Source organism: Lepidochelys kempii, chromosome 1 (genome assembly GCF_965140265.1).
Source record: "Lepidochelys kempii isolate rLepKem1 chromosome 1, rLepKem1.hap2, whole genome shotgun sequence".
NCBI lineage: Eukaryota > Metazoa > Chordata > Testudines > Cheloniidae > Lepidochelys > Lepidochelys kempii.
The window spans coordinates 35,758,440-35,902,618 of NC_133256.1; the positions used below are offsets into that span (position 1 = coordinate 35,758,440).

Below are 144,179 nucleotides of genomic sequence, written 5' to 3' on the forward strand. Positions count from 1 at the left end.
GCTCTGCTCCCAGGACAAATCTGCTCTGCAGGCTGCTTCTGTGACTCTGCTCCCAGCACTGACCTGCTTCCTGGGCTGCTTTTCTGGCCCCTCTGGCTCTGGTTGCTGCAGCTCTCCTCCCAGGGCTAGTCTGCTGTCTCAGGGCTGTGCCTCTGGCTTTGGGGCTGCAGCTCTGCTCCCAGGACAGGGTCTGCTCTCTCTGGATCTGGCACAGCTCTGCTTCCCAGCTCAGCTTGCACCCCTCCTTTCTCTGTAGCTTAACCCCACTCTGTCTGACCCAGACAATTCCAGATCACATGGAGGATGGGGCCTCCTGACTCTCTGATTAGCTTGCCCGCCCTGTCATTCAGGCTAACCTGGAGCATTGGCCTCTCCCCATTGTTCCTGGGGACTACCAACCTCAGGGTCCTGGTTTCCCATAGACCCTTCCCCTTTTAGTGCTGGGAGCTAGCCAACCAAAACACCCCCACTGAATGTTAGTAAGGGAGCAACAGTCCCCTTACACTTGGTTAAGTGTAAGTGCCACTCAGTAGGAGCCCAGGGAAAAGGGAACCAAAAAGTCATATACAGTACAAAATACACCAGCACATTTCTAGTGCCTGCAGGCAGTAAGTATGACTAATGCAATTAAGACTGCTGTAGTCCACTACTCAAAGAATTATTTTTGGATGTAGCATTTTTATCATACTTTTGCTGAGCTTGCAGTTCAATGCCTACAATAAAGTGTGTACGCAACACATTGCCAGGGAAAAAAGCATGGACTCACAGAGGGCACAGAACAGTGAACGCAGTTTATCCCCAGTGCAAAACCGTGCCCATAAGATCAGACCCTCGCTCACGCGTCAATCTTTTAAGGTGCTGAGCACCCTGCCCTCCATCCAGCAGAGCACCTGAGCACATGATTAACTTCAAGCAGGCCCATTAATTTCAGTGTTAGGCAGGTGCTGAAATGATTTGGTGGATGAGGGCCAGAACGGTCTCACCTTGCAGCCCTGATCCCTTAATGTCTGTAGAGCGCTGGGGATACGTCAAGGGCTAATGTCAGCCAGGGAAAACCTCTCCCTCAAGGCATGTCAGTTTCTATCTTTTCTGCTGAGGGGGAGGTGCTATGGCAGGCGTTCCCCAGCGCACGCAGGGGCCTCGGGCAATGCCCCGCTTGCCCCAGGGCACGCAGGAGCCGCAGGCGCTTGACCCCCTTTCTCAGCGCCTCCGCCCTCGCCAGTAGGTGGCAGCCGCGCCCCGTTCCCCGCCCGCGGCTCCTGCGCCCGCCCCGCCAGCGCGTGTGCGGCCCCGGCCCCGCCCCGCGCCCAGGCTGCTGCTGACCCACATTCCGGCAGCGCCTCCGTGCAGCCTCTTCCCGGGGCAGCCGAACCAGCGGTTCATTGCGGCAGCTGCTGAGTGGGGGGGGCGGCTCCGCGGCGCGATGGGACCCTAGCACCCGCCGCGGGCAGGAGAGAGGTGAGGGAGCCGCACGGGCGCCTTGCAGATCCCCCCTCCCCCTGCACGCGGCCGCGCTGCCCTGGACGGAGCCTGGCGGCAGGGTGCCCTGCCAGACAGACCCAGCAACAGTGCGTACCCCCTCCCTCACCCCCGCGCATTTTGCATGGCTGCCCGCTTATGGTTGTGCAGCCTCCCGGGCGTGGTGCATTGTGTATCCTGTAGCCCGGGAGCAGCCGCCTCCCGCTCTTTGCTCTCAGCGGCTGGGGCTGGGCTCAGCAGCAGCAAGCCTCGTGCAGGTCGCCTAGCGACGGTGTATCGGATCCTGGAGAGGCGCGAGCTCCCGGGGTGCAGAGGGTGCGGGGGGGGGGGTCTCGCCCGGCAGCCCCCCGGTGCCATCCGCATCGCAGCCGGATGGGCAGCGGCTTCCCTGCCTGCTCCGTGGGCCGGGAACGGGGGGATGCTGCGGTGATCGCTGAAGGCTTGTGGCAGGGCTGTAAACACTAGTGCGTGGAGCAATTTCTTTGAGCTTATGATTATCCGATGACTCTGGTTACTGTAGTTCCAGCCTGTCTTCGTACCAGGGCAGCTACTCACGGCCGTATCCTTTCCCAGGTCATTGTCAGGAGAGGGAGTAGCCAGCGAAGGTAAGTGCTGGGGAAAAGAGGGTTTTATTTTTATCCTTGGCAGAATGCTCTACATTTGTATAGTGACTGTGAGTGTCTAGCCCAGTGACACACATTCATAATCCTCTAGAACTGGCGTGAAAAGTCTCCTTTTCTTTTGGAATTTAGTTGAGTAACTGTCATTAAAATCTTTGGAGTTAAAGTTTGTCCCTTTACATTTTGGACTTTGGGATTTCAGTTGGATTTTATGTGGTAGAGAAATTAGGTTGCTTCTTGGACTTAAGCACACAAACAAAAAATCCTAAAGCACTGAGGGGGCTATAGCAAATTCTGGGCAGATGTCCAGGTGCCTTGCTCTGCAGTGTTTGTGTCATGCAGATGGTTTGACAACCATCCTAATACAAGTGGAGTTGCCAATATGGTGGAAAGCAGAGAGAAACACCTGAGGCCGGATTTGATCTCCATTGCACCATTGTGAATAACTCCACTGGAGTCAATGGAATTATACTGCTATGAGATCAGAATCAGGCCCCTTGGGGTGCTTATGTCATGCGAACCCCTGAGATATTACAGTCTTCATTCTAAAGTTTGCTCGGAATCAACATAATTGTAATCTTCAGGTTTATATCCCCCACCAACCTCTACCCTTTTCCTTGACCTCTCCTACCTTTTTAAAAAAAAGTATTAGAGGAAAGAGGCCACAGTGTATTCAATAATTGATGAGAAGTACTGTTACGGTCCGAGACCCAGCAGCTCAACATTCAGATAACAAACAGTTCTGGTGACAAAGGCATTTGAAACAAAGGAGCCATTTTAGAAAATGTTTGAGAGAAATTATTTATCTTCATGTTTTTGTGGTTGTAAACGCAGCGATCACTTTTAAATTGGGGACACGGTTTTGGAGAGCGGAAAACTGAAGTAACATAGAAATAAAATAGAGGAAATAAAGTTAAATTTCCTTTCTCTACGACATATATTTCCCAGGTGCACTGCTGCTGGTTTATTGTTATCTCCTGTTACAAACATCTGGTTACACCGTGAAAGAACTATTTTGTGTACTTGTCCAGCCATGAATAGTTGAAATGGTTCACTATGCATGTGCTGCTCGTCTTGCTTAATTGAGTACTGATGCCTACGTGTAGTAATTTCTGGGAGGATGTATTGCATGCCTTTCATCCTGTTACATGGTGATAAATAAATTAGATCTTAGGAGCAGTGATACAGTAGACAATAGCATCTTTCTGTGGTTACCTTTAAAATTATCTTTGGGATAGTCACATTTCTAAGCCAAGCATGAAGAATCCAGATGTCTTAGTTTTTAGAGTTGGTGTATTATTTCGGTGAACGCTGCTGCTAGAAATGTTAAGTGTGGTTTTCAACTTCATCTTTTGGAATAGATTATTTATTGCCTATCTAGATTCTTGCCTGAAACTGCTAGGCATTGTTTTTCAGAGATGTTATATTTCACATTAAGACAAATGGCCATTTGTAGAAAAAACTTCAGGAAACCGTTGAATATGAATGAATGCTACAGATTTCCCACAAAACACGTTTAAATTTCCTGCTAGCTTTGTTGCATTTCAGGGAATCGGTCTGTATATCGAGTTATCATGTAGCAGTGTAGAAAGTGCCTCTTAACCCTTTGTGAGTCAGAGCCCACAGGACAGGCGTTGCACAAAATTTCAGTAGATAGATACTGTCCTTAGTTCTATGTAGCAAAGCATTTTGTTAAATGACAAAAGATCTTTCTGTTGTCCTTGCCACAGAATCATAACCTGATGAGACTAGTACTGCTAACACAACCAGAATGCTAAACCATACTTCAGCTATGGCACTTCAAGGCTGTGCTGCACTAGCTGTCTTTTCTTTTAACGCTCCCACCGTTGCTAGCAGCAGTGTAGCTCAGTAGTGGGAGCAGTAAGGTACACAAGGTTCCAGGTGGCTTATATAGAGGAGGTATAAGATGCACAAAACCAGACACAGGAGATCTTTGTTTGCTCCATGGGCCACTTGCAGCCCTAGCACAAAGATACGAGAAGAAAAATCTCGGCTGGCTGGAGACCAAGTCCTACTGGTTCTAAATGCCCACTGGGTCATTGGGAGAGTTGGTCTCTGTACCATTCATGAATGTCTGCTAAGCCTCATTGAGAAGAAGGTTTGTCTGATGCTCCTCGGTAGTCTTTGTTGCTTGATGATATAGATCAGGGGTGGGCAAACTACGGTCTGGTGGCCGGATCTGGCCCGCCAGCTATTTTAATCTGGCCTTCAAGCACTCTCTGGGGAGCAGGGTCTGGGGCTTGCCCCGCTCTGGCACTCCAGCCAGGGAGCAGGGTTGAGGGCCGCTCCTGGAAGCAGCAGCATGGCCCCTCTCCAGCTCCTACACATAGGGGCAGCCAGAGGCTCTGTTCTGCACACTGCCCCCACCCCAAGTGCTGCCCCCGCAGCTCCCATTGGCCAGGAACCTCCGCCAATGGGAGCTATTGCGGCGGTGCCTGCAGATGGGGCAGCGTGGAGAGCCACCTGGCCATGCCTCTGTGTAGGAGCCAGAGAAGGGACATACTGCTGCTTCTGGGAGCTGCTTGAGGTAAGCGCCATCTGGAGCCTGCACTCCTGAGCCTCTCCCTGCGCCCCAAACCCTTGTCCCAGCCCTGATCCCCCTCCCACCCTCCAAACCCCTTGGTCCCACCCTGGAGCACCCTCCTACACCCCAAACTCCTCATCCCCAGCCGGAGCCCTCACACACCCCCCAAGCCCGGAGCCCCCTCTCGCGCCCTGAACTCCTCATTTCTGGCCCCAACCAGAACCCTCACCCCTTCCAGCATCCAACCCAATTTTGTGAGCATTCATGGCCTGCCACACAATTTCTATTCCCAGATGTGGCCCTCGGGCCAAAAAGTTTGCCCACGCCTGGTATAGATCATAATAAGACCACAAGCTGAGGGAGAGAAGGATATTTTCAGGAGTTTATGGAAGGAAGGAGAGTCCTAATCCAGGGGGGCGGGTGTGAAAGGGGCTTGCTTGGTCCTGGGAAGGAAACCAGGTGATTTGAGGAGATCCAAAATGGGGAGTGAATAAAATGAAGGCAGATGATTGGACTTAGGTGAAATAAGCTGGAGAGTGGGGATAACTGATACTGGTGAGGGTAACCCTGAGAGTTGTAGGTTGATGAGGGTCTGAGAAGAGAGTCTGTGGGGTAGGGAGGTGATGAGAAGGAGCTGAGAGGTTCAAAAGATGGTTTGCAGACTTGATGTATGAAGAGAGGGATATTGTGACATGTTAGAGGTGCTTGGAGGAGTAGGACTGACTTGGAGGGGGACTAGCAGGTACAGGAGTGCTGGAATCATGGTTCTGCACCCAAAATGAATAGTACTTGTAGTCTTACACCTATGCCCCCCCCCCCCCCCCGGTGCTACAATACTTACAAAGTGGGATCTGAGTTACTATAGAGAATTCTTTCCTGGGTATCTGGCTGGTGAATCTTGCCCTATGCTCAGGGTTCAGCTGATCGCCATATTTGGGGTCAGGAAGGAATTTTCCTCCAGGGCAGATTGGAAGAGGCCCTGGAGGTTTTTCGCCTTCCTCTGTAGCATGGGGCATGGGTCACTTGCTGGAGGATTCTCTGCTCCTTGAAGTCTTTAAACCACGATTTGAGGACTTCAATAGCACAGACATAGGTGAGAGGTTTATTGCAGGAGTGGGCGGGTGAGATTCTGTGACCTGCATTGTGCAGGAGATCAGACTAGATGATCATAATGGTCCCTTCTGACCTTAATATCTATGAATCTACTGCTGTTGGTTTATCCTCACAATAGCCCTGTGAGGTAGGTAATTGTAATTATCCATCAGCTATAGCTGGTGAGACTGAGGTGCAGAGATTAAGTGATTTGCCCAAGGCTGCAGAGCAAATCCATGCTAGAGCCAGGATTAGAACTCAGGAACTCCTGGCTCGTAGCCCAGGCCACAATCCCTTGGATCGTGCTGGCTCTTCATTAATTCATTGTTCATCCACAATTAATGCTTTTATGGAGGTGATTGGGGAAGGAAGACATCAACTGGGGAAAACATAGCATGCCTGTGAAATTTAAACCTAAATAAAAAGGAACTGCACTAGCTGATACCTTTTACCTCTTACATAATACATATAAACAAGTCTCTAATTACAACCAGTAGTACGTGTCTGAAGTCATTCAATTTAGAGAAGGAAAAGAACGCAAATAGGTTCCAGGTCATCCTGTGTTCATGATGCTGCCCTGCATGAACCAGGAACAGGTTGCTTTATGGGCCATTTCCAAAATACATAGACGTTAATGGAAGTCTTTGCATTGACTAAGTGGCCTTGGTATCCGTTACTTGCATAAACAATATCATGCAAATATGATGGAAAAAGAAAAAATATGGGATCTGCTTCTCACCCTCCACCACAGTGTTTCAGGTCATGAGAGTATATCCGTCTGTAGTGTGGCAACTTGTATGTCAACTATCCTTTATGATCACAGTGCCAACAAGGAGGACTGGTACATGCTAATGTAGTGCCCCCTCTCCACCCAGTTACCTTCTTTAATGCCAATCTGCTTACAGGTTTTGATGGACAGGTCTGGATCCTGCCACTCACTCAGCAGGGTGTATCTTCTTTATTTTTCCCTGTGATTTTATTTGGCGGTGCCTCCACCCCCTTTGCCCCTTCCTGGTCACCAGGGCAGCTTGGGAGGAAAATTCTAACCATATGGTAACCCCCACTTACTTGATAGTTGGAGACCCCCAGGAAATAGCACTAATATAATTACTGTGTTGAATACATTGTATGTATTTAACAGAAGACAAATATAACATAACAGGGTAAAACACGATTCTTAGGGTCACTGGTGCCCACGCTGATAATACCCGTGACTTTCCCCAGTCACAGGACCTGATGTAGCAAATGTAAAATTAGTGTCCCATTGGTATGCGTACTTTGTTGGGGCCCTTGGTGACCTATGACCCCGATATCGTCTCTGCAGTGGTTTAGCAGTCTGGCTGACTGGGTTCAGTACAACCCAAAGGACTCACAAGTGGGAGGAGGTGGTAAGTCCCTCCACATGTTTAATATGCAGCAGGTTATAAAACCCCCAAACCCTTACTCCCTGGCTTGAGGACACAGTTCAGGGAGTAGGGAGTCACCAAAACAATTTCCTTGACTGACTGGCTAAAAGATGGTGCACTCACAAACTCCATGAATGATCCTCAGGTTCAGAGATGACTCTGGACTCGGTCACTGTGGAGGGGCTCATCTCTGCTGGCAGGGATCCTCTTCAGGCAGGAATCAGGCTGCTTCGGTCCCAGGATCTCCCCTCACCACAAAGTGGTGCAGGGCTCAAGGTGCAGATTACACAACTGTACTAAAATCCAAACTGTAGTCTGCTACCCCAGTGTCCAGACTCGTTTACAGCAGGCAGCAGCCCTGGACTAGCAGACAGAGCGGAGCTGACCATGTGGTAACCGGTCTCCCCTAGGGAGCTGGAGAGCTAACTCAGCCTGGCTGGGGAAGTTTCCCAGCAAAACTCTACAGACTGGGAGTCATCAGTGGAGAAGGAAAAGCCCAGCTGAGGGATCTTGCTTTCAGGTCCCTAGAGGCCAGTTCTCAGGGGGAACCCTGCATGCAGGCCTGGGACTCACCAGCTCCCCACACAGCCAGTCTTGCCCTTGCCCTGGCTGGCTCCAGACTGTCTCAAAAAATGACTTCTCCCCTTTCCTGAGTTTCCTGGGAAGGGCATCTCACTCCCAGGCAGACTCTGAGTCTGCCTTGGCTCCCCCTCCCTACCAGGGACAGCGTGCCTCTCCCTGAGCGGCCGGCAGACAGAGCCCCAGGAATCTAGGTAATCTCCTTGGGGGTTACACTCCACTGAATGCGTCCGATGAAGTGAGCTGAAGCTCACAAAAGCTTATGCTCAAATAAATGTGTTAGTCTCTAAGGTGCCACAAGTACTCCTTTTCTTTTTACTAAGAATGGAAACACTTTGGGTACAAACCAGTGCCTGGTAGTCTCTAAGGTGCCACAAGTACTCCTTTTCTTTTTGCGAAACCAATGCCTGTAGTTCTTGAAAATTCTCAGTTTCTGTGACTCTGACATGGCGATCATCATACTAAACAGGACAGCTTTTTCTCCAAACTTGCCTTGACAAAACTACAGCACTGCTGATAACTGACATTTTTCAGTCACCCTGTTTCCTGCAGGTATCAATAACATTGGTGACCTGGACATGTACAATGAAACAGGTTCTGGTTCTTTGGAACATAACCGAGAGAATTATTTCTTTGAGCAGATCTTTCCCCATTGTTAACTTATGGAGATTTGATAGTCCCTGGCACAGGCAATGGTGAGAAGACGTGAGGAGAGCTGGTTTAGGGGACAGAGTGAGGGGAACTCTCATCGCACCAGTCAAAGAGGAGAGGGGAGCATAGCTTGCCCAAACCAGGGAGGAGAAGGGAAACTCTCCCTTTGCTTCTATCAGGAAATATGGAATTGTGCTCGCCCCCATATCTTTACACCCTGGGCTTGAGCTAAAAAGGGAACAATGACTTCACAACAAGCCTCCCACGTACCTACTGTGTATGGAAACCACTCCGCAAGGGCACCCTGGTCAAAACTCAAGGGGCCTTTGTGAGACAGCCATGTTTCTCTTTCCACCCATTGCCTGTCTTATCTGTGTAGATTCCAGGTTCTTGGGGGCAAGAATGATCACTCTGTGTTTGTACCGTACCTGGCACTGGATAAAGATAAAATGAAAAACCTTATTCAGCCTTGTTTGTGTTGTGCAGAAGGGGAAATGTAGCTCTGAAACATTCATTGTGTTATCTGCAGGTTGCATGCTGCAGCTATAGCTGCTTCCTATGAAAAAGAGAAGGAAAAAAATCATAGTATGCAGAATGAAACTGAAACTTACAAATGAAGAGACATCTCATGGTTTCTGTGGGGGAAATCCAAGTGAAAGGGAGGGAATTCTGTGAGTTTCATCTTGCAGAGTTTCCTCATCACAAGAGCAACTGATGGAACATAGCTCATGTCATGTACATTATCACATAAGCTATTGTAAAAGTTCCTGGGGAGATCAGGCTGTGACAAAGTGGGGATTTTCCCTTATGTTGTATGTGAACCTATGTGAGTTTTACTGTTTCGCATGAATACTGTGTGCCTCAGTTTCCCTGTGTGCTGCCCAAATACCTCAGTGGTGGGAATAGGGGTATGTGACTTTGGCTGAGACCTCTGGGGGAGGTGAGGCTGCACCCGCTGTCTGCAAGTATGCTCTGATCGGTGCCCTTTGTAACCTGAGACCCAATAGGTGGATGCGAGGAGGTGACTCTTCGCCCTAGGAAGCGAGACAAAGAGAATAAGGAGGAGCAATGGGCTGTCTGAGGTTGGGTCTTTGGAATCTGTCAGTCTGCTGTGGGGAACTGGAATGGGGGGGAGTCCAGGGCATCTGGCCCAGGACTCCCCAAGATGGACTTGGCTGAAAGTCACTGATTTCTGTGGTAGCAAGTTCTGTTCTACGCTGTTCCTGTCAACTAATAAACCCTTCTGTTCTCCATGCTGGCTGAGAGTCCCTGCTGACTGCGGGAGTTGGGGTGCAGGCCCCTCTGGCTTCCCCAGGAGCCCCGCCTGGGCGGATTTGCTGTGGGAAGCACACGGGGTGGAAGGGGATGCTGAATGCTCTGAGGTCAGACCCGGGAAGGTGAAAGCTGTGTAAGCTTCTTGCCCTGGAGACAGTATGCTCAGCGAGAGGAGGCATGCTACCCCAGAGTCCTGACTGGCTTTGTATGGAGTAGTTCCAGAGCATTGGCCTGGTGACTCCGTGACATAGGCCCAGATCACTTTCCCTACAGATATTTGTGAAGTGTTAGACTCTCTTTCACGAGCGATGCTGGTGCTCATAAGAAATTCAACCCTCCTATTCTTGTGAAGTCTGGAACTTCCACATTGGTGTTACTATGTTCTATGAACAAATTATTTGGTTGTATATACAGTCCAAGAGGACTCATTCCATAACATGACAAAGATGCAGGATCACAGCTGTCATTCGCTACAATGCAACTATAAGATCTTTCTCCCGCCAAGGTTATCGCTATCAGCTTCAGCACGTAGGTCACAATCTCTAAGATGGCATGGACTGTACATCCTTACTGAATTCTCATCATATTTCCTATCGTACATTTTCTGGAGACTTGGGCTTCTGTGACTGTTCACTTTTTTTCCTTTTCAATAAAAAAGACTATGAAACTAATGTTGAAAATACAACTATGTAAAGTGATAAAAAGACAGAGCTTGAAAATTTTGCCCAATACCTACCTACTGGTGGGCTGAAAATATCTTCACCTACATATCCTTTGCAGAGTTATGGTTGTGTTTGTGTACAATTGGATTTTGAGTAATATAATGGTAAAGCTGTCAATCAACTTTCTATTTAATGAACTTTTTAAAAAAGTCATTTACTGCTGATTCTCTTGCTTTAATTATAGCTTCTAAGGCCACGTCTACACTACCTGCCAGATTGGCGGGTAGCATTTGATCTATTGGGGATCGATTTATCGCATCTAGTGTAGATGCGATAAATCGATCCCCGATCACTCTGCCATCAACTCCGGAACTCCACCACGGCGAGAGGCGGAAGCGGAGTCGATGGGGGAGCGGCAGCCGTCGATCCCGCGCTGCGAGGATGCGAAGTAAGTGATCCTAAGTCGACCTAGGATACGTCGACTTCAGCTACGCTATTCTTGTAGCTGAAGTTGCGTATCTTAGATCAATTCCCCCCCCCCCCAGTGTAGACCAGGCCTTACTCTTCCTGACTTTACTCTGCTTCTTCTTTCCTTCAGTAGATCATGTTGTATCTCTTATATTCCTTTTATCTCCCTTTAATCACTTACAGCGTTCTCTTTCCCCTGCCATATTGTGTTCTTTGCCTTCTTCCTGACTCTATTTACACTAAAAATCTATTTGTCAACACAATATCTCCCTCCCACACACACACCAACTCTCACATGTAGCTTGGAAATTTTACCAGACACTTAACAGCGTAAGAGGGGGGTGGGAGTGGGAATAGTCACTGACCAGAGGTAACACCCTGATGAGAAACAGCCCTTTCTTTCCACACATCCCTTTCTCAGTTGCTGGGAAAGGAGCATGGTGTGTGATTCCTACCAGGGTGCTGTTCCTGGACCCCGCTTGATGACTTTCTATTTCATATCCGTCTCTGCCTATTAGTTGACTGACAATTTGGAATCTCTTTCCTGGTCTCCAAAACCTTCTTTCTTCTGCAGTGGAGACAAAAACGTTCTCTGTCTCTGCTCTTAGTCCCCTCAAGCCCCACTGAGGTCTCAGTTGCCTGGCTGCTGTGAGGGTGGGCTGTTTCTGCTACTCTCTGTAAATGTTCCCACTACCCTACTCAACTCATAGCTTCCTTGTTCAGGTTTTCTTCTTCTATGACTAGCTTCAGTGCCTGCCTCTGGTGCTGCTCAGGGATCTCAAGCAGCAGAAGAGTGAAATTGACCTAATTTGCCTCAGTTCATGGTTAGTCAGAGGGTTGTGAATAGGGACAGTGAAAACTGGCAAGACTATGGTGACTGCTGCAGGTTGGGGAAATGATCAGGAGCAGCAGAAGCCCTGAGCCTGTTTGCAGCCTTGGGAAGATGCCCCTAAATCAGTTTATACCAGGTTCACATTTGGCATGTTTGCTTTGCAATCTACAAACATTTAAAATAAAATTAAAGCTTACAGTCTGCAGAAGTTGAAGACACTTGCTTGGGAATACTTCCTACTCACCATAGGCATATAGATCTCTTTCCAACCCTGTTAAAAGACTTAAAGCTTGCTCGACAATGTAATCCATAAAATGTGCTTTGCTGTGCATTGTATACACAGTCAGGGCTCCCAGCAAGGTCACATACATACACACAGAATTGTTCTGGTTTCCGCGGCATGCAGAACAGCTCATTGAGCACCAAGTAGGAACCAAATCAATAGGCCACAGAATTACCTAAAGAACTGTTTCTCATTTCTGAGTCAGCTCAACTGCAGACTCATCAGGAGAGGTTCATTGTATATTGCTCGTTAGCTGTGTCTGGAGTCCTGCAATCCATAGAGGCACTATAGTAAATAGTTAGCACTTTCCACCAGAGGATATCAGTGCTTCAGAAACATAACGCTCCTCTGTGCCATCCGTCTGCAGAACTGTTGTGTAGTGGCTCACTTTACTGGAGTAAGGTACATCCTGGGTCCTGCTGCAGTCGTTTGGCTCCATGAAATGTTAACACAAGGATAGTTTTCTCTCTCGCACCCCGTTTCAGCTTGTCTGCCTCCTGTAGCATCAGGGTAAATTTGTCACTACCACAAAAGCATTCCGGATGCAATGGTAGGAGAGCTTTTCACTATATGAAGGATTTCTGCTCGATCAACACGAATCATGTTGGAGTTTCCCTGAATTTCTAGATGGTGCTGTTGCATTATCTTCCTTTCACCTTAAAGGGCTGTCCTGCAGTGTCCGGTTGCATCTCTTTGGTAAGACTTAGATGTTCATGTCAGTTGTTACCCAAAATCAGTGTGAAGGCAATTAAAGTGCTTACTGACTGGCAACTTGTTCAGCATTAATTGAATGGTTAATTTAATCCTGTTTGCTACAAGCAAACCTCACAGAAGATACTTGTCCTTTGTATAATTCCACCAAATTCAACTGAGTCACACCAGGGATGCATTTGTCCCTTTGACCCATTGTTATCGGAAGGATGCCAATGCTTATCATTCCCATAAACTGTTGTGTACAAGGAATTGTCAAAGATCTCAGGCAATCCTAGAATTCAGTTGCTTTTAGGAGTCAGTAATGAGGACAAAACTGGAGCAAAGGTACCATGGTCTTCAACTCTTGTCGACAGTAAGCAGAGGACCAAGAAAGCAAAATAAATAAAAATTGGGCAGCAGCATTTTGCAGTTTGGAACAGTTGTCCAAATGGCTGCTTGGTGCTTGTGATGGTATCCCCGTACCACTGTGCTTCGCTTTTGCCCGGGCAATCTTTAACAGAGGACACAATGAAGTTAGAGTAAAAGAGGCAAAATTCATGGACATATTTGTGTGTGTATATATATATTTTTAAAGAAGTCAAATCTCAGACATTGTACGCAAAATACTATTTATCATTCCCTTTATATAAATACAAATGACAGGAATAATACACATTGGATGATCGTTGTGAACTTTTTAAAAACATATTGTTGTGAACAAGCCATGATAACAATGAACTGCTATGAGTGCACCTTTGTGACTTTCGTAAATGAAACCAGCTAATTTTGAAATGTCTTTATAAATTACTTAGCATGGGAAAGAAGTTATGAAAGAAGAGTGTTGAAATTGTCAGGTTTTGAAATTTTTGCTGCTTTCTGACGAATAAACTTTCATTTAGGCAAGTTTTGTCCTTCGCAAGGGAAAAGAGTTTGATCTCACAATGTAAAACCTGGTCATGGTTACTCAGCTTCCTGTTCCAGCCAAACCATACATCACCTGTTCTTCTGCCATGGGAAAATCTGCACAGGGCTAGGAAAGATTGAGTTTAAATCTGGCACCATCTATGACGTTATATGTACCACCTGACAAAGGGGTGCTCTGGAAATGCAATGTTTGAACTTAAGCTCTGATGCTGCAGGATGAATTTGAAATGCTCAGTCTTCTACAGATTCAGGAAGTAGAAGATTGAATGAGTCAAAATTTAAGCTTTGATTTCCCAATTAACTGCCTGGTGTTGCTACTGGAGATCCCTAGATTGTTTTTGTTTGTTGCCTTGGTGGTAATATTGTATCCATTTTGAAGCAACTAATACAATGTTTGCTCAGGAGCCAAATTGAGGGAGGGAGGAAATTGTGTAGTTTTAGCTCCACCCACAAACCATGCTGCTGCCAGCCACTTGAGATGCCAAAACACCATTGCCTGCAGATTGTCTTCGTGATAAATCAGTTCCCTGTTATATCTTGCATGCAGTGATGTCAGCTGACCTCTCTCTTTTTTTTTTTTTTTGCTATTTGTCAAATAGTTAATGCTGTTGGCATACACACTAACACAGGGGTTTTCAAACTTCATTGCACCGTGACTCCCTTCTGATAACAAAAATTACTACATGACCCCAGGAGGGAGGACCGAAGCCTGAGCCTGCCCGAGCCCCACTGCCCCATGTGGGGGTGGGGGGAGCAAAGCCCAAGCCCCACTGCCCTGGCGCCCAAGCCCAAGGGCTTCAGCCCCAGGCAGGGGACCTCTAACCTGAGCGCCGCTCCCCCCCACCCTGGGCTAAAGCCCTCAGGCTTCAACCGCGGGCAGTTGGGCTTGGGCTTCAGCTATGGTGACCCCAGTAAAACAGGGTCATGACCACTTTGGGGTCCCGACCCACAGTTTGAGAACCACTGAACTAACATCATTAGGTTTCAGTTATTTGCCTATCTAAGGTTCTTACTATGGCAATGGGGCCATGCATCTGAACGCCTCACAATCTCTAATATATTTATCCTTGCAATGCCTCTGGGAGGCAGGGAAGGGCTGTTATCCCCATTTTACAGATGGGGAATGGAGGACTGGAGAGATGAAGTGACTTGCCCAGGGTGTCAAAGGATGTTTGTGGCAGAGCAGAAATTGAATGCAGGTCTCCCATGCCCTAGGCTAGCACTCTAACCAGTGGACAGTCCTTCCTCACAAACACTGTTGCGGTGAATGAGGGGCATCACACCTTTTACAGATACTGCTCCAGACCATCTGCAGGCAGAGGGCTTGCCTGCACTTAAAATGCTACGGCAGCATTTCAGCATAGACGACACCTATGCCAATGGGAGTAGGAGGAGTTCTCCCACTGGCACAGGTAATCCACTTCCCGAGAGGCAGTAGCTACGTCAACAGAAGAATTCTTTTGTCGTCCTTGCACTGTCTACACGGGGACTTAGGTCAGCTTAACTGTGCCATTCAGGGGTGTGTAGATTTTTCACACTTCTAATTGATGTTGTTAAACTGACTAATTTTGCTAGTGTAGACCATGTCTGAGGCAGAGATCACGATGTTGGTTAAACTCAGTTCATGATGTGACAGTTACTTTGCAACCATAAGGACTAGACTTAATACTTTTTAAATGAAAAAGTTTAGATTCTGGAGATTCTAAAATGGCTGACTCTCAAAACCAAAACAAACAACCTTGTACAACTCCCATATTTTCTTTAGCGAGGCAGTTTCAACAACGAATGACATGATTTGTGCTGATTAGCTACATCCCTTTAAAAAAAGAGACCAGCAACAATTACAAGTTTTCTATTGATGTGGAGTCACCTCTACGCCTTCATCATGGGTCACCTGTGTATTATCAGTACACTGCATTTTCAGCACTGATGTTTTCTTATGACTCAAACATAAGACTTTGAAATTCTAGAATAAGCATTAGTGAGTCAGATGAGTTTGCTAGTCAAATGCATGCTTAGGCCTCTGTGAAACAAACAAAACTGTGCTGGTTTTCTTTCTTTTTCTTTGTGAAATTAAATTGTATTTTAATAGGGTGATTTTCTTTCTTCAGTTGTGTCTAGGGGACTCTTTTTTTTCTTAACAAAACCAGGACTTTAGAGTTAAGATGTGAAATCTAGCAGTTTACCTTTGATTTATCTCTGCCTCTAGCAAATCTTAACCTTTCAGACTGCTGTTTGTTTCCATCTAGCATGGCAAGATATAATCAACCGTAAGAATCATTTAAGAGCTAAAAGTCAATATTTGCTATAAAAAATATTTTTTCTTTAAAAAGTGTCTCATTGCTGCTAATCCAAGATGTGCTGTAAACCTTTATTTATAGCATTTTCTTCTCTGGCTCTTCCAACAAATCTGGTAGTGTGTGCTGCCCTTGTACCATATTGCCCACAGAGGTTTTTGTTTATTTTTATTTTTTGGCACAGACAGAAATGTAAGCATTCTTGACTTGCAGGCAATGAACTTAAAGAGAAATTATCAATTTCCTTTTGATATTTCTTTGATCAGAAAACAGGAGACCACAAGCTGAGTCTTTTTCACAATTGCAGGACGCTTTCCCAAACCTAGAATTACATTTAGCTGAAATGTTTCAATCTAATTGAATCACATTGTTCATAAATAGCATACTTTGGTTAAAATTATGGTGTGTGGCTTTTAAAAAAATCATTGACATGTTAGTTTTGCTGGAAGCAGACGATACACTATTGAGTGGTTACATTTTTGTGGAAATGCATTATAAAGATTCTGGGCGAAAAGAAATTGTAAGGGGATAGTTCTGGCTGTTCTAATTTGTTGTAATTTCATGAATAGCATAGCACGTATCCAGTCAAGACCAGGTACGTCTTCCTGTAGTGTAAGAAACCACTTTCTAGAAGTGAATGCTGCTAACACTGCTGGGCTCCTCAAAAATAACAGCATTTAAGGGGGTGATCTAGCTAAGAGGAAAACTTTGTAATTCTGCTTCTTTGAAGATACCATTTTACAGAACTCTCAGCCTAGTTTCCCAGCATGGCAGCAGTCTCTTAGGTCTTAGTGTTGTGGGGGTGGGTTAACTTGCTTGAAGGCAGCAAGAGCAAAGTCTGGGTCCCTGACTGGCCATCCCATGCTGACTATGGATACTGCCTGCCAGTCACAGTAAGTTTCTACACCTACATGGGAGATGGGACTCAGGACCAAGAGACCCCTCTGCTGAAAGGCCCTCTACCTGCTCTGCTCTCTTTGGTCATTTGGATGGAGTCTGGCTGCCTGCCTGTAGCTAAGCAGAGCTACAGATGTGCATCCTTGAGGCAGTAGCCTTTGCTGCCATCTCATTCACACCAAAGACTTCCCGTACTTGGTGTTGGGCCAGGTCTATGCATTTGGGTCTATAGCTTTTTAAAGTTCCTAGGGTGAAATCTTGGACCCAGTGAAGTCAATGAGTGTTTGCCATTGACGTCAATGGGGGTAGAATTTCAACCCTAATCTATCTTCTTTTTTTCCTAGAACTGGTTTAAAAAAGAAAAAAAACTAGTTTTGTGAGTAATTTCAAAGCCGTTTAAGGTTCAAATGGTTCTAAGTGGACCAAGGTCTAAGTTTTTGGACATTTTTATCGAAAGCAGCAGTTCTGAAACTTTAGCAACCTGAGGTCCCCCATTTTGATTAAAAAATGTTTGGGGACCCCCAACCCTCCCCCGCTCAGCTCACGCCCTGCCCCTGCTCTGAGGCCCTGCCCCTGCCTGCTCTCCCCCACCCTCACTCGTTTTCACCAGGCTGTGGCAGGGAGTTGGGGTGCAGGAGGGGGTGTGCGCTGTGAGCTGGGGCAGGGGGTTGGGGTGCAGGAGGGGGTGTGGGCTCTGGGAAGGAGTTTGGATGCGGGGTGCAGGCTCTGGGCAGGGGGTTGGCGGGGGTGAGGGGTGTAAGCTTCGCCGGGAGGTGCTTACCTCAGGTAGCTCCTGGAAGCGACTGGCACATCTCTCTGACAGTGGCCTCTAGGTGGGGGCCAGGTGGTCTCCACTCGCTGCCCCTGCCTGCAGGCACTACCCCCGCAGCTCCCATTGGCCATAGTTCCCGGCCAATGGGGGCTGCGGAGTTGGTGCTCAGGGTGGGGACAGCACACAGAGACTCCCTGTCCCCCCACCCCAAAAAGGGCTGCAGGGACTTGCCGGCCACTTTTGGGAATGGTGCAGAACCAGGGCAGGTAGGAAGCCTGCCTTAGCCCCACTGCATCACCAGATTTTTAGGGTGCAGGGAGGCACAGGGAGGGAGGGGGAGGAGTTGATCAGCAGGGCCCGTGGACCACCTCGGAAACCTCCAGGGGTCCACGGACCCAGTCTGAGAAACACTGATCTAAAGCATTATCCATAGGGCCATGAATAATGTGTCATGGACTGTGAAATCTGGTCTTTGTGTGCTTTTATCCTATACTGTACAGATTTCACAGGGGAGACCAGCGTTTCTCAAATTGGACGTCCTGTCCAAAAGGGAGTTGCAGGGGGGTCACAAGGTTATTTTAGGGCGGTCGCGGTATTGCCACCCTTACTTCTGCTCTGCCTTCAGAGCTCAGCAGCCAGAGAGCGGCGATGTTGGCCGGGCGCCCAGCTCTGAAGGCAGCGCCGCTGCCAGCAGCAGCGCAGAAGTAAGGGTAGCAGTACCGCAACCCCCCACCAGTAACCTCGTGACCCCCCAAACTCCTTTTTGGGTCAGGAACCCTACAATTACAACACCATGACATTTCAGATTTAAATAGCTGAAATGAAATTTACTATTTTTAAAATCCTATCACCATGAAATTGACCAAAATGGACCGTGAATTTGCTATGGTCCTAATTATCAATATTTTTCATCTGCCAAAACTGAGTTTTTCATAAACATATGTTGTTGAGGTGTTTGCTTTTAAAATAATAACTCTGGTATGAAAAATGGAAGAAACACAAACCCCAAACCAATATTGACCTTTTAAAAACCACTTTTTGAAACAGATCATTTTTAATTACAAACTTTTCAAAAACTTCAGACCAGCTCTACTTTTTCCACAGGACCTGCCCTTGGCCCATGAAGACAGAAAGTTTCACAAACCCGTAATACTAATGAGTCCTACCACTGCTACTCTGAATTTTGGGTTGCAGAACCGTAAGTGCAGTTGATCTTCCCTCTGGAGCTCTGGTAACAGAGAAGCACAGTCTCCAACAGGAAGCTCCTTCACTGACCAGGTTCAAGAAGGAACTGATTGGGGATGCTCAGAGGGCAACATATATGCTTAGCAAGGGGTGGTGTATGACAGCCAGTAGAGGGCCTAGATTGTGTCCTGTTCCTGCTCCTACTGTCATTAAGGGTTAAAATATCTTAAGACTAAAGGCTGTTTCATTTATCTCATGCTAAGACCCAGCAGTGAGATGCTGTACAGATTATATCTTTAGACAGAAAACTATTGTGGGGGAGGGGGCAGTTTATGTCCCCTCCAGTCTTTGCCCTTCTCCTCCCATTTCACCTGCACTTGATATTGTCTAAGGAACATCAAAAGCTTCTCTAGGGAGCATTAGAAGCCTGCTTGCTGTGTTCATTAATGAACCAGAGTTTGTTGTTAGCCTCTGTCCATCCTTTCAAGCAGGTGTCACAGCAGCCAGTAGCAATTACAGCTGTATTCAGGGGACAGCAGCATGATTCAGCCAGTCAAAAACAATGTAAATGGAATGAAGCTTTCACAGTTTAGGGATTATATATTTTTAGCCAGCAGCATGATGTGATCCAACCAGATAGCTGTGTTTTTATAAATGGAGCATTTGATCTTTTCTTTATAGCAGGTGACAGTATAATATTCAGAGAGGTCAACAAGAGGAAAGGAAAATGATCGCTAGGTGGAAGAAGGAGAGTGGGGGAGGAGGAAGTTTGCATCAGATTAGCAGTATCATTTGGTCCTGCAAAAGTACAGGGTGTCAGATTTTCCAGGGTTCAGCTTCCCTTACTTAGCCCCAAACTAAGTTGTAAGATTTTCAAAAGGATGCTGCGCTCTTTTCAAAACGTTGGGTGCCCAATTGTGTGAAAATCTGGCCTTTAATCAGAAGCCTAAATGAGAACTGAATTCTTCTGAAAATCTGGTTTGTAGGTAATTAGATTTTTTTTCAAGACATTTTGGCTTCCTCTGCCTTTTAAAAACTGTGATGTAGTTATTACTGGAGCAGAATATGCCACCTTGTTGGTGGTTCCCTTTCGGTAATGGATGAATGGTCCCTATATTTGAAGTCTGTAAAGTGTTTTTAGATCCTCCTGGATGAAAGGAGGTAAATAGGAGATGTTTTATTGAACCTTTTGAGTATTTTGCTGTGTAAAATTGATAGTTAAATTCTACATCCTATTGGAAGTGTTATTTCAGGGTGAAAACAATGCCACATCTTAGAAGCTTATGGAGAAAAGAGGTTGCTGGGGAGAGTCCCAGAAATCTGTCGCGTACAGGCTTGCTTCCCAGAAACAGACTTCTTATCTGAATTCCACCCACTGCTTTCAGCTAGCTGGTAATCACAATGGAACTTATCTAGGCTTGCAGGTCTGAGAAGAGTCTAGTGGAGATGCTGAGAAAAATGTGAGGAAATAAATTGCAAGACAGTAAACCTATCACCTCAGGGGTCTTGTTGCCTGGAAGGGTAGTTACCTGTCTCATGTCTCCCATGCATGTCTCAAATCAGGATCCAATTATAATGCTTTGCACTTATTTAGTGCTTTTCATCCATGGATCTTCAAATACTGCTACAGATACTTAAGAACAGAGGCTTACAATGCCCATGCGAGGTGAGGTACATTTTTTTTGCAGTTACAAATGGGGAGGATGTTGCAACTTCCCAAGTTCCAAGGAAGTCTATGAAAGAGTTTTTGTTGGGAATCCAGGCATTCTTGCTCTTAGTCCTGGGCTTTATCTAAGAAAATCTGTAACCTGAAAAAGTCATAGAGCAAAGTATTATATGTAAGATTTCAGGCTGAGGACTTGAACATAAACTTACTATTTTTGTTGGCATTAGAATTCATAAAACAATTGCAGGAGGTATGTAGAAGAAATACACTGACCAACTGAGAATGTTGAGACACTATTACATCTCTGTTAGTCAATATGTCTTTTTTTTTTTCTACAGCATCAGTTATTTCTGCAAGAACAACTTTATCTGTGATCAGTTGAGAAGGATTGTGTGTCTGGAACATCAAAGCCACCACAATGAAGCACTTCCTGAGGTAACCCTTCTCCAAAACCATGTCTAATGATAACTCGTTTCATTGTAGAACAATTTTGCTGTATTTTGGCCATAATCTTCCATGTTACTAGTGGAATACAACTTATTATTGGTTGCTTTTCAGCCACTTTGCCACTACCATTTAATTAAAACTGTCAAAATGTTAGATTTTATTAAAACTTCATTTTCAGTTATACAGAATATTGGAACTGGCCTATTGAATTAGATCAGTGGTATGTCACCAGTACTTGATGTTTCAGAGGAAAGTTGAAGAAACTCACAAATGGACAACTAAAGAATGATCCGTTAATGGCAGAGAATCCCTTTGGTACTGCAGATTTCAGTATTGTTACTTGAGGTTGATCATCCATAATGATCTGGTACCTAAGCCAAACTTGCTGCCATGACTCTCTTGTTTAAATGGGTTTCCTTCACTACTTCTGTCAGCAGTGATGTACTGCTAAATTTTATAGCATAGGAGCCCTGTAGAGGGGATCTCAAGTTAGTAATTCTGTCATGTGCGATAGGGTTTGAATATGGGTGCTTTTGTCTTATGGTGACACAAGGATTTTAGATTTTGGAGGCTAAAGTTTTACCAAGAAATTTTATCTAATGGAAAATCTGCACAACAGCAATTGCGAGACTTCATGCATTGGTAATAAATACACATACGTCTCAACGTGAAACACACACAACTCCGGTTTTATTTGCCAAACTTCTTATTGGCCAAACTAGATAACAAGGGACATTCAAAGCACACGTGTTGTTAGTCAAAAAGCCCACTGGCAGCACATGTAAAATACTGTCTTTACAACATTCATGTTCTCTGCAAACTTCATATAAGGGGAAGATTCACTGGTTTGCTCCAGCTACTTGTGAGTACTCCATAAACCTGATTTGACTGGCTAATCAGACCAGGGTGACAGTGGTTTTCTACAAGCCCCCACTTATCCTGATCGACATCCCAGCAGCTGTGACACACACCCTGTTCACTGCAGCCCCTCATCCCACAGGCTCTCAACACTCCCTGTTCACCCCTTAGCCCACCGACAACTCTCCCTCCTGCTGCTCACCCACCGCCCCTGGGACATTCCTGGCCATTCACCAGCACATAGTGCTTAACCACAGCTACCCAGCAGCTTCGCTAGCTGCCATCGCCCGGCTAACACACACACAGCACAGGCCAAATTTGAGTGATGAGTGGTATTGCGGCCTTGCACATGGGATCACAGTGCCAGTCCAGTTTGGTGCAGGCAGAGGGAGGCCAGGCCAAACCTGAGCGGCACTGACATTGAGCGCCAGGTTGCACCGTCACTAGGGGTTTGGTCCAGGAGGCTGCTCCTCCATCATGATGAAGGAGCGGCTAGGCCAAACCTGAGTGACACTGCAACCTTGCGTGCCAGGTCGCAATGGCACTTGCTCAAATTTGGCCCGGCTGTTCCCTGCCCTGAAGGAAGGGTGGCCGGGTCAAATGGGAATGGCATTGGAACCCCGTTCACCAGGTGAAGTGCCAGTGGGTTGCTCTGTCCTGGATTTCAGGTGCCGGAGCTATGCTCCGGACCACTCCAGCACCACAACACCCCATCTGTCACTGACTGTATATAAGCCCCTGGGGAGTGTTGCTGCTGATTTAGATTTGTATGCACGCAGCCAGCTCTGATTTTAATGTGCTGTTAGTAAAGCTCCTGTTTTAGTCAAGCCCAAATCAGATAGACAGTGCCTTCATTTTGACCCATATAACCACTTCCCTGTTGTTTCTGATTCTTTTCCTGTTGGGTGACTAATTAGGGAGGGTTGGCATTGCCCATTGTGAGCATGGTGATGGGCACACTAGAAACTAAAATAAATTCCTATGGATGTCCAGAAGGAAACTGCCATCTCTCGACTTCATATTATGATGCTCCAAAAGGCAGTGAATGGCGAGAGAGAGTCTTGTTTACTTACTTGGGAGGCACTCAGATACTATACTGGTGAGAGCCAAATAAGTATCTGTTTGGGAAACAATTTTTCCCTTTCATGGAAAAGTCTAACATTTTGAAATTACTTTCCATTCTCATTTGGATTGAAAAGTCAAAATAGCAAAAAGTTTTTGCAAAATGGAAAATTCTGAGAAGTTTCAATTTGGAAATGTTGAAGTGGAAAAAGGGGACAGTTTTGAAGTATGTTTCAAAATGAAATCTTTCATTTTTGAATTGACATTTCAAAATGAAACGTCTCATTTTGAATCTCCCCCATCATAAAATCCAAAACACGAATCTAAATTGACATTTTTCTCTGAATTTTTTTGTCAAAATAATTTTCCAGTGTTAACATGTTTTTAAGTTGAAAAATTTCAACCAGCTTTGTTAAATAGACTTAGGGTGATAGTGAGCAGCAAACTGGATACCAGCATATAGTGGATATGATTGCAAAAATGCAATGAAGTTTGGAGGTGATCATTCCGGTTTAAATAGCACTAGTGAGATAACACCTAGAAACTGTGCACAATGCTAGACATCTATGATCGAATTAAGAGTGGCAGAACAGGAACTTTCCAAAGCTGATATCTACTGTTTGCCAAGGTAAAAGAACTGCCTCTTAGTGCAATCATTTTTCCAGGTAGGCTCTAGGGTAGTGCTTCTCAACCTATTTAGCATTGTGGTCCACATATGCAGCTCTCTATGCATTATGGGGACCACATCCACGCAATATATATATACCTGTGTGGCCCTGAGGATGTCACATGGGCTGCAGCTGTGTGCTGATTGGGCCACAGATTGAGAACCACTGCTTTAGAGTAAGGAGACTGGGTAGAAACTGAGGGTGACAGAGGTATTTTGAAGCTGCCTCTTGCTGAGGGAGTTCATTTGAAGCAAAATGGAAACTGTGGACTTCCCAGAGTGGCAGCCATTATAAAGACGACTTGGGGAGAGAGCCTGAGAACCAGAATAGGCTCTAGAAAGAGCAGATCATATGATAAAACATGTCTATGTAAGTTCAGAGCCTGTGGCATGAGCGATTCTCTCCATTAGTTACGGAGGTAGGTTTAGGGTGTGGATGTGGCTTGTGTATTAGAAGTAAAACGTTAGAGTGGTCTTGTGGAAAGGAAGGATGACCTTGTGGTTAACACACTGGACTGGGACTCAGGAGCTCTAATCCATTCTGGCTCTGCCCCAGACTTCTTTGTGTGACTGTGGACAAGTCACATAATTGCTCGATGTCTCTTCTCTGTCTGTAAAATGAGAAGTACAATTCTTGCTTTCTCCCACCTTCGTCTGTCTTGTCTACTTGGACTGTAAGGCCCTCAGGATAGGGGCCATCTCCGATTGTGCTAGGTGCTGTACATATACATAACAGGGCCTCTAGGTGCTACTCGAGTACAAGACACTAATTCTCGTCCTGATGAGGCTAAACAAGACAAATATAAGGGTCTATATAGGACAAGTTTTCAGTAAGGATGAAGATGTTGTAATTTTCATATTGGGTTCTGTGTGGTTTTTAATCTGTTCCTTTTCTGTTGATGGATTGTTTTTGGGTTATTTTTATAATCTGTTTAAAATCCTGACCCATTCCTTTGATGTGGTGATTGTTGTAAATATGGTTTGTTTTAATTAAATATCAAAATTTTCAGGGCATACTATTTAAAGTGTATTCTGTCAAAAATAGATTTTAAAAAATTGATCACTTTAAAAAAAAAAAAAAAGGCAAAGCTTAAGAGGAAAATATCCTTTAAAGGCGCTTCTTACCCACAACTCAGAAATGGCTGAACTCAAAAATTACCTTTCCTCACTGTGAAGCAGTCTGTCTTCCACATGGAGGGGGGATGGTGGGTTAGTGTTAGAAAAGTTTTCAAAAATTTGGCATTGTATGTGAATGATAGTGACTCTTGCTGACATTGAGACTAAGTTGTTATATGTAGGACTAAGGTAGAAAGATTCCTACGAAGAAATTAGTTATGATGCTGCTTAGTGACACTTCATTTAATAAACTGAAGTCTTGCAATGCTTGAGAGATTAAAAAGCACAATCAATCTTTCTCTGTATAGATTATGTTTGATTTTAAACCCTTCCTTCAGTCATTCCTTGTCCACTTGATCAACTCATCCGTTCAGGCCCTTCCCATGACCCTGCCAGTGAGAGAAAATGGACTTTATGGCGTGTTTGGAAGGGTAATCAATTTGCCTCTGGTGAGCCAAAGGAGTAGCAAATTCCAGAGCCAAGGTTTCTCATGGAGAATGCCCTGCCAGCAGTCCATCCTATTTAAAGCAAGGGGACTCCACCCTAAATGTCTCTGCTGATCACAGTTGTAGTGCTGCACCTTGGGTTTCTCAGGTAACCAAACCCCAACCCATTTAATGACCATTTGGCAATGCTGAAACTCTTGCACATTTTGCGGGGTGAGTGGTAGAAGGTACCATCTGCTTGTGAAAGCGTGAGGCTATTCCACATTCCAGCTGTGGTCCAGCCAACTAAAGACAATGTAGTATTCATTGTACATAAGGGATCTGCTTGGGTCTGCAACTTTCCACATTCTGTCTTTTAACATCCCTTTTGCTTTGGGAAGACTTCCCTGAGAATTTAAAAACTGGACAGATGCTGTTCCTGAATTGGGACTGTCCATATGCTCAGATTGATTTATGCACCTGAACCTTCACTCTCTTATTGTGCAGCACCAACAGAGGACTTATAAATATTGCAGAGAGCATTCTCATGGAGGGATTAATATAACCTCTCCAGAGCTGTCTTTGTTTTCGTTAGTTTCTCGCCTTCATTTGTTGGACAAACCCATGTGAAATGCTCATTAGATCTGGGCACTCAGATAATTTAGAAGTAAGTGTGAATTTGATAAGCCAACCAGAAGGGAGGGTTGTTTCTTGCTCTCACTTTCTGATTCTTATCACATGTGCATAGTCTGGAGTTTGTTCTGTTTGCTTCAGTTTGACTTCCTGGCTCAACACAAAAGCAGGAACATTTTGGAGAATTTCCTGAAGTTTGAAATTTTGGCAAAAACGGGAAAAGATTCTCATAGAAAACGTCTCCACTTTTCAACCAGCTCTGCTCGCAACTGGGTCTTGGTGAGGCTGCCAGGATGTCACTTCCTTTTATTGTTGTTTATTATTATTATTTGAGATACTAAAATATAATTAGTTACTTACTGTACTTAACACCTGCTGAAGTTGGTTGGAGTGCAGTTTTTCTCAGTAAATCTCAGAAATTTGTCACCCTCCCTTGGTCTACTGGTAAACAGCCTCCAAGCACTAGCAAAATTTTACAATGTGTTATATGTCTTGCCCTGATCCCATCAAGTAAAATAAAAATCACCGAGGCAGTTGAAGGTAGGGAATGCGAAGGTGCAGCTCCCAATATAGAATGCTTTTGAATAACTCTGTCCTGATGTGTTCCTTGGTTGCTATAGTGATTTTCCTCCATGTATAAGTGGATGGGCAAGTTGGAATTCAGTCTTCCTTATGTCTGAAAAACTGTCTGATATGTCGTACAGTTGTTTTAAAAAAAGGAGCTATCAGGTTTGTGTGGGGCAGACAGATAATTCTCCTTGTAACAATGGCCAACAGAGAACCTTACTGTTGATCCTTATTTACAGCTGAAAGTTACACAAATAAAACGAGGACCAGTCAAATTGAATTGTTCATAAAAGTACAGTGTAACATTTTTAAAGGGTTTTTCTTACTTGGACAAGCTGCTGGTCTGTGGATGGAATATAGAAGTCTTATTTTTCCAAGCTAAAATCGGAGTGCAGTTACCCAGTAACGGTACAGTGAGCAGCTCTCAGTGTATTGCACCAGCATCCAGCAGACAAAATGAATAAACATCATCCATTATCTGACGTGACAGAAATAACATTTTTTCCACTGATTTGTGTATGTCTGCAGGGAACAAAGTAGTGCATAGGTCTCTTGTGTATCTGCAGTATGTAAAACTAGGCATGAAGGGAAGATAGTAAGGGTGGCAAACAAACTGTGGATCTATGGGATGGATTTTTAAATTAGAACGTTTGTTTTAATTTATACCAAACTTAGTCATCAGCACTGGGCATCTAATTAAAAAAGCCAGTTTACCAAGGACTCAGGCAGTTGAATTTGTTCAATACTGATCTGTTCTTGGCTTTGAAAATACTAATCTTCCTACGGCTCTGAAAAATCATTTGAGACCAGAAGAATCGGGCTTGTTCCATTCATTAACTTAAGGTGGGATTTTCAAAAGCTCTCCTCACTGGCCTGAGTTACTCCCACTGAAATCATTGAAATGCTGAGCTTTTTTTGAAAATCCCACCTTTAAACTCCTGGGGGGTTTACTTCCTGCAGGACAGGATTTTCTCAGATGTAGTAGGGAATTTGGGAAATCTTCGAGTTAAAAGAGGATTTGATCTTTTAACATGGATAAAACAAGTACTCTTGTCTGCAATAAGAGAACTCAATCATGATTAACTTGCATTTTTCATGCCTTTCGTAGTATTTGAAAGGCTGAACAGGCAGTTAATTCACCAGTCATTGACATTCAGCCATGTTTTGGATGGGACACAGCATTTGTTTAACAGAGCATGGGCATACAGTAGAACCTGAGAGTTACAAACACCAGAATTACGAACTGACCAATCAACCACACATCTCATTTTGAACTAGAAATACACAATCGGGCAGCAGTGACGAAGACAATACAGTACTGTTAAACGTAAGCTAAAATAAAAAGGGAAAGCAGCATTTTTCTTCACAGTAAAGTTTCAAAACTGTATTAAGTCAGTGTTCAGTTGTAAACTTTTGAAAGAACAACCACAATGTTTTATTCAGAGTTATGAACATTTTAGAGTTATGAACACCTCCATTCCTGAGGTGTTCGTAAATCTGAAGTTTTACTGTATTGCACAATGGTTTAGGACCAGAGGGAAAGAGCAAGGAAACTTTGGATAGATTATTAATCAAGTTGAGATGTGGCTTCAGTATTAATTTTGGTTGAGTCTTTTCTCAGATTTTCAGTCTGTGTTTGACAATGGACGACAAACATGGGTCCCCATGTCTTGCTATGATGGAGAAGATCAGCAGAGTTAAACTACCCTTTATATAGAAGTCTGACTGACCTGATCAGAAAACACCACATCAAGCAGGCTTTTCTATGACGATTATCAAACTCCGAGGACACTATCCACTCCATTAGGATAATGATGTTTAACACAAGTTGAAAGGACCATGGGGCTAACTGAGAGCAAATATCTGACACCCTTTGCAAGCTTAGCTGAAAATGCTCATGTGGATAGCTTCAGAATGAAGAACATCATCTGAGTTATCACCACACTCATGCTGAACAGAAAAGCTTCCTGAGAGCTTTCCTATTCAGCTACTCTTCAGGACCAGCTCGACTTAGTTTGTTAGATCATAATAGTCTAAGGAGTTAGCTAAATGGGTAATACATGCAAGTTAAAGCATGTTAAACCCTCATTTGGAAGTTCTAATTCAGAAGTTGTGTCCTTAGTTTGCTGTAACCTAATCTGAGGAGGAATACGTTACAGTGTACTAAGGCCGCTTTACTTCTGAATGAGAGCATCCACATGCGGGTTTAATGCACATTAACTTTGCATCTTTAGTTAATTCGTCTTAACATCACTGAATGTCATTGGTAGATGATACGCCTTACAGACCTGATTGGTTATTGCTTCCCATACTTTTAAATCTGACATCAGATTGTAGGAATTCTATAGCTTCTAGCACCCTCCTTTCTCCTCTCCACTTCCTCACTCATGGAAGAGACTCCATGGTTAGCATTATCACTGCTGTGCTCCTTCACAGTAGCTTTTTGGTTTCATTGCGCTGCTGGTGCTGCAAGGAAAATCGAGAACAACAGCGTAAGGCTATATGCCCAATTCCTTTCTTTGTTGAAGTAGCTCATGGCAGAAAATGAACATTGAGAAGACCCAGAGAAGAAGAATAGAGTGACATGCAGAAAGGAAAGCTTGAGGGAGTTGAAGACTTGATGAAGTGGAAGAGCAAGAAAAAGAAAGAGGTGAGATAGGGATGTGATACCCATGGTCAGTCTAGTGACTCAAAGAAACCCCAGAGAGAAAACTCCCACAGAAATTCCCTTGTCATCTGAAATAGTATGGGAAAGATTATAGTTAAAAATTATAATTAAATCCCTGTAACATTTCAAACCACTGAGTGGTATTCTGCAGCTATTAGACATTGCTGTGTGAGCCTGTTCCTAGGTACACAGTATATCTTAAGGGGTGGGAAAGCATAGCAACATAGGGCTGGAAGAGACCTCAGGAGGTCATCTAGTCCAGCCCCCTGTGCTGAGGCAGGACCAAGTATACCTAGACCATCCCTGAAAGGTGTTTGTCTAACCTATTTTTAAAAGCCACAGGTGATGGAGATTTCACAACCTCCCTAGGTAACCTGTTCCAGTGCTTAACTATCCTCATAGTTAGGAAGTTTTTCCTAATAGCTAACCTAAATCTCCCTTGCAGCAGATTAAGCCAGTTTATTTCTTGTCCTGTGCTCAATGGATATGGAGAGCAGTAGATTACCATCCTCTTTATAACAACCTTTTACATATTTGAAGACTGAACATGTTCAATTCTTTCCTCATAGGTCTTGTTTTCTAAACCTTTTATCATTTTTTGTTGCTCTCTGGACTCTTTCCAGTTTGTCCACATCTTTCTGAAGGTGTGGCACCCACTGGACACAGCACTCCAGTGAGACCTCACAACTGCCTTATGAATGAATGACTTCTCTTATAAAATCCGTATGTTTTTTACCTCTTTGAATTTCTGTCTTTGCTGAGAGCAAGAGCTTGCCCATGTGGGTATTGCTGTGTCACAGGAAGCTGTGTGCTAGCAATGACACCCTATTCCACTTCCTTGCCATTCAGGTAGAATCAGTGCGAGGCACCGGCAGGTTCTTAGAATTCTAATACGTAACAATTCATGTGCAGGTTACAGTTTATCAAACTGGTTTTTGAGACAGAATGGGAGGCTTGATACTGGTGCTTCCCTTTGAACACTTGCTGATCTTGAAGAATTCTAACCCTTCAAGCTATAAAGTATTTGCGGGAGGCATGTTGGAGCTGCTGTGCCAGGAGGAAGGCGTGTGTGTGGCAGGAAAACAATGGACCAGGACAACATTCATGGGTAAAGGGGGAGGTGGTGTGGGAGGCAGCAGCAGGGGGTAAAGAGAGGAAGAGAGAGTTCTGAGTAGTTAACTCTGCCTAGGGTGACCAAACCGCAAATGTGAAAAATTCGGACAGGGGGTGGGGGGTAATAGGAGCCTATATAAGAAAAAGACCCAAAAATCAGGACTGTCCCTATAAAATCGGGACATCTGGTCACCCTAGCTCTGCCCCCAAACCCCCTTTTGGAGCCCGAAATAGAGATGAAATGTTTTCTTAAGGTCCGAGTAACCTTTTCTAAGCCATGTTATCCCAGTTACGTCGAGCTTCATTAATATATTACTCTGCATGTAACAAATCACTTTGAATACTCAAAATTTTTGGGCTAAGTGATGGAGTTCCTGTGTGTGTGCACACGCAGGTACATACGCTCGCACGAGAAATTTATGCAAGGTAATGTGCGCGTCTGTATACACGTCTGTATACACGTGCGTACTAGTATTAATGCATCATTAAGGTTCAGGCATCAAGCACTCACAATTAAGACATTTACAGTTACTAGTTTACGTTTGTAACATGGCCACATGCATATTAGACAGTATTTTCTTTTTGCGTTTTTCCTGATTAAATGGTACTGCTAACTTATGTGCGAGGCTCTTCATTTTATGTTTGTAGTTTGTTTAAAGTTTCCTAGGAATTTATCAAAAAATTTTAAAAGGTGAAAATCAGGGCAAAAAATTAACTGAATAGTTTTCTGGGTAAATAGGGTAAATATTGAGACAGGAGGACAGAAAAAAGCAATAAATAGAGATGGCATCTTGGTACTGAGTGGCACAGGTTGTCAAGCCGCCATCTCTCCATCCAGACTCAATCACCAATCTATGCATATGACACGCACGCATGTATGTGTGTCTTGCAGTACATTGCCTTAGTTTAACAGACTGCCTCGCATTTACACTTAGACTAATTTATTATTAACATAAAATCTTCTACCTAATGTAACATATTGGATTTTCATAATATAATCAGTATTTTCATAGACTTCAGTGGTCCAAAATAAGAATGAAAATTGGTAAAAAAGCAAATAGCTTTTGTAAAACTAGGAATTTTGGGTTAAAAAAGACAGAAGGCTTTCCTTCTCTGTTAAGTATGCATAACGTAGACTGTACATATGTGTGTGATAATGTGCGTGTGTGCAGTGTTGTGGAGCTCATGCTGTGGGAGAACAAACCCTACTTTTTAGAAATGTCCTAAGTTTTGCATACTTGGTTTTCTGAACCTTAATGTTGAATTAATGCTCACTTGCGTGGAGAAGTTTGATTATCATTTTGGAACCACTTTGAGCAAGTGTAAATGGCTACACAAGCCAGTGGCGAATCAGGCTCTACATTTTCTGTGCAAAGAAAACATGTGCCAGACCTAGAGCAAGCTTGGGGGAGGGGAGGAAGGGGAATCTATTTCCACAAGAATTTGGAAGGTATTGGCATATGTTGCCAGAGGCAGTCGTGTGTGTCATCCAACCTAATTCAGTGATCATACTGTAATGCCGCACTAGATATTTATTTAAATTCTCAATCTCTTTGTTTCACTTGGTGGGTGTCTAGGAGTTTGTCAGTTCACTTTAAAATAAAAACCTAGCCCATTTCATCAGCAGTGTGCTTTCATTACAGGATTTCTGCAAGCAAGAATTCGTTTTTGTTAAAAAAAAAAAATAATTGAAAACAAATTTCAGTAACTGTTCATACCATTCTCGTTGTAAAGAAGACTTCCACTATCACAAGGTTAAGATGGACGAGTAGTATAACATTACAGGTATCTACAAAACAAAGATTTTTTTTTTTTTTACTCTAGGTGCCTAGTTATAATTAATGCAGTCTGCTTTATTAAAAACAGCCACTGTCAAACGTTTTATGGTAAGTCACATTTGCAGTGTCTTTCATTTCTTTAGCACTGTAGTCTATTTTTAATAGCTGTACTTTTGGTTAATAATAAAAATAACCTAGCATTTATCTAGCTGTTTTCATCTGTAGATCTCAAAATGCTGTACAAAGGAGGTCAGTATCATTATCCCCATTTATAGGCGGGGATAGCCATGCTTAGTACAAGCCATACACAAAATTATAATGGTGAACATAAACGAGGGAAAAACAGCTGTGAAGGCCAAACTCCTTATACCACTATAAGCATGTTTCATCATTGAACCTAAAGGCAGTGCCAGAATAACACGTCACAACTAGCAAGTTTTTGAGACTTTATCCATTTCCAGGAACACTTGTTCTCCATAAAACCAGATTTTTACCAGTAATGAAAGATGGATTGTCATGTTTAAGCTCCAAGGGAATGAGTTAACTACAACCATAGAGTTTTTTATAAAGGAGCTATGCTGTTTGTAAGAGTAATTCTCTGCCTTGGAAATAAACATTTTGATTGAGCAGCTTGCTTGGAGATAAATGGATCTTTCTTCTATATGCAAAGAAGAGATGACCACTGTGGGCTACGGACATTGCTGCAACAGAAGTACATTGGAATCGTAAAATGCACTGCACACCAAATAGTATGTGATATTCATTTACAGCACATATCAGTGATCAAAAAGCAAATTTTTTGTCTTACTCCATTTGGGTCCCAGCCAGCAGTGCTCTCAGATAGAACTCTCGTTTACTTCATTGGAGTTCTGCCTTAGTAGGGATGCAGATGAGCACTTTAACGTTCCATCAACTTCATCAGGTATCTGTTGCTGAGTTGTGCTTGTTTTGTTGTTTGAAGATAGTGACCTAATCTAGGATAGCAACAACCACAATGACTCATGGGGAATATGTGACTGCTGGAGTACTGAAATGTCCAGCTTTAGAGTCTATTTTTGCAGGAGCAGAATTGAAGATTATGGATGAACACATTGGCTGCCTTCGTATGACACATTTTATTCTCTCCTTTCGCCTGATTTATACTTCAGACTGCTGCAAAGACCTTAGCAATATCTGTGCATCTGCTTAGTGGTGGGATTTTTTTTTTCCTGACTGCTGTTTTGTTTGCTCTCTTAATACTAAGAAGTTGGTTGCCTGGCATATATTGGAGTAAATCCTCACTTTGCTTTTAATGTGCAAGAACATTTAAGTGCTAGCAATTGGGGTATTCTCCATATCTGTGTATATTTGATTCCAGAGGGGACACATCATTTAGGCTATGTTTACATTACAGTTTATGTCTGCATAATTTGTCTCTCAGGGGTGTGAATTAACCACCCCCCTGAGGGACATAAATTACACCACCATAAGGGTTGGTGTGGACAGCACTATGTCGGCAGGAGAGGCTCTCCTGCTGACATAGAGCATGTTCGCCATACGCGGCACAGCTGCATCGGTGTATGTGTAGACAAGCCCTTAAAAGTCATCAGGCTTTCTGACTGAATCCAAAATACAGACTTCCTGTGGGATAAATACTAAGGGCGCGTCTACACTAGGACACTTAGGCAAGTTAAGACAAATTAACTAATGGTGTAAAGTCAAAGCACATTAGTTCAGGTGCATTTAACCCTCATGTGGATGCTCTCATTCAGATGTAAAGTGGCTTTCCTTAGTTTTAGCTTAATCCTCCTTCAAAGAGGATTAAACTAAAGGAAACTAAGCACCCACACAGGGGTTTAATGCACCTTTTATCTTCACATCTTTAGTTATTGTGGCTTAATTTTCCTTAGGGTATGTCTACATTTAAAATGCTACAGTGGCACAGCTATAGCCCTTCAGTGTAGACACTACATATGCTAACATCGGCATAGGTAAACCACCTCCCCCAGAGGAAACTAGGACTAGGTTCACTTAACTAGGTCACTCTGAGGTGCAGAATTTTTCACACCCCTGAGTGACCTAGTTATGCTGATCTAATTTTCTGGTGTAGAGCAGGCCTTAGTGTCTCTGTGTAAATGTGCTTGTAGGGACTGATCTTGACCTGTTTTGAATTGATACTGCTCTATTAATGCTGAGCCAGTTTACACTGGTTGAGTATCTTACACAGTGGTCAGGTCTATACTACAAAGTTTTGTTGGCTTAGCTGTGTTGGTCTGGAGTGTGTTTAAAAAAAAAAAACAAAACAACACCCTAGCTGGTATAGCTATGTCTGCAAACCCCCAGTGTAGATGCAGGTATGCTGAGAGAATAGTTCTTCTGTTGGAATAGCTGTTGTCATGTGGGGACATGGTGTTACTGTGTCAACAGAAAACTCCTTCTGGCAGCGTGAGTCACATCTACATTAGGAAAAAGAAAAGGAGTACTACATTAGGGACTCTGCTTGTATAGCTATACTGCCAAAGCATTTGAAGTGTAAACAAGGCTTTCGTATTTCAGTATAACTAATTTCAAGAACTTGACACATAAGCTTAAATTTGGGGTCTGTTGCCAAATATGTAAATTCTGTATAATCTGTTTTCCAAATATTCTTGGCACTTACATAGCATTCATCACATTACTTCCTTTTATATAAAATTATAGTAGAATGAGAGACGTGGAACTTAACGGGTTGCTCTTCTTGAGCCCTTTTAACATAATACCATTGAAAACTAGTGAGTCATTCTCCCAATTATCAGAACTATTTTTGTAATTAGACTGTTGCTTCTGAAATTAGGGTCTGATCCTTTGGAGTGCTGAGTGCTTCCTGCACTTCCCTCCACTCCTAGTGAAGCGAATGGGAGTTAAGAGTTATTTGACAGTCTGCAGGATCTGGTCCTTCAGATCCACAGCAGTAAAAGGACTACATGGATGATTTGCTCAGAGAATGCATTTCTTGGGTCTGAAGGTTTTTCTGCAGATAATAGACACAGTTCTGTGGAAAAAAAATTTAAATGCAGGCATGCTATTGTGGCTTTACTTATCTAATCCCCTCCTAACTAAACACAGCAAATAATAATAATAATTGTGGAACACTTGCTGCCATCACATAGTTCACTCTGTGTGTTATATCCCTTTCCCCACCTTTGTCTGTCTTGCCTATTTAGACTGTAAGCTCTTCGGGGACAGGGACCATTTATTAGCCTGTGTTTGTACATCCTTCATTGGTCCTTAAGCAGTACCGTAATAAATGCAATAAAACATATTGTTAGAATTTTTATTTTAGTAACAAAATATTGACATGAATGTAAAATAGAATCCTCTTCAGAACTGCAGCGTACCTAGACTTCTGTGACCTTGTGATTATTATAAACACTGCTGTGTGGCTGCTCCCCATCTTCAAAGGGCTGAACAAACATTGGCCCTTCTTCAGGAATCATCCTTGTTCAGGACAGCCACTCAAATGCATGATTAAAGGAACATTCAGTGCTTTCCCTAATTAGGGCCATTCATTCTCATGCCCTGGGAATTAGATATCGTCGTATTAATCAGTATTAATAATCCTTTAACCTCTCAGTCAAGATGAGAGGTTGAGTGACTGGCTCAAGGGGATAGAGTTTGTATCAAAGTGGGATATGGAATTAAGGAGTTGTGGCTCACTAGACTTTACAGTACTATAATCATTCTGAGCTCTGTACACCCCTTATTATATGGGCATAATTCCTGTTGACATTAAGAAGACTTATGCACACAAACTCCTATATTAAGGCGGGGGAAAATTTCATAGAACTAAAATTCTTTTGGGAATTCTTTTCTGAGCTGATTCGTGGTTTGGCTTTTTCTAACTGGGTAAAACTGAAGGGCCTGATTCTGCAAAAGTTACTTGTATAAGTAATCTATTGCAGAATAAGACTCCATTTGTTCCTTGTATAAAAGTTTTGTCCTTCAGATACACAGTTAGGCATCTTAAAATCCTGCCTGTTTCGTTTAGACAAATTCAGTTCCAAATTCTCACTTTAACATTTCCTTTGACAGAATGTTTGTCCAGGTCTGCCTGTTCTTCTACTGTAAATGTTTGTGGCGCTGTCTGAAATTTGTGGTGAGGAAATTAACAGGACGATGTGAATTACAAAGGATCTGTTACAATATCAAACCTGGGGCCAGCAGAACTATGAAGATAGGTAAGTGTAAAATACCTGGTATTCCTCATGTTTCTGTTCTTGTCTATAAGTGTGGCCATTACACACGCACAGTGTATGATGTTTGGCTTAAAAATGAACTGAAATAATTATGTTTTTAAATAATTGTTTCCTTAACAGAGACATCACTGAGGGGTTCAAAAAATAAGGTGAGTGAACTTCTCTCTCCCTCTTTCTCTCGTATACTTTTCCACTCAGCATTTCACAGCATGCCTCTTTCCAATTTGTAAAATAGATGACAACATGTTTGTCACGGGGTGCAGCCCTCGTCCCCAGACTGGCGCTGCTGCCTCCTAGTCGTGCTGCAGATTAGCTCAAGGCCAGTGCCCATGTCCGTGGTCTGTACACCGGCACTCTCTTTGCTGCTCCGCTCTCGGCTCCCAGAACTGCAGCATCCTCTTTGCGACTCAGCCCTCAGGCTATGCCATAGTCTGTGTTTCCACCTTCCGAGGGAGGGGAAGGGAGAGGATAACTGTCCAACAGTCCAGCCATTTTTCTCAGTGGCGAGGAGGGATCCGGGCCTGCCCACTACTCTGCACCCCAGCCGAGGGACTCTGTAAATAGCAGCCTCCTGCTGCTCCTCTGTAACCTGTGTCAATGCTGCTATGTTTCCCTGGGCCCCTTTCCCCATGGCCCCAGCACCTTCTTCACCTTACCTCAGGGCACTCAGCTGCTCAGTCCCAGAAGACAGCCAGAAGCTCCCTCTCACTCTCCCAGTCCCTGCTAGTAGCTGCTCTGTCCAGGGTGCGTAGTTCTCTCAGCCCTCCAGGGACACAGTCCTTTCTCCCTGGGCTCCCAGCAGCAACTGACCTTGCAGCTCCCCTTTATCCCAGCCTGCCAGGCCTAGATTGGGTGCTCTTTGCAACTACTCTCCGAATGGCTGTGCTTCACACAGCCTCTCTGGGATGCTCGGGGGACTCACCTCCGTTGCTCCTTCTGGGGCAGGGCATGATTAACCCCTTCTATGCTTTTGTGGGGTAGGCACCCCATCACAGTGTTCACTTGTCAAAATTAGCACACTAGTTTTCCCACCTCACAAAACCTATATAAAGACTGACACACTGTAGCATAAATAGCAACCTCTCCTCAGGAGAAGTCTGTGGCTAGAGTAGCAGGTGGCTTTGCAAGATAAGATTGAGTTCAACAAAACTATATTGGGAAACTGTTTGTGTTTTATAAAATGCTTAGTGCATTGTAGGCAGTAATGGAGACAAATAAGAAAAGGGATGATCTTGTGGTTAAGGCACTGGACTAAGACTTAGGAGTCCTTGGTTCAGTTCCTGATTTTCCCAAAGACTTCTTGGGTGACCAGGGGCAATTCATTGAATCACCCTTTGCCTCAGTTTCTGTATATGTAAAATTGGGGATATTACTTCTGTACCTTATGGTGACTGGGGGACATGTAGAAGTACCTGGGCAGTGTGGTGTTTGTCCCTCACTTTTATGAATGTTCATACAAATATTTAAAACAGCCTCTGTCTTTTCTCCTCAAACTGTAAAACTAGAATTCTGTTATTCTAAATACATTGCATGAGTTAAAGAGAAGAGCATGAGAACATAAAAACTATATTTTCAAACTATACGCTTTTGTCTGGGAAGGGAAATCCAGTGTCATTGGAAAGCATGCTATTTATATCTGCATTACAAAAAAATTGCACAAAATAAACTAAATGGCATCTACTCTATACATGTTTCAGTGTAGCTAATGGAAAGTATGAACCTGCGTTGTGAGAAGTTTTGAAAATTTGACCTATGAGGAAAGCGTGAAAGAATTAGGCATGTTCAGTCTAGAGAAGAGAAGACTAAGGGGGATGTAATAACAGTTTTCAGATATGTGAAAGGTTGTTATAAAGAGGACCAGTGATAAATTTTTCTCCAAATCCACTGCCGGTAGGACAGGAAATAATGGTCTTAGTTTTCTGCAAGGAAGACTTAGGTTAGGTGTTAGGAAAAGCTTTCTAACTATAAGGGTAGTTTTAAGCACAGAAACAGATTATCTAGGGAGATTGTGGGATCCCCATCCTTGGAGGATTTTAAGAACAGGCTGGATGCTGTCAGGGATGCTCTAGGTATTCTTAATCCTGCCTCAGTATGCAGGGCTGGACTAGCTGACCTCTTGAGGTTCCTTCTAGACCTCGTTTCTGTGAATCTGTTCTACACACTGAATACCTGCATATGTGCAAGTGACAAGTGAGGTTGCCAGAGCAGATTTTCAAAAGATTTAATCCATTTTGAACTTCTCTGAGTTCTTGCTAGGTTTTGATAATTTGATGGTTCAGAGGGTCTTTCTTATTAATTCACTCTAGCGATTGTGCATCTCTAATCTTGCTAGTGGGATCACTTGAAATACATGGGGGAAAAAACATTTTTCTTGCTTTATTGCTATATGTCTGGAGTGTGTCCATTTACCTTACACAAAACTCGTATACCATATGCTCTGGTATTTTAATACCGTATGGAGGCCAGAAATGCAAATATATTTTCGGAGTTCGTGGTCTCAGTCTAGTTCGTATTAGACCAAAGTCCACAATACAAAATATCTTCACAGTTGGCAACCACCATAGAGATGTACAGGATTGAGTGAGCCTGGGAAGGTAACCTGGCTCCTCACTAGGAGGGAGGATGATCAGGGTCAAGGTATGGGAATTAAACACACTGAAAGGGCTGCCCAGGGTGTATTTGTTCTGTGTGCATATAGAAAGTTGGGTTTCTTGAGCTGTCAATCTAGAAGTTCTCATGTGCATCACATTCCACCGCAATGAGTATCCACTAAATATCACCTTATAGTAGTTAATTTATGTTAAAATATATTTCCAGCTGCTGCAAACTTCAGTAAGTGTTCATCCAGATGCCATTGAAAAAACTATAGATGACATCATGGAACTGAAAAAGATTAATCCAGATATAAATCCACAGTAAGTTTTTTTTTTTTTTTTTTTTTCTTTATCAGAAAATTTGGAACTGTTGCTGTCTTTACTGCCTGTCTCCCTGGAGAATCAGGCCTTCATGCTTAACTTTATTTCTCAGTGTGAATCTGCTCTGTGCTTCTTGTCCAAATAATGCTACTGAAAAATAAGTAATCTTTTATGGTGCCTATAATTGGCAGCAGTCCTGTGCCTCTTTACTTAGTGGTTTTCTGAATCTTGCTGTCTTTTTATAAACTGATATACAAATTATATAGTGGTCACTTCCCCCTGGGATAAAATGCAGCTGTGGTTGGTGTTCATGGCAATAAAAATGGTGGCTTTTTAGCAACGCACAGCAACATTACATAGCAGTTTAGCGCAGGGAAGAAAGAAGCATACCGTAAGCAATTCAAACAATATTCTGATTTCTAACTAAAATTCTCCTTTAAATTACCCAAGTTGGAATTTTGACTGGGGCAACGTGATTAACACTCTTATTTTTTGTTTTTATTTAAATGCCACAAGATGTCATTGACCAAAAATGGTCAGGACTTTGGTTTTATTTCGCATGCAAAAGATGGTATTTCAAAAAGGAGTAATGATTTTTGGGTTACCTCAATTTTCTGGGTGACCAATTTATGACACCCTACAGGGGCTTGATTTTTAAGAAAGTGACAAGCACCTCTGAAAATTGGATCCCTCTAAGGTTTTCTTTTCTTTAAGCCAAAAATTGGATGCTTCCTGCAAGAGATACTGCGGTTAACCACAGGTGGATGGACTAGATTCAGGAAGCCCTGGGTGAAATAATGTGGTCTGTGTTATGCAGGTCATCTGTATAACACAGATGTAGCCTGCAGGTTATGTAGACTGGAGCATCACAATGGTCCCTTCTGATTTTAAAAATCTGTGAAGATGACTCAAACTGGGTGACCCAAAAATCACTAGCCGCTTTTGAAAAATGTTGGCCAATGTGTTCAACAGCACAATACCCCTGGGTTCTTGGCTGGGAGTACAGTAAGAACTTGGAGGGAAGAATGCCATCATGTTCATCACATTGTAGGTTCAAATCCTGTCAGTGATAATGGCAATAATTAGGGCAGTATGAAAATATGGCTTCATCAATTGCTGGGGAAATAGGGATTGAGCTCTGGCGCTTAATTTGAGAGAGAAAATACATTTAAATTGGCTTAGGTATTAACACTGTCCATGTGGACTGAAAACTGGCTAAAAGACCATAAACAAAGGTTAAAGGTAAATGTCAACGAATTCAGCTGAAAAAAGATGCCTAGTAGGGACCTGCTGATTGGTATTCGGTCCAGTGTTGTTTAACATTTTTATCAGTGATCTAGAAGGGGTACATTGATTAAAATTCACAGACCGTGTCAAACTGAGAATTGTTGAAGAGAAGGATGAATACAAATAGATATGAGAGATTGCATTGTGAGGCAGTGTGGTTCAAAGAATAGGGCTGGGACTCAGGAGGCTTGCTTTATATTCCCAGACATGGCACTGACCTGCTGCTTTATCTTGGGCATATCACTTAACCTCAGTGTGCTTGTCTTTGGTCTCCACCTCTTTGTCTGTCTTGTCTGTTTGGGGACTTTCTCACTATGTGTTTGTACAGTGCTTAGCACAATGGAGCCCCAGTCTCTAGGCACTACAGTAATGATAATACTTGTGATATGATAGCATGCTCCAGACTAGGGAGGCAATAGCCCCTTTCCCACTTAAATTCTTCCTCACCCCTCATATTTCAGCTTTCCCCAGGCCTTACACTCCCTCCAACCTGGGCAGCAACATCAACCTTGGGGAACAGGACCTTCTGGTCCATACTTTCAACCAGGGACCTGAGGGACATTATAGTCCAGATCTCCCCTTCACTTCTGGGAACATCTGGTGGGGAATATTCCCATTCCCAGTGGTTTTAAACCCCAGGGATCTTAGCTAAAACAAAGTGCCTAGAAAAGAGGTGAGAGAAAATCATATCCAATAAACTGTGATCAGTGTAAAATTCTCTCCGTAATAACAGGTTTCAGAGCAGCAGCCGTGTTAGTCTGTATTTGCAAAAGGAAAAGGAGTACTTGTGGCACCTTAGAGACTAACAAATTTATTTGAGCATAAGCTTTGGTGAGCTACAGCTCACTTCATTGGATGCATTCAGTGGAAAATACAGTGGGGAGATTTATATACATAGAGAACATGAAACAATGGGTGTTACCGTACACACAGTAACAAGAGTGATCACTGAAGGTGAGCTATTACCAGCAGGAGAGTGGGGGGGAACCTTTTGTAGTGATGATCAAGGTGGCCGTTTCCAGCAGTTGACAAGAATGTCTGAGGAACAGTGGGAGGTGGGCGGTGGAATAAACGTGGGGAAATAGTTTTACTTTGTGTAATGACCCATCCACTCCCAGTCTTTATTCAAGCCTAAGTTAATTGTATCCAGTTTGCAAATTAATTCCAATTCAGCAGTCTCTCATTGGAATCTGTTTCTGAAGTTTTTTTGTTGAAGAATTGCAACTTTTAGGTCTGTCATCGAGTGACCAAAGAGATTGAAGTGTTCTCCGACTGGTTTTTGAATGTTATAATTCTTGACGTCTGATTTGTGTCCAGTTTGACCAATGTACATGGCAAGTGGCATTGCTGGCACATGATGGCATATATCACATTGTTAGATGTGCAGGTGAACGAGCCTCTGATAGTGTCCTTCACTACCCCTCAGACAGAGACAAACACCTACAAGATCTCTATCAAGCATTCTTACAACAATACCCACCTACTGAAGTGAAGAAACAGATTGACCGAGCCAGAAGAGTACCCACAAGTCACCTACTACAGGACAGGCCCAACAAAGAAAATAACAGAATGCCACTAGCCATCACCTTCAGCCCCCAACTAAAACCTCTCCAACGCATCATCAAGGATCTACAACCTATCCTGCAGGACGACCCATCACTCTCACAGATCTTGGGAGACAGGCCAGTCCTTGCTTACAGACAGCCCCCCAATCTAAAGCAAATACTCACCAGCAACCACGCACCACACAACAGAACCACTAACCCAGGAACCTATCCTTGCACAAAGCCCGTTGCCAACTGTGCCCACATATCTATTCAGGGGACACCATCATAGGGCCTAATCACATCAGCCACACTATCAGAGGCTCGTTCACCTGCACATCTACCAATGTGATATATGCCATCATGTGCCAGCAATGCCCCTCTGCCATGTACATTGGCCAAACCGGACAGTCTCTACATAAAAGAATAAATTGACACAAATCAGACGTCAAGAATTATAACATTAAAAAACCAGTTGGAGAACACTTCAATCTCTTCGGTCACTCGATTACAGACCTAAAAGTTGGTTCAATTCTTCATCAAAAAAACTTCAAAAACAGACTCCAATGAGAGACTGTTGAATTGGAATTAATTTGCAAACGGGATACAATTAACTTAGGCTTGAATAAAGACTAGGAGTGGATGGGTCATTACACAAAGTAAAACTATTTCCCATGTTTATTCCCCCCCGCACCCCCACTGTTCCTCAGACGTTCTTGTCAACTGCTGGAAATGGCCCACCTTGATTATCACTACAAAAGGTCCCCCCCGCCCCCAACTGGTAATAGCTCACCTTTTAGTGATCACTCTCGTTACAGTGTGTATGGTAACACCCATCGTTTCATGTTCTCTATGAATATAAATCTCTCCACTGTATTTTCCACTGAATGCATCCGATGAAGTGAGCTGTAGCTCACAAAAGCTTATGCTCAAATAGATTTGTTAGTCTCCTAAGATGCCACATGGAGTTTACAGCTCTTGTAGTGACAGCACAGTGATTTCAGCAGGTATTTACTTTACACCTTAGGGTTCGGTTGTTTGTGTCATATGAAATCAGGATCTTTCTCTCTCTTCCTGTCAGCAATTCAGTGTCTCGGTAGCTCTCCCACTGAGTAAGTGTTCTACCCTCTGTATGTACCCTCCGTGCGCCTCGGCCCTGCCAGTTAACCTTCCCACTGTTTCAGACAGGCAGGTGTGAGCTTGCATTAATATATTATCTGTGGAGTCCTAGCTTGTATCTGCGTAGTCACCCCAATGTTTGCATAGATGTAGTGTGTTGGTCAGTGCTTTAATCTGTTCTCAAAACTCCATTTTGAAAGCTCCTTTCTACAGTACGGTTACCTGCCTTTCTCCCCCTCTCCCCTTCTTTCACTCTCACTCTCTCACACACATAAGAACAGCCATACTGGGTCAGACCAAAGGTCCATCTAGCCCAGTATTCTGTCTTCCAACAGTGGCCAATGCCAGGTGCCCCAGAGAATAAACTGAACAGGGAAATCCTCAAGTGATCCATTCCCTGTTGCCCATTCCCAGCTTCTGGCAAACACAGGCTAGAGACACCATCCATGCCCATTCTGGCTAATAGCTATTGATGGACCTATCCTCAAGGAATTTATCTAGTTCTTTTTGAACCTTGTTATAGTCTTGGCCTTCACAACATCCTCTGGCAAAAAGTTCCACAAACTGACTCTGCGTTGTGTGAAGAAATACTTCCTTTTGTTTAAACCTGCCACCTTTTAATTTCATTTGTTGACCCCTAGTTCTTGTGTTATGAAAAGGAATAAATAACACTTCCTTATTTACTTTTTCCTCTAGAAGTCTATCATATCCCCCCTTAGTCATCTTTTTCCAAGCTGAAAAGTCCCAGTCTTATTAATCTCTCCTCATATGTTCCATACCCCTCATCATTTTTGTTGCCCTGTTCTGAACCTTTTTCAATTTCAATACATCTTTTTATGAGGTGGGGTGACCACACCTGCATGCAGTATTCAAGATGTGGACATACCATGGATTTATATAGAGGCCATATGATATTTTCGGTCTTATCTATCCCTTTCCTAATGATTCCCTACATTCTGTTAGCTTTTTTGACTGCTGCTGCTGAACACTGAGTGGATGTTTTCAGAGAACTATCCACAATGACTCCTAGATCTCTTTCTTGTGTGGTAACAGCTAATTTAGACCCATCATTTTATATGTATAGTTGAGATTGTTTTCTTCTCCTCTGCTTGGGGTGTTTATTAACATGTTGACAGCCCTTCATGTCCCAGACTGACCTGTGAATCTCCAACCAAATTAACATTCTCTTTCCCCTATCCCCCATAGGGTGTCTTTGCAGCCCCTAGAATAATTGTTAGGAAACAGGTCAGCCTCTGCATCAAAGCCTTAAAATCTTCAGTTCAGTAACTCCATCTGTAGCAAAAATGATGTATTGATGGATGCTATCTCATTTGTCATACCTTCTGCCTATGCCTCATGAGAGTACACCTCAAGTACTGAGCAGTGCTCAGAACACCTCAGTATCAGAAAGACCTTGATATATTGGAGTAAATTCAGAGGAGCAAAATAGTAAAGGGTTAGACAAGACTGAGTAAATACCACAAAAAAGATAGGTATGGCTTGATTAACTGCTGATATGATAGCCAGGCCAATTCTGGCATTTCACTTTTCTCATGGGCTAAGCAAGCCTTTTGTTACTTTGATGGGATAACTCCAAGGAAAACCCAGGAACTGGCGTTTGGTGGCAAAGACGCAACATGACGTTGTGGGATCTATGCTACTGGAGATGCTGTCTTTCAGAAGAGATGTAAAGTCAAGGTCCAGATGAGCAGTGGTCGCTCAAACCAGAGCTTCAGGGCTCCATCTTACAAAGCACTGAGCACTGGTCCCAATCTAGAAAAGCATTTAAGCACATTTTAAACTTTGCCCAGGGGCTACTCACATACTTAACTTTAAGCATGTGCATAAGTGATTTTCTGGATTTGGGTATGCTCCATACTTTGCAGGTCTGAGCCTTGAATATCATTTGTCTAGCCCTTGATTAAATATCTCCTCTGAAAGAAAGTGCCTCCAACAGCGTGCATATTTTATAGAGGGTGTGTGTGTGTGAGAGAGAGAGAGGCAGCACAGGTAGCAAGGACTATAGTTAAGGTTGCCAATTGCTTTCCATTTCAAGATCTTGCTTTTAGTTGCTTATAACTTAGTCAGATTTTAACCATTTGGGCTGAAAATTTACATGCCGGATGTATACCTTGGGCTGAATTTTGTTGGGGAAATTTCAGGAAAAATTGTTCAGCCATTTCTCTGAATGAGATGAGGAAAAATATTGTTCTATCCATGTTAAAAAATAACCTAAAAACTATGTCGCTGAGAAGCTCTAGTGCCCCAGTGCTTTGGAGCAAGGACTTATAATTTGGCAGTGGAGGGAGGGGACTTGTCCTAGCACTGGAGATATGCCTTTTACCATCTCTGTAAAAAATCATTCAAATTTAGCCAAGTTTATATGCCTCTGAAAATCTGTTTGCACATTTACTCAATAGAGACTTGTTAGAATTTGGTGGCATAGTTTTCCAAACATTCCATCTCTGCTGGGTGTGCTCCATCCCAGGGCTGCAGAGGTGAATGGGACTTTCCCTGCAATTGCTGTTCCTGCCAGCTAGGTGCCAAGAAAAAGAACTTAAGAACAGAAAGATTCCCAGTCCTTTGCTCTAAGTGCTCTCCCTGCTGTCACCCTAGCAGCAAGAATGAGAAAGAGAAAAGAGCCTGATTGGAATGCAGAGGTGTGAGGAGCCAGCCCTAGCGGGTCAGGGAATGGAGAGATGAGAGGGAAGACTGGGACAAGGGGCTGAGGGGATGGAGAAGAGACTTTTTGTGTATACAGTGTTTAGATTCTCATCACTGGCAATTTTTAAATCAAGATTGGATTTTTTTAAAGGTATGCTCTAGTTCAAACACAAATTATTTTGGGGAAGTTCTATGGCTGTGTTATACCAGACTTCAGACTAGATAATCGTAATGGTCCCTTCTGACCTTGGAATCTATCCATACATCTATCTATAGACAGATATAGTGTGTGTATACTACAAATTTTAAAAGTGTGTGTCCAAAAATTGTATAAATATTAATTTAAAAAAAATTCTAATTTGAATAATTACTTTTTGTCTATCTAAATTAGCCTTGCAGTTTCAGCTGCCAATGGTATTCTTAGTTCCCTGCTCTAAACGGCGATTTGTCATAGCTGTGGTTAAGCCCAGTTGTGGCAGCATTTTAGCAGTGAGGTGAAAGCATTCACATGTAGTTTAATGAAGCATGTTTTCATCCTTTGGAATGAAAGGTACTATAAAAATGAAACGTATAAAAAGTGAAGCATGTAAACACCAAAGGAGGAGAAGACACTTGTTTAGGGTAGACCAAGCGTGTATAACTAGAAGTCCTAGTATGAAACTGAGGCAAGGAAAAATATCCTAGTGGTGATATCTGTTACACTCCGCGGAATAGTCTTCAAAGATAAGAAGTGGAAGTCTTTATGCTCAAGTCATTTAATACTACAATAGATTAAACGAAGTACTGAACAGGACAGTCTTGCATTTTCAGAGAGATGGACAAGATAACCTAATAGATCTTTATCATCTCTGATATCTATGATTTAGTGGCACGCAAACAGCATTGAAATTAAGCTGATTGTGCTTTCCTTACTCATGTTAGGGATTATATTAATTTGAGATTTTATGGAAATGTTTTTAAAATACCTGCCTAAATATTCATAGCATGTTTCCATATGAGATGCGAAAGGTATTGGTATTCAATAACATTCAGTATCTAATTGCATTTAATAATATGCTGTAGACTGTCCAAACTAACACTTGAATAAATTGCCTTAATTTAAAGCATTAGAAGCCTAGTGACTTTTAAATGGTGCATAAAAATCTAAAATGTTTTGACTTACAATACAGAGTGAAAAAAATTATGGCAATTCTCAGCATGTGAGGCAAAAAATAACAACCTAAGGGCAGATCCCATAAAGGCTGCATAAGACGCATTAGTTCAGGTTTTTCCTATATTGTGTGGGCTTTTGTGACATGGAAACAAAACATATAGTTTCAGTGATTAATTCAATGTGATATTTTTAGTTCATTGCCGGTCTCAGGGCTTTTTTTTTTTTTTGAGAAGTTGTGGTTTGCATGAAGGGAAAGATTTGATGCAGTCCTTTCAGCAGGCATCCACATGGCTGCTGTATACAGTCAGAATGGGATGTTAACAAATAAGAGAGATTTCACTGCTGTTCGGGGTGGGGATAGGGAGGAGTATTAACTTACAAAAGAAAGTCCAAATACTAAAGAAAGCTAGTAAATAGCAAAATTGTGCAGTGTACACGATCTCTTTAAATGTAGTTTTTCTGGTGAGAAGAATTGACCCCATTAAATTTCTTCCACCATAATTAAACTTATTAAAGCTTTTGATTCATTGAGGATATTCATATAAATTAAGTGGCTGTGTACAGTATTCAGAGTAACAGCCATGTTAGTCTGTATTCGCAAAAAGAAAAGGAGTACTAGTGGCACCTTAGAGACTAACCAATTTATTTGAGCATGAGCTTTCGTGAGCTACAGTTCACTTCATCATTGTTTGACTTCTTTTTGCTTAGGTTAGGAGTATCTCTTCAGGCCTGTCTCCTACAGATTGTAGGGTACAGAAATCTGATTGCAGAGGTTGAAAAGCTGCGCAGAGAGCCATATGACTCAGAGAATCCCCAACATGAAGAGAAGCTTCTAAAGGTGAGTGCTGGAATCACTTTGGCATAGAACACTTGATTCCTGGTGATTCCACATGCCCTATTTGTAAAAGTGTCATACACAGTTTCCACAGGTATGTCTTAACTTCCTCCATACTCTCCTAAAATGGCATATTACAGCAGTATTCGTCAACATAGGTTGTAAGTTGCTAGGCATGCAGCTACATTGCACTTATTTATGAACACTGTCATGGATTTACAGGCTTTGTGGTATGCCCCTGCCTTTAAACAGTCAGACCTTCAGGGGCTCACAGTTTTCCAGAATGGTTGGCCACATGGCCTCAACGCCTCCGAGACTGGCCTTCGGGATCCAACAATCCTTGTTTCTCAGCATGAGCTCTGAACTGTGAATCCAGTTGAGGTAGACTCCTGTTCAGAGACTTTCCACTCCCTTTCGGGATCAGTGCACATTAGTAAGTAGAACCATCAACAACAGGAAATCTTTTTTCCAAAACAGGGTAGGTTTTAATAGTCAACTGGAATACAGTGTTGGGAAGTCCTTAGGTTTGTACAGAGAACCAAAGGTTAAGACAGAATTCATATTGGCTAAAGCAGGGCTCCACTAGGCAAGCTTGTACTGGAATCCATTTTAGCACTCTCACACTATCCCTTTGTCTCTCAGTCCCAAGTGAGAGCGCCTGTATGTCTGAGAACTCTGTGTTTGTCACAGGCCCCTGACACCTTTATTCCATTGTTCTCTGGTTAGGGATTTGAGCTCTGCTTCCCTTCAGAAAGGTGGAGGAAAGGAAGTTATTTGCCCTAGGAATTAATCTTCAGTCATGGCAGTTTTCTGTAGAATCTTCCATTCAAATATGTTGATTCCAGCCAGCTCTTGATGGTGAATTCATACCACCCCGGACACCTACATGATTCAAGCACCTTATGCCTTTCCTCTTGTCAAGCTGTCATGCTGTGGATTAAGAGCGTGAGTACCAACCTCAGGGCAGACTGTTACCAACTAGGGCACAAACCCCAAATTGGTTTTGGGTTCCGTAATTAGATTTCACCAACAAATCAAGTGTAAATTCCTGAGGCATTATAACAGCCTTAACATGGAGTCACAGACTCTCATCTTGGGTACTCCAATCTGTCTTGCCACCCAGGTAAGCTTTCCTTTGTGACAGAGATGGTACCTTACATCGTGAATCACAGCAATATTCAGGCTACTCCCAGTCTCAAAGGAGCAGTCACTTTCCCCAGGTCAATTGCACCTTCAATCTCACACCAAAGACAACGCTTGTAGCCAGTCCTATCATAAACTATGTACAGAGTTAATAAAAAGAAAAGGAAATAAGAGAGTTACTTACAAGGTAAAGCTGATAAACATACATAAACAAATGAGTTCCAATCTTAAGTTTCAAAAAAGTAATAGAAACTTCTGTAATAAGCAAGCTCTATATGTCCTTTAGGGCTAATCCAGGGTAAGCACTGGGGATCTTTTGCTTATGCCTAGTAATTCTTGCTCCTTAGAGTCCGAGCGGCATAAACATACACTTCTTCCTTGTTAGAGGTTTTTATTCCTTTCCCCCCTTCTGCTCTGAGCGGCAAACTCAGCTGATGGGAGGAATCCACTTGCAAGACTCATGTTCCTGGGGGAGCGAGAGTAAACAACCAAGTCTTTTGTCCTCTTTAATGTTCCGTTGTAACCCTTCTGGTGTCAATGGACCTTCCTCCTTGGGCAGGACAGAACACCTTCTGTTGGAGACCAGCATTTCACACTACAATAGAACCTCAGTGTTATGAACACTTCAGGGGTGGCAGTTGTTCGTAACTCTGAAATGTTCATAATTCTGAACAAAACATTATGGTGGTTCTTTCAAAAGTTCACAGCTGAACATTGACTTAATACAGCTTTGAAACTTTTCTATGCAGAAGAAAAATGCTGCTTTTAACCATCTTAATTTAAATGAAACCAGCACAGTTTCCTTCCATGGTCAAATCTTGTTTTTTAAACTTTCCCTTTATTTTTTTTGGTAGTTTGTTTAACACAGTACTGTGCTGTAGAGTATTTGCTTTTTATTGCGTACGTCCACTTCCAAATGAGGTGTGTGGTTCATCAGTCAATTCATAAATCTGGTGTTCGCAACTGTCAGATTCTACTGTAGTTAATGTCTCTCTCCTGTCTGGTGATCTACACAGTTAAAAAGGCATACAGTGCAAATGCTTAAATATTACTTTACAATGTGGGATACAGATGTTATAAATGAGATTAATGCATGCAGCAACTCACAAGTATTCAGTAAAGTCTAAACACATTCTTGTAATTCTCACACCTATTTTAACATTACTAACACACAGGTGAGCCAGACTGATTTCAGCTGTGTATTTGTCAGTATTCAATTGAGGCCTGGGGACCTTGGCATGGCCTGGCACCTGGTCTGCCAGCGTCACACCTCTGTTCTAGGAGAAGCATTTTAACCCCTCTGCTCCCAGAGGATAAGAATGTAAAGTCTGATGGGGGAGACGCATGTTCACAAAAACCATGCCAAAAATTCCCACTTTTGTCATAAACATAAAACCTAGAAATAGGTTCTGCCATTAGGACAAGCCCACAGATGTCTGTCACTTACCTGACTGACAATCCCACGCTCTTGCTTACTTTGGCAATAGAACTGAGCTGTCATTTTTGTAGTGAAGGACTGTGAACATTTCCTTCAAGAAAAGAACCGAGCTTATTTTCTCCAGCATTAGGCAAAGTAAATTCTCTTGTTTTTGAATGTGTTGGCCTCTTACACCAGAAGCAGATCTCTAGCTATCATTATTTCAAAATCAGGTATGTGTGTGGGCATTGAATAGATGTATAAAAACTCATATGTAATAATATACAATTAAAGTAATAATGCAGTCAGTCAGTTCTGGTTTCCAGGTTACGTAGAGCCAAAACTGACGAGTCTAGTGAGTTTTCAGTGCTGCTCTTCAGAATCATTGTTGGCAGCAATGAAACTGATAGGAATCAGATCAGAATCACTGTGCAGTTCTTTGGGGACAGCCCTGTGCTTAAGCAGAAGCAGGCACTCGCGTTATTCACTGAAGAACAGGGCTCACAAACAGAAGCTGTGGGATGGGATAGGGCAGCAGACACCCCTTCCTTGTAGCAGTCAGAGCTGAAGAAGGGGTAGAGTTATGGGGAAAGTATCTATTGCCATAATGGTTCGGCCCAATGTTTCATGCAGTCCAGTATCCTGTCTCCGACAGTGGCCAGGACCAAATGATTCAGAGAAGGTACAAGAAGCTCTGCAATAAATGGTATGGGGATAACCTGCCCCCAAGGAAAAATTTCCTCCTAATGCACCTATCCCATCCAGCAAACTCCTGAAATTGAAAGCTTTTCTCATCATGAATAAACTTGAACAGGCTTTGAAAAAACAAACATTTGATTGTTTTATAATTGGTGTTTCTGAATAGCAGCACCATCCTCTGCAACATCATTTGTAACTTTGCAGAATGATAGCCAAGGGTGAGTCATTGTGGGTAAAATTTTCACAAATTCCTAAGTCCCATTTTAAAAGGAGTCACCTGGGAGTCATTGAAATCCATGGGAGTTGTCAAGGTTCCTCCCCCACTCTGAACTCTAGGGTACAGATGTGGGGACCTGCATGAAAAACTTCCTAAGCTTATCTTTACCAGCTTAGGTCAAAACTTCCCCAAGGTACAAAGTATTCCACCCGTTGTCCTTGGACTGGCCGCTACCACCACCAAACTAATACTGGTTACTGGGGAAGAGCTGTTTGGACGCGTCTTTCCCCCCAAAATACTTCCCAAAACCTTGCACCCCACTTCCTGGACAAGGTTTGGTAAAAGCCTCACCAATTTGCCTAGGTGACTACAGACCCAGACCCTTGGATCTTAAGAACAATGAACAATCCTCCCAACACTTGCACCCCCCCTTTCCTGGGAAATGTTGGATAAAAAGCCTCACCAATTTGCATAGGTGACCACAGACCCAAACCCTTGGATCTGAGAACAATGAAAAAGCATTCAGTTTTCTTACAAGAAGACTTCTAATAAAAATAGAAGTAAATAGAAATAAAGAAATCCCCCCTGTAAAATCAGGATGGTAGATATCTTACAGGGTAATTAGATTCAAAAACATAGAGAACCCCTCTAGGCAAAACCTTAAGTTACAAAAAAGATACACAGACAGAAATAGTTATTCTATTCAGCACAATTCTTTTCTCAGCCATTTAAAGAAATCATAATCTAACACATACCTAGCTAGATTACTTACTAAAAGTTCTAAGACTGCATTCTTGGTCTATCCCCGACAGAAACCAGCATATAGACAGACACACAGACCCTTTGTTTCTCTCCCTCCTCCCAGCTTTTGAAAGTATCTTGTCTCCTCATTGGTCATTTTGGTCAGGTGCCAGCGAGGTTACCTTTAGCTTCTTAACCCTTTACAGGTGAGAGGAGCTTTCCCCTGGCCAGGAGGGATTTCAAAGGGGTTTACCCTTCCCTTTATATTTATGACAGGAGTTAACTGCGTAAGTGCTTTTGAAAATGCCAGTAGGCATTTATCTGCATCTTTAAGTCCCTAAATAATTTTAAAACCTTGGCCTCCCCCAGGTGCCTGAATCTCTTTGGGATGTAGGCTCCTAAATCACAAAGGTGCTTTTGAATTTTTTTTCTCCTAAATTAGAACTAAAGCCAGATGGAAACTGATGATAATGAGAGGAACATTTGTGCATATTTCCTTTTAAACAGTAAAGTTCTTCCTGTTTTTAAAATAAGGACTTTGATGTCCCTTCTCCACTATTTGCCTCCCATACCATATATCAAGGATCAGTTTACAACATGCTTTTGACATAAGAGTTAGTGAATACCAAATAGCGGTCTGTCTGGGACTTCGATTTGTTTTCAATTCACATCAGGAAAGATTATGTTGATTCCTCCTCATTGTTTCTAGACATTCTGATTAAATGATCTCTCCAGTGGGAAATTCTCCAAGTTCTTAATGGTTATTATTTATTCATGTTACCAGAAGTTATCTTGTGAGATAAGGTAAAGATTTATCTAATGTGATTGAACTAGTGAAGAATAACATTGATGCATTGAATACTGTTGCTAGCTGTATAAGCAAGAATTAGGAAATGTGCTTAAAATATCTCATGCTATTGCATACCATGATAAAACAGGAAATGTTAACAAAGATAAAGCTTAATTTTTTAAAAGTTGAACAAATGGTTTTATAAAGTTTTAAAAAATGCATTTTGAATTCTAGAATGTGAAATTTCTGTAATATTATAAATTATGAGTTCTGGAATTTCATCACCCCCTCCCAAGTATTTAATGACTTTTTGCACTTCAGGAATACTGCTTCATGAGTGTGCTCCTTGAGACATTGGTCAAGAGTATATGAGTGAGCTGATGATATGGTGTCAGTAGATTTTAGATTAACAGTTGTCTTATTCACATCAGAATGAGCAAATGTATTGCTTTATACCATGGTACAGAAATATGTACATTGTGTGCCTCTTATTTGAATAATCCTGCCAATTTAAGCATTTTATTGGGTGCGCATTGCAGTTGTATCTAGGCATGGTATTCACTGTGGATGTGCTTTCATAAACAGCTTTAAAATGGTGACTGTAAAAAGATATTTAGGAGCAAAGGCATCTAAAATGCCTATGAAAATGACCAATCTCTCCAACTATCTGTACCCACAACTAGATACTGTGGGCCAGTGAAGCTAGGTTGATTTACACCAGTTTAAATCATGGTAATTTTTCCTTTTGTTTTTATGTGAGCTCAGTGAAGGCCTCGTCCTTGAATTAAGTATGGAGGGTAAACTATGCCATTCCTGTTTAGGTTTTTCTCTTTTATATTTTCAGTGCAGTGTTAGTGTAGCACTCTCAATTTCCGATAATTCTAGAGTATTGCAAAAGATGTCTGAGAAAAGATTGCTGCAGAGCCTTATGGAACTGAGAGGGCTGATTGCCTGCTGGCATGTCAGTTATTTTCAGCAAAATGCTAACGTATTTCTGACTCTGCTTATGGAGGAAGTTTCTATTTCGATGCATAAAGTATAAAGAAAGGAGTGCTTGTGAGGGTTTGTACAACTCTTGTGTAAGGTCAAAGGGGGTTTTCTAGGGTAGTATTTGAACTGTTCGCAGTATTGAAGAAAAACTTTTAGGGGCTGGTACCTGGCCACAGGCTCTAGTTGCTGAATTCTATGCATAGTGATGCACTTAGGTTGCATGGAGAATTTCATAAAAATGAAGACCAACTATATGCATGAAAACTTAATCATTAACTTCTCTGTAATATTCCTAGTTATGGAAATGTTTGAAGCCTGATTGCCCATTGGAAGCTCGGATTTCGAAGCAGTGGTGTGAAATTGGTTTCCAAGGAGACGATCCTAAAACAGATTTTAGAGGGATGGGCCTACTGGGATTATATAATTTGTTGTAAGTAGATATACAGATACTTGAGTTTGAAGATGTAATGCAATTTATACAAATATAACACAAATGTTGATATTGTTAACAGTTTGTAGGCATAATTCCTGAAACACTGAAGACTCTTATCTCAGAAAACTGTGCCAAAAAAAACCAATTTTCTCTTGAGATGGAAATATTTCTTTAAAAAAAAACAAAACTTTTTTACTTAATCCATGAATCCTGAAATTTAGACAATCCCCCATGGTTTACTGTAGTAATTGTGTTTATGTTGTGTTTGGACGCATTTGTGAAACATTAATTAAACATGAGAACAGAAACATTTCCGTTAGGCATATAGCATTTATTTTGCTTTATAGTATTCTTTGTGTGTAAAGATACTCTGTATAAAATATAAAAAACTTGTCTGTCTGTCTACATATGTTTTCTCCTTTTGGGAGTTTTGTTCTGACTTCTTGGTTGGAACTGATCAAATGTAGTCCCTGTTGGTTGTTGTCTGCAGTTACATCACATTCAACCTTAGAATTAGGTGCTGAAAGAAATGTAGCTATGATTGCTTTGGTGAATTTTAAACAGCCATTAAATTTTCATTATTTGCAAACATAATATCTGGCCGTTTGATTTTTGACATCTCTGTCAGTATTAAATAAGTCCTGTGCTTCTCCCATTCCTCGATCTAAAGATATCTAAGTATTTTACAATTATTTGATAAATTCAGCTTCACAGCATCCCTGTGAGGTCAGGGAAGTGTTTACTTCATGGTACCGAGTGGGAATTAGAGAGGTTGAGCGACTCAGCCATGTCGGTCTGTGGCAGAGCTTATCTTAGAATTCCGGCTCCTGATTCCGAATTCGGAGCTTTAATCACAAGAGAAATCGTTCCCATTCTACTTCTCATTGTGATATTGTGACGGCCAATATCTTAGTTGAAAATTTGGGAATAGAACTGGGCTTCTCCAGAGCTAAAAACAGGAGCTGCTACACTTTGAGCTCAAGTGCCACGGCTCTGTAGCTGGGGCTGTAACAGACTCCTATCCTGTGTGCATCAGGGACAGAGGTGGGACATGTAACACGCACTCCTTAATATGTACATAAAGATATCTGGATACTTTATATATACACACTGATAGTTTTTAAAATAGATTATCAATATATTAAAGCATTTTATATACCATCGTACCTATGCAGAACTGCCCTTGGCAATATTTGAAAGGACTGGGACAATTGTATGAGTATAGCTTACCAGCATTAAGAATTTCCTGACTTTGTTCACAAATTGCATTAAGTATTTAAATGTGTGCACCTACAGATATTTTGCTGAACGGGATGCTGCAATAGCTCAGCAAGTTCTTTCCGATTCCCTTCAGCCGAAATACAGGTAATGTTTGAGGCTAACAATAAATTGGCTTCAAATAAATTTTTGTTAGACTTGTGTGCTTGAGTATTGCTATATGCTGTCTCTGGGGCTGTCTATGTGGAGAGTTAATGCACGGCAAGCTGGGGTGTAAATCTTCAGCACCCTAGCCTGCTGCACATCAGGTGGCCGTACGGACCCTCCTGTCATGTACTAAAAGTTCCCTAGTGTGCTTTGACTTACTGCTGTTTGAAAAGCTAGCTCGCCTTATAGACCAGCCCTGTCTCTAAATTAACATGGCTAGCTACTGTAAATTAATCAGATTGAGAGGACAAACTCATGTATTTCATGTACTGAATCTGACATATAGTTTATTGTATTGCTAAATATTTTCATTTTATTCCATATTCTTTTAATTTTAAGCTACTTATCTTTTTATGTGCTTTTCTTTAATTCTCTCTTGTCTTTCACAATGAAGAGAAGTCACTAAAGAGGAGCTAAGGTATTTTTTTCTTTCCTTTCAGTTTTGTAAGATTTTACATGTAAATAAAGATCAAACCATATTTGGAGTAAACCCATCATTTATGCAAGCATTCTCCAAGGGTGTACTTGATATATTCCCTTCTTCAGCTCACTGCTGCAGTGGTCACCAAATCTTGCTAGCTGCACAAGGATATGGTGCAATTAAACATGCTGATGTATATAAGATCAAATGTCAGCCTTGCTTCATATTTATAGAAGATTCTGCATATTGTAGCTACAACTGGTCCAATTATTTGTTGAAAATAAAATGTGTACAAATTTAGCTCTTTAATTAAAATTCTTAGGTCATGCAAATGGTTCCAGACTTCTGTGACCCTGACTTACTAGTCGTATGTATTTGCCAAATAGTTTGGGCTAACAATTTTAAGCTTACAAGTTGTTCATGTCAGCTGTCTGGTATTCCTTAATTGTGATCACCTGGCTACCTTGGCACTGCCATACCAGATCTGGCCAGTGGCCAGTGTCAGATATATTAGAAGAAGGTGCAAAAAGCTAATGTAATGGCTAATAATGGAAAAGACTATCTGTACGGAAAGTTTCTTTCCCCCCTCCCACCCTCCATACATGCAGGTAGTTAGTTGCCCAAAAGAACAAAAATGTTTATCCCTTGTGTTCTCATTATCCACGTAAAGAATCCATTTTTTAGTCCTGCTAAGCTCTTGGCCTCTGTAATACCTTGTGACAATGAGTTCCACATCCATTGCATAAAAAAGCAGTTTGTGTTATTTTAAAATTTGTTTGTGTCAATGGACATCCCCTTAATCTTGTAGTAAGAGAATATGAAAATTGGAGCGACCAATTAACTTCTCTAGGCCATACCTTAATTTATATACATCTATCATGTGTCCCCTTTAATTCATCTCCTCGCTAAATGTTTGTGTTGTATACAATGGAAGTGCAAAGTATTATGAAGGCCTGTCAGAACCAGCAGTAGGAACAGGAATAGGGTTTGAGACCACCTGGCACCTAGGCCGGTAGTCTTTATATCTTATTTATTTTGATTTAAGCTATAAGGGGGGGAAAGTCCATACAGAAGTTATAGGCACCCTGTCAGTTAATTATTGTACGCGACTTCTTTTTAATCTCTTTATTAAGTTTTGTTTGTTTTATTTTTAGCAGAGTTTGCTTCATTTCCAGTTGGTCCTACCTAATCTTTATATTGCCCACCTTGTGGATGGGGGACAGGGTTTTTTTTTGTTTGTTTGTTTTTTACCATTAGCATCTTCATGAAAGGAAACTTGTATTTGCTAATGAACAGGGTATGTCGTGTTTATTTTTAAATGGTTTTGTCCTTCAATGTGGAAAAAAAAAAGATCTTAATTAAAATTTTCATTAGTTTACATGGCAAATTGAATCTGGATTATGAGCCTTTCAATGCTAGGGAATTTCACACCAATGTAGCTATGCGAGCAATATGTATATTCCAATGGCCCGTTTGTGAGACAGGGAATATCAGTTCCATTAATATTCTTCATTTATATGTTATGTTACTTAGAAACCTTTTGGAATGCATGCTCCATCCTTGAAAGAGCACCCACAGAGAGTAAAATGCTTCTAGTGATGCTCTTCGTTGTTGATGTGCTTTTTTTAGTGGCTGTGCTGGTGTTCATGTGATGATGATGAATGTTGTTTGTTTCTATTGAATTGTATTACTGGTCTATCTTCTCATTTAGCAATTCATTATCTTCATTTGAAGACACCACTGAGCCTGTTTCACCTTCCACTATGATGATATGACACTAAATGTGAACACCTTTTAAATATGGTGTCTCCTTCACTGGGCCAGGAATAAACCCCCTTCAGGCTTTCACCACTTGCATGAGATGAAAAATAAAGTTTTGTAGATTGGGAAGATAAGTGGGTCAGCATTCTGATGAATGTGTGCACGAATCCTTGTTCTGCTAATATCTTTAATATCTTTTGAAGGACTAAATGTGGATATTTATAATCATGCAAAAATTATTCTAAATGATATGTACATGGAGGTATGTACTGTATAATATAGTCTGAGTTCTCACAATTCAGGTGCAATCTAAACATGGCATGTGGCTGTATTGTTTGCACTCAAGTATATTTCCCTATAGTGGGTCCAAACTATGAAAACTCTCCTGAGTGCTTATTCCGGCAAAACTCCCATTAATGTCATTGGGATTTGGCATATACAGTTCAGCTATGACCAGTGAAACCTCAGTTAACTGACACTCTGTAAACTGTATCAAATTAGCTTTTCTACAAATCTTTCCATTGTCAAATCCTCGTTTGTATTATCTTTCATCCTGAAAGATAAAGAAGTTCCTTTGTTAATTGTTTCTTTTGAGTGATGCATAAGCATCTAAAAACTGCTCTAGACTTGTAATTATTAGGCATTAAATATGGCTGCTTTTGAATGTTCCTTAAATTGTAGCTGCTAATTTACTCAGATTAATAAAAAGCATATTCTTTAAGGTAGCATTTCTCCTATCCATTCTCTATTGGAGAAGTACTATTTTTCATGTTTGTTTCAAGTGGTTCATGTCATGTATATCTTGGAGAACACCAAAGGCTAAAGTCATCCTTGATCAAAGTTAAAAAGAAATGTACGGTTTTGAGCACTTGTTCAAGTTTAAGTGAGGTGGACCATCTTTTTGAAGAGGTTACAGAATAAATTGATTTTGACTGGGAGAATAGCATAGCCACAGCCTCCTTTCAGATTGCACTGATGAGAACAATACATGGATGATGCTATAAGTCAAGGAAGCTAATCTCACTTCAAACCTATTATACGAGTTTGATCAAACTGCGGCAAAATCATAGAAGCAAAGAAAAATACTACTAGACAGCTCCGCTGCACTTAAAGTACCCAGCCTGTGCTAGATAACATTACAGTATAAAACAAATTGGAAAGCAGTGTATGGTAACATCTGAATTCATTTTTTCAGCCAATTCAGCAAAGCTGAATGGGAGAAGAAAAAGTTTGATAAGGCAATTGGGTAAGTACAAGATCTTTAAAAATAAGTTGACATAAGCACAATGACGCTGATTGATGTTGTACATGTAAAAATTTGTTCTCTTTATAAAATTCTCTTTTTAATTCAATTTTTAATGAAATGTCAGTATTAACAACACCATTTGCTATTTTATGCTTATCTTAGCCATACGTTGATTATCTAATGTACTACTTTTCTAATTGCTTCTTAGTAACTGGAAGGACTTCTTAAAATGATAAGCGTTTACTTGTGACTGTGTAACTGCACATATGAAGGGTTGAATAAACTTCATGAGGTGGGGTCTCACTTTTGACTGTGGCACAGACAAAGTTGTGATTTATTAACAGGCCACTTGCCACCAACTATACTAACAGGATGTGTGGCCTGGGATAAGTGATGTGGGATTTCTTAGCCATGATTTAGGCATGACTGCATTACTTCCTTTGTTTAATGAGGATCACAAATCAAGGGATAATGTCCTTTTTCTTAACGCAAGGGCCATATTGACTGCTTATTAAAATACATCTTCCTTGATCATTCACTTTCTTGACTGTGTAGGATGTTGCACCATTATGCAGATAATTCATTTCCATTTCAAACAGGTCTTTGATCTATAGTGAGGTAACTTAATCATTATACTAGAGATTTATTTACATGTTGTTTGGGATTTTTCCAACAGCAAAGTAAACCTGTGGGCATTCAAAGAATATTTTATCCATTTTTATCATTTCCAGTGTCTGCTAGGACAAGCAGGGAACCTATGCATATTTTCAACTGGCTTTTTTTTAAATGTTTAAAGAGACTGTGTAATACCCTTCTAGGCAGTTTTGTTAATCTCGTGCTGGTCCAGAGCTGACATTCTTCACTATCGGGGTAACTCTGTACGTATAATACAAGTGGTAGTTTAAAGTGTAGCAGGGCAGTAATAATAACAAATTACTTGTCATAATGAAAACTGTGTCATGTGTGGCACTCCCTTTCTACAATGAGTTCAAGAACACCAAGACGTTAATAAGCAGGTCTTACTCTTCTTCCACAGAAATATTTCCATGGTGCTTCTGTGGAAATGATTAGCAAGATGATGAAACTCTTATTTTCAGTGTGGTACAGGCAGATATCATAGGTGTAATACTGCCATTAAAATGTACAGAATACAGAGGATAAATATTTTTTGTTCTCGGTTACTTTGTTCTAAGAGCCTTGTCAGATAAGGGAAAATAACCAATGTCAAGGATTATTCTTAAAAGCAAAATCTGTGGGAATTTACTTCCCCTAGCCTTTTAGTTTCACCAGCATTTCCAATAAATCCTACTCTTTACTTTTCTTCCAGCTACTCTTTTGCTATTGTTGGCATTAACATAACTGACCTTGCATACAACCTGCTTGTGAGTGGCGCGCTGAAGACCCATTTCTACAATGTTGCTCCAGAGGCTCCGACGTTATCCCATTTCCAACAAACGTTCTGTAAGTTTTTCGTTTTGTTTGCATTACCAGTAACACTGCCTTAAAACCACTCCGGGATGGTGAATTGCAGTGAACAACGTTGGTGCAGCATGGGTGGGCATCATCCTAATCTTATTATATCTTTGTGATGTTTGGACCCCAGAGCATACTATGTATGTTGTTGTGCAAAACAGACAGGTGAACCAGTTCAGGAAAAAGATGTGGGGGGGGAGGGGAATGACAGACTCATACAGAAGGACTCCTCCCATCTATCCAAGCCAGACCCCTCTTTCTCGATATAATCTCCTATCCACTCTGCAGTGCTTACCTGCAGAACATCTATGATACGGATACTACGGAGCAGGAACTCAGCACTGTAAATAGGAGTGATGAACTGATGCATTGGCAGCTGGACCTTTTTCAGAAGTATAGGGCCTTCCACTACCTCAGCACAACTGGTGAATTAGGATCTGAATTTAACTTTAAAGAAAAATTAAAAATTGAACTTACAAAAAGGGGCTTTTCAGGATGAGAAATCCTGTAAATGGTTTGGAGCTCCTGATGATGGTACAGGGAAAGGAGAGTCTGCCTGAACTACGAAAGAGTAAGATCTGGAGTTAACTAGTAGGCAGCATTTGGTAGCGTCTGATGGTTGAGGTTAGAGAAGGCAATGAATTAATGGATGAAGTGTGCGGGGGGGGAGCGGGGGGATATGGGTTAGAATGAGAAGGAGCTGAAAATAAAATGGAAAATAATATAAGCAAGCATTTGACAAGAGGGAGTTGAAGGTGTTAGATTTCTTTTTTTCAAGTAGGATCATCAGAGACAAACGGAATGGAAATAGTGTCAATAACTATATTGCTTGTTCCCCCCTTCTAATGTTTTGGTTAGATTACAATAAGATCTTTGGGGCTGAGACCAGTCTTATTTTATGTCTGTAAAGTGCCTAACATGCTTCTGGCTGGTAGATATAGTAAATAATAAATCTTAAAGTGCTTAAAATATTCACTAATGCTCTTCAGAACTGTGCTCCTGTATAAGATGACTCATTACCCTGTGGGCAAGCTCCATACACCAGCAAGGATCAGCCCCTGTGGTTTTGTGATGGATTCTGGGTTGTCACAGCTGGCTGGAGCAGGCTAGCATAAATTCAGGGGAGCTAACCTTCTTACTGTATGGCATGTGACAGATACAAAGATTCCACTATAATCTCTGCAGACTACAGCTGAATGTGTGTGTTTAAGGTCAGTTTACAATGAGTTGTTTGCCAAACAAAGAGGAATAGATACTTCAACATTTCAAAGGCTCTTTTTCAGCGGACTTTCAGAGACTTTCTTATTGACACTGTCCAGTCATCAGTTTCTGCAAATCCCTTCTTGGCCAGTGTGCCTTAGTTTTTTGAGTGAGTGAGTGGATCTTCTGGATAGGCCCATGTTGTTTTCACATTGTCTGTTATCTCCAGTGTTGCTGCATCCTCAAAGTCTTGTGAAATCCACAAAGTTTTAAGTAATTTTTACACTTTAGAAAGGCCTTTCCAGAGGTGACCGCTTGTTTTCTGTGTGCCAGTGCTCAGCTCCAGCCACCAGATGTCACTGTTCTGCTTGGTGATCCCATTGCAGATGCTTCTTTCTGCTCCCATCTTTACTGACTGTACAATTCCATCTTATTTCACTGCCTGTTCTGTGTGCCTACAAAAACAGGGGAGCTCCCTGACCAGACATGGACACCGTTTGGGAGCAGGCACTATAGGGCTAAGAAATTACATTTACCACCCTCTCTCCTAGCTTAATGCTGCAGTGAGATAAAAACCACAAGGCTAAGAATTCCATGGTGGAGTAGACTTCCCATGCTGATTGGGGAGATGGTGGAGCTGCTGGGGATGTGGGGTGGCTGGAGTGGTCCCAAGGTGGTGTGATTGTGTGTGGGAAGAAAGTCAGGATATATGTAGGGAAGGAGTGCTGCTTTCTCTATGATCAAATATCTGACAGACTGACCAAGCCAAACATACATTGTTGTTTGTTTGGGAAGTGGGGGGCATTATGAATTGTTTTTTTCACGCAGTTTTTCACTCACACAGTTCTGTATTCTTCCTCACTACACACTCAGACAGTTTTCCCCCACGGCCTTAGTCATCCTAGGTTTCAACTAATTGAATGCAGCTGAGAAAAATTGAAACACAATTAGGCTGCAGTAAATGCCTGAAGGCTGTATGTCTGAATCTGAACATCAAAATTGCAATGCACAGCAAGCACTCTTTCTGGGTGAAAGAATACAATAGCTGTACTGATTTGACCTCTCCAATACTGGGCCAAATTCTGCTCTCGTCTGCAGCCATCCAGTCCACCTGGACTTTGGTGGGTTTGCCTGGGCGTAGCTGAGTGCAGAATTTGACTCACCATTCCCACGGCAGCACTGAAATCTCTTGATACTACAAGCAATGCACTCAATTCTGTATCGTTCATTAATATGAAGTTCCTTTTGATGTAATAAAAATAACCGTTCATGCTGAACACCAAGCCACTTCTCATGCTGTATAAATAATACTTTTGAAACACCTGGATCATGAGAATCACAACCATGATATATTTCCCTTTAATAATAATTATTAAGGGTGTTTTGCTGAGCTAGGTTTTTCCTTCAAAGAAAAACCTTCCAGCTTTAGGAGGAGTATCTGTCTGCCCAAGTACATGAAAATGGTATTGTTTATAAATTAACCATGGAATCCACTGTGTAGCTTGTAAAGTCTAGCAATAAGGCACCATTTTGAAAGTGAATAGACTGAGTGAGATGTTTATCAAACCAAAGATGGAATAAAGTACATAACAAAAGTGTCCTGGAATAAGTCCTGATTGAGCAAAGCCCATGGCATATGTTTAAGTCCATCCCTATTCGGGAAAACACATAAGGCTGTGTGTAAGGCCTGTTGGCTTCAAGCACATGCTTAAGTGCTTTGCTGAACTGGACTACACAACCCATAGTATTTCTTGACACAGAGCTGTTTGTTGACAATGTTCTACCTCCAGACCACTGCTGGAAAAGTGATGCAGAAATCACAGAGGGAGCAAAGAATAGAAACAATGCCTTTATCAGGGCAGGTATCATAGGGTATATGTTTTATCTCATGCCTTTTCCCTACACAAGGCGGGTTTTCCAAGGCCAATTATTTCTTGCCCCTGGCATTTGTCTAGCCACGGTTATGTGCAAAGCCAATATGGTGGAATCCTTTATTCATGTTTAGAAAGACATGTAAAACTGAATGTTCCTGGCAAAGATCCAGTAACTAGTTGTTTTCAGACTGTAAGTTAGGTTAACTCACAATTCATAAATGGTTTTTAAGTGTAGGGCTTGTTCAGTAAATATTTTATTATCGACACTTCCCTAGAGGCTGTTTATAATATAGAGTAAGTGTTGTTGCATAGATATTTGAGCATGAGAATAACTGAATATAAACAAAAGACATTTGGTAAAGACTGATTCTTATTAATAATGTCATCTCTTAATACTTATAGCCTGCAGTTTAATATTAAAATATATTTTGTATTTCACTTGTTTTATCCAGGCGTAAGTTAACAATTTTATAACTGCATATCAAAAGAGGAGAGATCTAGTAATTAGAGATTTATTTTAGTAATTTATTGGTAAAGTTAGGCCATTTCATTGATATAGGTAACAATAAAAATATTTAAAGTTTGCATTAGCAATTGAGTAATCTTTCAAAAGTGCTTCTCTAAATTCAGGCCTTAATTCAAGACAACATCCCAATTTGGGAAAGCTTTAAAACACATGAGTAAATGTCCTCCTGAATGGGAGCTCTTGGTGTCCTAGAATTAGTATATTTTCTTCTGTTAAGTAGTACATTATAGTAATTCCATTACTATTGCGAGCACATCTTTATAAGTTATTTCATTTTCATTATTTGAAGATGCCTCTTAGAGGCTTGTTTTAATATTGTATACTGTAGTGCTTTATTTCTTAGTATGATTAACACAGCTTCATCAAATAATACATCAGACTTCAATGGTACTAGTTTCACCTACCCCACAGTATGCATTATGATGTCTGATTGCAGTGCTTGCTATTCTGTAGACAAGAGAAGATCTTTACCTGTGTTCCAATTCTTTAAATATTGAATTTTTTTAGGCTATTTGATGCATGAATTCCATAAATTCTGGATTGAAGAGGATCCACTGGACATAATGGAGTTTAACCGTGTGCGAGAGAAATTTCACAAGCAAATTTTAAAACAGCTCCAGAATCCAGACATGGCTCTGTGCCCTCACTTTGCTGCCTCAGAAAGCTTAATCAACATGTAGTCATTCACTTGATTTGATTTGAGAACACTGCCTCACTCTTCTCTTACGTCACACTTTAGATCATCACTAACATATTGAATGACCATGGCGATTGTATGCATGCCTTTTGGTGCAGTATTCATCTATTTTTGTCATAAATATTAGATCCCCTTACACGTCTCTTTCCAGGGGATTTCTCATTAAATGGGTGCTCATATTGCGGCATTATGCAGTGTTACGTTCTGAGTTGATGTCCAGGTATCAAGAGTTTTCTATTTTTTTAGACCTTTTTTTCCCCATAATTCGGCATTGAAGAATTGTATTTCTCTAGCATTGTTTTGTATATGTGGAATAATTATCTGAATCTTGTATTGTGAAAACCTTTTAACTTATTGATATGTTTTGTGATAACGACTGACATTTCAAGTAAAGTACATGTTTGGATTTCATCTAGAAGATAATGTATGTAACTTTAATCTAATGCACAAAAACACATTAAAGACCAATTTTTTCCATGCAATCATATATGCTTAATGAAAAATTAATGAGGTTTGAGACAAATGTCAGTGGGAACAATTTATTTAAAATATGCAGAATTGCAATGGGACTCCACAGCTGCATGAATACGAAAAGAGCTGAAGACTTTGCTGCATTCCCACTGAAGAGCAAATATATTCAGAATGACTGAACATCTCAGCTGGTCTTTACAAAAAGTTACATAGGGTTATAGCCACCCAGCACCCACTAGCCCATCTAAATTCCAGTGCACTGCTTTGAAAGCAAGGGGTTAATATGTCACATGTCTGAATGCAGCATGAGTTGATCATGTGTTGGAAGTACTGAAAACTTTACTTATTGTTTTGTCAACTCAATTCCCAGGAGTTTGAGCATTGGTTTGAGCATTGGCCTGCTAATGGTTTGAGCATTGGCCTGCTAAACCCAGGGTTGTGAGTTCAATCCTTGAGGGGGCCATTTAGGAATCTGGGGCAAAAATTGGGGATTGGTCCTGCTTTGAGCAGGGGCTTGGACTAGATGACCTCCTGAGGTCCCTTCCAACCCTGATATTCTATGATTCTATGAACTGAGAGATCTAGTTGATTAGAAGGTTTAGAAGAAAACCACACAAGTTTCCCAGGTCACTTTAAAAAAGGTGTCTGTCACTGTGATTGACCAGTGTTTACCTGGGCATTTCATACCCTGGATATTTTTTTGCCTTCTGAACAATCCATTTTAGTATCAGTCCAAGTTTGTTACCACTTGCGTATTGAGATAAAATGTAGAGTATTGCCCAACTATGTGAATTATATGAATAAATTATCTGTCATTCTCAACAGGGAAACAGCATGGGATTTTATTTCTAAGGTACCTACACGTAAATTAAAATGAATGTTCCTGTGCTTTCAGGGATGTCATTGGGTGAAAGGGAACATACCCATCTCAGCAGTGCTTCTCTCTCGCCTACATGAAAAGCAATATGGGCCTGATCCAAAGCAAATCTCCCATTGACTTTGAGGCTGCAATTTTCCCCCAATGACTTTAGAAACTAGAGAGACTCAGAATACCCACTGTTGCACACAAGGTTGCATGAAAATGGGAGAAATAAGATATTTGTTCAATTCTTTTGGTTCTTGGTTAGCACTGATTTGGAGAGAGATTACTTACAGTATTGGTGAGGACAATGCATGTAATGCCAGCAACATTATATTTAAATGATGTTTTTCTGTCTCAAACTCAAAAAGCATCTAAAACAGCGTCTGGATTATAACTTTTGATGCTTTACAATTCTATCTTCCCCGTTCCCCACATTTAATTGAGCAAAGCAATCAAATTCAGGCTGCAATGTTTTGCACATAGTTGCAGCCTGCTGAGATTTTAAAAGAAGACACAATATTTGATCCTCTACATCTGAATTTGCAAGAGAAAATCCAGGTCAGTGTTACCTTTCTAAGGGCTGGTCTTCACTCCTGGGAGATCGACACTGCTGCAATCGGTGCAGCAGGGGTCAATTTAGCAGGTCAAGTGAAGACCCGCTAAATAGACAGCAGAGCGCTCTCCGGTCGACCCCGGTACTCCACCTCTCTGAGAAGAGTAAAAGAAGTCAACCAGAAAGCGTCTCCTGTCGACACAGCGCAGTAAAGACACCAAGGTAAGTCGACCTAAGCTATGTTCACATAGCTGGAGTAGCCTAACTTCATAGGCGCTGACTCCATGGGTGCTTCGGGGCTGGAGCACCCACGGGGAAAAATGAGTGGGCGCTCTGCACCCACCGGCAGCCAAGCTCCCCTCCCCGCACCACCTCCGCTGAGCGCGACGCGTTCCTGCTCTTCCACCTCCCACCCAGCATTTGCCCTCTGTGTAGCAAGCTCCAGGAGGGAGGCGGGAGGAGCGGGAATGTGGTGTGCTCAGGGGAGGAGGCAGGGCCTGGGTGGGGATTTGGGGAAGGAGTTGGAATAGAGGCAGGGAGAGGGTGGAGTTGGGGTGGGAACTTTGGGGAAAGGGTTGGGGTGGGGGCGGGACAGCAGTGGAGTTGGGGCGGGGCCAGGGGCAGGGGAGGGTCGAGCACCCACCGGCGCCAGTAGAAGTCAGCACCTATGCGTAACTTAGGTCGTCTTATGCCAGTAGTAGTAAACTCACTCTAATAGTGTGACCTTCACAGCTATGGTATGTCTTTTCTCCAGGTGCCTATACGTTCCGAAAATAACATCCAGTTATGTGTTAGCATAATGATGACCCAGCTGCTTTCGTGATACTTCTGCTATCTTCCAGCGAGAGTGGTATGCAGTGTTGTAGCTGTCTCAGTCCCAGAATATTAGTGTGACAATGTGGGTGAGAGAACATCTTTTATTGGACCAACTTCGGTCCATGAGAGAGACAAACTTTTGAGCTTACACAGAGCTCTTCTTCAGGTCTGGGTTAGTTTCCCAGACCAGAAGAAGAGCTCTGTGTAAGCTTAGAAGCTGGTGTGTCTCACCAACAGAAGTTGGTCCAATAACAGTGAGTAGTGTGCAGAGAGATGGAATCAATGGTGCTAAACATGTAATTTCCCTTTCCCTTAGAGACCCATCATATCCCCTTTGTCACCAAGGAAGCCCCACTATTTTTGTTTTGTGTATTTTATTTATTTATTTTTGCAGTCCATGTTTTCCTCAGTCTTGACGGGCAGCACCCTTGTTCTTCCTGTTCTTGTCCTATTTGCAGCAGAGTGGCTCCATCAAGATGACTGTGAGCTATTTGGAGAGGGTGGCTCAGGGATTCTGTGTGCTTTCTCCTATTGAGATCTGACTTCAGATCCTGCCGCACAAGAAAACAAGCTCAGTCTTGCTCCTCTCCATCCATCCCCTGAAATGGTGCAGTAGCTGACTTTCCACTGAGCTTGCTGAGAAGAGGTCATTTATTTTGTTTTGCACAGTGCCCTGCACAAATGGTCCCAACCTAGTTGTGCCCTTTTCGGTGCTACCACAATATAACTGAGAAATATTGAGATCTTAAAGCCACCATCTTTCTAACCCAGAAGGGTTTTCCATCACAGTCTGTCACCAACGTTCCAGAGAGGCCGTGATGACTGGAAAGATGAGCGCTGGACTGTGAGCCAGGATCTTCCCAGTGTGAATTGTGCCTTTGCCTCTTAGTCTGTGTGGGTCTATCACTTAATCTCCGTGTTTCCCAATCTGTAAAATGAGGGTCTTGCTTACTCTTGGTCATGGCTTACAATTAAAAAAAAAAAGTTTGTCTAACACTTTGAAGAAGAAAAATGCTGCATTTGCTAAATGTTCTGATTGTTGGTACCTTGCAATCTCCAGCCACTCCTGCAGCATTCCTAGTCCTTGTTGCCAGTCATGGGACCAAGAGATTGAATTGATTAAAAATGTAACATTGGGTCCCTGTGTCTATCAGCATAGAGCACTGCAACTGAGCCACTAGCTTCACGTTTGCTAGTAAGAGTGAGTTATGTAGACTACATTGTCCCTCTCTTTTCTTGGAAATACTTTAAATGATTTGAAAACTAATTGGTCAGCTAGATCATCTTGGGTTACTACTGATGCAAAGAAACAAACCATTTTACTTGTAGTATTTAGCTTAAATGACACACTGTATTGTGGCAATTTAGCTGAGCTAAGGGTGGTGAAGCCAGACTATTGGCAGCGCAAATTATAACATGAGTGTGTTTAGCTAAGGGATACCTCATGAGCACTTTGCTGGTGGAATCCCTCTACTTCAACTGTGTATCCCTATTCCCCCACACTGTGCGTGCAGCTCAACCATGTTCTTTTTCCAGATATAACATGAACTATAGAAAATGGCATTTGGCCCTGATCCTGACAAGTGCTGAACTGTCAAAATTCCCATAGATTCCAGTGAGATTTGTGGGTGCTCAGCATCTCAGGACAAAGAGAGAGGTTTCTATTGCACTTGAAGGGATGCTGTCAAATTGTATTGGGTCAGATTCTGCTGCCTGTAATCCTGTTGAGTCGTTCCTTACCCTACAAGTTGCCCAGCTGAAGTCAGTGGGACAATTTGCAGAGTAAGGTGGTATTAAACATGGGTGAAGGAAGCAGCATCTTCACCACGGGGGACGGGGTGAACCCACATTTCTTGACTTGATATCAACGCCTTTTAGATTAGACTGAAATAATTTTGAAATTCAATTCCCATGTCACTGATGATACTGTTTTCCTGGCATTTCTTGCAGCTTGTTTTGCTTCTGTTCCTAATCATTTTCACTTTCAGGTTCTCAGTGTTGCAGTGTTCCTGGGGGAATTCTGCACACGCTATTTTAAAATTCTGCCAAATTCTGCATCTTTTATTTGTCAAAATAACACAATATAATCACACCAATTTTAATTATTTGTGGTCATTTATTTCAAAATACCTGTCAGCAAGTATGTCTGTAACAATACAGATGACAAAAAAGATTCAGGAAGTGTTTTTTGACAAATAGGTTCCTTACTAGGCATATTAATACAGAACTCTGAGTAATAATTTATTTAAACTACAATACAGAACTGTATTTCCCGCACCCCTCAGAAGTAGTTCAAAAGTTTGGAGGAGTTGGGAGTAACAGAGGAACTGAGGCAGAGGGAAGTAAATTGCTGGGAAGGAGCCTTGATGTGAACTTGAAGGATTGTTGGGTATGGGTGGGGAAAGTATGGAACAGTTTTTTGGTGGGGGGCGGAGAGGGATTGTTAGGGAGCTTCCCCCATGCAGACCCTGGCTGACCCCTAGCCTCTCCCATTCAGTCAGGTATATCTTCCCCTGTCCCCTTGTGTCTTTGCACCCCGCACTCAGTCACCCACTCCCCCATCCCCTATGTGTCTCTGTGCCCCCACTCAGCCATCCTCAGTCTCTATATGGCCCTGCATCCCCACCCCCATCACCACATGGCCCTGCACTTCTCCCATTCAGCCCCTGCCCCAGTCTGTCCTCCCCCATTAGCCCTTATGAGCACCTGTCTAATCCCCCCCACAGCACCCCATGCTGCCTGTCTCCCAATAGCCCCTGTCTCCTGACCTGGCCCAGGCAGGCACTGTGAAGAAGGCAGGCTCTTTCCCTTCCCTAGCTGGCTGGGAGCAACTGCTTTGATCTATTGCCACAGCAATAGGTGGGCAAAAGCCAGAACTGCAGCAACAACTCAGCAGTCTCTCTTTTCTGCGCAAAAAATTAAAAATATGCATGGCTCATTAATTGTGTGTGCACAGTACCACAGAATTCCCCCAGGAGTACAGTGTTTAGTGTATACAGTGTTGGAGAATACCTTTGAAAACAGGGTTTATAAAAAATCATGGAAACTTTCCTCTTGGTTTTAGGTTTTGTTGTGTTTTTTAAACAAAAATTGCAAAAATTGGCCCAAATTCAAATCGATGGTGTCCATTTGTTTTCTGTGATTTTACTTTCTGGTGTTTGTATTAGACTTAAATTAATTTGTGTTTTTATTTTTCTGACCTCTTCAGCGCTTTGTTTCTGGGGCTGAAAGTTTGTTGTTCTATGCACTTCCCTATTGTGTTCTATTCTGTTGTGGTTAACCTTCTTTACAGGAGACGTTTGACTGGATGCTAGCTTCTTATAAGCAGGGAGAGAAAACAGAGAATGTAAGCAACTAAAGGATTTGTCTCATTTTTTGCTGTTGCCTTCTATGGGAACAGAATTGGGCCCATTTTGCTGTGCTGAAAATATCTCAAACTTACTCATGGAGTAGAGAAAAGCCTTAGCTGTGAAATGCTAATTTCACTTACTATTATCGGATGTCTTAGATCCTATCTTTCTCGATATCTATGGCTTTTGCTCCTTCAATTTGAATAAAAGATTTTAAGGGACTGTTGTAATCATCTGGTCTGCCCTTCTATATACCACAGGCTATAGAATTTAACCTATAACTTCTGGCTGAATTGAGGATCTCTCTTTAAAAGATACCCAAGCTTAGATTCCATAGTTTAACACAAGTGCTAAATAAGTCCTATGTATTTTTATATCCAGCCACCAGTGCTGGAGTAAATAGGATGCTGAGACAGATCCCAGAGGCTGTTGTTGCCAAGTGCTCTACAGCAGCATCCCAGCACTGTGAAAGGCCTCAGTGCCCATAGGGCTTCTTTCTCTGTCACTGCACTGGCAGATAATTACAGACTGCTTCATGTTACATGCCACACCCAGGGAAGGTTGTGGCTATGGAAAAACCGCCCTGGCACTGAAAGGTTTAGTGTGGTGTGCTGCAGAAACAGAAGCGTGGAGCTACTGACGGAAAATGAAGAAAGGGCCATAAGAAATAAGTGACATCACGTTAACTTAAGTCCGTGTGAAATAGCATGGGGGTTTCCAACCTTTCTGACCATGCCAAGATTAATTCAGCTGCCACAACATAAACCCCTGGACTTAAATGGATTTGGTTGTGCTCTGAATTCTAGCTGTTGTCAGGGCTCCTACGGCATTGTAGGGAATTGACTACTACAGAGCTATGACAGTGTGAGGCTCTTGTTTTGCTTATAGCCCCACATAGATGATGCGTGGGAGTGGGAGGTGTTGCTGTTAGGTATCAGCTTTTCATCTGGAGTTCTAGCTTTCTTTGGGTTTTCGTAAGTTGTTACTATTTTGTCCAATAGCTCAGAGTTAGTTTCACTTTTCTTTGATTGCTTTTCTTTTCCAAGGGAAAGCAGTTTTTACTCATTTGCTGGCACAAGTCTATTTTTGTGTATACATACATGTCTCCAGAAGGAGCCTTAGCTCTTGGAATGTGCTATCCCTTGGCTTCTTCCTGCACCAGAGCTGCATTGAGAGTTGCCCAGGGTGGAGGGAGGAAGGTGGAGGATGTTGCTCTACCATAGGTTTGAGCATTCAGCTGATTTTAAAGAGCCCCTGTGATTGGTGTACATGGGAGGTGCTGTGCCATCTGCCCCAGGAGACCTTGCAGGGGAGATGGTGGAGTGGAAATGCTGGCCAGAGTAATTCCCAGCCAGTAGGGAATTTTCAGCACATTGTAAATTGGGATTGCTGCAGATGTTTGGAGTAGGGAGTGTGTGTATAAACTATGGTGAATTGGGTGTCAGGGTGGCTGTGATCTTTTTCTTCCCACCCAACCTTTGCAAAGAGAGCCATTCTAGAGGAGGGGCACCTGCATATCCATGAGGGAGCAGAAAAGAGGAGTTCTACATGAAAGGGTGTCTGGGCAGCATCCCCTCTTGTGTTGCTCCCACAATGATCAGATGCTTTAAAGCAGATGGATCAGTTACTTAGCAGGAGCTGTCAGATGCTCCCCCCTCCCACCCTGCATCAGTCCTACCTGGGGGGTCACAGCTGTAGTGTGGGCAGGAGAACTGCTGCAGTTCAAATACCTTGGTCCCTCTGTTCCCTACTTCCTCTCAGGGCTGGTGTACCCTACTGTTCTGCCCACCTCACAAGGGCCATTGGCAGCTCAAGGAGTTCAGAGGTTCCCTTGGAGTCGGGTAGGATTCCATCACTGACGCTGCAGGCTGTGTGGTACTGGTGGTCACACACCGCTTGGTACTGCCCTGCCCTCAAGCATCCTCATGCCCTGAGTAGTGGGATGTCAGCCCTTATTCAGCAGCTGAAGAGGAGACTCATTCTTCCAGTCCATGAGCCAACTCCTCAGCTAGTGTAAATCAGCACTGACTGCAATGGAGCAGTTCACATCAGGTGCAGATCTGTCCTTTTGTCAGCAGCTACAGGTGATGGAAAGGTAATCCTCACTTAGCTCATACCTGGAGCTGCAGCTCCATAAGCACAGGAATATATTTAAGGAGCAGCGTTCAAAACACAGCACACTCGTTCCCTTGGGCAGGTGAAAAGTTACCTTCCCAGGCAATGATAGAAATGTCAAATATCTGCTCAATAGGGCAGAAGAAGTTCCCATCCCATGATTAGCAAATGAGTGTCTCTGAGCTGCAGTATGAAAGTTGAGTATCTCATGAATACTTGATTTCCCCCTTGAAAAGCCGTTCAGTGATTCAGGTATCCTGTAGGAATTCCAGTGCTGTATGAATGTGGAACTCCTTTCAGATTCAATAAAGAACCAAACATTACCTTGAGACTTGGCAGTGCCGTTGGAAAACTACAGCACTCACATGTCTCATCTGCGGAATTGTGCAGAGACCGAATCTTTGTCACTTACTCTGCTACCTCTTCTACAGTACATGCAGATGAAACACCATTTGTAGCAGAAGCATTGTACATAATTTCCTTAAATGTAGTATGGATGTCTATAATGATTATCTTCCATTCTCGTGTATTATGTTAAGTATGTTCTGTTCCACGTGTTCTATTCCATAGAATCATAGAATATCAGGGTTGGAAGGTCATCTTGTCCAACCCCCTGCTCAAAGCAGGACCAATCCCCAACTAAATCATCCCAGCCAGGGCTTTGTCAAGCCTGACCTTAAAAACTTCTAAGGAAGGAGATTCCACCACCTCCCTAGGTAACGCATTCCAGTGTTTCACCACCCTCCTAGTGAAAAAGTTTTTCCTAATATCCAACCTAAACCTCCCCCACTGCAACTTGAGACCATTACTCCTCGTTCTGTCATCTGCTACCATTGAGAACAGTCTAGAGCCATCCTCTTTGTAACCCCCTTTCAGGTAGTTGAAAGCAGCTATCAAATCCCCCCTCGTTCTTCTCTTCTGCAGACTAAACAATCCCAGTTCCCTCAGCCTCTCCTCAAAAGTCATGTGTTCCAGTCCCCTAATCATTTTGTTGCCCTCCTCTGGACGTTTTCCAATTTTTCCACATCCTTCTTGTAGTGTGGGGCCCAAAACTGGATACAGTACTCCAGATGAGTCCTCACCAATGTCGAATAGAGGGGAACGATCCCTTGATCCGCTGGCAATGCCCCTACTTATACATCCCAAAATGCCATTAGCCTTCTTGGCAACAACGGCACACTGTTGACTCATATCCATCTTCTTGTCCACTGTAACCCTTAGGTCCTTGTATGCAGAACTGCTGCCGAGCCATTCGGTCCCTAGTCTGTAGCGGTGCATGGGATTCTTCCATCCAAAGTGCAGGACTCTGCAATTGTCCTTGTTGAACCTCATCAGATTTCTTTTAGCCCAATCCTCCAATTTGTCTAGGGCCCTCTGTATCCTATCCATACCCTCCAGCGTATCTACCTCTCCTCCCAGTTTAGTGTCATCTGCAAACTTGCTGAGGGTGCAATCCACACCATCCTCCAGATCATTACTGAAGATATTGAACAAAACCAGCCACAGGACCAACCCTTGGGGCACTCCACTTGATACCGGCTGCCAACTAGACATGGAGCCATTGATCACTACCCGTTGAGCCCGACAATCTAGCCAGCTTTCTATCCACCTTATAGTCCATTCATCCAGCCCATACTTCTTTAAAATACTGGAAAGAATACTGTGGGAGACCTTGTCAAAAGCTTTGCTAAAGTCAAGGAACAACACGTCCACCACTTTCCCCTCATCCACAGAGCCAGTTATCTTGTCCTAGAAGGCAATTAGATTAGTCAGGCATGACTTGCCCTTGGTGAATCCATGCTGACTGTTCCTGATCACTTTCCTCTCCTCTAAGTGCTTCAGAATTGATTCCTTGAGGATCTGCTCCATGAGTTTTCCAGGGACTGAGGTGAGGCTGACTGGCCTGTAGTTCCCAGGATCCTCCTCCTTCCCTTTTTTAAAGATGGGCACTACATTAGCTTTTTACCAGTCATCCGGAACCTCCCCCGATGGCCATGAGTTTTTGAAAGATAATGGCCAATGGCTCTGCAATCACATCCGCCAACTCCTTTAGCACTCTCGGATGCAGCGCATCCGGCCCCATGGACTTGTGCTGGTCCAGCTTTTCTAAATAGTCCCAAACTACTTCTTTCTTCACAGAGGGCTGGTCACCTCCTCCCCATGCTGTGCTGCCCAGTGCAGCAGTCTGGGAGCTGACCTTGTTCATCATTCTACAGATAGCATGATGACTGTGCTTGGATAGTAAATTGTCAAGTGTTATAGGGAAAAAAAACCCCTAAAATAGAATGGCAGTAAGTGTGTAAGGCAATGTGAAGAAATGCAGCCTACTCTACTTGGGGGAATATAATTTGATACTACTAAAAATGTAATCACCTGTATAAAATTGACATCTAGCAGAGTCATGCTGTGACATTTTTAGTCAGGCATGCAATTAAATCCTTGCGTGCAAACAGGCATTCTCCATGCAGACTGACCTTATATATGTAGTGCGTGCAAAGTCACACTGTGCGGAGGATGCCATTTTGCAGAATTAATTTTGTTCTTCAAAATAGCATCTTCCATGTATGTTCAGAGGCCATATGGATTTAACCCCTGGGCACAGCCAGTCCTGGGGCATGCAATGTGTGCCTTGCATGCACAATGGCATGCCATTGATATCTGATGTCCATTTGGGTCAGATCAGAAGTTCTGGTAATTGTTTGTGTCTTTAAAAGAAGGCGGGTTTGAATTATCCATAGGCAAATTGAAATGGCAGGTGATGTATTATCTGCATGCTTGAATGTGACAGTTACCATTCTATGCCTGCTTTGAACTGCCAGGAATTAATTCCAGGACACTTCAACTCACTGCTTTTTAGGACCAAAAAAGATTGTGGAAAATTAGCTTCCTTCTTATTAAATTACCTGCAGCAAGCCCTGCTGCAGAAAAACATGTGCAGGATCTCTGGCAATAAAAGAAAGCAGGATTTTGAAGTAACCTGGCTAATATAAATAAACATAAATGTGCATGTTAATTTATAAAGAATAATACTGAGCACTTACATGGCATCTTTCAACCAAGGACCTCACCTTGCTTTACAGCCGGGAATTAATTCAATGAGTACCAGCTGCATTTTACAGAGGGGGAAGTTTCATAGATTCATAGATATTTAGGTCAGAAGGGATCATTATGATCTAGTCTGACCTCCTGCACAACGCAGGCCACAGAATTTAACCCACCACTCCTGCAAAAAGCTCATACCTATATCTGTGCTATTGAAGTCCTCAAATCGTGGTTTAAAAACTTCAAGGAGCAGAGAATCCTCCAGCCAGTGACCCATGCCCCATGCTACAGAGGAAGGTGAAAAACCTCCAGGGCCTCTTCCAATCTGCCCTGGAGGAAAATTCCTTCCCGACCCCAAATATGGCGATCAGCTAAACCCTGAGCATATGGGCAAGATTCATCAGCCAGATACTACAGAAAATTCTATCCTGGGTAACTCGGATCCCACCCCATCTAATATCCCATCACAGGCCATTGGGCCTATTTACCATGAATATTTAATACCAAAACCATGTTATCCCATCATACCATCTCCTCCATAAACTTAATTGAGTTTAATCTTAAAGCCAGATAGATCTTTTGCCCCCACTGCTTCCCTTGGAAGGCTGTTCCAAAACTTCACTCCTCTGATGGTTAGAAACCTTCGTCTAATTTCTAGTCTAAATTTCCTGGTGGCCAGTTTATATCAATTTGTTCTTGTGCCCATATTGGTACTGAGCTTAAATGATTCCTCTCCCTCTCTGGTATTTATCCCTCTGATATATTTATAGAGAGCAAGCATATCTCCCCTCAACCTTCTTTTAGTTAGGCTAAACAAGCCAAGCTCCTTGAGTCTCCTTTCATAAGACAAGTTTTCCATTCCTCGGATCATCCTAGTAGCCCTTCTCTGTACCTGTTCCAGTTTGAATTCATCCTTCTTAAACATGGGAGACCAGAACTGCACACGGTATTCTAGGTGAGGTCTCACCAGTGCCTTGTATAACGGTACTAAAACCTTCTTATCCCTACTGGAAATACCTTTCCTGATGCATCCCAAGACCACATTAGCTTTTTTCATGGCCATATCACATTGGCAGCTCATAGTCATCCTATGATCAACCAATTCTCCAAGGTCCTTTTCCTCCTCCATTACTTCTAATTGATGCGTCCCTGACTTATAACTAAATTTCTTGTTATTAATTCCTAAATGCATGACCTTACACTTCTCACTATTAAATTTCATCCTATTACTATTACTCCAGTTTATAAAGTCATCCACATCCTCCTGTAGGATATCCCTGTCCTTCTCTAAATTGGCAATACCTCCCAGCTTTGTATCATCCGCAAACTTTATTAGCACACTCCCACTTTTTGTGCCAAGGTCAGTAATGAAAAGATTAAATAAGATTGGTCCCAAAACTGATCCCTGAGGAACTCCACTGGTAACCTCCCTCCAGCCTGACAGTTCACCTTTCAGTAGGACCCGTTGTAGTCTCCCCTTTAACCAATTCCTTATCCACCTTTCAATTTGCCTATTGATCCCCATCTTATCCAATTTAACTAATAATTCCCCATGTGGCACGGTATCAAACGCCTTACTGAAATCTAGGTAAATTAGATCCACTGCGTTTCCTTTGTCTAAATAATCTGTTACTTTCTCAAAGAAGGAGATCAGGTTGGTTTGGCGCGATCTACCTTTTGTAAAACCATGTTGTATTTTGTCCCATTTACCATTGACTTCAATGTCCTTAACTACCTTCTCCTTCAAAATTTTTTCCAAGACCTTGCATACTACAGATGCCAAACTAACAGGCCTATAGTTGGAGGGCAGAGGGCAAAGTGACCTACAGTCTATAGGTTAATTTGGCCATAAAGTACAGGGAGTCACTGGTAGAATCAGGACGAAAGCCCAGGATTCCTGACTGCTTTAGCCATGAGAAAAGAAGAGTGATTAGGACTTTCTTCAAGGGCCATCAGTTCCGCTTTATGATCATCTGGAAAAGTCATTGTTAAGGCAGGTAGAACTCTTATCTCCTTAATCCCCCTCAAAAAAACAACAAAGTTGAATCCCTCCCTTGAGTAACATCTAAAATTTAGATAAGATCTTTCAGATCGGGACCATGTCTTTCTATGATTTCTGTTCATCATACTCTTGGAGTGCTAATAAATAATAATCTAATTATCTCTTTGTCTCTCTCATCCACTCTTGTTGCCACATCTTTTCCCTGTAGTCTATATGCCTGGAACTTGCTGCCTGAACTGATTCACCCTCTCCTCCTTCAAGGATCAAAGAATATAAGCCATACTTACAGGATAGGGGACTGTATCCTGGGAAGCAGTGACTCTGAAAAAGTCTATAGTCATGGTTGATAGTGAGCTGAACATGAGCTCCCAGTGTGATACTCTGGCTAAAAGGGCTAATGTTGTCCTGGGATGTAGATACAGGAGAATCTCTAGTAGCAGTAGAGAGGTTTTTACCTCTGTATTTGGCACTCGTGCGACCACTGCTGGAATACTGTGTCCAGTTCTGGTGCCCACAATTCAAGAAGGATGTTGCTAAATTGGAGAGGGTTCAGAGATGAACCACAAGAATGATTAAAGGACTAGAAAACCTGCCTTACAATGATAGACCAAAGAGCTCAATCTATTTAGCTTAACAAAGAGAAGTTAAGGGGTGACTTGATTACAGTCTATAGGTATCTACATGGAGAACAAATCTATGTTAATGGTCTCTTCAAGCTGACAGAGACAGGTATAACATGATCCACATTAGGGGTGTGCACAAGGGGGGACAAGCAGGGGCGTGTGCGCGCGCACACACACACACACACAAACCAATAATCATTGAGAGCACTCCTCTGGCCCCAGGGATGTGGGGAAGGGAAGAGTGAGCTCCTGCAAAGGCGGAAGTGAGGAGGGGGGCAGAGTAAGTTCTTCTTGGGGCAGGGATGTTGCCCTGGGTTTGAGAGGTGTGTATACCCCAGAATGTGATGAAGCTAATTGCAACCATATCATGTGCATTCAGTCACCTTGAATTAATGAAATAGAACACCACATAGTTAAGGGTTAATTTGAAGAGAGACTTTCAGAAGCAAGGTCAAAATTAGCTACAGTTTCTGTTAATCAGAATGGGAGGAGGGGACAGACAAGTAAACAATTGAGACTGAAAACCTTGGTGGCTGGAAAACCTTGAATCTAGACACCTCGGATATTGAGTTTATTGAAAGTTAGGAAAGTGATAATCCAGTAGAGGTCATTATGACCTATGTGGTTTGTAGAAGTTAGTTATAAAAGATTAGCTAATACAGTGTACTTTGGAGCCACAGTGTACTCTGAAGAAGCCATCTTGAGAGAGGTTTTTCTGACACCTTTTTTTCCCCGGTGGGTGAGCAACTGGCCACTGTGAACCGGCTGTTAATTATTCAATACCATTCCAGATGTTAGGTAAATATCTGGGATGTTCTAAACCTATTGCTTATGTCTGTATGTGCTTAAATCTAATAAATTGCAGTGTTCAAGGGCACGCTTGCTTGCATTTAATCCTTGATTAGACAGAATTGCTGAGTTGCTGTTCATTTATTCCTGACACTGCCTGGAGTGAAATAGTTAAGTTACCATTGTTGGGGGTTCTGAAAACTCTGGGTAACCGGGGGGAGGGGTGCAGAATGTGCCCCTTCAAAAGGGGGTCAAATTTAAATTCCTGTGCATGCCCCTGAATTAGACAAATTCAGACTGGAAATGAGGCATAAATTCATGACAGTGAGGGTAATTAACAATTTACCAAAGGTCATGGTGGATTCTTCTTCATGGATCATTTTTAAATCAAAATTTAATGTTTTCCTAAAAGATATGAGCTAGGAATTATTTTGGGAAAATTCGATGGCCTGTGTTTATACAGCAGGTCAGACTAGATGATTGCAAAGGTCCCTTATGGCCTTGGAGTCTACTAATCTGTAAGTTCCTTCTCAGAACACATTTTCCTCTCATAGGGCTCCAAAATCTATTCTTTCCATTTTAGAATGGGTGTTTGGGCACATACACTTGAGAATGTGTTGAGAAGTAATTTGCAGTGGTGCTACAGCTGAGCTGGTCTCAGGATATTAGAGAGACAGGGCGGGTGAGGCAATAGCTTTATTGGGTCAACTTCGGTTGATGAAAGAGACAACTTTCAAGCACTTCTTCAGGTGTAAGCTCAAAAGCTTGTCTTTCACCAACAGAAGTTGGTCCAAGAAAAGATATTTTTTGTATGGCAAATAATGTAACACACCACCTCCAAGGTGCACGCAGCAACATTTTTATCAACCACATTATCTTAGCCCTTGTCCTCTTTTTCCCTTCTATGGCTCATGCTTGTGTGTACAATTATATATCTTGTAATCGTGCTGAGATATATATTTTGTTCTCTTGTCAGTAAAGTGCCATGCTTATTTATTGCACTACAAAAATAGCCATAACCAGGTAGCCGTTGTGTTTTGTTTCAGTACCTTGGACAGCTCTCTGCCTTATTGCGGCAAGATGAGAGCAGCAGTACCATCTCGAACCGGTAGGAAATCTGTGTGCAGGTGGGACAATCACATTTCTAAATATTTGTTTCACTGTTGTATGCGAAAAGGAATATTTTATAGCTACATATTATGTTCGGATCTATTGTAGCTAATACGTCTGCCTTAGACTGGTTGCTTTTTGGATTGTTTGTTTAGTGTCTCATGAAGAAGTCAGCCATGTCAAATTAGATTATTTTCTGAGGTTGCAGAAAATGACTGTCAATTAGCTAAATGCTTGTCCAAACAATCAAGAAAACTGCGGTCCTTGATCATCCTATTAGAATATTCAGTGCTCTGATTTAACCCATTCAGTGCCACTTTCCCTTCATATACTTCCCTAGCCTCAAATATTCCCCTCTCTCACTCTCTTGCTAACTGAGTTGGTGGGATCTGGGACCTTTTAAGAAGCTGAGTGGGTTACCCTTGCTATTTGCTACAATGACACCTGCAATAGCATCCTTTGTTTGTGAGAGCAAAGCAAACTGCTCTCATCCTTTCCAAGCTGTCTAGAGGGAATAATCAAACATCTCCTTTTATGCTTACTACCTACTTCTGAACACAGAGAGTACTGTAATGGCTGTAATCAGCTTACACTGGGGTGGTCTGGCAATATTTATGGGGAGAGTGTTCTCCAAGAATAATGAGTCACTTTCCCACCCCGATACATAAGAATGGTCATACTTGGTCAGCGCAATGGGCAATCTAGCCCAGTGTCCTGTCTTTCCACAGTGGCCAAGGGCACCTGCTTCAGAGGGAATGACCAGAACAGGCAATCATCAAGTGATCCATCCACTATTGTCTACTCCCAGCTTCTGGCAGGAAGAGGTTAGGAACACCCAGAGTATGGGGTTGCATCCCTGACCATCTGGTCTAATAGCCATTGATAGACCTATCTTCCATGAACGTATCTAATTCTTTTTTGAACCCCGTTATAGTTTTGGCCTTCACAACATCCCCTAGGAAAGAGTTCCACAGGTTAACTGTGTGTTGTGTGAAGAAGTACTTCCTTTTGCTTGTTTTAAACCTGCTGCCTACTAATTTCATTGTGTGGTCCCTGGTTCTTGTGTTATGTGAAGGAGTAAATAACACTTCCTTATTCACTTTCTCTACATTCATTATTTTATAGTCTTCTATCATATCCCGCCCCCCTCCAGACACATTTCCTAATTTACTTATGATGTTGGCTTCTCTGAAGCATTTAGTGCTGGTAGAAAAAGAAACCCATAAAACACTTTCAATCCACACCACCAGTCAATGTGCAGTGAGAACTATTCATCACAATTTCATGATGGTTATTCATAGTAATCATCTCCCTACAAGATATTTTTTCACCAGTGTACTACTTGCTGTGGTTTGTTTGTCCTTGGGAAATTTCTTACTCCTACAATGCTTCCCTAAATTATCTTTTCTTTGTGCAATGCAAGAAGAAAATACTAGGAAATCAATATATCTAGTAGTTTTCCAGCTCTACAATGCCATCTATCATGTCAATGGGCCATTTATTAACAATTACTATAGTGCTATTTTAAGTTCTTACCATGGCAAGAAATTTATTGTAACTGGTATCCAAGAGTTATTTGAGATTAATGTTTTAATATGGATGCTTAGTAATGAAGGTAGAACTGCAAAGTATCTCATAATATATAATTAAGTGCACAATATATTAGAAATCAGGTAAGTTTTTTTTAATGAAGATAATTAACCTTTGGAACAATTTACCTTGGACTGTGGTGGATTACCCATCACTTGAAGTCTTTCACTCCAGATTGGATATCTTTCTAAGAGATATGCTGTAGCTCAACCAGAAGTTGTGGACATGATGCAAGAATGACTGGGTGAAAGTGTGTGGAATGGGTTATACAAAAGGTCAAACTAGATGATGATGATCATGGTCCTTTCTGGCCTTAAGAGCTATGAATCTACTCCCACTATAAATAGTGATACACCTTCCACCAGAAGCCATTGCAAAAACTCTGAAGTTGAACATATTTTATTCAGCATCTAAACATGTACCAAACAATGCAAACTGAATGAGAATTTGCTTCCGTGACATAAGCCAAGATCTGAAATTCAAGAAGGATTCAGGGCAGCAGGAGTAGGTTCATTCATTAATATATTAATGAATTTAGTTTAATGAACACAGGGTATAAGAGTTCCTATAGTTAAATCCTTCTATTCAACACTGCATTAAGCAACAAGTCTAATAGTACATTCTAGCCCAAACTACCTCCTTCATTTGATGTATGCATAGACTTCCACTGAAAATAAAGCAATACCACAAAAAGACAAATACAGAGATCCACAGCGGCGTAAAATAGTGTAGCTCCACTGAAGTTAGCTCAGGATCTGGCCAATTGTTCATAGAGATGAAGCTTTCCCATCACTCTTGAAAGGCTTAGATTATTTATACTGAGTTATGCAGCCATCAGCAAAACTACAAGTCAGATATTTTAAAAATGATGTCACTACTCTGAAAGCAGTAAATAAGGACAAGAAACTTAATTTAAATTGTATAAATACTTCAGCAAAGAGTAATTCATCCTAGATATTTATTACTCAGTCTGTTTCCATAGCTTAGGTTGAAAAGTTGGGTCACTCCTGCTGATTAGTTAGAATTGTTTGCCTAGGCTGGTTTGTTTCTGAAGTATAGTGAAATGCCAGTGTCACATAGTGAGTCTGAAGGAATGTACAGATTCCAACAGTCATCCAATGGGAAGCACTCCAGGAGTACATAGCTCTTGGCACAACTTTGTAGATTAGTAAACCCCTTTTAAGGAAGTGAGAAAGTTACTGAATATCTGGGTCAATGATGAGTGCTATGATACAGTTGAATTTCAAGCTATATGCCATCTGGGCTGCACTCCTTCTGTACCTCATTATAAGTTGGCAGGGCAATCAGTACAGCGATGTGAATGGGATGTGGTAGTTCAAAGGGGTGGATCACATACTTCTCTTGGCTGATGTGCTGATTTCCTCCTCTCAAGGCAGAAAGTTACAGAGCTGTTGACTGCTTTACAAAGACAAGGGATATAAAACAAAATGAAAATGGGCATTTTGGACCAAGATTACAGTTCTTCTTAAGCTCATGCTCAGCCCATGTGTTCACCAAAATAGGAGCTGAAATTAAAAGTGGCCCAGATCTTTCAGTCTCAGGTTCGTCTCCTACCTGTATCTATCACCGGGGGCTTGTAATCTTTACATAAAACTCAAACCAATAAAGGTACAACAGAATTTATAAAAGGGGATGGTAAGAACTCCCAGGATAAACCAGATAAACAGATAATGATCAGGCAAATTACAAAATAAGGCAAGCTGTACCAATAAGGCAACGGTGGATACAACCAAGTGATGGTTACTATACCATTTCTGGCAGCTTGATTCACTGATGTCTTCTCCTTAGGGTAGCACAGCACAGCAAGACTGTTGGATCCCTCAGACGGAACCAGGGAACCCGGAACAGGATCAGATGAGTGCTTCTAAACCCTCCCACTCCCTATCCTGCGTCATTGTGTGTGTGGTGAGTAAATCCTATACCGGTGGGTCAGGCGTGTGTAGGTAAATATGACAAGTAACCTTTGTGGGGTGAATGGCCTACTCTCAATTACTGAGTTTGTCTCCACCAGACACTACCACTCAGATGGGCAGCCCCGATCTGATTTGAACACTGCCTTATATAGACTTTTGATCACTAGGCAGATTAGGTGATTGACAGCTACTGTTATTTCCCGCCAAAACAGAAAAAGCGCCAAACTACAGCTAGGAGGGGACAAGAAGGGCTTACAAGATGGACACCCAGTTGTCCTTTAGAGGAATTCAAGATGGCCTTATGATTTTATCTCTACACATGTTCTGGGTATGTGGAGAAATGTGTACAAAGTTAAATGATCTTTGCGCCTGAGTTTCTTGTATATGAAGCCCATATAGCAAAAGTACTAACTGCAGTAAGAGAAAATATAATAGCAACCACAGCTAAAATTTCTATCTGCACTAAACTATCACTCTTCTTCTTCATCCTAATCCTTAAAAATGAAGAACTATTGAGAACCCATTCTGTATGAAGGGCCAGCTGATATAAAATTGGTGTACCCCCCCCCATTCATTTCCAAGGTATGCTGATTTACACCAGCCAAAGATCTGACTCATGGCGAGTAGAAAGGAGAGTCTTGTAGCAAGTTACTGGCCACAAAAAACTGTTCCTGCTTTAAAAATAGAAGCTGAACCTTTAAACTGTGAAGTCAGAGTTGATTGGCTTGCACATCTGTATTTTATGGCCTTGGGAAGAATGCCAAATGGTTTTCCAGTCCAGACTATTAAATTGCTAATCTATGAGCAAGCCCTGTGCACAGAGGACAGACCATCTCAGCTGTATGAGTGAAGAATGATTTAATGCCCCTTGCCATATAATCCAAAAGAGTCAGCATTTGTCAGACTTCTGATCTTACTTAACTCCTGGCCCCAGTAAAAACAATCGATTGAATCAGCAAACAACTTTGCAAAGCAAAGAATGTTCCAATGCCTTTAAGGCATTTACAAACAGACCTGTATAAATAGAACCATGCTTGCATTGTTTTGTACCACAGTAGTTTAAATGGTTCAGATCCTGAAAGGTATTTAGGTACCTAACTCCCATTGGCTTTAATGGGCATTAGGCGTCTAGATCCTTTTGGGGAGCTGGACCAAGATACTCAACATTGTCTTGGTATGGTCCAGAAAGAAATGATATACCTAAACTGTAGTGCTATCTTGATATGTCCAGTGGAAATGGTCAGAAAGTTGGGAGTCAGAAGGAGTTGTATGTGAAATATTTTGCCAACCGCCCCCCCCACACACACACACAATATTTTCCTAAGATTTCCATGGTAAAATTTAATGAAACTTTGAAAACTTAAAAAATTTTGGCCAAAAATCAAAGTTTCTATTTGGAAATACTGCCACAGTGCCTCATGGGAGCTAAAGACTACATGCTTCATGGCCTTTATCTTCTCTATAGGCGAGGCTCCCTGGTTGTACTACATTTCCCATGATGCGTCATGGTTTCTTTCTCTTGGAGCAGGGAAGCAGTTCATCATGGGAGTCACTGACCATGTTGCATCACAGGAAATGTAGTCTGGCTGCGGGGGTTCAGCCCATAGAAGAGAATGGGGATATGAGACAACTGAACTACAATTCCCATGAAGCACTGTGGCAGCATATTCAAAGCCGAATGTTTCCGTTTTCAGGCATTGAGTGTTTCAAAGAAAAAGTGAAATTTGTCACAGAAAGCAGACACTTTTTGCAAAAAAATTAATTTAGTAAAAAAAAAACAATTTTTCATTGATGAATATTTTTCATGGAAATTTTTTGACCACTCCTATTCTCCAGTTTCATAGCCTTTGGGAAAACATAATTGAAAAAGTAAGCTAAAATTTTCAAATATGGATGCCTAACGATTGGCCGTATTTAGGCACCCAAATCAGTCAACTGATTTTCAAAATCACTGAACACCCTGTGCTCCAGAGTACTTCAGCTGAAGTGATGAGTGCTCAACACTTCTTAAAATTGAGCCCTGAGACCAAAACTTTGAAACCTGGATGTCTTCAATTAGACATCTAGGGTCTGATCCAAAGCCTGCTGAAGCTAATAGAAAGACACTCATTGAATCAATGGGCTTTGGAACAGGCTAATTGATCCATATTTAGGCACTTATATAAAAGTGGCCTGATTTTCCAAAGTAAATTCCCATTGATATTGGCAGCTGCAGATGTTCTGCACCTCTCAGAAAAATCTAGCCACATCTATTTAGGTGCCTAAATTTGGATGCTGTCATTAATATAAAGGGAAGGGTAACCACCTTTCTGTATACAGTGCTATAAAATCTCTCCTGGCCAGAGGCAACATCCTGTTACCTGTAAAGGGTTAAGAATCTCAGCTAACCTGGCTGTTTTATGTGAATTTTCCCCATGTTAAGAGGGAGGTTTATTCCTGTTTTCTGTAACTTTAAGATTTTGCCCAGAGGGGGATCCTCTGTTTTGAATCTGAATATCCTGTAAAGTATTTTCCATCCTGATTTTACAGAGGTGATTCTTTTACCTTTTCTCTAATTCAAATTCTTCTTTTAAGAACCTGATAGATTTTTCATTGTTCTTAAGAACCAAGGGTTTGGGTCTGTGTTCACCTATGCAAATTGGTGAGGATTATTATCAAGCCTTCCCCAGGAAAGGGGGTGTAGGGTTTGGGGGGGATATTTTAGGGAAAGACGTCTCCAAGTGGTCTCTTTCCCTGTTCTTTGTTTAAAGCGCTTGGTGGTGGCAGCATACTGTTCAAGACCTAGGCAAAGTTTATACCTTGGGGAAGTTTTTAACCTAAGCTGGTAAGAATAAGCTTAGGGGGTCTTTCATGCGGGTCCCCACATCTGTACCCTAGAGTTCAGAGTGGGGAAGGAACCCTGACATGGTGGCAGAGCGGTGGGATCATTTTGAACCAGAGATCATTTTGAACCAAAAGCACACACCCGAAGAGGTATTTTTAAGCTGAGGGCAGCTAGAGGGTTTTCTGTCTATTTGCCTGGAGACAGAGGTGTTAGTTTTTTTACAAAGGGATTTTTCTTTTTTGAGCTGGAGTTTTCTCTACCTAAAGGCAGGGTAGTTAACCTCCTGCAGGGAAATACACAAGTTTGTTTGTTTTTCCCCCTAACTCTCAGGTATAGCTAGAGTTAAGCACAAGAAAGCAGGAAAATGACTACCAGTGAAGCAGCTAATAAACTAGAGCTGGCCAGATTCAAAGCTGAAGAGAAACAAAAAGAGCATGATAGAAAGATGGCCTTAAGGTGCTTGGAGGTGGAGGCAGAAAAAGCCAGGGTGGAGGCAGAGGAAGCTGCCCACAAGAGAGCTGTGGAGGCAGAGGAAGCTGCCCACAAGAGAGCTGTGGAGGAGAAAGAAAAAGAGGAAGCATGCACTGGAGATGGAGAAGGCAAGGGCTCAGCAGAATACACCAACCAATCCTAGCAATTCTTCTCCAGGTACCGCTTCCCATGCCAGAAAGTTCCTCGCCTACAAGGCAGGCAATGATACCGAGGCCTTCTTAGAAAACTTTTAAAGGGCCTGCCTTGGGTACAGCATCTCTACAGACCAGTACATGGTAGAGCTGAGGCCACAGCTCAGTGGACCCTTAGCTAAGGTGGCGGCTCAAATGCCTAAGGAACACATGAACAGTTATGAACTTTTTAAAACCCAGGCAAGAGTCAGAATGGGGATAACACCCGAGCATTCCCGTTGGTGGTTCAAAGCCCTAAGGTGGAAACCAGACGTGTCATTTACCCGACATGCCTACCACATTGTGAAACATTGGGATGCCCGGATATCAGGAGCAAGTGTTAAATCTCCAGAAGAGTTGCCCTTCCTAATGCAAATGGAGCAGTTCTTAGAGGGTGTTCCTGAGGAAATAGAAAGGTACATCCTAGATGAGAAGCCCACAACTGTAATCAAGGCGGGGGAGATTGGAGCCAAATGGGTGGAGGTGGCAGAAAAGAAAAAAACTAGTAGCAGTTGGAGCGAATATCAGAAGGGGTAACCTGAAACAAAATCCTAACACCGGGGGCAACCCAAGGCCCCACCTACATCCCAAGGAAAACCCCAGACACCTTATCGTCCCACCACACCATTCTCCAGCAACCCACCTCACCCCAGTGACCAGTCAACTGGGCAATGTTTTAAATGTAATGAGCTGGGGCATGTGAAGGCCAACTTCCCCAAGAACCCCAACAGATTACAGTTCATTGCACTGGGGTCACACCAAAGGTCCTCAGGCGCAGATGCCTCCCAGATACCCTTAGAGCGAAGGGAAACTGTGAGTGTGGGCGGGAAGAAGGTTACAGTGTGGAGAGACACTGGAGCACAGGTGTCAGCTATCCATCAGTCCTTAGTGGATCGCAACTTAATCAATCCAGAGATCCAAGTGACGATTCAACCCTTCAAGTCCAACTCTTCCGATTTGCCTACAGCCAAGCTGCCTGTCCAGTACAAGGGCTGGTCAGGAACGTGGACTTTTGCAGTCTATGATGATTATCCCATTCCCATGCTGCTGGGGGGAGACTTGGCCAACCAGGTAAAGCTGGCCAAGAGGGTGGGAATGGTCACCTGCAGCCAGACTAAGCAAGCTTCCACACCTATCCCTGTTCCTGAGCCTTCCACCAGCCCCCGTCTGTGTTACCAGAGACCCAGATGGAGACGGTGGAACCGGATCCCCTGCCAACAACTACAATGGCCATAGTGGAGCCAGTCCCAGAGACCCAGCCAAAGCCAGTCCCTGAACCGAAACTGGTAAAGCAGCCAGCACCAGAACCATTGCCAGCACTGAGTCCAGTGCTTGCAACCCCATCCACAGCTCCAACACCAGAGGGCACCACCAAACCTGCACTGGCAGCAGCAGCAGATGACCCTACACAAGAGGCTCAGCCAGAGCCTGAAATACCCCATAGTGCACCAGCGGAGAGCAGTTCACCATCAACGGAAACAGCCCCATCACCTGCATCGCTTCCAGAGGGACCAAGCCCAGGTCCACAATCCATTAAGGAACTGATGTCTCCAGCATCAAGGGAACAGTTCCAGGCTGAACAGGAAGCAGATGAAAGCCTCCCGAGAGCTTGGACAGAGGCATGGAGCAACCCACTGCCTCTCAGCTCTTCTAATCGATCCAGGTTTGTTGTAAAAAGAGGACTTTTATACAAGGAAACTCTTTCTGGTGGGCACCAGGAAGACTGGCATCCTCAGAGACAGTTGGTAGTTCCAACTAAGTACTGGGTCAAGCTCTTGAGCTTAGCCCATGATCATCCTAGTGGCCGTGCTGGGGTGAACAGGACCAAAGACCATTTGGGGAGGTCATTCCACTGGGAGGGAATGGGCAAGGATGTTTCTGCCTATGTCCGATCTTGTGAGGTATGCCAAAGAGTGGGAAAACCCCAATCATCAAGTCAAAGCCCCTCTCCAGCCACTCCCCATCATTGAGGTTCCGTTTCAGCAAGTAGCTGTGGATATTCTGGGTCCTTCTCCAAAAAAGACACCCAGAGGAAAGCAGTACATACTGGCTTTCATGGATTTTGCCACCCGATGGCCGGAAGCAGTAGCTCTAAGCAACACCAGGGCTAAAAGTGTGTGCCAGGCACTAACAGACATTATTGCCAGGGTAGGTTTGACCTCCGACATCCTCACAGATGCAGGAACTAATTTCCTGGCAGGAACTATGGAAAACTTTTGGGAAGCTCATGGGGTAAATCACTTGGTTGCCACTCCTTAACACCATCAAACAAATGGCATGGTGGAAAAGTTTAATGGAACTTTGGGGGCCATGATACATAAATTCGTAAATGAGCACTCCAATGATTGGGACCTAGTGTTGCAGCAGTTGCTTTTTGCCTACAGAGCTGTACCACATCCCATTTTAGGGTTTTCACCATTTGAACTTGTATATGGCCGCAAGGTTAAGGGGCCATTACAGTTGGTGAAGCAGCAATGGGAGGGGTTTACACCTTCTCCAGGAACTAGCATTCTGGACTTTGTAATCAACCTACAAACCACCCTCCGAACCTCTTTAGCCCTTGCTAGAGAAAACTTACAGGATGCTCAAAAAGAGCAAAAAGCCTGGTATGATAAACATGCCAGAGAGCGTTCCTTCAAAGTAAGAGACCAGGTCATGGTCTTAAAGGCGCTCCAGGCCCATAAAATGGAAGCGTCGTGGGAAGGGCCATTCCCAGTCCAAGAGCACCTGGGAGCTGTTAATTATCTCATAGCATTCCTAATCTCAAACCAAAAGCCTAAGATGTATCATATTAATTCTCTAAAGCCCTTTTATTTCAGAGAATTAAAGGTTTGTCAGTTTACAGCCCAGGGAGGAGATGACGCTGAGTGGCCTGAAGGTGTCTACTACAAAGGGAAAAGTGCTGGTGGCGTGGAAGAGGTGAACCTCTCCATGACCCTTGGGCGTACGCAGCGACAGCAGATCAAGGAGCTGTGCACTAGCTACGCACTGATGTTCTCAGCCACCCCAGGACTGACTGAACGGGCATACCTCTCCATTGACACAGGTAATGCTCATCCGATTAGAGCCCAACCTTACCGGGTGTCTCCTCAAGCTAAAACTGTTATAGAATGGGAGATCCAGGATATGCTACAGATGGGTGTAATCCACCCCTCTGACAGTGCATGGGCATCTCCAGTGGTTCTAGTTCCCAAACCAGATGGGGAGATAAGTTTTTCCATGGATTACTGTAAGCTAAATGCTGTAACTCGCCCAGACAACTATCCAATGCCACTCACAGATGAGCTATTGGAGAAACTGGGACTGACCCAGTTCATCTCTACCTTGGTCTTAACCAAGGGGTATTGGCAGGTACCGCTAGATGACTCCGCCAAGGAAAGGTCAGCCTTCACTAAACATGTTGGGCTGTATGAATTTAATGTGCTCCCTTTTGGGCTGCGGAATGTACCCGCCACCTTCCAAAGACTTGTAGATGGTCTCCTGGCAGGATGGGGAGAATATGCAGTCGCCTACCTTGATGATGCAGCCATATTTTCAGATTCCTGGGCAGAACACCTGGAACATCTACAAAAAGTCTTTGAGCACATAAGGGAAGGAGGACCAACTGTTAAGGCTAAGAAGTGTCAAATAGGCCTAAACAGAGTGATTTACCTTGGACACCAGGTGGGTCAAGGATCTATCAACCCCCTACAGGCCAAAGTGCATGCTATCCAAAATTGGCCTGTCCCAAAGTCAAAGAAACAGGTCCAATCCTTCTTAGGCTTGGCCGGATATTACAGGCAATTTGTATCTCAATACAGCCAAATCGCCGCCCCGCTGACAGACCTAACCAAAAAGAAACAGCCAAATGCCCTTCAGTGGACTGAAGAGTGTCAGAAGGCCTTTAACCAGCTTAAAGCGACACTCATGTCTGACCCTGTGCTAAGGGCCCCAGTCTTTGACAAACCATTCCTAGTAACCACAGATGCGTCCGAGCATGGTGTGGGAGCAGTCTTAATGCAGGAAGGACTGAATGAAGAGTTTCATCCTGTCGTGTTTCTCAGCAAGAAGCTGTCTGAGAGGGAAAGCCACTGGTCTCCAAGATTTTGATTTCGACAAACAACACATCTCAGGAGCTTCTAACGAAGTGGCTGATGCACTCTCCCATGAAAGTTTCCCAGAATCAACTGGTCCAAATCATCCTTGAGATGTGGGAAATATTGTTAGTCTTTATACATTAGTAGTATATTTAGAGATGCATGTGTCTTACTAACTCTGTTTTCTCCTAGAGCTCCAGGAAGAAATCACAGCCAGTGTTTCACCCTATCTGTGATTTGGGGGGCGTGTCATAAATATAAAGGGAAGGGTAACCACCTTTCTGTATACAGTGCTATAAAATCCCTCCTGGCCAGAGGCAACATCCTGTTACCTGTAAAGGGTTAAGAAGCTCAACTAACCTGGCTGGCACCTGACCCAAAGGACCAATAAGGGAACAAGATACTTTCACATCTTGGGGGGAAAGGCTTTTGTTTGTGCTCTTTGTTTACGTGTTTGTTCTCTCTTGGGACTGAGAGAGGCCAGACAGAAATCCATCTTCTCCAACCCATCCTAATCCAAGTCTGCAATATTGCAACCAGTATAGGTAAACCAGGCAGGGCGGATTGGTTTATCTTTTGTTTTATGTGAATTTTCCCTATGTTAAGAGGGAGGTTTATTCCTGTTTTCTGTAACTTTAAGGTTTTTCCCAGAGGGGGATCCTCTGTGTTTTGAATCTGAATACCCTGTAACGTATTTTCCAACCTGATTTTACAGAGGTGATTCTTTTACCTTTTCTTTAGTTAAAATTATTTTTTTAAGAACCTGATTGGTTTTTCATTGTTCTTAGGATCCAAGGGTTTGGGTCTGTGTTCACCTGTACAAATTGGTGAGGATATTATTCTCAAGCCTCCCCAGGGAAGGGGGTGTGTAGGGTTTTGGGGGGATATTTTGGGGAAAGATGTCTCCAAATGGGATCTTTCCCTGTTCTTTGTTTAAAACGCTTGGTGGTGGCAGCATACTGTTCAAGGCCAAGGCAAAGTTTGTTCCTTGGGAAAGTTTAACCTAAGCCAGTAAAAATAGGCTTAGGGGGTCTTTCATGCGGGTCCCCACATCTGTACCCTAGAGTTCAGAGTGGGGAAGGAACCCTGACAGATGCCCAGTTTGAAATTTTTGGCCTAGATAGAGTTGAAGGAGCTTTCACATAAACATGTCTGAGTTTGTGACTTCAGACTCAAATAAATGGCCTTATGTTTATTTGAATGTTTTCAGATTCATAGAGGATAGCATACACTCATACACTACATAAATGTGTGCACTGTATTCAGTATATAATGCTTCCAATAGCTGCATGCACAGCACCTTTATCTGGAAATGGCTAAACTGTGTTTGTAAAGCAAATTTCTTCCTGAAAGTATTTTTCCATGTCAGGCCAGAAGTTTTAGAAATAATCCACTGGGAAATGAAGAGCAGACAGCTTAAGTGACTTGGCAGAACTGATTGTAGATCCGAGTCCTAGTGTTAACCACTAAAACATCCTGCTTTAACTCTGGTCAATTGATAATATTCCATTTGGTCTTTTTTGAACTACTGCATTTTGAAAAAATGACCATTTTCAAAGACAATGCACCTCTGCGCTGAGAACGTGCATGAGGAATTTCATCCAAATTTTTCCAGAAAGTCAGAAATGCCTGAAAAGCGAGGCACTTATAACATATCTATTTACTCATATTGGCTGATGTCCAAAGGTGCTGTGCACCTAAAGCTCCCATAGACTTCAGGGAGAGTTGGGTTGCTCTGCAGTTCCCAAACTCTGGCCAAAATAGTTAGCAGCTTCTTCAACAGTGAAGTATCTGTAATTTTTTATCACTGTGTCTTGTTAGATGGCTCCGTATCGTATGCCACTGAAAGTGTTGCTATGCAATATACTAATCAACAGGAAAGATTCTTCCAACCCAAGTGGTGCGCAGTGAGTTTCTTACCGCTGAAGTGGCAAGAGTTGGGTGTACAGCTGCAATGTCCTAAGTCCTAAGCTGTGATGCACGAGAGAATCTGAAAATCTATTTTTAAGCCACAGTGTAGATCTGATAATACCGGATGAGAGAGGCACAGTATGTGAAAGATGAGAATCATATTGAATTATCAGGTATTCACTATATTTAAAAATAGATTTTCCATGTCCTTCCCCAGACTTGGCTGCCTGTTTCAGATGTGCCGCTGGAATGCAAACAAATTGTGTAAATTAGTGGAATCATGGCAGCTCCTGGTGTCAGATGGGTCAAAACCCAAGGTTGCGGTTTTTGTTGGCACAGGCTAATTTAATGCCATCTCAGCTTTCTCACAAGAAATTTCACATGCCTGAGACCATATCTACACTAGCACTTCTGTCGGTAAAACTTATATCACTTAGGGGTGTGAAAAATCCCCACCCCTGACTGACATAAGTTACACCAACAGAAGCGCTGGTGTGGACAATGCTATGTTGGCAGGAGATGATCTCCCGCCGACATAGCTACCACTGCTCATTGGGGGCATCACAGCAAAATGATCAACACCCCAGCAACCACACCCTTTTAAAGATCCATGGATCCTACTCATGCCTATCACAACATGTGGTGTACTTCACCCAGTGAACTATGTGGGTGAAACCAGACGATCTCTAGCCTCTCAAATGAACTCACGCAGGAAAACAATAAAAGACAAAAAGACCCTGTGAGTGAACGCTTTTCACAAAACACTCACTCTATATCTGACTTATCAGTCCTCATCCTCAAAGGAAACATGCACAACACTTTCAAAAGATGAGGCTGGGAGCTTTAATTCACAACTCTGCTAGCCACTAAAAATCATGGATTGAACAGAGACTCTGAATTTATGGCTTATTACAACAATCTGTAACCCATTAACTCCCTTTTTTGTCCTATGACAGCAGAGGTGTTAACCGGCCTCTCTACCTTGAATGGTCCTTTAGGATTATGTGATAGCTATGCTAAGCTTTGTGATAGTTTATGCTAAACTATCTGTTCCACCTGGCATTTTGCTGCGACACACGGAATACCTTTCTCAGACCTGAAGAAGAGCTCTGTGGAGCTCGAAAGCTTGTCTCTCACCAACAGAAGCCGGTTCAATAAAAGATATCACCTCCCCGACCCTGTCTCGCTAATATCCCAGGACCAACACACCTACGACTACACTGCATAGTTTAACAAGCGTCCTGCTAAAGAGAGGATTTCTTTACAGGAGGTTTTAGTCTATTAACTGCAGAAATAGCTTTGCAATCATCTTTGAAACAGAGGAGGAAAACTATAGAGCAGTGTGGAAAGTACAGACTAAACAGAAAAATGACACTTACTTAATATCCACTTTTAAACAACAGATAACTGTAGCAGATGGAATAATGCCATGCAGCCTGAGATTTTCAGTGTTGTCCTTTAAAGCACTAACCTGATTCTCAAAACATGCTTACCATCATGCTTCTAAATAAAAGTATAACAAATCATCATTGGATAACATGCACCTAATCTCCTGACCTTTACTCATTCCTTTAAGTGTCCTAGCCAAGAAGCAAGCCAATGTAAGTACAATGAGATGTATTTAAATGATCCAAACTTCTTAATGCAAGCCTCATTTTATCTAAAATGTTACATCTTTTGAAGCCATTAGGATGGCATGTTTGAATTCTTGGGAAGACTTTAGCTGCTGATTGACAGATGAGAGGGTTGGAAGGGACTGCCTGGGTCCAAACCGAAGCACTGCTGTGTAACAGTCCCAAAGTTGGCCAAAGAAGATAACTGATGCGTCCTCTACTGCTGGAAGACTCCAAGCAGCATAAAACCAGCCAAGCTACTCTACAGCACTCCCTCGCAGCCCTTTGCATAGGGGAGGTGCTGAGGGCAAGGAGGCACAACTGGAGTGCCTCTGTGCTCTGGTGATCTCTGGCTGCTGCAATGGAAACTTTCAGACTCTTGAAGTTAGAGCAGCCTTGGGGCTGCTGTAATAATTTATACTAACCCATGCCTCTGCTCCCTCCACCTCATGTGCCAATCACAGTTTGGTGACTAGACTAGATGCTCCCTGCACAGCCTTCTAACCCTATGATTCTATGAAATCAAAGAATTAGACCCTAAAGGTGACATCCAAAATCCATCCCTAGAAGGTGCAATTATATGGCAATGCCAGCAATAAGGCAAAGGATTTCTTTAAAGTCTAAGTTCACAGAACTGGTAGCATAAATAATGGTCTAGCCATGAAAATTCTCTGGCCATTTTACTTTACTAACTATTGTGATGAAGTCATTTGGTATTCATGTGACTCAGTATGAGTTCCACTGGGACTCAGTAGCAATTAACTGGAACTTTATTTGTACTTTTTAACTAAAGGCAATCAAGCCACCAAACTTCCCTGGCTGTTGTCCTGTATTTCTCAAGTAAACACACTATATCGTTCCCTGAAAAGTAATCAGATCAAGGAAAGGATAAAAATTACTACAAAACATGTCTTACATTTTCTTCTTTATTCAGGAGAGTACAATGGTGAGCAAATGAAAAGGTTCCACATTTTTCATCTCAGTAGGTTTGTGCTTCTTTTGTCTCTGTTTATGGAGACAGTAACTGTTGGGGGGACAATAACATGTAACAACTACTGAAGATCTTGCCTTGTACATTTTACAGCTGGATTGCCAAAGAATAAAATAATTACATCATCATAGACCCATGTAAAACACACATTATCTCAGGCAACAGGTGTTTTAGAGTAAAAAAAGTTTACATTCTAGATCTACATGAAGCTAATCACACAATTATACAGTAGATGTCACATACTTCTGCAGACACAAACTTAAATGCATTCACGGAATATGCCACAGTCTTTTATTCCTGATAAGATTTCACCAGAATCCACATGAGGAGCACAGTTATGAGGACAATCATGAAGTTGAGGAAAAGCTCTTGCGTGGATCGGTCCATTTTCAAGAATGATCAGAGGAAGCACGGAGGCTAACAGTTGAAGCAAAGGGAAACCCTCAGGGAATCCTCCAAGAGTGTCCTTGAGATCAGCCTCCAGGTCAGAGTCTCTCCTGAAAAAAACACACCAACAGAACAGACATATGAAGCTAAGAAGCCTAATAGCTATGTATATTACTATAAGTAAATGTTATTTCTATTGCTAAAAGTTAGTGTGCACTGCAGAAGTTAAAAAGCAAAGAGTATCTCTACCAGCTTATCACCTTCTTTGATTTCCACCATTTGAGAAAACATGTTCTCAGTGTCACCCCAAAATACATCTATCACATAACAAGCAATCCTTGGAAGTCAGCTTTGACTTGCACCGTTATTTTTTTAAAAACTTCTGCCATATTCTTTTGAAGTGATACTTACTGTAAGCATATTACTATTAAAATTACTAACATTCAAATATTTGTTATTGTATCATTTTAAAATAGCTAGAAATTTTTCTCTGATATTCAAATCTTAAACTCTACATCTCTCTCTCTTCCTCTCTCTCTCTTCATTCCATACTACTAGTTTTACTTTAATACTGCAAGTATAACTTGGAAGAATCACTAAATTCAGCATTTCTTTGCAGTGCTTGGAAGAGAAAACAACTTGAAGGATTTTTGTTATGACTAAAAAGGGAGAGGTGCAGTTATACAGTTTTGTTTCTGAAAAACATCAAAATTCATGGGCTAAAGCTAGTAGATTAAATAGGTTTTCTCTGAACTCTTCTGACTTGCCTGCACTTTCAAGTTGCTACAGTTCTCTTAAATAGTAATGCCTCTTGAGCTATATTCAAAAACTTTTAATCAGCTATTGTTTTTATATGATTCACTTTAATCACAGAAAGTCCAGATTTGTGTATGTTTCCCTGGGCACACACAGAGAAGTGATAACATTTGTGATGAGTACCCTGTTGCCTAATCCTATTTGTGTGCTGTGTAATAAATATGAAAACTTTTTTAAAAAACAAAGAGAACTAAGCTCTGGGCAAAAAAAGAAATGCAGCCATGCAAACAAACTCTTAAAGGAGAAGCTAGATTAGAAAGTAACATCTATGATGAACACAAGAGCAAGGTCAGTATCATACCATGAAGACGACAGAAGGCTTTAACTGGAAATTGTCTTAGTTTACTAATGAAATATTAAAAGCTCAATATGTGGTAATGCAGTTATGCAAATTCCCCTGTCCTCATGTTACTCTATCAGCTTCATATTTTATTTGTACAAAGGAAAAGTAGATCTAAAAAGGAGCCCATGATTTACCTGACGAGGATAAATGAAATGGTATTGCAGCTTCTGGAACCCTAGGTCAATCAGATACTATTTCTTCCTCAGCTTCTGCCGATCTCCCAGTGCAGTCTGGATTCCCAGTCTCTGTGTTGGAACTAAAATAGTCGGAGGGAGGAGAGCAACAAGCGTATTGGCAACAAAAGTGATGACATCACCAACTAAATATTTTAAAAAGGCTATGCTGGGCCTCAGGATTCAATTAGGGCTATTTATGCATTTGGGCATATGGATGGATTCGCATATGACCATTTCATTTCTTCCTCTGATGAGTTGCTTTAATGTCAGACATGTACAAACCCTTTGGAACCAACTGGATTTCACAAATGTTTCTTTTGTGCTTCAAGTTCACCAGTTAGTATCTTCATCCGTACTGTAAAAAAAGGTGTTTGAAATACTCCATATTCATTTTCAGGATCTGTACAAGACGCTTTCCAGTCTTTAGAAACTGAACAAAGTCCGGGCTACATTGTTTACTTTACAAGTACAGTCACCTGTTGCTGCCTTACATAGTTATTATAGTCTCTACAACGTCTCATGTTCTTATACATTTAGTTTAAGAGAGAGACAGCTAGAGCAAAATATTTTTGCACTTGGATATGCAGTAATTAAATAAAATAATATTTACTGGACATAAGAATTTGGGAATAAATTAAAGTATTTGAAAATCATGGACAGTTGCATTAGTCATGCCCCATTAACTGCCTCTCCTGCCCTCTGCCTATTAGCCCATTTCCCCGGGGACTTACTCTAACATTCCAACCCCCTGAGCTACTTGAAAGAGTTGCCAGTAAAAAAAATTGCAATAAAATATATTCTCACCAAATGTGGAATTTCTTCCCCTAAATTACACTGCTCTAAAGTCCAGCCAACTTATATTGCCCACCTTACCTTAGCTTTGCTCCTTGGCAGCTGTAAAAATGGACACACATCAACAAAAATATTATTAAAATATAGAAAAGCATTTTTCTCAAATAAATTTGAAAGAGAATAGAACAGTATGACATAATACAGAATTAGGGCAAGATTCTACCATCCTCACTCCACTGGGCCAAATTCAGACACCTCAATTACACTGAATACCTTACTCCACAAATATTTCTATTAAGTCAATGCGACCACTACTGAATAAGGAGCTACCCAGCATGAGTCAGTGTATCAGAATCTGGTTCAAGTTCAGAAGGATATTCAAATCAGTCCCTTGCAATTATTTCCAAAAACTACATATTGTGGATTACACAAATTATTTACAAACTCACATGGCTGTTGTGCATTTAAATTAATAACTTCAATGTTTCACTGACTTTTTGCATTTAATAGCTATTGACTCCCAGTTTGTACTCTATAATTTACTGACATTTCAGAACAAGTAATACAGTTCCATCCAAGTCACACAACTAATCATCAGCCCAGCCCATAGGAGAGGACGGGGGATATGAGAGACCCAAACTATAGTTCCCACATGGCACCAGAGGGAAATGCAGTTTAATGTAGACCTGACTCAAAATGAAACATTTCAGGTCACTTCAACACACTAAAATATTTCGATTAGAGTCAAACCAGCCCAAAACAAAATATTTCATTTTGGTTTCCCAATAGGGAAACACTGAAATTGAAAATTTTTGGCAAAATTGAAATTTTCCCATGGAAAATGTTTATTTGCCAGAAACTATATTTTCCATCAAAAATCATCATTATGATGATAAAAGTAACTCCAGCCACCACCCTCATCTCCACATCTTCTGTGCTGCACACTATTCCTGAAATTCCTTTCCTGATTTGGCCTGCCATCCTTTCTGCCTCTAGACCTGCTTTAAACCACAGTTCCTCTAAGATCTCTATACCTAGCCCTCTCTTCCTCCAAGTGTTAATGAAACACAAAATGTTATAAATGTGGAACCAACCAGTCACATGCTAAACATCACCACTTCTTTTGCATTCCTTCCGTTATTTCTATAGTGTCTAAATAGGATCAGATCCTTCACTCTTATTTGTGTGGTATAGGACTTTACTCAGTGAGCTTTCGCTGGGACTGCTTATAGAATAAAATACTAGTCAATGCAAATAAGGTTGACAGAATCTGATTTTAAGGTCCAATCCTGCAATCAGAGGCACAAGAGTCAAGGCTTACGCCCGCCTGGAGTCCTATTGTATTCAATACAAGGGCCCACCCCTGCATCTCTGCTAGCAAGATTGGGGCTTTACACTGTAAACTTACCAGAGCAGGGACCCTGCCCATATATATGCTTGTCTAGAAAGTATCGGGCATACTTTTTGGCACTATACAAAATATAATTCAATAACACTCTAATTAGGGCTTTCTGCTTTATATGTTCATCAAGGCAGAAGGAATTTATTTTTTCTCCTGCAATGGGCAACGTTGAGACAACTCATTTGACAGAACTTTTTATATCACCACAAGACACAGCTGGCAAAGGAAGAACATTTTTGATTGGCAGATATAGTCCATAGTAACTTTAGAAGAGACAAACTACTGTATTACATTTAGATTTTGTGCCATCTGGCAGGATACCTACAAGGCTTGCAAAAAGACCTTAAGCTTAATGAGCACCATGTTACATATTATTAAGATGGGGAACATTTTTTGACTTGAACTGTGAAAGAAAATAAATCAAGCAATGTTTGGCACTTTTTCTGACTTATGTATGCCACAGCTTAGTCTGCAGTCTAAAATCACCTCTGAGTTCAACCTCTGAGCCATCTCACTAGACTATATCCCTGCTCTTTATGAAGTGTGAAAGACCTTAAAGGCAGTAGCAAAAGAGGATGCTTTATTTAATCTAGTGAGTTAACCTCATTTAATGACGAAGGGAGAGAGGAAGGAAGGCAAAGGATGAGGTAAATGATTACATTTTAAATACTAGTCCTGGGTTTTGGTGATGTATTAAATAGTTCTTTTGTTGGCCATTTGATTTTCTTTTGACAGATTTGGTTGTTCTAAAATTTCACATACACCCTGCCAAAGTTCCCTCCTCATGCCTTACATATTCAAACTTAAGGCTCTGGTCTATATTTAAAGTTGCTGTGTCTGTCTCAAATTCTTTCTAGACTACACATCAAGTACCATGTAATCTTTCCAAGTAATTCTTATATAACAAGGCTGCATTCATTGTTGCGGGGGAGACTGTCTTAAGATTTCTTAATAAAATCTCATTAAGAGGGTTTTTTTAAATGTCAATGTCTGGGCAATGGTGGCCTTGGAATCTCTGTTCTGAGTGTAACAGAAGGGTATTGCTGAAAGATCCACTTGAAAAAATGACCTCTTACTATACACGCAAAGGTAAACATGAAGCCGTTGTAAGGTACATAAATCAGTGGTGTGAGTATGTTGCATATAATTACCATGTCCGGGTATAAGCACATAAAAATACCCACCAAGTTAGATTACTCAGCGTATTAACAATAGGCAATAGGTCTCTGAATTTGCTTTGACAGTTAAAAGTCCTTCTAAGCTGACAGCACCACATTATTGAAAAACCACCATGTCAATAAGATAAAATGAAGTATATGTACTTCATAATTTATTGACTGGTCCATTTGATTCCATTATATAGCCTCATAAACCTGTAAGCCTCACAATTAGGGCCCAATCCTGCTCCCACTGAAGTCAATAACAAAACTCCCATAAACTTCAAAAGAAACACGAGCAGGCCCTTAGTGTTTGCCGCTTACCCTCTCTCTCTTTCAGGAAGCTACTCAAAAATCCTCTCGGTGTATGAGGCATTACAGTTTCAAAGACCACAGCCCATTCTATGATGCCCCTTCTCTTGTGTATAGGTGTTTTGTTCTGACCTGTCCTGCTACGGCCAGGCCCTGTCCCTGTGGAATTTCAGAGTAAGTGGCAAGGTGATGTGGTCCGAGTGGCGGGAGGGGGAGCAGCAGTAATTTTAACAGACTGGAGGAGACGAGGGTGAGAAGCAGAGAGCCTCAGAGTAGGAGGTTACAGCAGAAATGACCAAGGCATGGGCAAGGCATGACTCAATATATGTCCTACTCCTGTAAACCGAATAGCCACCAGGCCATTCACTTACATTCAATACCAGGCATGCCTAAGGCATTAATACTCCCCATTTCCCAGATGGCATAGCTGGGAGAAAAACCCCCACTCCATCTTCATAATGTAACTCTCCTGCAAGGTGCCCACCCTTTCCCCTGTTAACAGGCATTGCAGCGTTAAGATTCAGACTCCAGAATAATAAGTAAGCACAACTATACCAATTGATTTTTTTCTTTATCAGGAAAACTTATGTGCCACCAGTTAAGAGAACAGAAAGAAATCTTCAGAAATATTTTAAGGTGCCACCAATATGTTATCTTTCCCCCCTTCAAACAAGTTAAAAAGAACTAAATGACATGACAAGAATAAGAAGCACATATTGCCTCACCCTCAGCTGCAGCTAACTGTCTTGCCTCAAGGAAATTTGAGACAGTGGATAGCATTTAGGAAATTAAATATCAGAGGAAGAGGCTTCCCCTGCTGTGGAAAGTCTAGGCAAAAATATGTATTTTACATCTCATGTTGTGAAGCTACATATATCCAGCAGAACTGAATTCCAGGAGCACAGAAACCTGCTCTCATCTCACTCTTGGTGGGGGAATAAGCCGGAAACAATCTCTCTGATAGCTGGGTTTCAGACCTTTCAAGGTTTCATAGATCATGATCAATTCATAAATTTTACCCTGGAAGGTAACACTCAGTTAGCAGAGTGAACAGAAAACTGCCGTGAGATGCTCCCTCTGTGCTTCCTGGCATCACACGGGCATGCTGAATGCTGCATTGGTTGAAGCTGTTGACAGGCACTCAGAGTTAACCCTTAGAAAAGCAAGTTTCAGTAGTCCAGATTTAAGGGACCAAGGCACAGATTACTGCATCCAGGAAAAATGGTCGCAATTGTCTTGACATGGTCTGGTCAATGGTGGTTACTTGGAACATGGGCTTACTAGGAACAATCTCAGCAATTGTACAATGGCCACCAACCAGTAGGCAGAGCAGGAGTGCCCATTACATGTTATCATCAACTATTTGGTGCTATTTTACTAGAAGAAGTGAGGGCTGGGAGTCACGAGATCCTGAGTTCTAATCCTGGCTCCACCAGTTAATTGTAGGTTTGATCCACCTCTTGGCCTTGGTTTCCACAACTTTACAATTGCGACACTAATACTTAATTACCTATCCCCCAGTACTAGTCAATATCTGTAGAGCATTCTGAACAGGTAAAGTGTTCTGGAAATGCTAAACGTTATTTTTAAGCTCTGATTTATTAAAGTATTTTCATGAACAAAGTTAAAAAACTTGGTAGATTTCACTGTTAGCACCTGAAGCTAGTAATGCCTCACAGGCAGGCACATTTGCATTGTTATTATTTACAAGTACCCAGAATGGTGTGTGGGTGCCTACGTAAGTAAAATTTGGAACTAAAATGGTCTTATTTACTAAGACCGCGTGCAGCAAGTTTTCACTCAAAAAGTAAATAAAAGAGAATTAGTGGAAATGCTCTAAGACCTGTAAAGGGTGCTGGTATGGGGATCACCAGAACAGGATTTGTGAGGAGCCACCCAATGGGATGTACTCTACCGGTTGAGGGAGAAATAGCAAATTCCAACATTCACTAAGAGCAAAGGCAGGGGAGGGAAGGAGTTGTCTTTCTCCCTCATCGATCGCATGCTACTGCGTCCTTGGCACCAGCCCTGCTCTGACTCCCACCAAGAGCTGGTCTTAAAACCAACATTTTTCTTGTGAGAAACTTCAGGTGAAAAATCTAGGTTCAAAATTTTGGGGATTTCCTTCAGGAAGTTCTGAACCAATTTGTACGAAAAATGTTTGTTTAGAATCAACATTTTTAAACAGACCAACAATTTTTATTTCATTTCAACTCAGAATGTCATTTCATTTTTCAGTTTTAAGAAGACATAACTTTTTAAGTCAAAATAGTTTGAGTATGAGGCCAGAAGGGACCAGTAGATCATCTAGCTTGACCTCCTGCATTAATTTTCACCCGGATACCCCCATATTGGCCCTAGAGATTTTAGTTAGGTTAAAACATTTCAGTCCTCACAAGACTAAACTGTGTGCCACAAGCGGAGAGTGGGAGAGAGCAAAGTTCCACCAAAACTGTCATTTCCAATCAACACTTCATCATAATATGTTGTTTTGTGTCATTTTTTTAAACTGAAAAGCCAAAAGGAATCAACAGTTTAAGTCAAAATGAAAAATCGTTGTTTCATTTAGAAAGATCAGTTCCAAATGAAACCTTTAGTTTTGAGATTTTCCATGAGAAAAATAAAAATTTTTAATCAGAATTGACATTTTCCTGTGAAAAATGTTGGTTTCAACTTTCTGCACAAAATTATTTGACCAGCTCTACTTACATGCAAGCCTGAGGCTGCTCCTCTGCCTCTCCATCCCCACTCTCACGATACTCGCCTCGGGGAGGGGAAGCAGTGCTGCTGCCTCTGAGCAGAGTGCTCAGAGGACGGTGTGGAGTGGGAAGGAAGAGAAGCACTTGCAGCACAGCTCACCCCCCCTTCACTCCAGCAGCCAAAGCCATAGGCACCAACTCCCTGGGTGCTCTGGGGCTCCAGCACTCATGGAAAAAAGATAGTGGGTGCTCAGCAGCCACCAGCCACAGCTGTTCGGTGGGGCCGCCCAACAGCTGTTTGGAGGTGCTCGGGGGAGGGAGGAGAGCAGCAAGCTGCAGGTGGGCACAGGGCGGGACGGGAATAGGCAGAATGAGAGTGGGGCGTCGGGGAGGGGACAGAGCAGGGGTGGGAAGAGGGAGAGCAAGGGTGGGGCCTCAGGGGAAGGGGCAGAGCGGGGGCAGAGCACCCACGGGGAAAAATAAAAGTCAGCACCTGTGGCCATAGCACCCCTCCATCACCATTGCAATAGCATCTCCATTCCCCAATGATACTGTAGGACAGATCTCTCCACCAGCATTCTGACCCAAGAGCTATCATTCCCCAGCATTAGCTATCCCCTCCTGAGGACTTTCTACCTTCTTTCAGCACCAGCATCCCCCCACCTATGGTTTCTTATCATGATCCATAAGCTTTTACAGTGGCAAAGGATTGTGGGATTTAATTGATCATAAGATGATTTTTTTAAAATCACTCTTTAGGTCAGACCAAACAGGGTTGCGAACCACTCACAGCATATTTTAGAAGTCAAATTTACAAAATACTGGTCTTTAAAATTCTGTAGATAGCCTGTTTCATTCTCTACTATACACTAGCTGGAATCTAAATATTATGCACCAAGTCTTGTAGTCCTTGGTTTTCATAGACATTTTTACTGAATAAGGACTACAAGATTTGTCCAAGAAGTTGTAATAGTTCACAGATTCATAGATTCCAAGGCCAGAAGGGACACTGTGATCATCTAGTCTGACCTCCTATATAAGAGAAGAAGAGGCATTTAGAGACAAAGAGACATATTTTAAAAATTGGAAGTTAAATCCAACTGAGGAAAACAGAGAGAAGCATAAACTCTAGTAAGTCAAGTGTAAAGGTATAATTAGGCAGGCCAAAAAGGAATTTGAAGAGCAACTAGCAAAAGACACAAAAGCTAGCATCAACAATTTTTTAAGTACCTCAGAAACAGGAAGCTGGATAAACAATTAGTGGGACAACTGGACAATCAAGATGCTAAAGGAGCACTCCAGGAAGAAACGGTCATTGCAGAGAAACTAAATAAATTCTTTGCATCACTCTTCATGGCTGAGGATGTGAGGGAGATTCCCACACCTGAGCCATTCTTTTTAAGTGACAAATCTGAGGAACTGTCCCACATTGAGGTATCAATAGAGGAAGTTTTGGAACAATTTGATAAATTAAACAGTAGGAAGTCACCAGGACCAGATGGGATTCACCCAGGAGTTCTGAAGGAACTCAAATATGAAATTGCTGAACTACTAACTGTAGTCTGTAACCTATCATTTAAATAAGCCTCTGTACCAAATGACTGGAGGATAGCTAATGTGATGTAAATTTTTTTAAAAGGCTTCAGAGGCAGTCCTGGCAATTACAGGCCAGTAAGCTTGACTTCAATACCAAGAAAATTGGTTGAAACTAAAGAACAAAATTATCGGACATGTAGATAAATGTGATATGTTGGGGAAGAGTCAATAGGGCTTTTGTAAAAGGAAATCGTGCCTCACCAATTTACTCAAATTCTTTGAGGGGGTCAACAAACATGTGGACAAAGGTAATCCAATGGATATAGCGTACTTAGATTTTCAGAAAGCCTTCGACAATGTCCCTCACCAAAGACTCTTAAGCAAAGTAAGCAGTCCTGGGATTAGAGGGAAGGTCCCCTTATGGATCAGTAACTAGTTAAAAGATAGGAAACAAAGGGTAGGACTAAATGGTCATTTTTCATAGTGGAGAGGGGTAGATAGTGGTGTCCCCTAAGGGTCTGTACTGGTACCAGTGCTGTTCATAAATGATCTGAAAAAAAGGGTAAACAGTGAGGTGGCCAAATTTGCAGATGATGCAAAATTACTCAAGATAGTTAAGTCCAAAGCTAATTGTGAAGAGATACAAAGGGAGACTGGGCAACAAAATGGCAAATGAAATTCAGTGCTGATAACTGCAAAGTAAAGCTTGCTGGAAAACATAATCCCAACTATATATACAAAACGATGGGGTCTAAATTAAATGTTACCACTAAAGAAAGAGATCTTGAAGTCATTGTGGATAGTTCTCTGAAAACATCCACGCAATGTACAATGGCAGTCAAAAAAGCGAAGAGAATGTTAAGAACCATTAGGAAAGGGCTAGATAACAAGACAGAAAATATTTTAATGCCACTATATAAATCCACGGTGTGCCCGCATCTTGAATAATGCATTCAGTTCTGGTTGCCCCATCTCAAAAAGATGTATTAGAATTGTAAAAAGTACAAAAACTAAGGAACAGGTTCCACATGAGGAGAAATTTAAAAGACTGGGAATGTTCAGTTTAGAAAAGAGATGATGAAGGAGGGAGATGAAAGAGGTCTATAAAATCATGAATGGTGTGGAGCAGGTGAATAGGGAAGTGTGATTTATCCCTTCACATAACCCAAGAACCAGGGGTCACCCAATGAAATTAATAGGCAGCAGGTTTAAAACAAATGTAAGGAAGGCTGCTTCATACAATGCACAGTCAATCTGGGACAGCCAGGGGATGTTGTGAAGGCCAAAAGTATAACTAGCTTCAGAAAAGAGTTAGATAAATTCCAGGAGGATACGTCCATCAATGACTATTAGCCAAGATGCTCAGGAATGTAACACCCTGCTCAGGGTGTTCCTAAGCCTCTGACTTCCAGAAGCTGGGACTGAACGACAGGGGATGGTTCACTCGATAATTACCATGTTCTGTTATTTCCTTCAGAAGCATCTGGTACTGGCCATTGCTTGAAGACAGTATACCAGGCTAGGTGGACCATTGGTTTGACCCAGTATGGCCATTCTTACGTTCTTATATAGTATTTTCACTTTCAATGAGGTAGATATGGACATTGCGTGCCCATAAAGGTACAAAGTCTACAGGTAGCTGGTGAGGTATAAATGCCCTGTCACATGCATTCTTACAGGAAAAGATGTTTACCTTAGGGATGGCAAAGCACGTAATGGCTTCTCTCAGGCTTATGTAGAGAAACACTGGGAACGCTGAAATGCTTCGGACAATCATTGCAGAACCCTACATATTTTTCTCTGCACTTTCAACATGTCTGCAGTGGCGATAAAGTAGAATCTAACACTGAGAAATTGTTCTAGTTTGGGCTGAACATTATTGGGGATGGCTCCCTCATATAGCTCACAACTCTCTTCCACTCCTGCAGCACTTCTGTGGGGACCATCTTGGTGAATAACTTCACAGCATAGCTCACTGGTTTACCCTTTGCCTTTCTGAATAAGGCCTTTCTCTGCCTCCTAGTCACCTGACTCAGTGTAACTTCTTCAAGAGTCAGGACAGCCTAAAGGGGATGTAGAGATAATTACTATCCAGTTTGTCCCTCACTATCCTAGCCTGACAGCATATAAGCAAACCCAAACTGACAACATATTCCCAGCCCCCCTTCCCAGCCTCCCTGATACAACAGCAAACCCAAACAGCACACACTGCACAGACAAAAATCCCACTGCAGCCGTTTTCATGCACATATCATTTCCCATCTCTGAGGTTCCCCAAGACTGGGAAGAGTCTTGGGGAAGGAAAGTCAGAAATGCATATAAAAATGCTATCACAGCCCCTCTGGAATATGAACAATAATCACTTGTGGGATTTTTCCTACTCTCATAGCCATGGCTCCTGCCGCAGCCAGACCCTCAAGGCTGAGCAGCTGGCTAACCTTGGGGCAGGGGAAACTGAAAACTCAGGATGCAATGTTCATGGACATCACTGCAGATCCCCAAAGAAAAACAAAAACAGCAGAAAGGTGGAGGCAGTGCTTGAGGTCAGAGAGAGATAAAAAGATGGAGTTCTCCAGAGAGATTGTCAGAGTGGCCAGAGACAGTGTCGTAATGGCCAGGTATAGAGCAGTCATGGCAGAAGACACCATTGAAAAAGACAGGGAGATGGAGCGGCAACTCTAGAGAAAATACAGAGCCAGAATGCTCTGTTGCAGCACATACAGCCTTTAGGGAAGCAGGCAATGCAGTGCTGTAAACCATGACCCAGCCATGTTCTGCAGCCCTAGACCAGTGGCTCTCAACCTTTCCAGACCGCTGTACCCTTTTCAGGAGTCTGATTTGTCTGTGGACCCCCAAGTTTCACCTCACTTAAAAACAACTTGCTAACAAAATCAGACATAAGAATACAAAAGTATCACAGAACGCTATTACTGAAAAAAATTGCTTGCTTTCTCATTTTGACCATATAATTATAAACCAACTGGAATATAAATATGGTACTTACATTTCAGTGTATAGTATATAGAGAAGTATAAACAAGTCATTGCATGAAAGTTTAGTTTGTACTGAGTTCACTAGTCCTTTTTATAAAAAGAAAAGGAGTACTTGTGGCACCTTAGAGACTAACCAATTTATTTGAGCATGAGCTTTCGTGAGCTTTCGTGAGCTACAGCTCACTTCATCGGATGCATACCGCGGAAACTGCAGCAGACTTTATATACACACAGAGAATATGAAACAATACCTCCTCCCACCCCACTGTCCTGCTGGTAATAGCTTATCTAAAGTGAGCATCAGGTTGGGCCATTTCCAGCACAAATCCAGGTTTTCTCCTTTTTATGTAGCTGCTTGTAAAACTAGGCAAGTATCTAGATGAGTTGATGTAGCTCCTGGAAGACCTCTGCATACCCCTGATTGAGAACCAGTGCCCTAGACAATACAGGAGACTGGGAACACCGACTCTGCCCTGCTATAAGGCTACAGCAGTGCTCTCAGAGGCCATTCTCTTCACAGACTTAAGTTCAGAACGGTGAGATCAGCTACACCTGGGAGCCCAGCTCTTTTGTGCCATCTAAGGCCCCTAATAACTTGCCACTCATTGTCAGAAGGCCCAAGAACAAGAGGAGGCCGAGGCACAGTCTGGTATATACTCACCTGTGACTTGAATTCCCCATCCCCTTGTAGTGTTTTGCCTTCCACTGCCCAACGTCACTTTCAATCTTGATTTCTTTTTTTTTTCTTTTTTTGCACTTTGAATTTTTGTTTCACTATTGTTCTCATTGAGGTTTATTGAGGTTTGCAATATAATGCAGCATTTAATAATAAAAACTGTTGAAAATTCATTTATAGAGTCGTCAATGCATTTTACATAGAAAAATCCATAGATTCTAAATAACTCATACAGCTTTACAAACGCATCTAGGCACAGACACAAGGTAAAGGCTGCCACAGTGTTCAACTTCTACCACCCATGAACAACACTGCATTGCTCACAATCCATCCCAATCCCCCTCCACAGGTTAATGGCTGAATGTATAGCTGCACATTTTCATCCCTGAGACTCGAAGTATGAACACGAGGCATCCCCGATAGTATTGCCCCAGCTGTTTCTATTTCCTTTTGGATGTTTTGCTGGCTGCTCAAACTGCTGAGCAAGTCTCTGCTCCTCAGCCTCTCACCCATCCCGAGGTCTTTCTCCCTTACTCTCACAATCAGTGCAAAAAACAACATGCTGCTATGATCTTTGGCATGGTTTCTTCTCTTGCTTCCAACCTATTCCACAAACAGGGCCATCTTCCTTTCAAAAGGCCAAATGCTGACTCCACTACCATGCTGGAATTACTGAAGCAGTGGTGCTATCGAAAAGGTGATTTCATACTAAGAACAGGACGCTAGGAACAGATTTGGTTCCTTTACAGGACAAAAGGTGGGTGTCTAACAGACAACATTTTGGCACTACATGGAATTACAGTTTTTATCCTCATGAGCAGCCACATCCTCTGTGCAGCTCTCTACTGCTACTCTTAAGTGCGGCTCTAACTCATACAGCTGTCATGCAAGCATCTTAAATCTCCAGAGTCAGTTACAAGGCAGCCTGTAAGTACTTGCTGCATGGAAAGGTTTGCACTGCTTTACTGTGTACTGTAACCTTATCTATAGTTATGGATTACTTTAACCAATTACCCACCCTAAAGATGAGGGTTTACACTGACTTGAGTCTCTAAGAGTTCAGCCCCCAAGATTGACTACAGAAGAGAGGTTATCAGTAGAAAGGGGAAGCCCTGGCTGCACAGCAGAGAATGCATATTGCTCTTTCTGTAATAATGCCTTTTATCAACCAAACCAAACAAACAATATACACGTTGCAATTTGCTAAAGGAGAGCGAGACCAATATAGAACGCATAATATAGGCATTACTCACACCATGCCTTGTGGAAAAACCAACAAGGGTTGATGAGGATGTTAGTTCTCATCCTCACCATCATCACCAGTGATTGCCAGCCTGGTGTCTCCCCCCACCACGGCATGCAGGCCAGGAAACAGCTTTTATCATGTGTTATGCTGACACCCACTGGAGTCAATACATATTTACGAAGGTTTTAACCCCTTTTCCTTATTTGAACTTCCAAGCCCCACTACTTTTGGGATGCCCCATATTTCATAGACTAACTCATTAGTTCCCCTTATACTCATTAACATTTATGTGACCATATCACCCTAGTACCAGTGGGTTACCTTAAGGAAGTCTCTAACATTTCTCCCTGGCTACCAACAGTCCTCTTGTGGTGTCTGCTGGTCTCTCGTAGACATTATTATCCAAATTCAGCAGTTAATTTCAAAACATCAGCATACCACAACATAGCCATAAGCTTAGTAGGTTTTGTTATTAACTTACTTACGCTAACTTATCCTAAGCCCTAAGGCCTAATTTTGCTAAGATAAATATCTTACAGGCCTAAGGCCTGTGGGCCCTGTGTTACAACATTAGTTAATCCTTATATTTCACCTCTATATCCTAAATATACTTGATACCTTTTATCCTTGGCTACAGTAGCCACCAGCTGCTGTGCCAATGCAGTATGATACACTCAGCCTGTAATGTAAGGGCTATTATGCAGGTGGATTAGCCTCAGCCATGTTGCAAGGATGACTTCAGAGGAGCATTAAACCACTGACAGTGTCCGCAGGTATTCTGACTGTGAGGACACAGGCAAATAGAATGTCTCAAGGGTGCTACAGGGACCATGCCAAGAAATAGGGCCTACAGTTTTGGAGATGTAATGTCTGCATCAGTCTGGCTTGCCAGCCAAAATGTGGATGGGGTGAGGGTTATGGCCCCACAGGCAATCCCCTCTTTGGAGTGCCTATCATCATTGACATTACTATGATCCCCCCCTCCTGCTTCTGCTCAGGGAGTATAAACACTGGGCTTCTGGCTTAAAACCTTTAGAGGATGAGGAAAGAACTGCCGGCATGCTTTCAGCTACACAGGGCAGAGCCAGAATCTAGGACAGAGACAAAGAACTTTATAGTAGAATGGCTAATGGTGCCTATATTGTTGTAATGAACCAGCTAGCTCATTCCTTCCCTTCGTGGCTGGGCAGAGGTCACAGCCTGCAAACAGGAGATGGGGTGGGGGGGCAAATGCATGTGCCCAGCAGGAGGACAGTGCAGTGGTGAACCCAATTATTCTGATACCTTTATACCCCAGTACTGCACAGCCCTAAGGACAGGTTTAGGAGCTGTTGGGATGATCTTTATTGTTACAGTAATTGAAGTAATTGTGCCTAGGGAATTTGCACTTTTTAGTTTGAGGCAGCCCTAGGTAAGGTATCCTCTGGACTCAGAATGGACTAGCCTAGTCCTTGGGGTGCTAAAGAAGTGCTTTACACATGAGGTGTTGGTATATATGTAAGTCGTTAATAGAGAAGGTGGCAGTAGATGGCTCTGAAGAACTATGTACCATAGTTCATGGGCTTTCTGGGATCAATTACATTTCTTCCTGTTTCAGAGTAACAGCCGTGTTAGTCTGTATTCGCAAAAAGAAAAGGAGTACTTGTGGCACCTTAGAGACTAACCAATTTATTTGAGCATGAGCTTTCGTGCACCAGAAGTGGCATCCTCTGTGCAGCTCTCTACTGCTTTAATGCTTTATTATGGCTGTCTGGAGGCACTGAGTCAGATTAATAATGGCTGTGAGCAGCATTCCACTGCCTTCTGCAATGCAAATGCATGGGGACGTCTGTGAGAAGTTGGAGCTTCTTCAGGCCACCTGAAGTGGCTCAGAGGCTGGACAAAGACAGCATGGCAATCAGAGTGGCTCCGAACACAGAAGTGGGTGGACTATTGCCTCATTTGTCAGCACTTACAGCTAGCAGATGGAGAGAAAGGCAGATAGAACCAAAATCATAGATGCTTTAGAAAAATACTTGTGCCTAAAAATATAGATAGTATGTGAGATTCCCTAGAGTGCTTAGCTACAAGCTTGTGATAAACGGAGCACACTACCAAATACCAGAGAGGCCAGTATCTCACAACACTCACTGAAGTGGCGTTAATTACAGTGTTATTATTACATTCCCTTTTCAATTACCAGGCCAGATACTCAGCTGGTATAGATGGGTATAGCTCCAGAGAAATCAGAAAAGATCATAACTTATATTATGAGCCCAAACCAAGTGGGAAATTACCTCAGTACCTGCAGTATTCAGTTGATAGATTTGAGCCATTCTGGAGATCTTTGCTACAAATAATGCCATATTTCTATGTTTTGTTTTTTAATTGCCTACAGACAGTATTTCCCTGATGGACTGAAATGGATTTTTTTGAGCAACAGTAACAAGTAACTATAGCAACACAGAAGCCAAATAAATGAGAGAAATATGAAATGCAATAGCAAACATGACCGTAATTTAAGCAGCCATGTTTCAGTCAGCTACATTTATCTTCCGTTCATGCTTATAGGCCTGCCTTCCATTCCTTAGCCCACTAAGAATATGTCTACACTGTGATAAAATCTCCACAGCACTGAGTATCTGCTGACTCAGGTCTGCAGGGCTCAGGCTGCGGGGCAAAAAACTGCAATGCAGACATTCGAGCCTGGGCACGGGGGCAGGGAGCCTCGCGGGGGTCTCAGAGCCTGGGCTCCAGTCCAAGCTTGAACATCTACATTGAACTTTTATAGCCGTGGCCAGCTGTAGCCATGCAGCGTGTGTGTAACATGAAGTAGGCTCAGGTTCTAGTGGTATGAAGGGAAACAAGGCTGGAGCTGAGCTTAGCTCAGCAGTCATTCTCTTCCCTCTGCCATCCTTCAAGTGTTTAGATACACCCAGAGATAAAGTCATGGGGGTGGGGGGTGCATTTTAATGTTTGTCTAGTCACGTAGTTCATTTACCCTGAGTGAGCTGCATGAAGTCTGAAATGAAACATGCTGCCCCAAATGATGTGAACTGAAGATTTGTATTTAAATATTAAAATAAACAATTCTCTTCTCTCTCTGCGTTATTGTCAGCTAACAAACTAATGCGATTTGCAGACAGTGCTTAGATATTAGAGATTGGCTAGGGCAAAAATTATAGATTAGTTTAGAACACACCGGGGCAGTCTCTTGCCACAGATGATGTTTAGGGGATGTTGAAAATGGAACCCAGATACAAATTTTGCAAATGGCCTCAAATTTTACCCTAGGCCAAACCAAAATTTCAGCTCTAAATTCTCCCGCTGCGCCTGTCCTTTGGTGATGGCGATGGTGGGTTTCACAATCCAAATCTACCCTATGGTTGCATTTCCCCTCCCCAGTCCATTTCCCAGAGTTTCCCACCTTTTGACTCCTCTGTAGATGCTTTGGGGATGAGTGAAACAAGACACAAAATTATACCGGGGGATGATGACAGCCCTGGGTGCTTGTTATTAATGCAGGTAAGAGGCAGTTTACAAGAGAGCTGCGGTGCTCATAACATGCATCAGGGAAATGAGAATCCCAGCAGACTGGGGCAATGCTATTAGCATTGCCGCAAGAGAGCAGCTGTTTATAATCTATGAAATATTTATAAAATAAGCTTCTGGATTTTGATTAGGATTTTTAGTAAGATGGCACTTCGTCTGGTGGATGAAGCACTGGAAAGGCATAAGGTCATACTCTTGCAGGAAAGGCTGACTAAGAAGGAAAGCACATTGTGTTCAGCTCTCTTTTATTATTATTTGTATCGCCCTAGTGCCAAGGAGCCCTAGTCATGGACATGGGCCCCCTTATAGGCTCTGTACAAACACAGAACCAGCAACAGTTACACAGAGTTCCTAGGAAATACACACTGGACCCAATCAGACCTCATCAATACGCTTAAAAGGACAGATAAAAAGTGAACACCGAACCAGGTATACATTAAGGGCTTGATTTTTCCTGGCCCTTGTACAATTATGCAGATAGAGGAGAGCAAAAGGAGCCTTTATTTCCCCTGAGGATGGCTGCAGATTGCTCCATCCTGGCAAGTTTAGGGTTCCAGCTGCTTCAAAGGGAACAGGGAGGGCAGGGTGTGAAAAATACAATCAGCCAAATTTGCCTTCTTTAAACTACAGTGTGCAGTTCACACAAACAAACAATGGGCCAGTCAAAAGAGCTATGCCAATGTATACCACCTGAGGAACTGGTGGTGCCCTCTTCCCCCTGCCCACAGCTTCCATCTTTTCTCAGGAATACCTGCCAGAGATTGGCGTAGGTAGAAATCTATACATAACTTCAGGTGGGAGTAATTCACTACCCTCTGATGCACAGAGAGCATGGGAAGATTTATGGAAACAAATGTAGTTCCACTAAGGATTGATAAGGGTAGGGTGACCAGATGTCCTGATTTTATAGGGACAGTCCCGATTTTTGGGTCTTTTCTTATATAGGCTTCTATTACCCCCCACCTCCATCCCGATTTTTCACATTTGCTGTCTATCACCCTAGGTAAGTGAGTGTGTGCATAGATTGCAAAAAGGTACCGCTGGACTAAAAATAAACCTGAACGTAATGATGATTATTGTTAGTAGCTACAGAAAAGAGACATTATCCTAAATAAGGAAAACATTGTGCAATTAGTATAATGATACACCCTATTTTGGATCCTAATCCCTAATGAGACTCAGCAGAGGCATCAGCATCATCCGGGCAGACCCCTTTTCAATATGAGTACTTCCTAAGCAGAGCGATGCAAAGAGAGAACAGAAGTAACCGTGCATTAAGGAAGATGAAAGACTAGAGGAAGTCAATATATTTTTCAGACAATGATCTAGGACAGTGGTTCTCAAACTAGGGCCACCACTTGTTCAGGAAAGGCCCTGGTGGGCCGGGCTGATTTGTTCACCTGTCGTGTCCGCAGGTTCGGCCGATCGCGGCTCCCACTGGCCGCGGATCAGCACTCCAGGCCAATGGGGGCTGCGGGAAGGGCGGCCAGCCCTTCCCTCAGCCCGCACCACTTCCCTCAGCCCCCATTGGCCTGGAGTGACGAACCGCAGCCAATGGGAGCAGCGATTGGCCAAACCTGCAGACATGGTAGGTAAACAAACCGGTCTAAGCCGCCAGGGGCTTTCCCTGGACAAGCGGTGGCCCTAGTTTGAGAACCACTGATCTAGGACATTCCCTCCCACAACAGGAAAATAATATAGTAAATACAACTATATAAATAAAAATGTTAGATATCAAACAATTGCCTCATTCTTAATTTGGAGTGCTCCCCTCTGCTCTGTGAGTCAATCTTAAATTAGGCATGTTTGGGGGTGATCTCATTTTGATTTGTGGTTATAGAAGTTCTACAAAGAGTCACCAGTACCCAGGCTTGCCAAAGGATGAATTCTCCATCACTTGGAGATATTAAATCAAGATTTTATAACTTGCTAAAGGATATATTCTAGCTCAGCCAGATGCTATTGGGCTTGATTCAGAAATCATCGGGTGCAATTCTATGGCCTGTGTTATGCAGGAGATCCAACTAGATGATCAGCTTCCATATGAGGAAAGATTACTCTGAAACCTGTCATTAATAAGACTGGGACTTTTCAGCTTGGAAAAGAGACAGCTAACGAGGGATATGATAGAGGTCTATAAAATCATGACTGGTGAGAAGAAAGTAAATAAGGAAATGTTATTTACTCCTTCTCATAACACAAGAACTAGGAGTCAACAAATGAAATTAATAGGCAGCAGGTTTAAAACAAACAAAAGGAAGTATTTCTTTACACAACGCACAGGCAACCTGTGGCACTCCTTGCCAGAGGGTGTTGTGAAGGCCAAGACTGTAACAGGGTTCAAAAAAGAACTAGATAAGTTCCTGGAGGATAGGTCCCTCAAATGCTATTAGCCAGAATGGACAGGGATGGTGTCTCTAGCCTCTGTTTGCCAGAAACTGGGAATTTGTGACAGGGGATGGATCATTTGATTATTACCTGTTCTGTTCATTCCCTCTGGGGCACCTGGCATTGGTCACAGTCGAAAGACAATATACTGCACTAGATGGACCTTTGGTGTGACCTAGTATGGCCGGTCTTATGCTTCCTGAGAAATCTAAAATTATCAACAAAGCAAAAGTTCAGGTTTGGTGTGATTTTTATTTGTGATGTGCTAAAACAGAATAGTTTGCAAAATAACCTTCTTCTAAGTCCTGATCCAAAGCTCATTGTCTTCCATTGACTTCAATGGCTTTTGGATTAAGTCCTTATTCAGTTTGCCACTTGTGCCTTTCCTGGTCTTACAAACTCTGGATGTGTCTAGATGCCAAAAGGTCACTAAATAAGTGAAAAAAACCTTTCAGTTTTACTCTTCACACTTGCAAAATCTTTGGAACAGTTTCAGTAAAACATCAAAAAGGCAGAAAGAATAAAGCTTTGAGCTGCTGCACCTAAAATTAAATGACATTTTATTGTTTTGTTTTTTAAATACAGCAAAGTTATTTCTTTTTGCAGAGCCTTAAGTTCACAATATATCTATGACCTGATTTTCAAAGGCTCTGAACACCCACGGAGATCAAGCTATAACTTTTTCCATATGATAAATGATTCTCGGAAGCCCTCTGCTTAAATACTGTTCTTGGATAATAAAACCATTGCACCAGGTCAAATTTCTTCCTAGAATCTTCAGAAGAAAATATGAGAAAACTGTATTGTATTAAAAAAACACCTAGTATTATGGTTTTTTCTTGCTTAACCTACCTGTGTGATTAAGACTTTGTGATCTGGGTTGATGAGAGCCAGTGTGAGCAATGTGGTGAGTTTAGAAACTCTGAATCCACATGTTGCAAACAGATGCTATTGAAGAAGGACAGTCGTCCGGGTTCTAACCTTACTCTGGAATCAGCGTCGCATCTGCTCTGCAACCAATATTTTTCATCAAATGCATTGAACATATCTCTGAAGGAGATAGTAGGCAGAAATACAATGTATAGGCTTCTATGCCAAAGCAATGTGAGCCTAGTACTCTCCAGTTTCAGCCTAGTGACAACTTTGTAAGACTTCTGGGGCACAGACTATGTCTTCCTCCCTGGAAAGCACCTAAATACACTTGCACTGAACAGAGTCTCTGCCCACTCTGCTTGTTGAAAGGGTCTTAAAGCTATGAGCAAAGAAACTACCCCTGCTGTTTCATTCTGCCTGTGCTCAAGAGAGAGACTTGGCATATTCTTTGTAAATAAACAGGATTGCATCAAAAAAGCGCCTGACCCAGTCATCAATTTCTCCTTCTAACGGAAGCAACCTGCAGGGCCTCAAACTTTGGCTAACCGCTCCAGTCACAAAGGGGTAACCCTAACAATAATTCCTAAAGGATAATGACTAATCAATCTTCATAACAACCCTCTTCCAAAATCCCAGAGAGAGGTTAGCTTTTAGTACTTGGTTAGAACTGCATTCAAAGTATCCTTGTCTTTGCTGCTTGTGGTTACATGTATTCACATTGAGTCTATTTCAATATATGCATGTGACTTGGCTGATTTCCCAGACTGTTCAGTTCCATAAGTCTGAAAGACAACACAAATACAACTTGCAGCAAACGCACACTCTGTGATATCTTTTTGCCATAGCTACTGTATCTCTTTACGCTATAAAGTTTCCTTGGTAACCACTTCATAACTTGTATTTATTTCACAGACAGCAGAATGCCTGTCATTCTCGGCTTCAAGAGCTCATTAAGGGCCAGGTGGACATTATCTGACTTCAGAAGGACTTGTTTGGATGAATTATTGTTACAGTGGAGAACCTGTGGTTTAATATTTCAGGTAAAGTTTGGTTTAATTGTTCTTTCAGATGACAAGGCTATGTCAAGAAACATTAGAATGGTTAGATGACCCGCAAAGGGTATACGAGAATAATCCACTATAACATTTTACTGAAGAAAAACCTTCATTTCCTTATGTGGTATTAATAAATGTAGCTACAAAGGGTCAGCTCACAATGTACTTAGTTGATGTGGCTGACCTAAGTGACAAGAGAATGAGTCCATATATGGTCTGAGGACTGCAACGAAAATCTCCCTATGCAGTAGAGAAATACATCTGAAGAAATCAAAAAGATACCTTAATTGTTTGATGAAAGAAATTAGGATCTATAGTGCTACATATGACTGCATATAGCCAAATATAGATGCTTAACGTTAGACACTTTAATCAAAGGTGCCAGAACAGGGGGCCAGAGGGCCATGGCCCCATCACTTTTTACCAGCCGTAAGGGTGAGTGACAGGGTGTGAAGGGGTGGAGAGAAGAGAGCGGGGGGTGGGGTTCTGGGGGGAAGAAGCAGCATGAGGGTGGGGGCTCAGGGAGAAGGAGTGGTGCAAGGGCGTGGTCTCAGGGGGAAAGGGCAATGTAACAGGAGGGGCCCAGGAAGAAGGAGTAATGCAGGAGTGGGACCTCATGGAAAGGGGCAGCATGGGGGATGGGGCCATGGTTCAGGTGCCAGTGGCCCCCCACTTTTAGGGGGCTTCCGCTGCTCCTGACTTTAATCTATGTTAAGGCACTTAAATAAAAATGCCTTGATTTGCCGAGGTTCTGAGCAATCCAACTCCAATTGAAGTCAGTGGGAGCTGGGGTTGCTCAGCAATATCAAGTCACTTTTATTTAGGTGGCTAATTATGGAATTTTATGCCTAAACTTGACTGTTTTTGCCATCATGCTGTAAATATACAGGTTTCCATACTGTTCCATTTCATCCAAGCAAAGCCTTCCAGGGTGGTGAACTGATCAGGTGTGATGGTTTGAGGAGGGGAGCTGTAAACAAGAGTGCCCTTGAGGTAGAGCTCTGGGGAAGGATATGCCTAAACTCCAGGAGTGCCGTGAGGCCAAACTTCCAATGAGGGGTATCAGAGCGAGAGTCTGTGACAAGGAAAAAGAAAAGGAGTACTTGTGGCACCTTAGAGACTAACAAATTTATTTGAGCATAAGCTTTCGTGAGCTCATGCTCAAATAAATTTGTTAGTCTGTAAGGTGCCACAAGTACTCCTTTTCTTTTTGCGAATACAGACTAACACGGCTGCTACTCTGAAATGTGACAAGGAAGTGGGCCAGAGACTACTCAGTGACCAAGTGGTGCTTTAAAAAGCACATAGGCCCAGAGTCCAAACACAGAAGCCCGGTGTGAGTGTCCAGAACTTACAAATGTAGATTTTGTTTGTTATGTAACTGCACTCAAAAACAAAACAATGTAAAACTTTAGAGCCTACAATCCACTCAGTCCTACTTCTTATTCAGCCAATCGCTAAGTCAAACACGTTTGTTTACATTTATGGGAGGTAATACTGCCCACTTCTGATTTACAATGTCACCTGAAATTGAGAACAGGCATTCGCATGGCCTGTAGGAAAGGGAAAGGCTCACCTTTTAGGGGTTCTCCCTGCACCTTCTCACTGCAACCTTGTCTAGATTAGGAAAATAAGCTGTTTTGGGAACCTGTTTTCTTTTTCACATGTGCTTTGAGCAGCAGTGAAATGATTAACAGTGTATACATTTTGTCAATTGGCACCTGAGTTAACACCTCCTTGAAGTGAAGAGGGCAGTTCATACCCTCTGTTGCTTCAGGCTCTCAGCAGACTCAGGCACATATCACAGTATCAGTCATATCCTGACACTCAGGTCACATTTTCAGGGGGTTTGCTGCAGCAGCTAGAAAGTTTGGTTTTTAAATGAAAGCTGAGACTTTGGAGCACAAGCCTGCAGCCAAACACAAAGTATGCAGGTTGCATTACCCAATCCAAGCACTGGACTGAGGTCTGGTTTAAGGATTCTGCTCTGGCAGTATTCCCAGCCCCCTGTGTCGGGCACATTGGGATTGAAGTTAAGGAAAAGAAGTCTCAGAATGGGAAGGTAGCCACAGCAAACTGCCCTATGGTTAATCTCAGTTACCCAGGACTCCTTGGAGGCATGGAAAATGGAACATAAGTAAGAGCAGCCTTGAGACTAACTGCCTGGGGCACAAGTAGCCCCAAAGGCTGAGTGCTAAGGTGGCTTAAAGCCATGTCCCCCACCTCCTTCCCCTCCATTCCCCATTCCTTTGCTCAGTACAGGAATGGAAAGCTCAAAAATGGGCCCCCTGGTTTTAGCCAGGTTGTCATGTAGCTGGTTTATTAATTTTTCAAAGGATGCTGTTTCCCATCTACAGTCTCTTAGTGTACGGGAGAGGATGCGCCACCTGGGCAGCATTAATCATTTAACGCATTATATTGCACTAACTACCAACTGTTTTCTTGGGGCAGAGAGGCTTGTGAGTTGAGTCCTAGTAGGCATTTCAGAACTTCACTAATCTAGTTCTATATTAAGTTTAGGCAGGGGCACGCCCAGAGTATATGTCCAGTGTCACACTTGTGCTTCTCACATCTTCAGCACTGATAGTTATTCATCAGGTCACATTGCCACAGAAAAGCAGGAAACTAGTCTCTGCAGGATGTATTTTATTTCAGATGGGGCATTTTCAAGCCCCTCTGATTGAGTGACAAGGCGTTTATAGGATTCTGTCCCACTCTTTGTATATTAAACATAGACCAGTGGTTCTCAAACTTTTGTACCGGTGACCCCTTTCACACAGCAAGCCTCTGAGTGCGACCCCCCCTTATAAATTAAAAACACTTTTAAATATATTTAACACTATTATAAATGCGGGAGGCAAAGCGGGGTTTGGGGTGGAGGCTGACAGCTCGCGACCCCCCAGGTAATAACCTCCTGAGGGGTCCCATCCCCCAGTTTGAGAACCCCTGACATAGACCAAACAAAAAGAAGAAAACAAAATCATCATCAATAAAGTTTGCTGATGACACAAAAATTGGGGGTTGGTAAATAATGCAGAGAACAGGTCACTGGTACAGAGCGATATGGATCACTTGCTAAAGTGGGCACAAGCACACAATATGCATTTTAAGATGGCTACTTGCAAATGAATGCATGTGGGAAAAAAGAATGTAGCCCATACTTACAGGAAGGGGGCCTCTCTCCTGAGAAGCAATGACTCTGGAAAAGATTTGGGGGTCACAGTGGATAATCAGCTGAACATGAGCTCCCGGTGTGACATTGTGTCCAAAAGAACTATTGCAATTCTAGGATGCATAATCAGAGGAATTTAAAGTAAGAATTGAGCAGTTATTTTACCTCTATATTTGGCACTGGTGCAACTGCTGCTGGATACTGTGTCCAGTTCTGGCGCCCACAATTCAAGAAGGATGGTCGTAAATTGGAGAGGGTTCAGGGAAGAGCCACAAGAATGATTAAAGGATTAGAAAACATGCCTTAAAGTGACAGACTCAAGGAACTCAATCTATTTAGTTTAACAAAGAGAAGGTAAAGGGTGACGTGATTACTCTCTATAAGTATCTACATGTGGAACAAATATTTAGTAATGGACTTTTCCAGCTAGCAGAGAAAGATATATCATGATCCAATCTCTGGAAGTAGGAACTAGGCAAATTCAGACTGTAAATAAGGCATAATTTTTTAACAGTAAGAGTAATTAACCATTGGAACAATATACCAAGGGTCGTGGTAGATTGTCCATCACTGACAATTTTTAAATCAAGGTTGGTATGTTTTTCTAAAAGATGTTATTTTGGGGAAGTGCTATGCTCTGTGCTGTACAGGAGGTCAGATCACAGCGGTCCCTTCTCACTCAGATGCTATGAATCTATGGAACAGCTGTTTAGGTTACTTTCCCATAACTGTCAGGTTGTGCTTATTTAACTTTTATTACACACGAGCCCTCTTCCTTTCCCAAGCTTGGTGACGATTTAAAAAATCCAAAATGCATCCTTCAATAAATACAAAGTCAAGATATAAAAGTACATATATATAACTTTTAGTAGTTAAATGATTTAAACTAACTGTTAACTAAGTTACCAGTGCCCCTTGTCCTATGAAGAACATTAGTTTCAAATGATGTGCCAAGTTTGAATGACCTATGCAGCAGAGAGGCCTGTTTAATGTGGCACTGACCCCACCCTCTCACCCATAATCCAGGGCAGCGTGATCCGTACAGTACCTTGTCTTTAAATATGTTGATTCAATATATTTTATGCTGAAGCCATACTCTCACATTTCAGCTTTCTGCCGATTCCTGTCACAGCATGAGAGAAGCTGCCAAGGGAAAAGCCGGAGGGTTTGGCAGATGGGTAGACATGCCTCTACTACCCAGGAGGGGATGTGTCTTCTCTTTTTTGTCTTGGACAGGGCCAGAGGTGACCTTAAATTTGGCAACTGGGGTTGAGTTTGTCACTCCATACCCCATCAAACCTTGATAACAACTACCTATCCCACTACACCTCTTCTCAATATCTTCCACTACGTCACACAACGGTAGGAAAATGTGTTATCTTGGTGTTTCTGCTATTATGAAAAGCAGTGACTCATTAACAATGTTGACATCATTAAGCTCCACAGTTAACGCTCTGGGGTTATCTGTACCTCTCTCAGAAAGGATGGCCACACTGCAAGCAGTACAGTGGCACAACTGCCATGCTGCAGCTATGCTGCTGTAATGTAGACACTACAGCAACAAAGGAGGTTTTCCATCACTGTAGTAAATCCACCCCCTTGAAAGAATTCTTCCATCAACCGAGCTGCGTCTACTCTGGGGGTTAGGTCGACGTAACTGAGTCACACAGGGCATGACATTTTTCACAGCCCTGAGCAATGTAGCTAGGTCAAATTAAGTTTTAGGTGTAGACCAGGCCAGAGTGATTTTTTCAGGCTGTCTATAGACTTGGGTGGACATCACTGCCTTGATATATATGTTCATTTCATGTTTTGAAGGTTATCTTTGCAACTATAAAGGCTAGAGGTTTAATTTTTTTAAGTGAAACCTTTGATCCTGGAGCACAATTATGCAGCAGATTCAAAAAGGACAACTAGGCAGTACTTTGAACAGCTGCATCATCACCTGATGCAGTGAGCTCTGCCAATAACTGCTTGCTTCTTTCCTATGCAAATTAATAAGTGATTCAGTTCTGTGTCTCCTGACACTAGCAATTTCCATGTTCACTATAAAAACTTGGAATAATAACCTACTCTTGAGGAAAGGGCCACACTTTAACCCATCTGACTTGTGAACAAGGCTGTTTTTGGAATTTGCCACAGATGAGCTGACCTTTGTCGGGTTTAGCCTTAGCTGGTTTTTGTTTGCTCATCTGCAGAATTTTAGCCACTTGTGCTGTGATCCTCTCAGGCATTCCGATACCTATTTTGGTGTCATTTTCTTTAATATTCACAAAAGTTCCAGAATTGTACATTCTTGTAGTTGTAGTTGAGTCTATATTTACTTCTGTTGCTTGAAGTTGCTTTGTCTGTACATTTGCCTGTTGGTCTCATCTACACTACAACTATATTTGAGACAGGGTAGCTGGTTACTGCACAGTTGTCCCCTCCCCTTAAAAAGCTGTAGTGAAGGGGTTCTCAGACTTTTGTACTGGTGACCCCTTTCAAATACCAAGCCTCTGAGTGCGACCCCCCCTTATACATTAAAAACACTGTTTAATATATTTAACATCATTATAAATCCTGGAGGCAAAGTGGGGTTTGGGGAGGAGGCTGACAGCTTGCGACCCCCATGTAATAACCTTTTGAGCCCCTGAAGAGTCCCGACCCCCAGTTTGAGAACCCCTGAGGTAGTGTGACTTGGCTCTACCTGGGACCTCATCATTACAGTATTGTTAACCTCAAGACTTCAAAATATCATGAGATTTGAAAATAAATAAATTTGGGATGCTCTTTATTTGCATTCAGGTTTTTTAGCCCCTAAGATTCATATTTTGAAGTTTTTCTCTGCAACCATGAGGGCTAGAAACTTATTTTTTGTTTAAAATGAAATCTGACATTTATGATGTAATAACATGACTCTAAGAACTGGAACTTCAAGGGAAAACACTATATATCATGTGACTAATAATAAAATCCTCAAGAGTTGGCAACTCTGTATCCATATGAAAATCCTGGACTGTCAAAGACTTTAACTGGGTTTCTGGGATACATTTAGGTCTCAAGTGTGCTGCAGTTTTAACTATGTTTTAATGAGGGCAAGGAACAAGCCGGCTGTAACTGGGTCACTTGATTCAGTTATAATAGTAGTATAAGTATCAGTCACAGAAAGATTTTGCTTATTTTTCTCATGGTGACTTGTCCATCTGGATTACTTTGAAACATCCTTCTGGAGTGATATTTGCTTGTACTCCTTTGCCATTAAATACAGAAGTTCTGTCTCATGTAGTTTCGCTTTTGCACAGGGTGATCCCAACAGATGCAAAACACTGACTGATGTTCCTGGGTCACTGCCTCTTTCAAGGTGACTGTAGAGGACTGGAACATTAATCTCTGTCTTCTATGTCTGTAAGTAAAAAATAACAGTTGAGAATGCATAGCTGCACATTACTTGTAAAGGGTCTCATGCCTATTGAAATGCAAGCTTGAGAAGAAGTTAGGTAATGCCAGATCTAGGGAGAGGAGATCCCTGAGGTATAATATAACACAAAAGAGAAATAAGAATAGAAACAAAATTTTAATGGGTAAGAAACTAGAAAAAGATTGAAGAAGTTTGCTGGCAACAGCCCAGAAGGAAAGAGATAAAATATGGAATAAAGCCTGGAAATAAATGAAAGCAGGCAGGGTTAAAATCTATATCCAATTCACTGTGGAAAAGATTACCATAAACTTAAAATAATTTAAAATACTTCAATTTGCAAATGTTCCTATCAGGTCTATATGTCCAGGAGCAAGCAGGAGGCGTAATACATGGCCATGAAAAAGCAAGCGAGAGGTGAGAATTTGCTGACTCTCTGTTCAAGCCCAGTCAAGGCTGAGTGTGTCTATTAGAACTGATAATGGGAGCTGAATAACAGCATTAACTTTATTTTCAGCCTTGGAATTTTGTTGATGGTAGATTCTTGTAAATGCGTTTGAATGCTTCACACTGTGCAGAATGCTTGGTTATCCTGGAGGCTGTGAATCCATCTCCTCCCAGTAAGGAAGTGTTGGATCGGAGGCCATTTCCCATTGATTTCAATGGAGCACATAGCGTTTAGACACAGCCCATAGTTAGGGACCGTGCAGAACTGCACCCCCCCGCTGGGGCATCAGGAGGCATTCTGTTCTAGAGGCACATTGACTCCTGAAGCTCCCTGGCTGTGCTGAGGGACTAGGAGGGGGTAGTTTGATACAGCACTTTAAGAGGTGCAACATACTCTTTCCCTGTGCAACCAGCCAGCCGCGCTGACCAGCTTTCTCAGTCTGCTCCTGCCCCTAACTCCTCCTTTTCTGGAGGCTTGGTCCAGTTGGGCAGCATTACATGAACAGCCCCTGTGCCCCTACAGTTCTGGCCAGATATTGCACAACTAGAAGGTATAAGTAGGTCAAAATGTGTTGGGAGACTGACTGGGATGGGAAAGTGAGAGATGATGTATAAGGGCTTAGACACAATAGTGATGGACACTATTAAAAAAAAACCCTGTAGGCAGGTGCATAGATCACAGCTAATTGTATTTATGGAAGGGATCACCAGAAAGGAAAGAAAAAACAGCTAATTTCTTCAGAAAAAAAGAGTGTGGTCTGGCCTGATAATAAGACTGGGAACTAGGCATTTCTGAGTTTTAATCCTGTCTCTGTCATTGACCGGACATGGGCAAACCACTTAAAGCCAAATTTTTCCCACCCTTATTCTTCTAATTAGTACCTTACTCTATGAGGAGGCTAATCAAACCTGAGCAAGAATTGCAGAATCTGGTCCTGGACTTCACTGTGCCTCAGTTTCCCCATCTGTAGATTGGAATCAGTAGTTCGTGGCTGTATCACAACAGTGCCTGCAAAGAGCTAAACTTTAAATTTCCAGAGGCAGGTGAAGAATTTAGAAGAGCATCAGTATAGATACCATAAAATAAGACTCTGAAGTGCCGTAATTAATATGGTTGTTACAGTCCTTCAGGCATTATATTTTGCTAGCAAGCATTGAGTAGTTATAAAGGTGCAACTTCCTTTTTGGTCTGTTTGATCTCTTTGGCTTTCCTTTAGGTTGCTAAAATAAACAAAACCTCACCAAACCATTGTCCCGATTGCCTCAGTGAAAGCGCGGTGGTGTAAAACTTTCTCAGACTGTTCCATTGCAGACAGAATATGAAACAAAACTAATCTGATAAAGTTTGAGATTAGACAGAAGGACGGATATTTTAAGACTAAATCGACCCTGTCATTCTTTCCTCTCTGTACTCAGCTTAGTAGAACTTTCTGACCTTGTATCGGTTTTTGATTCTCGTGGAGATGATGTTTACAAGAACCACTGTAACTTGACCTACTTATATTTTCTTGATCCAAGAATAGTACATTCTAGGCTTCTTGCCACCTGCCAGAACTGACAGCTGTTTATGAGATCACTATCTGACATACTTTGAAGTGGGGGATTCCACTTAAGGAGAACTACAAGAAGTCTTTTTTTCCCTTTTTTAGGTTTCTGTTACTGAGGGGAAAATGTATTAATTAAAAACAACTCTGACCTAAAAATGTCCTTGTACAAAATCCAGTGAGGTTAGTAAAAAAAGGGAGAGACAGCAAGAGAGATATTGTGAAGAAGGTGACTCCCTCTTCTATTTCTTCACCATTTTTTAATTTGTGGGACTCCTCTATCAGCTCCACTTCTTCAGACAGATGACTGTGCCCCATGCCTCTCTCCTCACCCCTCTGTTGAATATAAATTTTCCTTCTTGGACAGCCAAAAAGTGTGTGTGTGTATCTGGGTCTGTGCTTGTGTATGTCTGTGTGTGTTCTCTGTCATACCCTTTCCCCCACACACACACTGGTAAAATAATAGATTTTTCATAGAAGCAGCTAAGCCTCTGTACTCAGTAAAGCTTTCCCTGGAACATAAGAAATGCTTTATTAAAATCAAATGGATGCTCTGTGTGTCTCCCTATATCACCACCTCCCTTATATAGCATTCAGGAAGCCTCACAAACATACAGATGACATTCCTGATTGCTCAAGGCCTGCGTGGCAGAATATATGCATATTCCCTGAATGTAAAGCCAAACCTCATCTCATATACTGCAATTCATTTCCATTCCTGCTCTGTTCTTTGTCATCTCCCTTCTCCTCAGAGCAGCACCACCTGCAACAAAGACTGCAGCACAGAAAAATAAAGCTCATATGGGATTTGGATTAGAGAAATCAGCATTTGCATAATTCCTTTGTGTGCAAGCCACTGCACCCCACAACCTGCAGCAGCTTTTGCTTTCAATTCATGCTCACCTTGTCATTAAAGCACTGGTCTGTAAGTTTTAACCCATTACTAGACCTACATTACAGATATATTTCAGAGTTACAGCCTTGTTAGTCTGTCTTTGCAAAAAGAAAAGGAGTACTTGTGGCACCTTAGAGACTAACCAATTTATTTGAGCATGAGCTTTCGTGAGCTACAGCTCACTTCATCGGATGCAGATATAGTCCATGATCCAACCCTCATTAAAGTCATTGGAAAGATTTCCACTGACTTCAACAGAAGTTGCATCAGGCCCAAATTTTGCACTTGTCTTTCCATTGTTAATTTCTATTTTTTGGAACTGAGCTGCAACAAACATTTGCCCCTAGATAAATCACACTTTGGGTTTTCTGGTGACAACTAAAGAAATTACATTTGCTGACTTTTTAGTAATAATGTTTATTTTTTCTGCCTGTTTGCTCATACGGCACCTTCCAGTTGAGGTTCTCTGAACATCTCTTGTGCTTTAAAAAAACCTATGATTCAAAAATAATAATTATTATTATGTATTTATATTACTGTAGCACCTACGCGCCCATGTCATGAACCAGACCCCATTGTCCTACGTGCTGGACAAACACAGAACAATATAGACAGTCCCTTAGCTTACGATCTAAGTATAAGGCAAGAGACAACAGATAGATAGGTGTAGTACAAGGAAATTATGAGACAGAACCAATCAGCATGACAGGCTGTGTCTCAGTGCACCATTAGCCTAAAGTCTGTCAAGTTTTTTTATGTTGTGCTTTAAAAATGTGATCGGTTTTCCAGAAACAAAGCACAAACACATACTTTCAGTTTGGATGGCTTGTATTTTAAAGAAAAACAAAAAGAAGGAACCAATGGTCTCCATAGGTCTGACTCACACTGTGGCAGCTTGAAAGGACTCCTAGGGAGTGCCCTGCAGATAGGTCAGTGAATCCATTTTATTCTTTAATGTGTGAAGTACACGTATGGTGAATCACATGTACCATATCAGAGATGCTTTTTTTGGTCCTCTGACACCTCAGAAACTGATTTAAATTTTTAAATGTAGATCACTGGTCCCGAATGTGAAAAACCACTTCCCACATATGAAAATAGTGAAACAAAATTAGAGCAAAGAATTACTGTCCAGGGGTGTTCCAATTCCACTCATTCTACATGGGAGTTCCTGCCTCAGATTTTCTTGTCAACTGCTGGAAATGGCCCACCTTGATTATCACTACAAAAGTTTCCCTCCCTCCCCCGCCCCCCGGCTCTCCTGCTGGTAATAGCTCACCTTACCTGATCACTCTCGTCACTGTATGTATGGTAACACCCATTGTTTCATGTTCTCTATGTATATAAATCTCCCCACTGTATTTTCCACTGAATGCATCCAATGAAGTGAGCTGTAGCTCACGAAAGCTTATGCTCAAATAAATTTGTTAGTCTCTAAGGTGCCACAAGTCCTCCTTTTCTTTTTGCAGATACAGACTAACACGGCTGCTACTCTGAAACCTGCCTCAGAAGGTGATTTCCAGTGAATGAAACTGGGTTCTGGTAAAAAAAGACATTCTCTTTGCACAGGACAGGAGGAATTTGGTGTCTCCAGAACAGCGTTTGGCTGTTGCGCTGTCTTTGATTGCAGACTGGCATGGGGGGGTCCCGATTCCTGGAATAGCTCCCTGAGAGTTCCAGATCAAAGTCATTTTTCACCATGTAGATAAGGCCTTAGAAAGGCAGGCACATTTCTTTGAATTTGCATCTGCTGAATTTACATCCCAAGCATGAGGAAGAGAAGAGAAAGAACATGTGGCATGAAGTCTTAACTACAAGGGCCCAAGAATCTGGTTCTACATTATTATTTATCAGAAGATGGGGATGTGTGTGTGTGTACACACACAAGCACTCAAATATGAAAAAAACTCAATTCCTGGGGACATTTGTCACCTCTTTGTCAGACATATCCCCGGTGACACCAGATTAGCATTTACGGAAGGAAGCAAGAGCATTAGCAGTACCACACTTCACCATTCTGACAAGACGCTGTGGTCTCCCTGACTCTAGTCAAACTAAAAGGTATTCCCAGCCTCAGCTGAGCTGCCACAGAGCACAGTGCAAAGGCGGAGCTTATAAATTAGTTTTAAACTGTGATGACAATTGCTCACATCTCTGCCTTTCCCATAAATTTCAGAGGCAAGAGCAATTAGTCTGATTAAAAACGTGAATGGGAACCGGGCAGGCTGGATTTTAATAAGCAATTACATTTTGCCATTAAAAATGGTTCGCATGATTTAATTGCAATGCATTATCCTAATTTCCAAGCCCGTTTGTGATTTTAGTTACTGAGCCCCATATTAATCATTAAGAAAAATCAGAGCAGCTGGCCTCAGTTTTAAGGTCCTCCTTCCTTTTGGGAACAAGAAGCTCAGAGGCAGATGTAGTTTTGCTAAGGTAAATACACATTCTAAAGTAGATTAGTAACATTTTGACTGCCTAAGAGAGATGTTTGCCAGTTTGAATGGGGAATTCACTTGCTTCTGTGAAAGAGGAAGAGGAGGAGGATCGGTATTACATGTAACCCTCTGCTTGCTATCAAGATGTTCTGTATTGTGCATTGCTCTCTACAGATCATAGCCCAATTTTCCACTCTCTTGCAGCCCTGAGGCTGCTCTATCTAGCACCGGGGGGGGGGGGGGAAATGGCCCCCAGTGAGATCAGGATCGGGGAGGGAAGAGATAAAGATGCAGCCCTTTCAGTCCCTTCCCTCACTGAGTCTGACTTGTCCCAACGATCTACTCCAGTATGTACAGTTCTTGTCTCCCAGCTTCCAAAAAATATATTGAAAAAAAATCAATGCATCCAATGAAGTGAGCTGTAGCTCATGAAAGCTTCTGCTCAAATAAATTGGTTCGTCTCTAAGGTGCCACAAGTACTCCTTTTCTTTTTGCGAATACAGACTAACACGGCTGCTACTCTGAAACCAGTAAAATATAAATTATTCGACCCAGGTGTCCACACCACAAACCCCCACACACAACAGCCAGCACTATTGTTAGACTCAGCAACAGAGCAAGGAGCAGTTCATGAATGCTGAACTAGGTATTTGTCCTGCAGAGGGCTGAGACTAGAACTGGGTAAATACAACAAAAAAGTATTTGAGAGTATTCTTGAGAATGAAACCTAGTGATCCACTTCACTGCTAACTAGGCCTCCCTTTTATTTCACAAATATTTGGGTGAGCAAGGTTTTAGCTGCAAAAATATTTAAGAAAAGCAACAACAGTATGAACATAGTGCTGGGTCACCGGTGTCTCATGCTGACCAGTATTGTCTCATTGTACTTCCCTGTCTGTTTTATTCACCCATGGCTGATAGTCTTATATTTAGACAGTAAGTTCTTTACACCAGCAACTCTCCCTTTAGTATATGTTCATTCACTGCCTACTTTAAGACCATAAGAACATAGAACTGGAAGGAACCTCTTGGGTCATCGAAACCTGTCCCCTGCTATCATACACAATTGTTTTATAATCCCATTCATAAATTTATCAAGCTCCATCTTGGTTCCTAGCACAATGGGACCCTGCCTCTAGGTGCTGCCATAACACAAATAAATAATAATAATAGGAAATACTTGCAAGAATGTTTAAGCTGGAAATTCTTTTTAGCCATTATGAAAACCTATGATTTAGTCACAAAAAGATTCATCGGAAATTTACTAATAATGGGTACCTTTGTAAAAATCGCACCTTGTTTGCAGATAAATTATGAACTGGAAAAGGGACTCCTAGTTTTAACACAGAGGTCATCCAGTCAGGAAAGAGAGATAAGCACCTGTGATTCAGATGAGCCACGATTTGCTATTTTTGCCATATCATAAAGAGAAAATACTAACAGAAATTGTTTTGCAAAAAAAAAAATTGCACAAAGCAGTCAAACAACTGGGAATAACAAACACTTTAATAAATATACTAACTTTAATATTAATAAATATCACATTAACACATATCACATTCCATTGATGGATAATTTGCATTTATAGACCATTTAAAAAAAATATGAGTTCCCTTTCTTGCCAGCGCCTCTAAAAGACAATTAGAATCAGAATAATTGGATGGAGAATGAATTTGGATTGTGTATGGTTCAAGTTTATTGCTCCTAGTTCATTTATTTATTAGTAGCACAAACAAGAGAATCTGTAATTGAGATCAGCTAGCTAGTTAAGCTATCAGGCCTTATTTAATAGGCATCAGCAGGTGCTGTACATTAATCTTGATAAGCCCTTGATACTCTGCAAGGCCTGTATTTCCAGGTTTGTTAGAAACACTTAGGCCCCAGATCCTCAAAAGTATATAGGCTTTTAACTTCCAGTAGGCTTCCATCTCTGTAGAGTTAGGAAATGGAGGGGTTTGCTCTTATTTTATGCTGTTAGTTTAAATATTCCCACGCTGAAGGAATTCTGTGAGTGGTCAGGACCTGGGAAATGGCTTAGCACGCTACTAAAAGGGACAGTGGCAGTTCTGAGAATACTTCAGAGGCAGCGTTTGGCTATAGGTCTAAAGACCAATATTCTGTTTATGTGTGAAAGGACTGGTGCTGTCAGATTCAGGCTCAAACTTGCTCCCATTGACATCAATGAGACTTTTCCCTTTGGCTTCAGTGGGAACAGCATCAGGCACTATTTGTTTTTAAACATGTTTTAAAGTTTCCTAGGCAGATTGGCATTGCCATTGTGCAGGGTGGACACACCTCAGGCCCAGGTCCCCCAGACTCAGGTCCTGTGCTCATGGGCACCAGGTTTGTATAATTTTTGTTGGTGCCCAGAATGGGTCCAAGCAGAGGCATCCCTTCCATAGGATGGACCAGGGCCACCACCCCGGGCCCCAAACTTTGGGGGGCACTGTGCTTCAGGAGTATTTGGGGTCTAGGGTGGCCTGGTAGGGTAGCAGGGGGCCTGGTGCCAGCAGCAGGAAGTGACCCGGCCCCAGCCTTCCCCACTCTGCCAGCTCCCAGCGTCGCTCGGGAGAGAGGGCAGAAGCCGGAAAGAAGCAGGGCAGGGACTTGGGGGAAGGGGTGGAATGGGGATAGGGAGGGGGCAGAGCAGGGGCAGGGCTTGGGGGAAGGGGTGAAATGGGGGCAGGGAGGGGGCAGAGCAGGGGCAGGGCTTTGGGGAAGGGGTGGAGCAAGGACGGAGCACAGGCGGGAAGAGGCGGAATGCAGCAGGCTGGGGGCGGATCGTTTGCTGCTGCCGGTGCCAGGCCCCCCGCTAATCCCCCAGGCCGCCCTGGGCCCCACATCCCCTGAAGCATGGGGCCCCCCAAAGCGCAGGGCCCAGGGTGGTTGCCTCAGCCCATCCTATGGATGGGATGGCTCTGAAAATATAAGCCCAAACGTTGGTGGAGCCGGGCCCACGTTCCTGAATATTGGTGGAGCATGGGCACCATGCGCCCATATAACTATGCCTGTGCTATCCCACAATCCCATGGGCCAGTGTTCCTAGACATTCTATCTCAAGACTAGCCAATAGACCCTCTGGAAACAGCAGGAACCCCCTGGTTCAAGTACAGCTGCTTGATGTTTAACCCTTCCATTTTATTCTGATCACAGAGGGACCTCTCTCTGCATATGGCCACCAATAAGAAGGCCTTTGCCAAGCACGCTGCCACCTCTCACGAAACTACAGTCAAATTCTGGTAAATATGTGGTGTGAGGTGAGCAAGACATTCGACTCCAGTGCCAGAGTACCTGAAATGACCATGTGTACCAAGAAATAGACAAGATGGTCGTGTTGGGGATTCACTGGATTAAGTGGCTCAGGACAACTACCAGAAAGCCAGGGATGAGAACTGCACCTCTGGGAACTCCTTGTCATGTACCTCCCTTATGAGGAATTTGACAAGATTCGGGATGCTGCGCTATGCACTGAGCCCCCAGTGGCTCACACTGGCCTGAACTGTGATCTTCTGACCCCAGAATCCAGTTTGGGACTGGAGGGAGCCAGTAGGTGATGGATCAGGCTACCAAAGTGACCCTACTGCTCACACTGATTGCCGAAGAGGCTTTGCCATCAGAGCAGCTGCAGCAATCCTGGATCCCTACGCAGAGGAGCTTTTAGATGCCCTCCACCCACCAAAGGAGCAGCCCGCTACATGGAACTGGCACATAAACACAAGGGGCAGAATTAGTCCCAGAGCCTGATACCTTTCTGGCTCCATAGCTTTTGTTATTATTAATGGATGGGAGGGATTTCTGGTTTATGCCCCAATACAAATTTATTACAAGTTGCAGGCAGCAACATGTATCCACTAATGGCAGATTTCATGCCAGCGCCCCCGTCCTCATTGTCACCATGTTGGAATTCAAAATGGAAGCACAACTAACAGTGAAACAAGTATTCAAAACTAAATTTTTAATAGAAACTCACACATTCCCACAAAGATGTGCTGAGGTGTTAAAAGTGAGAACCTCGTATTGCCTTCCCTTTTAGTATGTCCTGCCATACAAATCAACCAAACCTCCTGTAAACAGTAAATTTTAGAGGAGGTAGGTGAAATATAGTTAATGTGCAAAGTATGGCTAGGGGTTTGTGTGTAGTCAAGAAATATGCTGGGGGGAAGGGAGGGATGTCTGTGTAGCTCTTTTAGAGTCCGTATTATCAGGTGTGTTTGCATGCATTCACAGCAGGCTGAATCAGAAGCCAAAGGGAGGCAGTAATCCATAGCCATCCTGTTGATTTCCCCCATGCATTTTGACCCAATCCTGGGTGCTGATAGCTGCAAACTTTTCCCATCGTTGGAACTCCAGATAGGCGGTCAAATTACAGGGATGATGGGCATATGTTCTGGGCCCACCTGTTTCGGTCACCAGCCCACTCCACTCACACATGTGCTGCTCAGTCACCATAAGTTTGAAAACTTCTGTAGCGTACACAGCTGAGCTGCCCCCAGAGGTTTGGAATGAAATGTCTCTTTGCCTTTCGAGAACCTCCAGAACTGTTATGTCCTCCAGACTGTGTAATGCCTGAAAGGACAGAAAAAGCTCAGGTAGTAAGTTGTGCTCTCCCTGCTCCCCTCATCCCCACCCCCCACCTCCCAGTCCAAAGTGGTCTGCAATTTTTAAAGAAAAAGCAATTGTATATTTTAACTCATGATTGTCTGTGCACTCTTGTCACTCTCACTCTGTTGTGTCCATGGAGCTCCTGGGAACTGAAGAATCCCTCACACAATCTAGTGACCTTCAGTTTTACAAAGTTTCATTTTTTGGCCTTGAGACTCCACCAGGCGCTTTTCTCTGTGGATAAAGTGAACCTGTTTTGAAGCACTGAGACAATAATGTACTGTTTGACGTCTGCTTTCCAGTCCATCCGCCTCTGCAAGCCCTTGTACCTTGGCAGCTCAGCCACACTTCAGCAGGACCCTGGGGCTCCAAACTGTCACAGACTGATCCAGGTGTGTTTGTACCATACTTGGTATCAGGGGTTCTGGTACCACCCTTCTGAAAGGTGCTTGCGTGAGTGTCCTGTGCCTAGTACTTTTTAGGAATGTGGGTGTTTTTGCAATGCCAGCCCTATTCTTGCCAGCTGCTGTGAATTCGAATGTTTTATAACAGGGCCTGACTTCTGCTCACAGTCTGACTTTGCTTTATATTAGCACGGTTTGACCACTACCTTAGTTCAGGCCTCATACCAGCCCTCATGTCTCAGGCTCTCTCTTTCTACTACAGTAATATGTCAAAACACATTTCCAAAGAGTTCTTGGAATGTGTTGGGGACAACTTTTCATTTCAGAAAGTGGAGGAAGTAACTGGGGGACAGCTATTTTAGACTAGATTCTGACCAACAGGAAGGAACTGTAGTGAATCTGAAGGTGGAAGGCAATTTGAGTGATAGATTTCATGATTGTAAGGAAAGGAAGGAGTGAGAGCAGCAGAATAAGGACAATGTAATTCAAAACACAAACTTTAACAAACTCAGAGAACTGGGATAAGGTCCCATGAGAAGAAAATCTGAGGGCTAGAGGAGTTCAGAAAAGCTGGCAGTTTCCCAAAGAGACAATAATAAAGGCACAACAGCAAACTTTCCCAGTGCAAAGAAAAGACAGGAAGAATAGTAAGAAGCCAATATAGTTCCATCAGGAGCTCTTTAATGAGCTGAAAAATCAGAAACAAATACTATTAAAAGTGGAAACATGGACAAATTGTTAAGAAGGAGTATAAGAGAATAGCACAAGCATGTAGGGAGAAAATCAGAAAGGCTAAGGCAGCAAGTGAGTTTCACCTAGCAAGAGATATAAAAGGCAGTAAGAAGAGGTTCTTCAGATACATTAGGAACAAGAAAAAGATGAAGTGTAGGTCTTCTGCTTAGCAGTGAAAGAGAGCCAATAACAGATGACACTGAGAAGGCTGATGTGTTTAATGCGTATTTTGTTTCAGTCTTCACTAAAAACGTTAATGGTGACCAAATACTTAACACAATTAATATTAACAACAAAGAAGAAGAAACATGAGCCAGAATAGGAAAAGAACAGGTTAAAGTGTATTTAGATAAATTAGAGGTAGTCAAGTTGGCAGGGTCTGATTAAATGCATCCTAGGGTACTTAAGACATTAGCTGAAGCAATCTCGGAACCATTAGTAATTATCTTTGAGAACTCATGGAGGACGGGTGAAGTCCCAGAGGTCTGGAGAAGTGCAAACACAGTACCTATCTTTAAGAAGAGAAATAAAGAGGACCCATGGAATTATAGACTGATCATCCTATTTTCAGGTTTCAGAGTAACAGCCGTGTTAGTCTGTATTCACAAAAAGAAAAGGAGTACTTGTGGCACCTTAGAGACTAACCAATTTATTTGAGCATGAGCTTTCGTGAGCTACAGCTCACTTCATCGGATCTGATGAAGTGAGCTGTAGCTCACAAAAGCTCATGCTCAAATAAATTGGTTAGTCTCTAAGGTGCCACAAGTACTCCTTTTCTTTTTGCATCCTATTTTCGATACCTGGAAAGATACAGGAACAAATTATTAAACAATCAATAAAAAAATCAACCTGGAGGATAATAGGTTTATAAGGAACAGCCAGCATGGATTTGTCAAGACTAAATCATGCCAAACAAATGTAATTTCGTTCTTTGACAAGGATACTGGCCTAGAGCAGCGGTTGCCAACCAGGGGTACACGTACCCCTTGGGGGTACGCAGAGGTCTTCAAGTGGGTACATTAACTCATCTAGCTATTTGCCTAGTTTTACAACAGGCTACATAAAAAGCATAGTGAAATCAGTACAAACTAAAATTTCATACAGATGACTTGTTTATACTGTTCTATATACTATACACTGAAATGTAAGTAATATATTTATATTCCAATTGATTTATTTTATAATTATATGGTAAAAATGAGAAAGTAAGCAATTGCTCAGTAATAATGCACTTTTTTGACACTTTTGTATTTTTATGTCTGATTTTGTAAGCAAGTAGTTTTTAAGTGAGGTGAAACTTGGGGGTACACAAGACAAATCAGACTCCTGAAAGGGGTACAGTAGTCTGGAAAGGTTGAGACCCACTGACTTAGATAATGGAATGGAGAATATGCTTATAACACTTGCAGATGAGCTGGGATGCATTCCGAGCACTTCGGTGGATGTGATTAGAATTCAAAAAGTGCTTCAAAAATTGGAGAGTTGATCTGAAAGGAACAAGATGAAATTCAGTACTGATAAGTGCAAAGTACTTTACTTTGGAAGGAAAAGTCAAATGCACAACTACAAAAAGGGGAATAACTGGTTAGATTGTTGTACTGATTAAAAGGCTTGGGAGTTATATGATTCAACTATGTGATGCAGTTGCAAAAAAGGCTAATATTCTGGGATATATTAGCAGGATTGTTGTACCGAAGACATGGGAGATAAATGTCCCACTCTACTCAACACTGATGAGGCCTCAGCTGGAATATTGTGTCCAATTTTGGGTGCCACAGGTTGGAAAAGATGTGGACAAATTGGAGAGAGTCCAGAAGAGAGCAACAAAATGATAAAAGGTTTAGAAAACCTGACCTATGAAGAAGATTTAAAAAAAACTGAGCATATTTAGTCTTGAGAAAAGAAGACTGAGGAGGTACCTAATAACAGTCTTCAAATATGTTAAGGACTATTATAAAGAAGACTGTGATCAATTGTTCTGCATGTCGACAGAAGGTAGGACAAGAAGTAATGGCTTTAGTCAGCATCAAAGGAGATTTAGGTTAAATATTAGGAAAAACTTTCTAACTATAAGAGTAATTAAGATCTGGAATAGGCTTCCAAGGAAGGTTGTGGAATCCCTATCACTGTAAGTTTTTAAGAACAGATTGGACAAGCATCTGTCAGGGATGGTCTAGGTTTACTTGATCCAGCCTCAGTGGAGAGGGCTGGACTTGATGTCTTCTTGAGGTCCCTTGCAGCCATACATTTGCATGATTACATGATTCTGCAGGGCTTAATTAGTGTGAGTCGTCAACATCTGAGTGAATTTCACCCTTAGACTATGTCTAATTAGGAAAAAAAGATGTATTAACTAGGGCAGTCGATTAATCGCAGTTAACTCACGTGATTAACTCAAAAATTTAATCGCACTTATAACAATAGAATACCAATTGAAATTTATTAAATATTTTTGAATGGTTTTCTACATTTTCAATATTGATTTCAATTATAACACAGAATACAAAGTGCACAGAGCTCACTTTATATTATTATTTTTCATTACAAATATATGCACTGTAAAAATGATAAACAAACGAAACCGTATTTTTCAATTCACCTCATACAAGTACTGAAGTGCAATCTCTTTATCATAAAAGTGTAACTTACAAATGCAGATTTTTTTTTTTTGGTTACATAACTTCAAACAAAACAGTGTAAAACTTTAGAGCCTACAAGTCCACTCAGTCCTATATCTTATTCTGCCAATCGCTAAGACAAACAAGTTTGTTTACATTTACAGGAGATAATGCTGCCCTCTTCTTATTTACAATGTCACCTGAAAGTGAGAACCGGCTGTTCTCATGGCACTGTTATAGCTGGCGTTGCAAGGTATTTCCATGCCAGATATGCTAAACATTCATATGCCCTTTCCATACTTCGGCCACCATTCCAGGGAACATGCTTCCATGCTGATGATGCTTATTAAGAAAATAATGCGTCAATTAAATTTGTGACTGTACTCCTTGGGGGGAGAATTGTACATCCCCTGTACAGAAAGGAGAAAGCTAATGCTGAAGATCAGGGGAGAAAGTCTGGCAGCTGTGACTTATTAAACTGCTGGCCTATGCCTGTGGGAAGCCATAAAAAGGCATTGGTGATAGAAGCCAGTTAGTCAGAGAGTTGTAATCCTGAAGAGGGAATTGGTTGCTTTCTAACTCCTGAGACTGCTGAACTAGGCCCTGGCTGAGTGAGAAGAGGAGCTGGAGAGTTATCTGCTTTGCTTGTATTGAGACAGACTAGATGCCAGGCACTGTAACAATGGTAAAACCTATTTGGGGTTGTTCTCTCCAGTTGTCTGAGGCTGAAGAAAGGGGAGCTTTGCAATTGTTTCGGTTCATTTGGCCCTGTAGCTGGGGGAAGATTTTTGACTTTATGTTGTTTTGCATGAGACTATAAGGGCGTTTTGTGTGTGTATATCACCTTCTCCTTTTTGACTTGGCCGAAAGGGGCTGCAGCCCCCAACCTCCTGCCCAGTTTCCCCCAGGGAAGGCAATGGTCCTGTTACAAAGTGCTAAGTAAACAGTTTAGCGTCTGATCTTCTGTGTCATCACATTATCATGAGTCTGGTGTATCCCATGAAGTTACACAGAGCCAGCACTAGGCATAAACAGATTAAGCAATAGCTTAGGGCCCCGAGCAGCTCAAGGGGGGCCCCTATTTGCTTTTTATTATGTATTGGGGGGGGTCACAAAAATATTCCTGCTTAGGTCCTCCAATGGGCTAGCACTGCCTCTGGTGTTACAACAGCATAAAACTGATGTAACAGAGTAGAGAATTGGGCCCATAAATAGGCTATGCGTGGGAGGAGGAGTCACAATAATGTGACTATATAAAGCTGACTCTTAGAAACTAAGTGTTTCATTAACCACTTCAAACCCATTCTTTAGACACTTTTGAATAAGCATTAATAATATTATTCACCTTTGTGGTGCTTTGCATCTGTATCTCCAAACATTTACCCAAGAAGGTTGGTATCCTCATTGACTCTTTTACTGATGCGGAAACTTGAGGCAAAGAGAGGCAAAGTGACTTCCCATGATCAAACAACAGGGCCATGACAGAGCTAGGTCTCCTGGTTCTTATTCTGATGTCCTATCTGCTGAAAGTTGGTCAGACAAAAACAACCTGACCAGACGGTAAAATTATTTCAGTGCACATTTCACTGCATTGTACAAGAGGCCTTATCAAAATGACTTGTTCATAGATTCATAGATATTTAGGTCAGAAGGGACCGTTATGATCATCTAGTCTGCCTCCTGCACAACGCAGGCCACAGAATTTCACCCACCACTCCTGCAAAAAACCTCACACCTATATCTGTGCTATTGAAGTCCTCAACTCGTAGTTTAAAGACTTCAAGGAGCGGAGAATCCTCCAGCCAGTGACCTGTGCCCCATGCTACAGAGGAAGGCAAAAAACCTCCAGGGCCTCTTCCAATCTGCCCTGGAGGAAAATTCCTTCTTGACCCCAAATATGGCGATCAGCTAAACCCTGAGCATATGGGCAAGATTCATCAGCCAGATACTACAGAAAATTCTTTCCTGGGTAACTCGGATCCCACCCCATCTAGTATCCCATCACAGGCCATTGTTTCCATGACTCATACATAATCTTCACTTAACACACCTTAGTTGTTTCCTGATTGTATACAGTACACTTAGTAAGGCTGCACTGAACCTTACATTCACAACCAGACAGTAATGTGTAAAGTGGCTTTATTATACTTCGAACATGGTAGCTGAATGTTGATGATGTTCTCTGATAAGTAAAAGCCATATAAATTGTTCCCCATGGTACTGTACTGATCAGTGAGAAACACATCTCAAGACAACTCCTTAACCCTGAAGCTTTACGAAAAGAATACAAGAAAGCTGTGCCATAAATAATTAAATATATGTATTTTTAATATTAATGCGATTCGTTGATAGCTTGTGTTTTGCGTCTGATGGTCCAAAGATGTTGACTGTAGGCAAGTAAAGATCTTATTTCTGATGCGAAAAGCTTTGAAACTAGGACAATGTCTTTTATGCTAAAAAGCGTATTTCCAGTTGTGGGTTTTTAACTGAAGTGTATTGGCTGCTGTGCAGTGCTCCTAGGAATGGGTCCTGAAGATCAAAACCAAGCAGATGATAAAAGGAATGGCAAATGCATTTAGCTGTTTTTTAACTAAGTAATGTGTCAGCCATTTAAAAACTACAACACTGTACTCTATGATAAGGCTGGTGCCAGAAATGTGTCACTATGATTTACCACCAGAAGATGGTATGAAACAGATGCTGGCCACAGCAGCTTTGCAGATCTATTAAACAATATTTCTTGACATTGTGGAAAAAGCTGAGTTTTCTATGTTGGTTAGATATATCGATGTTATTTTCAAACTAGCAAATATGATAAGTGGACTGTTGCCTTCAGTGTTGAGAAAAGCACAGAACATAATAAGTCATTTTCCTTATTGGAATTCTGCTGTTCTTGGGAAGACCTTATGAATTTAAAGGATGTTGGCAAATGAGGAAAATCCAGATTTCTGGAGTCAGTTGTTACACTGAGTGAATTAGAGCTGGTCAACATTTTTCAAACTCACAAAAATGTGGCAAAATTTTTCTGATTAAATTTTGTGAAATGTTAAGGGTTTTTTAAAAAATCATCTTATGTTGGGGTGAGGGAAGGGATTCAAAGCACTTCCAATCCTTATCGTTCTTTAAAGAGAGCAGGACAAATGTCCATCACTCTTGTTCCAATTTCGTAAGTCAGAATCCATCTTTTGACAGAGTTTGGTCTTGTTTATTCATCAGGATTTGAATCTGGCTGGTGCTGAGCACCTTTTATTGGGTGCTGAGTGCCCTCTACTTCCAGTGACTTCAATAGAAGTTGAGGGCACTTGTTTAGAAAAGGGCATGATAGGACCCTTCTGCTGTAATTCTATCCATCACCAGTATTTTTATACAACCTATTATTGGCAGAAGCCTACTCACTCGGTGAGGTTTGAATGGCTCGGCCTGATTTATCATATGCTAGGTATTCTATTAAAAAAAAGCACCCTTGTATTAAAGTAAACCCAGAACATAAAGATGAATAACATAAAAGTGTCCTGTTAAAAAGAAATAGCTAACAGCTACTAGCCTATAAAAGAGAGCCCCAGCTACAGAAAGGAGCCCATCTCCTAGCCCCTTGTGCCACTGCCAACAGACTAAAGTTTGTGTTTTCAAAATGCGTACTTTAAATCAATGCTGGTTATTCCAATACAGCTGCAGAATAGCTTGACTTATCTGTGTAGGGAATATATGGTTTGCATTATTATGTGCTGTGCACAGATATTGTACTGCACAGGAATGCAGGGCATTGGTATTCCGGAGCTCAGGTGTACTGATACTTATGTTAAATGGGTTCACTTGAGCCCCGTTGTAAATGGTCAAAATCATAATGGAAGCTGTAAAAACAGCCCAAGGAGCCCTACATATATTAGTGAGCTCTGACCTTCATGAGTCAGAAAAGTTTACGCTCCAAAGTTAATGGGGAGCTCAGACACATGACTACACCTGACTGTCCGAGGCAAATGATTAGTGATGTTATTGTACATCCCTGTTGTACAGTTCCTCTGCAGTTCATTCACTCCTCCAAAGGCCATGTTGTCCTCTCACATTTTGGGCCTGATCAAAGTCAGTTGATGCCAATGGAAGTGTTTCCATTGACTTCAACAGGCTTAGGATCAGCCCCCCTAAAGCGGAACTCCTCTTTGAACTTAATGGAGTTCTGATTAAAAACTGGAGACACAATACTCCCTCTAGTCACTAATAACTAGTAAATCTGTAACTTAAACTAAAGTAATGGTGGAGGACACTGGTATATGATGTACCATTTGCTAGGCAGCCAAGTAGTAGCTGACCACTGCATTAGAGAACAAATAAATAAGACTCAGTTCTTGCTAGACCTCACGACACAAGTGCGATTTTCCAGCTGGAACATGTGCTTCCCCCGTTAAGCAGGAACACTAGAATGTAAAATGCTAACTTCAAAGGGATTCAGAGAGTCCTTGGTGCCAGCTAAAATGGAGATTTCATTATAAACTTTCTCCTACCAGCTTCATAGACCGGCAGTGTCCTCCATAACTTGTTCATGAATAATAACATTGTCTTTCTTTTGGTTTGAATTTTTAATCTTGAATTTCCACATGGAGGTTCAGTATTTTGAAACAGAACCCATTGGATGAGAAAACTGACTAACATGACCAGCAAATTTCCACTCACAAAAATTGTTTGCCACAAGCTACTGGCTTAGCAGGATCTGGGACAGACAACCACAAGCTGCTGATGAGGTGGACTGCATGGACCTGCACCCCCGTGCTCCCAAAGACCAGACATGAAGGGCAGACCTATAGAGGTTCAAGGAGGACCATGATGACCCAGAAGTCTCGGGAAGGATTATGTTCTGAAGTACAATACCTTCCTGTGCTTTTATGGGGCAGTGTACTTTGAACGCAGCCCCTACATACAGCAGAGACTAAATAGTAGAGTCTAGACCTTAACCTCTCTGTACCTCAGTTTACTAATCTATATAAAAAAAGGATCCTAAGTCTCCCTTTGCTTCCTTATAGAGCTGCTGTAAGACATAATTCATTAGTGTTTATATGGTGCTTTGAGATCTTTCAATGGAAAATGCTACAGAAGTACAAAGTACTATTATCACGTATTAACTTTGCTTTTCTATCTTATCACCCAAATCAGACATCACAGTGAGCTCTCTGGGGTAGGGACTGTGTCTTACAATATATGTATACAGTGGACCTGTGATGAAGGATAAAAACCCCTCACTAAACAAGCAGGGGTTAAAGAATAGCTATGGGCTCAAGCAGCCCCACCTGGCTGTGTCTGTAAAGCATGGCAGCATTGGCGGAGGAGACTTAAAAGGGAGAAGACAACCCCCCAGCTCAGAGGATAGCTCTACACTGCAATAAAACACCTGCAGGTGGGTCAGAGCCCAGGCTCCAATCCAAGCCCAAACATGTGCACTGCAGTTAAACAGCCCCTTAGCCCAAGCCCAGTGAGCCCGAGTCAGCTGACATGGGCCAGTCATGGGTGTTTAATTGCTGTGTAGACCTACCCCGAAGGCCCAGCACAGGGAGGTGAACAGACCTCTGATCCTCCTCTCTCAAAGAGGAGCACAGCAGAGAGCCAAGTTGCTTTCAGTGCCTGTGAGCACAGAGCAGTCGGACAGATGGCTGGAGGGTCCTGCTAGGACAGAGATGCTGGTGCAGCTCTTTACTGGTATTAATTTAGTTTCTTCCCTTTGTTATGTGGGGAACTGGGACCGGGGCTTGACCCCAGGGCAGACTGCTCTGAGAATGTGAGC

The 144,179-nt window shown here is 42.2% G+C and overlaps 2 protein-coding genes and 1 long non-coding RNA gene across 11 annotated transcripts; 1 reads left to right on the forward strand and 2 right to left on the reverse strand.

Annotated features, from left to right (window-relative positions):
* The first annotated feature begins 1,293 nt into the window (after positions 1–1,293).
* On the forward strand, positions 1,294–65,730 carry ELMOD1 (ELMO domain containing 1). Of its 9 annotated transcripts, none has more exons than XM_073338772.1 (14): positions 1,294–1,458; positions 2,000–2,084; positions 18,580–18,673; positions 20,665–20,761; positions 35,711–35,856; positions 35,995–36,023; positions 38,692–38,789; positions 47,265–47,394; positions 53,685–53,818; positions 55,118–55,186; positions 55,641–55,664; positions 58,624–58,674; positions 60,002–60,135; positions 64,255–65,730. In XM_073338772.1, exons 4-14 carry the CDS (start codon positions 20,745–20,747, stop codon positions 64,425–64,427), a joined length of 1,005 nt encoding a protein of 334 aa, XP_073194873.1. In that variant the 5' UTR covers positions 1,294–1,458; positions 2,000–2,084; positions 18,580–18,673; positions 20,665–20,744; the 3' UTR covers positions 64,428–65,730. The 9 variants fall into 9 exon arrangements, with proteins under 9 accessions (XP_073194873.1, XP_073194929.1, XP_073194897.1 ...); XM_073338828.1 differs by lacking the exon at positions 18,580–18,673 and adding an exon at positions 31,526–31,667; XM_073338796.1 differs by having other exon boundaries at positions 2,053–2,084.
* Positions 12,944–33,258, reverse strand: LOC140909475 (uncharacterized). The gene is made up of 3 exons (XR_012158227.1): positions 32,469–33,258; positions 31,601–31,671; positions 12,944–13,096 (listed from the first exon to the last, which is right to left on the reverse strand). It is a non-coding gene; the product is annotated as an uncharacterized lncRNA (long non-coding RNA).
* A 29,975-nt stretch (positions 65,731–95,705) lies between the features above and the next one.
* On the reverse strand, positions 95,706–97,546 carry SLN (sarcolipin). The gene is made up of 2 exons (XM_073320181.1): positions 97,459–97,546; positions 95,706–96,275 (listed from the first exon to the last, which is right to left on the reverse strand). Exon 2 carries the CDS (start codon positions 96,163–96,165, stop codon positions 96,070–96,072), a length of 96 nt encoding a protein of 31 aa, XP_073176282.1. The 5' UTR covers positions 96,166–96,275; positions 97,459–97,546; the 3' UTR covers positions 95,706–96,069.
* Positions 97,547–144,179: the final 46,633 nt, after the last annotated feature.

Excerpts from the sequence above, each read along its gene's own strand:
- SLN (XM_073320181.1), bottom strand. The coding sequence starts at position 96,165 with ATGGACCGATCCACGCAAGAGCTTTTCCTCAACTTCATGATTGTCCTC.
- ELMOD1 (XM_073338772.1), top strand. Across the intron at positions 38,790-47,264 it reads AATCCAGATATAAATCCACA|GTTAGGAGTATCTCTTCAGG; the intron begins GTAAGTTTTTTT and ends CTTTTTGCTTAG. Across the intron at positions 58,675-60,001 it reads AAGTTTGATAAGGCAATTGG|CTACTCTTTTGCTATTGTTG; the intron begins GTAAGTACAAGA and ends CTTTTCTTCCAG.